Genomic DNA, 125,108 nt, shown 5'->3' with positions numbered 1-125,108 from the left:
CAATGAGATCACAGCTGTCTGGTTGAATCATGCAGTTAAAACAGAAACGCATTCAGGGCACTTCTTTAAAATCCAATAATCAATTAACATCGTTTTACGGCAAAAAAAGAAACAAGTGGCGAAGTTCTACGAAAATGTTCCTGGTTATTCAATATGCAACGGGAACGTAATCCCACATTTTCGTTGAAACGTTCTTTTTATTCATTGCGATCGTGCATTTTATGCACCACACAAGATTCATTAACTACGATCATATTTTGATTGATATACATGTATGAGGCATAAATATTTACGGTGCAAACTTCAACGTTAAGTGGCGCGAACGCTCAGACGACGGGAATTGCCGTCGATTTTTGTTTTACTTCATTCGGTTGTGTACACTTCAGATTTTATGTATACTGTATGTGACATACAAACACATGGTGTCACCGAGTACTGTCACTGCTACCGTAATAACAATCTTAGTTCTAATAATTACTGAGGCTTTTATTAAGAAAAGGGAAGTAGCCAAACTGTGAATAAATGCATGCTTATTCTATTCATTCTCATTCTCATTGAGTGCCATTTTCACACTTTTTTCACTCCCGTTTATAGATCACGTATGGCCGATTTCCTTGACGGGACTTATCTATGCGAGTTCCAAAGTGATTGTAGTTAATATAGGTCTGACACAATTACCCAAAATTTAATTTCATTCGACTGGATTTTATTATATCACTGCCCGGGATGTAGTAGTCCATATGGGCGCAGGCTACACTTCAGGAGGGAATACAGTTATCGAGAGGTAGATAATCAATTCATAGCCTTGTTGGAATCAAGAAATTGTTATGCATTGACGCAACCCGAATCTATTTCTTTATTCTGATGTTGTCACCTGATATATACCATCTCAATGTCATAGTATTCATGTCGATAGAATGGGCTTAGCAACTAAAATGTTTCCAATGCAGAATTTCTTAAATCTCGTGATTAATAACGCTTTGCTCCAAGGATCCTTACATAATATGTCTATTTTAAACAACTCACATAAGTTACGAAAACGGACCATATTATCTATGAGCGGGATAGCTGGCAAATAGGATGGATGCTACGACTGTGGCAACGTTATGAAAAATATACTGGATCGTACCTTTTTTTAAAGATAAGCCAGCACTTTCACTCGTGCTTGATAAATGTTAGTACTATTATCACTAATTCTCTAATAAATCACAGATAATAAAAACGTGCAATGCCGCGCCTTCATAGAAGATGCAAGGTGCCTCCCTGCTGATTTTAACCAATAGCCCAGAATTGCTGAAATGCTGCTGTCGACAAAGATAAAAATGGTAAAAAAAATAGCTGTAATTTCGGTCATTCTTTGCGTTACAAAATGCTGCCAATCCGTGGACGAGATCGCATATAACATAGTGGTGAAGCCTTTATGCTCGAACTTGGGTTGCTTGAAGTTATGGGAATGACATGGTATGATGTAATACTGTTTTGATGGTTTTAGCATAGACGAGCTATTCTATGGTTATAAATACAACTCTGCCGTGTTACTAATAATTCGGACAACTAATTTATTTAAATTTATTAGTGATCTAATGGCCCAAGTTATATACCATGAGAGATATAATATTAGACCGCAGTTCTCTATACACTGCGAAACAACATAATGCCGCAGGCCATCAGCGTTCTTGATTGTGACAAGATTGTCACCGCCGAAAAGAGGGTGCGCTAGCAGTATGGTGATGCATAGACGATGTTTGAAGCTGCCGTTACAGCTTCCTGTGTGGTATAACGCTCTATAACTACGTTCAGATCAGCTCATACGATGTCATACCTCATTCAGGCATGTATTTTACGACTCGTATTTTGTGTGTACATTAAACTTTCAAACAGACAGTTAACCCTGTCAGTGACTAACAGCGTGTTACAGAAGTGCGGTTAAAAAAGTTAGGTTTGTGCAATCTCAGACCACTACTAATATCGGATTAGTAGCAATATCAGATACTAAACTTTTCATTGGAATAAAAATAGCGTTGTTTCCGAATGAAACTTGTGTGCCAAGTTGTATAGTAATGCGTTATTTATGTTGTAACCACTCACTGATACCCCGATGCCGTGACACGTTCCGATGCGCATGCTATGCGTAAACAAGAACAAGAATATCTTCCTGTTTCTGTTTTTCCGTGCCGACCAATGTCAAAGCAACAGTTTGGCAAGTATTTCGTTCATGATTAAACCTTGTAATATTTTAATTGCCTGCAAAAATAATGAAACAATCTCGAAATATATTTCATTGGAAACTTAGAGCACACAACGCTGGGATGGACTAAAGTTACGTAACTTGATAAAGTCTCTGAACTATGCTATCAGTGATTATTTGTTCAGTGCCCAATCCAACGCAACTTTTTCACACCTATGGTGGGGATTAACAGATAAACGCACCCCAAAATTGTGGGGTAAGTACCGAGTAGTATATCGTCGGCGTAGTTATAATGTAGGTAAGTTTCTATTTTCAAAAACGATTTAAACATTTTATATGTTCTCATTTTATTGCCATCTTTACCATTTTTACTGTGAGGAGAATTTAAGCTTTCTTTCCATAATTTTTCATAATCTTTTGTGAGTAACATAATCTGTGTTTGCTTGTTTGAGTGTGTTCATGGAGCTAAAAAAATAGCTCCATGGTGTGTTCAAGTGTTGTCCCTATTAACAACATTTGCTTTTGTTGCTGTGTATTTTTGTTGAGGGACTAAGCTGTAGCTTACCGCTCCCACATCGAACACAGACGGCTCGCTTCAACAGTTACGGCATGTCGAAATCCACAAATCTCAAGGACCCATCGACACTATGAGTTTCAATTTACTGGTCCGAATCCGGGGAATGCGATAACCACAATCTCGGTAGCGAAAGTTTGTCAGCCGACACGGTGTGTCTTCGCTGTCAACATCCTTCGTCGCGACACGCATGCGCGAGATATATGGGTCTCATATAAACCTCAGACTTGTAATTGTATTACTAGTCTGAGTATAAACAAAGATTGCGACTTTGACTGTTGCGCAGATCACGGGTACTAATTGAGACGTTACCGGCGGTAGTTAGTGCGAGACACGCTCGGGGCAAAACTCGTACTCGTGATTTCCATTAGAAAACGCATTGGATTGTGGGAAAATCAATGTTTATCAACACAAATGTCGCACATGCGCGGCGCGACGACCATCGCCTTTTCGGAATACGACCTTTGCTTTCGTGCCAGGTACGCCATTCTCTTTGCTCATTCGTAATACGTTTTTTTTTACACGCGCATGTGTATTGTTTTTCAATGTTTCTTTTCTACTGAATCAGCTATTTATTTTTGTTGTGGTATAAAGTCATGTGACACGACCACTTTCAGACTCACTTGCCAAAAAAAACTATATATGTCTTCGGGGTGAATTTTGACAAAACAATGTAACCAATCCCGTCATGAATACAGTAAGCATTCATTTTTATAAAAAAGTAAAATTAAGTACTAATAGACCCTTCATAAATTGTAACTCTGTATAGAGGCGTTTTGATTGAGTTTAATTGAATTAAATTCAAGATTGTAGAATTAACCTTATATATCCCACCCCCGGTATATCCCTTTTTTGACATGTTTCACCGAACTATATTTTTACCAAACGCTTCAGCGTGGTATTAAGAGTTTGTTTTCAGGGGTGGATGATACCAAGGTGGGAAATGGATGCACATATGGGGTTAATTCCTTGAATTGCAATATAGAGGGTTCAGGCTGAAATACAATATATAGTGTTTTCATGTTTCGTCTGATATTTCTGTGGTATTCTGCTGCTGTAAGTAATGCACGATTTGTTCCGAAATTCAGTATATTGTGTGTATTCCAGGGTTATTCGTTTTTTGCTGAAAACACCCCTATTTTTTAGTGGCAGAGTTTGAATAGTCTCACTCCCACTGGGAAATCTGCATTGTTGCTTGAATGCGAGTTAATTAAACACATTTTCCAGACCGGCGAAAGAGTATGCAACAGCCAATTTTAACAGCCTGTCACGTGATTTTAGTCTGAATGTCAACAAGAAGAGGCTAGTCCATTTTACGCAGGAGTAATTGGGAGTACAATATGTGAGGGATAGTATCAACAGAGATGTGTATAGTGAAAAGTAATATCTATCCTTCATTTACATCTCTGAGTATTTCTGTTTTAGTATATTGGTTTGAAAATGTTGAACTTGCATGATTTGCAATGTGTTTTTTTAATGGGACTCTCCTATTGATCGAATCCCGGGTTTGAACGAGAACGGCACACCACGTGATTCGTTTGAATACAATGGCTGATGGCAAACATGCCGTGTTACTGCGGTACTCCACTGACGGGATGACTTACTGCATGCTACAACTTCGCTTGTGATGTTGCTTGTTAGCCATGGATTACATGAATCTTGATTACCAGTCAAATGTTGCTCATTTGACGTTGGTAATCTTTATTTGGAACTGAGTAACTTCCTGGTACTTCGTACTATGATAAAAATCAGTCAACATACATCAAGTTCTCTCAATCGTAGTATTCCATGTGATGTACACCTAATATGCCAAAAATGTTGCTGAACGATTTGAACTGAATAAAAATAGCAGACGAAAATTTGTTTACAAAATAAAAATACTTCGGTTGCCAATGAAAACCGGTAAAAAACAAGCAATATGTTTTCGGCTGTTATCATGGAAGGGACATGAACGTGAAGCTAACGTCTGTTTATAACTAAAACCGGGCACCTTATACGAGGTTTGCAAAATAACATGGCAGTCATTAGAAGTCACTTTATTTTATTGTTAGGACGTATTCAGCCGTTAAATGTATAATTTCCAATCGTTTTGCGATAGTATTTTCTAGATTGGAAGCAGCATTTACATTTTATTCAAAGTTCAAAGCAGCGTTGGGATTCCGTTGACAGTGGTAACAATGTCGGCGCCGGTGATCTCTTACCACTTGGGCACTGCTATTACAAGACTTTTGGCTGTTGCCATGGTAGCGGTGGGTCAGGATTGTTTTTCCAATTAGTGATGGTACGACCTGCCTGTCAAGTATGAACCGTGACAAAATCAGCCAAGCCAAAAAAAAATCACAGAAGAGTTAAAAAGCCATTCCTGCTGAACAGTTACTCTAACTTCGGGGTCAACTTTCTCATTAATGAAAAAAGATATCAAAAATTCAAATAGTAACTTTTTGCCCACACTCCAGCCGAGTACAATGAGCTATGTCTGAGGTGTTGTATCACAGGGAGTTGGACAAACTTGTGTATTTTAATAAAAATGTTATATAACTTTTCTTTTACCCCCCTCCCCTTCCTGGTATCTATTTCAAGTACTTTTGTCAGGTTCAAATCGTTCACCAGCATTTTTGGCATGTTAGATGTACATCACATAGAATACTAGGATTGGGAGAACTTAATGTTTGTTGACCACCTGGAATCTGAGTTTTATAAATCTTTAAGGGCTCTCGGAAGATCCACCCGCTGCCTGGACCCGCAGTAAAATCTCCGATTAATATGGAGCCGCAACCATCAACATCGATATACCATGAGGTTTCTGCTGGCGACGTTGCGGCGTTACTCAGTTCCAAATAAAGATTACCAACGCCAAATTAGCAAAATTTAACCGGTAACCAAAACTCAGTCTATCCACGACAAGCAAGCAACATCCCAAACGAGGTTGTAGTGTGCAGCTCACGAGTCAGCGACGACCGATTTCAACGAAAGTCATTCCGTCAGTAGAGTACCGCAGTTGCACGGCATGTTTGCCAATGTACAGATCTGTCGAGGAACTTTTAACTTCAACATCAACCGTGTATCGTAGTCGCCCAGTTTAAGTTCTGGTTCTGTCGTGGTCCCAACTAAAGGGCGACAGTCGTCGTGTCGCGTCCTGTTCGATATGGGACTCACAGCGACGTATACAACGCGTGTAAAATACATTGTTTATTTACATGAAATTCGAACACGCGCTGTGCTACGACCACCGCGCTTAAACATCCACGAGTTATTTATTCGGACAATGACTTAAATTAGACGTCTGATTATTTTATTTTCACACGTACAGCGACACGCGTTCTACACTGACAAGCGTTGCTAGGTCGCAGCACTGTCTTGGAGCATATTAATGGGCAATTGGGTTCCCCGATCTAAATTTCTATCCCGGTTTGTTGCACGTTCTTTTTTTAATATGAAATAATCAAATATGGGACATGTGTATAATAACAGAACCCCACACCCTCCCCGTGGCTTCGCTCGTGAAAGTACGGCAGCAGGATACACCGCATCACTCGTGAAAATAACTTCCATACGCAATGAAAGCCACGGGGAGGGTATCTGTCATAATACTTCATTATCACTGAAAACATTTTTCCCCTGAAATAAATTTCAGTGAATATGCCATTTCCCTCATACTATATTGAGACACAGCGCAGTGAAAATTAGATTCACATGTAATGCTTGAAAACATGTCAGCAAAAATAAATTAAGTGAAATACTACGTGACTTCATAATAGTTGGAAATGAACACATTACACCCGACCCTACCACTCCATATACAATGTAAACTACACCCCAAAACATCCTTTCACCCACAGTTACTACCGTGTTTCACCAGTGTATTCTATTTGACGTCAGGAGAAATTGAAATAAACAAATTAATTATAATTTCAGCCTCTAGTTGACCACTGATTAAATAAACTACCTCGTCTTTATGTCAACTTGCAGTTATTCGTTGCCTACATCAGTGACTTCAAAATATATGTTTCAATCCCAGGAATTTCACTCGCTGTTAATTGCATGGGAGTGGCAGTCTTTAATGAATTTCTATTGTCATGTCAATTTCTTGCGATTACTCGAACATTAAGCTGTAACCACATACCGCCTAGGTGCTGTAATTAAATCCTGGTGTAAGCACCATATGAAATATGAACAATGCATGTGAAGCCAGCTGTGGGATATATTCAATCCTATAGATTTCTCATTGTTTGGTAACTATTTGCTGCAAATGCAACAAAAAAATCAATATAAAAAAAATTACCCACACAGTATTCTACAGGTTACTTGTCTTGTTTAGATATGCTTGCTAAGGAAAAAATGGAAGAAAATGCTCGAAGACAGACAACGCATGCTATTTTCACGGTATTTTATTGATTGATTTACTCAGAACTGAGATTGGTGACCTATATATTTCATTAATGTTCTTTATCATTAAAAAGAAAATTACAATAATTTTACTTTTGTAAATACAATAAAACCCGACAAGTGTCACGTGCATGATATTCCCCGTGAAGGTCATTGACCCTGTATGTGTCACGTGATCAGAAGAGAGGATGGACGCCATACTATTTGTTCTGTTGGGAAACTGATGCAGAAATATGGGGAACAAGGATCGTCTTCGAGGAAAAATACAAACCGTTACTGGGTTAATTGAACCTAGCAGGTAAGATATGGTACATTCAATGTGACAGTGTTAACACACTAACGTTTATATTATATTATCGACCCCGGAACATCGGTAGGTATGAATGTACGTCAGTCAGCCCGAGTTAGTTATGTGGAACTCAGTCCAACGTAAATATTTTGCCCATACTGTCCCAAATGCGCTAAGGCCACTTTATCGAATGTTGTTTTAAAAATGAACGGCCTCCGTCTCAATACGAAAGTGCAGTCCCTGAACAGTACAGTACTCATCTATAAACATCGCTTTTACTACTAATTTAGAAATTATTTTTTCGTAACTTAGTCTTCAGATATGCGACATATATAAATCAACACATTGCTTGCATGATGTCACTTTTCCTATTCATTTTGGCTATCAATTTTTTCAGCAGTAAATGCAATGATGAATAATGTATGTATTGGGTGCTGTCAGGTACAGTGAGAATGAGATGGTTTGTATTTTGAGTCATAGTGTACTCTTAACACCTATGAAATGTACAATGTTTTTGTATGGAGCTTATGACAATTGAAGGCATATATCATTGACTCTCATGTGCGAAGCACATAGATGCTCTAGGTTTATGCACAGAGCAAATCACTTTAGAATACAAATCTGTGCATATTAATCACCTTATTTGCATAATGATTTGTCAATTTTTGGCTTTTCCACTAATACTTCATGTTCTGATCATCACATTTCAATGAAACTTGGTACATTGCTAAGACCACAGTCCCTCTATCCTTGGTCTACAAACGGCTAGTGTTCTTTTCTCTGGAACAGTGTTTCGGGTAAACGTATCGCATTGTAGGTAAACAAACTGTTCACACCCGAGCTGAGGGAGTCAGGAAGTCAGATCTGATTATGATACCGTCAGAATAATCATTAAAATCAACAAATTTACCATCATGCAATTAGCGATACATCATTGTAACTACGACTTCAAATTACAGGCAACTACAATGTAAACAAAACATGTAAACAAAATTAGCACTATGAACCCTGATACAAATTAAAACCAGCCTACCAATTCATAAACATCCAGTTCCTGCCATGTAAAGATTAATATCGGGAATTGTGTTCATCTTCTAGTTTTAATAGGGAAAAACGATGCGTACCAACAGGCTGACATCCCTAAACAAATCTTGTCAAAATGGTGTCATTCATGTTGACGTGGTCGATTGAAAAACGTGTGATATTTCTGATTCTTGGGTGTTTATAACAATTCATGTCAACTATACAACAACTAATGACTTTATATGATACACCAGTATAAAATAATGCTTTAATTTTTGTATGTAAACAATTTTTTTAGCAGTGAATAGCATACATCGTCATTTCAAAACGTCACCATTTGCATTTACGATCGGTGCGCTGTGACAAAGAAAAAGATCAGCCCACCAATTTTTAATGAAATGTCAAAATCGAAGACATACATGTATATTGGTTTGCATTGAGAAGAAGGGTAAATAAAATAGAGTTCATTTCAATCACTCCAAAAGTCAAACACGAAGAATTTCTGGGTTAAAGGTATGAAAATGTGTTGCGAAAAGGTGTCGCTGCTGGTAAAATAGATGAATTGGAGAACTACTCGCCGGCTAAAATGGCCTTATACAGATATCCTGATTAAAAAATTATGTGTAAAAACGGTTGAATTCTGAAATAAACAACTAAATTGTAAAAAAAAAAACACTGCCTATGCCAGGGAAGGAAGCCAATTCACACCTAATACAATGACCGTTTCCAGACCAGGGATAGAGGGACTGTAGTCAGTTTTCAGCTATTCCATCAAGTACTTATATTTTTGTACAGAAATATTCTAAGACAATGCAACAATCTAAGTAGTTTTAGGTTTATATACATACAACTAATTTACATAATGAAACACTTTTCGGCTTACCATCAATATTTTAAGAATTAATCATCACATTATGATGAAATTTGGTACACAGACCTACAGGTAATTCATAATTGCTTAATTTGTATAATAATGACCAATTTTTTTTTAAACCACTTATTATACTGGATTCTGCCGTAAATTCGTCCAGGCCTGTTAAACTGCAGTTCGGGTTTTTAAAAAAAATAAAATGGGACCAAATGGGTGTTTTTTCGGCAGTTCTTTGCTGATGCCTATTGATGTTTATTGCAGCGTGAATAGGTAAGCTTAGTTTCGATAATGAGCTATTATCGCTGTAAACAATGTTAAATCATTCTTCAAATGCTCAGTTTATCTTTTGAAAACAATTAATTTGTTTATTTAAAAACAAATCATGCCGCTACCCCATCAAAATCCAAGCCAAAAGATCATACTACAACATCGGCAAATCTTTAACGCGTTGCGTTCAATAACATTAACATATAAATGAGCTATGGTAATTTGAACACGTTGGCATCATCCATCGTTTTCATTGGTTAATTATTGATTTGACCTGACAGGTCAAAACATGGCAGATATTCATTTCTACAGCATCGATCGTTGAAAATGCGATCTGATTCATTCGCTTACGATGAAATAAGTTGAAATTTATTTCCATTCATAACAATTCAACGAATTTATTTTTTCACGTTATCATAATCTTTACTATGTAATAATCAACAATTGTGAAACGCAGTATGACCAGATTACACTACCACAATCGTTTGCTACTAAGCAATGCAGTATGACCAGATTGCACTACCACAATCGTTTGCTACTAAGCAATGCAGTATGACCAGATTGCACTACCACAATCGTTTGCTACTAAGCAATGCAGTTGGGTTCGTTTTATTTGAAACTTCTTTTTAGCTCCGCTGTCGACTTTGTCGAGCGGAGCTTATCATATGAGTGATTGTCCGTCGTCGTCCGTGTCAATGTTTTACTTTTTCGACTTCTTCTTGAAAACTACAAGCATGAATGCTTTGATACTTGGTGTATATGTACCTTGGGTAGACCTCTCTTAGGTTTGTTCATTTCATGTTGATATCTTCAATTCTCTAATTTTGGTGAATATTTTTGTCATTTTTGGTAAAAAGTGATATTTTCGACTTCTTGTTAAAAACCGCAAGTGCAATTGCTTTGATATTACATATATAGGTACTACATGTGGACCTCTCTCAGATTTGTTCATTTTGTAATGATATCTTTAAATTCTCTAATTTTGGTGAATATTTTTGTCATTTTTGGTAAAAAGTGATATTTTCGACTTCTTGTTAAAAACCGCAAGTGCAATTGCTTTGATATTACATATATAGGTACTACATGTGGACCTCTCTCAGAATTGTTCATTTTGTAATGATATCTTTAATTCTCTAATTTTGGTGAATATTTTTATCATTTTTGGTTAAAAGTGATATTTTCGACTTCTTGTTAAAAACCGCAAGTCCAATTGCTTTGATACTACATATATAGGTACTACATGTGGACCTCTCTCAGATTTGTTCATTTTGTGATGATGTCTTCAATTCTCTAATTTTCGTGAATATTTTTGTAATTTTTGGTAAAAAGTGATATTTTTGACTTCTTGTTAAAAACCAATAGTTCAATTGCTTTGATATTACATATTTAGATACTACATGTAGACCTTTCTCAGATTTGTTCATTTCGTGATGATATCTTGGATTCTATAATTTTGGTGAATATTTTTGTCATATTTGGTAAAAAGTGATATTTTCGACTTGTTAAAAACCAAAAGTTCAATTGCTTTGATATTACATATATAGGTACTACATGTGGACCTCTCTCAGATTTGTTCATTTTGTGATGATGTCTTCAATTCTCTAATTTTCGTGAATATTTTTGTAATTTTTGGTAAAAAGTGATATTTTCGACTTCTTGTTAAAAACCAATAGTTCAATTGCTTTGATATTACATATTTAGATACTACATGTAGACCTTTCTCAGATTTGTTCATTTCGTGATGATATCTTGGATTCTATAATTTTGGTGAATATTTTTGTCATATTTGGTAAAAAGTGATATTTTCGACTTCTTGTTAAAAACCAAAAGTTCAATTGCTTTGATATTACATATATAGATACTACATGTAGACCTTTCTCAGATTTGTTCATTTCGTGATGATATCTTCAATTCTCTAATTTTGGTGAATATTTTAGTCATTTTTGGTAGAAAGTGATATTTTCGACTTCTTGTTAAAAACTGTAAGTCCGATTGCTTTGATACTATACATATTGTTCATTTTCTGATGATGTCTTCAGTTCTTTAATTGAAATGTGCATTTCTAACAGCGGAGCTATCTCAGCCGATAGGCTGCTTGTTTAGTTTAATAATGACAAACTTGCATATTAATTATCTAATTATTATTAGCCAATTTCTGATATCTCAAAAAATCATATTTAATTGTGGTAGAAATTCTCTGGAATAAATTTTACTGAAAATCACACATGAAAAATCATTATATATTTTTTCTTAAGTAATATACCGGTAAACAATAATGTGGATCACATTGTCTTCATTGTACATTAGCGGAGAGTTTTCAAATAGGCAGAACTCATTTGCTTTTGCCAGTCCTGATGTAATTCATGACATTGAGACTGACCATTCACGTTTGTTTTTTCTAGTCTTGGTGTAACACTTATGCATGAACATCTGATGGTTGACTATGCAAAAAACTATGGACTTCCTGTTGCTGAGTCATCAAGAGCTACAATTGGTGGATTGACATTAGAACAGCAACAACATCTATGGCTTCAGCCACTTACGCTACAAAACGTTGGTCATGTGAGAAGTTATTTTAACCAGGTATATAACAGTTATACTGCTTGCCATGACAACTAACCAACAAGTTTGGATAAATAAGGGTTTCACTAAGTTCTCGAGCAGGCAGCTATAATTAAAAAGTAGCACGCCAAAATGTGACATTTTGCTATAGGTTGAGAGTCATAAAAATACAAAGTAGTCAGCTGAACAAGCCAAGTATCTATGTCTATGTAACAAGCAGATACCTCTCATTTCCCCTGGGCTATTGTTGTTTTTGTGTCTCCTGTTTAGTGGATGACACTTCATCTGACAAGCATTTCCATGGGCTGTCTTTGTAACATGGATCTTGTCTATTTGCTAGGTTGTTTTTTACCTTGCCCATATCATCAAATATGGTATATTAAAGGGAAAGCTATATTATTAAGGGGAAAATGTCTGTCGTCATTGTCATCGTTATTGTTGTTAATAATTGTTAGTGTATGCACAATAACTTTACTAATTCTATTCCAAACTTTATCAAACTTGGTCACCTAATTCATTAGCATAAAATCTTCCCTGTGTGAAAATTGAGAAAATCTGATAAAATGTTTCGACTGTTTCTACTTGAATGATCACTGGTAATACACATTCAAAAGTTACTGATCTCAGTGGAAATATGCATTGTTGTCTGTGTTCAATGAAGCAAATCATTTATCTTGTAATAATATCATTTGTAATGTATCTCCTAAATCCCATAGGAATACTAGACTGGGTTTCAATGCCATCTCATTGAGAGAGTTGTAGCACAGTCTGATACACATTTGCAAACAAACAAATAAAACCTTAACAGAAAACAAGATGTCAGATAATCAATATAAGCACTCCTATAAATTGGGTGCCAAACTTTTGATCAAGATCTGAAGCTAATAGAAAATCTGTTTAGTCCAAAGTTATCAAATCAAAAACAATGCAAAAATACATGAAAAGCAAAACATTGCATCCACATATTGAAAGGAAAATTGTACTCAAAAATATGTATTCTGTATTTGACAAACAGTTCATTTGACAAAACATTTTTTGTTGAAGTATATAAATTTTGAAAATCAAAGTTCACAGGAATTTGTTTCAGCTATTAATTATAGAGCTTTTATAATACTAATTTAAAAATGCACTTCAAAAACAAAGATTGCACTATTTGAAGATGTAGATTCTCAGGAGGCAACAGTACTTTTGACTTCTCTTCTCTTCACTGGACTGTTTGAGTTGATTTGCATATAAAGCAGAGCTTGCAACATGATAGTTATTCCTAGAGGGAGTTTTTTTTTACTTTTCAAATAGTACAGTAGTGGCATAATGAATAAGGCAGTTCATTTTTGTCTCAGTAAATCATTAATTTTTGACTGACACCTGTACAAAATTCTTGGGCAAAAGCCAGCTAAAATTTTCTGTTATCTTGCATGTTTTATGAATCTATTCACGTCTAAATGCAGCACTTTTTTCCTGAGATGCGGCATTTGTTTTTATACTAAAATATCTCAAATACTTTGAATAAAGCTGGAAATTATGTCCCTTAAAATAATTAAAGAAATTAGGCACCAATGTTTTTGTAAGATATTTACATCAATCTAGGACATTGGTAGACTGCTTTCTCACTGCTGTTTCAATCCTAAAACTTGTTTGTATTAAAAATTAATTATGAAAATGCATATTCCTATTGAAACAAACTATGATAAAGGAAATAATATTATACAACAAGGGGAAAGGTCACTAGAGTTCAACTATGTTTTGATATTCTCACTGTGCAGAAGATGCTCAGTTCATTCAATTTATGATCAAAATGTACCTACAAACCTACTAAATTAATTCACTGTACCTGTGATAGCATGCTACGTAGCTTCACCCTGGATTTCCTATAATCTCATATTTGTGATATTCGTAATAGAAATAAATAGAGCAGGACTTTGGTACAATACTTATTATCAGTAAAAGTTGTCATGTAGGGTCTCATGAGATAATCAGTTTAGCTTTGGGTCATGGAGTTTATATCCAGCACTCGATACAACAACATTGTTTCTGGATTTGCCATATCAGAGTTACCTGGTATGCATTTCCACATAATAATGGCGACATATTCTAGTAATTGATGAATGTTTATAACTATAATTTATCATACATGTATATTCACAAATTATGTATTTATTTTTAGAATAAAGACAATATGATACTGAATGATGTACATGTTATGTGTGAAGAAATGTCAATCTACAAAGCACGTGGTGGAAGTTCTTTAGGTAAGGTCAACTTTACCCCAATTGCTTTTATTGTACTGTTACACTATGTGTACATTATAAGGTACATCATGGCTTGCATATATCGACTTGTTATGAACTTTAAAACTGGAGGCTTGGAATAAATACTGGTAAATTATCTTAGATTATAAATCATCTAAATGTATCCAAATGTATGACTGTGTGTACCCTCCAATTTATGTAGACTTGCAATGACTGAAAATGTTAACAATCCTTAACAATAGTTTTCTTAGCATTTTTTTGGTTAATTCTTGACTAATTGGAAAAGGTTTGCATATTTTTACCAACTGGTCAGGGTTTGCCTATGTTAACCAACTGGTTAGGATTTGCCTATGTTTACCAACTGGTCTGGGTTTGCCTATGTGTACCAACTGGTCAGGGTTTGCCTATGTTAACCAACTGGTCAGGGTTTGCCTACGTTTACCAACTGGTCAGGTTTGCTTATGTTTACCAACTGGTCAGGTTTGCCTATGTTTACCTACTGGTCAGGTTTGCTTATGTTTACCAACTTGTCAGGTTTGCCTATGTTTACCAACTGGTCAGGTTTGCCTATGTTTACCTACTGGTCAGGTTTGCCTATGTTTACCAACTGGTCAGGTTTGCCTATGTTTACCTACTGGTCAGGTTTGCCTATGTTTACCAACTGGTCAGGTTTGCCTATGTTTACCTACTGGTCAGGTTTGCCTATGTTTACCAACTGGTCAGGTTTGCCTATGTTTACCTACTGGTCAGGTTTGCCTATGTTTACCAACTTGTCAGGTTTGCTTATGTTTACCAACTGGTCAGGTTTGCCTATGTTTACCTACTGGTCAGGTTTGCCTATGTTTACCAACTTGTCAGGTTTGCCTATGTTTACCAACTGGTCAGGTTTGCCTATGTTTACCAACTGGTCAGGTTTGCCTATGTTTACCAACTGGTCAGGTTTGCCTATGTTTACCTACTGGTCAGGTTTGCCTATGTTTACCTACTGGTCAGGTTTGCCTATGTTTACCAACTGGTCAGGGTTTGCTTATGTTTACCAACTTGTCAGGTTTGCTTATGTTTACCAACTTGTCAGGTTTGCCTATGTTTACCTACTGGTCAGGTTTGCTTATGTTTACCAACTGGTCAGGTTTGCCTATGTTTACCTACTGGTCAGGTTTGCTTATGTTTACCAACTGGTCAGGTTTGCTTATGTTTACCTACTGGTCAGGTTTGCTTATGTTTACCAACTGGTCAGGTTTGCTTATGTTTACCAACTTGTCAGGTTTGCCTATGTTTACCAACTGGTCAGGTTTGCTTATGTTTACCAACTGGTCAGGTTTGCTTATGTTTACCAACTTGTCAGGTTTGTTTATGTTTACCAACTTGTCAGGTTTGCCTATGTTTACCTACTGGTCAGGTTTGCTTATGTTTACCAACTGGTCAGGTTTGCCTATGTTTACCTACTGGTCAGGTTTGCTTATGTTTACCAACTGGTTAGGTTTGCTTATGTTTACCAACTGGTCAGGTTTGCTTATGTTTACCAACTGGTCAGGGTTTGTTGATGATTAAAACTTGTATGAATATGTAGCAGTGGTATCTATTCTTTGACTCGTAATATAGCAATTAATCTAATTTACATTTACCTATCTTTTAAAAAATCTATTTTCATTTGTGTATAGTGGTTAATAGATATTTTTTGTTAAAAGTTGAATGCAGTGTTGATGGGATGAGCCGCAATCCTATAGCCATGAAGAAAATAAGTGAGATTACAGGGGTTAACATTGTCATGGGAACCGGATTCTACCTTGCCGGGAACCATCCACCAGATATGGACCACCGAACTGTAGAACTAATTGCAGATACATTATTATCAGAAATTAATGAGGGGGTTGACGGTAAGAGTTAAATCTAAAATTTACTAAACAAAAAAAACTTACAAATGGTGTTTATTAAAGCAGCCAAATCTTATAGAAATATTGACCCTGGCCAAGGTCACTATACAGATTTGTATATTGACCAAGGCTTGAGTCAATTGTATTATTACCTGATACTGACCGATATAGTCATGTAATATGCCTAACCCAATCACATTCAAACTTCACACATACATCATAGTATACATATAATTGTTGATTCGTTTCGTGATCTGATTCAAGATGACAAAATAGTGGTCATTTTAGGTTGAAAATTTATTTTAACCAGATCTTGGTTATGTATAGAAAGATTTCATTCAAACTTGGTGCATACATTGCACATAATAAGACCTTGATGCATGTTATTTTGTTTTTCAGATGTCACTGGCGGCCATTTTTTTAGCGCATGCTGTTCATGAACTATATCTCTCTCTGACTTGCCTTGACCAATCAAGTTAATGAATTCATATAAGTACATCATTTATCGCATACATACATGTACTTGTTTGATGATCAGATTCAAGATGGCTGAATGGAGGCTATTTTAATGTTAAAATTAGTCAGAAACAAGCATTTCTGCCATTCCGGCCACAGATCCCAGTTATACAAATGTACATGAACATCTATTGTCCATTTTGGTTCATACAGTGATCAGATGCTAGTAGCATGTGGAGATATCATTCAGTAGCAGTTCATTGTATTGAGATCATAAGGCATAATAGTGAATTAACAATACTGCTTATTTAAAGGTGGTATATGTGCTGGAATCATTGGAGAATTGGGTTGCTCTACCAATCTGGCAGAGAATGAAATCAAAGTATTAAAAGCAGCTGCAATAGCACAAAGAGAAACTGGGTTACCTATATCCATTCATCCAGGTATGTGAGCAAACAAGGTTTTCTGTATCAAGTAATCAAGGTATGTGAGAAACAGGGTTGTATATATGCAGCCATCTAGGTATGTGAGAAACAGGGTTGTCTATATGCAGTCATCTAGGTATGTGAGAAACAGGGTTGTCTATATGCAGCCATCTAGGTATGTGAGAAACAGGGTTGTCTATATGCAGTCATCTAGGTATGTGAGAAACAGGGTTGTCTATATGCAGTCATCTAGGTATGTGAGAAACAGGGTTGTATTATATGCAGTCATCTAGGTATGTGAGAAACAGGGTTGTTTATATGCAGCCATCTAGGTATGTGAAAAACAGGGTTGTCTATATGCAGCCATCTAGGTGTGTGAGAAACAGGGTTGTCTATATGCAGTCATCTAGGTATGTGAGAAACAGGGTTGTCTATATGCAGTCATCTAGGTATGTGAGAAACAGGGTTGTCTATATGCAGTCATCTAGGTATGTGAGAAACAGGGTTGTCTATATGCAGTCATCTAGGTATGTGAGAAACAGGGTTGTCTATATGCCGTCATCTAGGTATGTGAGAAACAGGGTTGTCTATATGCAGTCATCTAGGTATGTGAGAAACAGGGTTGTCTATATGCAGCCATCTTGCTATGTGAGAAACAGGGTTGTCTATATGCAGTCATCTAGGTATGTGAGAAACAGGGTTGTCTATATGCAGTCATCTAGGTATGTGATAAACAGGGTTGTCTATATGCAGCCATCTAGGTATGTGAGAAACAGGGTTGTCTATATGCAGCCATCTAGGTATGTGAGAAACAGGGTTGTCTATATGCAGCCATCTAGGTATGTGAGAAACAGGGTTGACTATATGCAGCCATCTAGGTATGTGAGAAATAGGGTTGTCTATATGCAGTCATCTAGGTATGTGAGAAACAGGGTTGTCTATATGCAGTCATCTAGGTATGTGAGAAACAGGGTTGTCTATATGCAGCCATCTAGGTATGTGAGAAACAGGGTTGTCTATATGCAGCCATCTAGGTATGTGAAAAACAGGGTTGTCTATATGCAGTCATCTAGGTATGTGAGAAACAGGGTTGTCTATATGCAGTCATCTAGGTATGTGAGAAACAGGGTTGTCTCTATGCCGTCATCTAGGTATGTGAGAAACAGGGTTGTCTATATGCCGTCATCTAGGTATGTGAGAAACAGGGTTGTCTATATGCAGTCATCTAGGTATGTGAGAAACAGGGTTGTCTATATGCAGCCATCTAGGTATGTGAGAAACAGGGTTGACCATATGCAGCCATCTAGGTATGTGAGAAATAGGGTTGTCTATATGCAGTCATCTAGGTATGTGAGAAACAGGGTTGTCTATATGCAGTCATCTAGGTATGTGAGAAACAGGGTTGTATTATATGCAGTCATCTAGGTATGTGAGAAACAGGGTTGTCTATATGCAGCCATCTAGGTATGTGAGAAACAGGGTTGACCATATGCAGCCATCTAGGTATGTGAGAAACAGGGTTGTCTATATGCAGTCATCTAGGTATGTGAGAAACAGGGTTGTCTATATGCAGTCATCTAGGTATGTGAGAAACGGGGTTGTATATATGCAGCCATCTAGGTATGTGAGAAACAGGGTTGTCTCTATGCCGTCATCTAGGTATGTGAGAAACAGGGTTGTCTATATGCATGTCATCTAGGTATGTGAGAAACAGGGTTGTATATATATGCAGTCATCTGGGTATGTGAGAAACAGTGTTGTCTATATGCAGTCATCTGGGTATGTGAGAAACAGGGTTGTCTGTATGCAGTCATCTGGGTATGTGAGAAACAGGGTTGTCTGTATGCAGTCATCTAGGTATGTGAGAAACGGGGTTGTCTATATGCATGTCATCTAGGTATGTGAGAAACAGGGTTGTCTATATGCAGTCATCTAGGTATGTGAGAAACAGGGTTGTCTATATGCAGCCATCTTGGTATGTGAGAAATAGGGTTGTCTATATGCAGTCATCTAGGTATGTGAGAAACAGGGTTGTCTCTATGCCGTCATCTAGGTATGTGAGAAACAGGGTTGTCTAAATGCATGTCATCTAGGTATGTGAGAAACAGGGTTGTATATATGCAGTCATCTGGGTATGTGAGAAACAGTGTTGTCTATATGCAGTCATCTGGGTATGTGAGAAACAGTGTTGTCTATATGCAGTCATCTGGGTATGTGAGAAACAGGGTTGTCTGTATGTAGTCATCTAGGTATGTGAGAAACGGGGTTGTCTATATGCATGTCATCTAGGTATGCAGCCATTCAAATGTGTGCATAACAGTAATTTAATATTATTTTTTTAGTCCCTGTTCGAACGAAGTTCGAAAACAGGGACTATTAATTTGGGTTTCACCTGTCCGTGCGTCAGTTCGGAGCCATTTCTCGTACACCCTTTGACAGATCTCATTCAAACTTGGCATACAGACAATGTATGGTGACCTACATATCGCCAATTTTCATCATGATTCGATTAAATATGGCTAACTGGCAGCCATTTTGTTTCTCAACTTTGCTAAATTCTGATATTTAAACGTGTCCGAAACTGTTTCTCGGAGCTGAACAGGGTGATTTCAATCAAACTTTGTATGGTGATCATGCATATTGGGTTATAGGTGCACGTCACCTTTTTTTGAGATTCGGTCCAAGATGGCCGACTATCGACCATTTTGTTTGTTTTTTTTTTGTGCTGAATCCTCTGAAAGATATGGCCTGATTCACTTGAAAGTTTGTACATAGGTAGTAAACTGCAAGGTAACACAACAACATGTTTTGTCTCGAGATTTGATCATTTGGCCATTTTGTCAAAAAATCCATAAAATATCATTCTGTAACATGTCCAAAACTGTTTCTTGAACAACAAAACCAGACTGGCTACGATTTTCTTTCATGCTATTTCCTCTGTGAGATATAGTCCAATTCAATTTACACGTAGGTACTATACTGACAGTAACACAATCTATAATCTGTGTTAGTGTTAAAAAAAAACATTGATCTTTCATTTCTACATGTCACTTGTACTGAACATTTAAACAGACTACACCTAATACTTAAAGCGGGAGGGTCGTCACCTACGCAAGCACGGGAATTGAGTCCCAAGCGACGATAACAACACACGTTAAAAACACAAAGGCTCATGGGTAGATGCTTGTCTGTGAACAATGACACGCTATGGCCATCTGACGCATGTGCAGGTGGCGACTCCCCCGCCATAACGGGGACGATGCATTATTAATGCTTGTTTTTTTGATTTCTCAAAATAAAAATTAAATTTTTTAAATTTTTTATAATTTCTTGATGGTAATGGTTCATTCACGTGTGAATCAAATTGCAACAATTGGTAAAAGATGGTTTGCTTGATATTCATTTTTTACCACACAGGCTATTCAATTGAATCTCCATTCCAAATAGTGGACATTCTCAAATCAGAAGGTGCAGATCTGAGTCGAGTTATCATTGGTCACATGGACAGAGGAGTCATCTCCATACAAGCGATGATTGAGTTGGCAAAAAAAGGATGCATATTAGAGTTTGATCAGTTTGGTTGGGGTTGTTCCATGGTGCATGCACTGTCACATGGTATGGATTATCCAAGCGATTTTACTCGGTGTCACATGATCCGTGAATTAAGGGATTATGGGTTTCTAAAACAGGTAGGTGATGCTCCACTTTTAACAGGCATGTAATCATTTCATTCATGTGCGGTATTCACGCAAATTGTAATCAAACCATTCATGCATTGTTCTCTGTAGGTTGTTATGTCTCATGATATTGCATTCAAGACACGTCTTGTTAAATATGGAGGAGAGGGGTATGAATACCTGTTGAAGAATATTGTACCATTTATGCTGAAACGAGGACTGACACAGGATGATGTTAATACTATGATGATTGAAAATCCAAAAAGACTTCTCACTGTGCAGTAAACATCCAGCATTACTTTCATCCAATATTTTGTCGCTCCCCAAATAGTTTGTTGTTTACATATACCATTCACCTCAGCTAAATAATGTACCAACTGAGTTGAGTTACAAGTTTAGTTAGGTAGGTCAGGGTAGAAGAGACAATAAAATTGCAGAAATTGCTTACAGAAACTGTCTTTGACTATTTTGACAAGAGGTATACTGATAACTCCAACTGCTTCAACTTCACCGACAGTAAATACTATGAATTGGAGCTTGTGATACACTGTTTAGTTTGCCAAAATCCTCGCAACTAGTCGCGCAGAGTCGTCTGTAACAATTTCAAAAAAAGGACCAGTAGAAAACCAGGAAGGAGTTACCAGTGAGAAAACCTTCACAAAAAGTCAGTGACATATTGTTACAAACGTCTGTATCCATGAACAACATCAACCAACATAGGGTAAATAAGATTCAATGACAATGGAAATATGATGCACTGTCAAAAGAAAAAGCTGAGCATGAATATATGAAACAGTGAAACAGTGTGGAAACTAGGAGAACAAAAGATAGCAGATTAGTTGTCGGCAAACAATCATCTACATGAGTTGGCATAGACTGCAGAGCTGAAAATAAAAAAGAGGCGAGTTGAGCGTTATGGAGTTATTTTGACATGTTTATAAGTGGTTTACATGAAGATTGCAGATTTGATGTACAAAAATTCATTCATATGCACTATGACAATTCCCAGTGAGACGTGGACAAGTTAAAGAGATGAGATCAGACAATGGCTGCATCTTTGTAAGAAAGAGCTATGAGAAGAAATCGACACAGACATAATCCAGGGAAAACCACACAAGGACATCTAGTGCATCTTTAACCTACCTTGTGGATATCATTTTACAGGGATATGAGAAATACAGATTTGTATCCTAAACTCTGATAGAAGCAGGTAGAGTCGAGGGTACATGACACAGATATATCAAACGATATCACTGTGATAAAAATGTCACAATATGAAACTAAACTTGCACATTTCTGGAAGCTAATAATGCTCAAGCAATGAATAGTCAAACTTATTACGTTTGGTTTTAGTAGTAAACAACTTTCTTAAGTAGTAGACTTTGTTCTATATGCAGTATGTGAAGATCAATGTTATGGACGTTTATATTTGACAGAAACCATGAGTGAAACAGTGGAAGACTTCGAATTTCATGATTTTACGATTTTTCTGTCTGAAAATAAATTTATGTTTATATAAAGACAATTTGGGGGAGGGCTGGTGAACTGGCAGTTGTTGTTCAATGACCAGCAGAGAACACAATATTGGAAGGTTGTGTGTGGGGTTAAGTGTATTCATTCATTAAGTCACTGACCAAAAATCCGAGCTGATCAATCCTGCAGGTCAAAATAACTACATATTGCCACAGTAAGAGTCAATTTATTTTCTCTCCTGTGGCAGGGAAAAAAAAACATTTCTTTTGTTGATGGTGATTATTTTAATTCATTGGCATCACAACCATTTTTTTTTTTGTACAAATTACACATAAGATGTCATCATGCTTGCTGTCTAACTTTTCTTAAAAAGGATTTATTCAATAATGTCAGCAAGTGTGACAAAATCTCACAAAATAAATACAAATACAGTTTGCCAGAATTATTATAAATCTATCAACAGAACAAAAATTGTCTTTTAATTTTGTATTGGTATCATTCAAGAGATCATTAATAATATTTATTATGAGAATATTATTTTCATAGTTGTCAGTCTTATCTTCTAAGGCTAGTGGAATAAGCAGTGTGAATGTATATGAGTGTGCTTGTACAACAATTCCTCATTCCTCAATTCCAGATTGCAAAGTAACAAACTTGTATGAACGTTGGGCAATTTGGTTTCTATGACTCTGTGTGCCATGTAATGTAAATACAGGCAAATGTATGATGGAATAATGTCTGTCTTTTCTTTAACTCTCGCCTGTATCTAGAAGGACTGATTGGGCTTGGGGTGTCTGTGGCTTGGCATCTTAGATTCTGACCCTACTTTGTGTAACTTAAATAGTGGTAGATAATGGTGTGACAACATAAACTAGAGAGGCTGCTCTAGCTAGCCCCCCCTTTGATCATTGGTCACTCGCATTACATTACCTGCCTGCTGACATGGTTTGGGAAAGGCAGAAATGCTTCATTTTCTCTTACATAACATGGCCTGTGAAAATAGCACCTGAATGATGTATGCATCATAGTAAAGTACATGTTGCATTCAATCACCTGATTAGCTCATTCAGTAAAATGAAATCTACATATCTCAACAGTGTTGCTGTTAAAAGAAATGTACCATGTTTAAATAGGATAAAGTTGTACTCCACACTTTGATTATTGTACTTGTCTCTAAATTATGGAGAACAAAGAAACCAGTACTGCTTGTAACAAAGTAAATTCCGAACAAAAACTATTCACTATCAATGTTAGTTGTCAGTTTGAACAATAAAAACTAGCCAAATAGTAGACATAATTGACAGATCTTGGAGAGCATATAAACGAGTTATTGTGACACAAAACTTTGTAAAATTTAATCAATATCCTGAAAAATATACATAGAACACAGACCTGTAGTGAACTTGGGCAACACCCACACCCCTCCTCAATCGTGAGCTATGATATGGACAAGGCAAAAATAAAATTGCTTAGAATAACTTTCATTGTCACCCATTTTACGTGGTAGAAGTGCTTCATCACTAGAAGCCATGGTTTATAGGATAGGTGAAGACAAGTGGTTCAGAGCAGTTCAGTAACTTCCTATCATATTTCGAGATGCATCTTTCCTACCAACTTGATTAATGGGATGTAACCAACCTTGTTTATGCAGCGCCCTCAATGTATCGTAGTATAGGAATCTACAGCATGTGAAAACTGTTTTTTGGCCCTCTATGTTGAATTATGTGCATCTAGACCATTAGCAAATTGAATTTTGTTGGGGCCTTAGATGGTGTGTGGTGATGCACCTTCATTCTTGCCTATGTTTTGCCATTTTTCTTTTATTTTTTGCGATATAACAGAAAATGAAAACAATGGCCCCGTTAGAGTATGCAGTGCGTATATAGAAGCAAAAATATTGTTCACTTATGACATATTTTTGAAGTATTCCCCTTAATTGAGATTGCAAAACGTACAAACTTGATATTTTGAGACAGCACCCTCGATGTTAAATTTTCACCTTCTCAAAAGCAGTCACTCCATGTGATATATTTTGACAGCGCCCTCAATGTTGAATTTCAATTTACAATATATGGTGATATACTATCAGTTTGAAGATAGTGTGTTACCACACTTCTTGTATAATAACTATTCTTAAAACTCCATCATTACTTCTTGTATAATAACTATTCTTAAAACTCCATCATTACTTCTTCTTTTTTAACTATTCTTAAACAATAAGCAAGAATGCAAAGTACTAAAAAAAAGTACTAAGTTTTGGTTTAAAAAAAAAATGTTACCTTTGAGTTATGGGCATTATTTAACATTGGATATTATTCTAAGTTCGGTTAACTGATAGTTAACCAATTCTAAAAATTTAAGTTGCACATAATTCAAAATTTGGTTAACTTTGAGTTACTAAATGTAGATGTTTAACAAAAATATTTGTTGCTCGTAACTCAAAGTTCTGTCAATCGAACATTGAGTTTGGGCGTGATCATTTTTGTAACTTGATGTCAGTAACAATTCAACATCTCCAACTTGAGGGTTACTTTAGTACTAACTTACAGTCCTCTCAAAAAATACACAAGAAATCAAGCATTTGTTGGTTTTCTATCAAACATAGCTTTTATAGCCAAAATTCTTTTGTACAAAAAATGTTACAATAAAAAACAAGGAATTCACATTCAGTCAAATTCGATGACAAATTGCACTTCAAAAAAAGAAGAAAAAAAAAAAAGAGCAAGTCTGCAAAACAGACTGGCAAAGTTCATTCACAGAGATTATCAAACTTCATTCAAAAAATAACAAATTGCACTTTCATATCTATCTCTACACACTCAAAACATGCGTAAATATCAGTCATTTTGATTAGCAGCGCTCAATGGGTATATGGTGTCGGTGACCATGGAAACCAGATGATGAAGGATGTGTGTACTCTATATTGTGCCTTACTTTACTGATTGTACATAACTTGCACATTGCACCCATATTATGATCACTGAAAAAAAAAAAATTGCATGCTTAAATTTAATTTTAAAAATTTAAATTTGCACCAATAACTTGAAAAAAAATATGATAAGATGCCTGGAATTGAAAAAAATACCAAACCCGACAGGTTTTCATTCTCCATTTCAAAATCATACAGGCAGTATTCAAATCTGCTGAGTTTAGATGAGTCAAAAGACAATGCACCATTATTAAACGTGTTCTGACCATCAGTTCCCTCAAATTTAGTTGAACACCAAACAGGCAAAGGCTGGTAGTTTACATTTCACATCAACATTCACACAAGGTATTTTGATAAAACTGACACAAAATGTTCACATGCTGTCACTACAAGCAAAAGAAATATTGATAAAATTCACTTCGGCAAAAGTAACCTGTTATTGTGAACCAATGGTAAATAGTCCACTAATTGAAACATAATTGCACAACAAAAGTGAATAAAGATTGAAAGATGCTCATGTGAAAGTAACAATAGTTTGATAGTGTACTGTAGCTTAGGTCACAGAAATGTCAGAGAAAATTTAAAGGCTATTGTGTAATAAGTTTGAATTTTGTGAAACCTTCGGTTAAAAAATTAGTTAAATACATAGTGACAGTGACCCACCAATTGTGATGTTTTCACCTGGAAAATCAGCAGTGGAGACTGCGCAACAAAACATGCATTAGATTTTATAACCCAAGGCATGACAAAAAAACATTAGGACAAAAGTGGCTGCCAGTTAGGCAAACTTTGAATCCAAAAACTTGCTGTGCATTTGTAAGCAAATCAGTCAATGCATTACAGACACTGCAGGACCCTTGAAATATATCTTAGTTGTGCATCTACTCAAACCTGATAATTGATGTAATATCAGACAAGTTACAACAAATGAAAATATCAGATTATTTCATTTATCAAGATTACATGTCAACAATAAGGATAAGAATTGCATACATGTAGGTGGGTACATTAATCTGAATCAATGGCAGGGCTTTTTGGCAAAGTAATTTGCATACTTTGACATTCCCTCAGGCAAGGATTCAATAAATTAATCCTGTTGTTATCAACATCCACTTCACACTAGTAACCATGGCAACATATTTGTAATGTAAATTGCATTGCTGATGTCTGAACGTCAATGTTTTTGTTCATTTTTACCGACAAGCCCTACACCAATATTTCAGTTGTATCTGACAGAACGTCAAATGGTATCACCACTATAAGATCAAATCTGACACAAAAATAAATCAACAGCAAAATGTGACTATGAACAGAAGTTAAATATTTGGCACAAAAAACAATATGGACACGCCATAATTTAAAAAAATGCAGTGCAATTTGTTAATTTACTTTGTAATGATTCAAAAACAATGGAAGTGCATGACATTGTGACAATTTGAACATTCTATGTACAATTAAACAGCCAACTGCTTTTCAAATAAATACATTAAAAAAGTTTCAATGAATAAATAATAAATATTATTTAAGTAACAATTTATGGAAAAATAAACTTTACAGAACAGCACCACTGGCAGCCGTCTTGAGTCCTGTGCCTCATTCTCAAGGTTAAATTTTGGCAACACATAATAAAAAAAAAAAATTAATTTAGTATCACGCATTAATGAAAGTGGCTTTTTGTTTCAAGGAAAATACGAAAGTATGAAAAGTAACCACTTCCCTGCAAACAAACATCACCTAAACGGTCTGAAAATGTGACCAAATGTCTTACAGTGTATGCCAGCAGAGCAAGACAAAAATACTGTTTTTGGTGAAGAAATAATGTAAAAAGTAGAAAATCTCCCATTCAATGAGTGTCTACTTTTAGTGTACAATGAACAGGGGGAAATTATACAACCAACATATCCATTTCAAGCAGTGCTCCAATCAATCTCAAAAAAGGTACATGTGTATCTTCTTGTGGCAATGTCTAAGCATGGTGGCTATTTCCAAATGAAGATGAATGACAGCAGCTATATTCACTTTACTATGTTGTATCTGTCCTTTGATGGCAGAGCAATAATCCAATGCTAGCAGTGTCATAATTCCACTCTGGTAAGCTAGCATCCACTGGGCAATGAATTCTGTCATTATTTGCAGCATTTCGTTTACACTGTTTATCCCTCTGTCACAAGTCACATGATACAGAGAATCTTTGCAATTGGCCACAGTTGTGTTCACTGCCTTCCTGTTTGCTTTTTGTATTCCTGACTCTACTAATGTGGTAGCAATCCACTCTCTTGATATATAGCTGACTTTGGAGCAAATTATATATGGTAGGTGGCAAGATATTTTTCCAAAGGAGTGTCTATAAATTTTGCATTGTTTTTTTTTTGTTGTTTTTTTAAAATGCAGGATAAATTTGAGCACCATATCAACATATATATATATAAAAAAATTCAGGCAATGCTATAAAGTTGTGACATAAACCATCTCGTCCTCTAGGTCGTCAGAATCCAAGTAATCCTGACTTAACGTTCTTTCTCCAGCCGATCTTTGAGTGTAGTCCTGGAGTTCATAACCACCCAGATGATCAAAATAAGACACATTTGCGATACTACTGTCTGAGGATATGATTTCCAAGGCAGCTTCATCCATTTCTGCCTGTGACATATTGTATGCCTCTGCAATCTCACGCTCAGCAGCTCTTAAAAATTCTGGATCCCTGCTAACCCTGTGTAATCCTTCCTGAGCCAGAACCTGTAATTATATTAGATATGTCAGATTATATAGCTTTGTTATGGCCGTACACATTGTACACTAGACTGTATTATGAATCAAAATGCATCTACACAGCAGTATAATAATTGTAATGGTGGATCATGTAAACATGACTTACATAATATAACATAATATGACATTAGTACACATGTACTACCAATAGAGCATATACTATATCGCAATTTGACCTGAAGAGGGCAAAGGATTATAGTTATCTAATTTTGAACTAACAAGTCATTGTTAATGACACAGTCCCCGTCCAAAATTTTGTGAACTGACATATCAATTTGATGCTGATGAAGTCATTGAGATTAGATTGAAACCATTAATAGGAGATGGATTTGTAAAAAATTATGATTTAGTGCTTTTACACAAAAATTGGACATTGGGAAGTCATATTGAATCGAATCACAACAATAATGTTGGTACAAATGTATCCCTTGGTATACTATCTTTGTACAAAATTTAAAGAGAAACATTCATTGCATTCAAGAGAAAGTAGGATGGATACCATGAAAAACAAAATGGCTGTCAGTCGGCCATATTTGTTGGAATCACGGAAAAAATATGATGTGCTCCTATAACCCAATATGTATGATCACCATACCAACTTTGATCCAAATCGACCCAGTCATCTCCGAGAAACTGCTACGGACACGTTTAGGTATCAGAAATAGCAAATTTTATATCCAAAATGGCCGCCAGTCGGCCATTTTTCCTCCAATCATAAACTAACTTGATGTGCATATGTAAGACATTATGTATTGTCTTCATGTAAAGTTTGAATGAAATCCGTCAATGGGTGTCCGAAATATAGCTCCGGACATACGTACGTACGGACAGACAGACAGACTGAACGAACCCAAATTAATAGTTCCAGTTTTCGAACTTCGTCCGAACAGGGACGGCAGTATAGTTACTTTCTATAATTCTCATTATGACCCACTGAGGGCAGTAGATATTGTTACGTGCTAAAATTTTCTAATGCTGACCTAATGAGGGCAGTATAAATGTGTTTCAGGTTAAGTGCATATAAACCAAAAATCACATACCGGTATACTGGATAATTATAATAATACTTATTTTGACCACAAATGCAGCTGTGTGAAAGCACAAGCACATTAATTTATTTATTTATTTATAAACCAGGGAATGCTACCAACCATGAAGTTTGAGTGACTTTTTTTAGTTATGAGAAAAACTATTTTTGTTTATTTATACCAACAGTATGTGCTCAGGGTGAGAACTTACAGTGCTGGGTTTGCTTTATATTTGGTTGAGTGTACTATTATTTTATGATGAGGTAATTTGATAATTTACGAGTAAGTAACTTACATGGGACACTATCAAACTTGTAGCACTTCCAACTGGATCCCCAGGATTGGTTGGAGACCTGGCATATGGTGAATGAGGTGGCACACAAAGTGATCCAGCTTCTAGCGCTTTGTAGAATGCCTGCGATGCATCCCTCATAGTACCATCATCACCACTGTCTGAATGTTGCATCTGGTAGCTATGGCGATCTCCTGGAATGCCTCCGTTGGCTCCTGGATTCCCGACAGAGACTGGTGACAGCGTGTGGTATGATGCTCTAACACGTTTCGGAGAAGAAGGCGGTGTACGCCAAACTTTGGGTGGGTTGCCATGGCGTGCTCTTCCTTCTGAAGTCATGCCAGCCACAGCCATTGCCTAAGTTAGTTCAATACAGGAGCTGCATGGTTAGTAAATTACCTAAACATAGCATTACTTTCATTCAGTTAATAGATACACAAACAATCTAATAAACATGCAAACTTTGTCAACTCTTGGGGAAATTAAACATGATTCATTTTTTTAAGGTAAAATGGATGCAATAGGTTTATGATCTTATTTAGAGTAAGTCATTTACAAGGCAGTCAGTGAATTAGTATGAAAATTCAAAGTCAACTCCGTTTTAATTTTTTTTGAAAGAGCATTAAAAAATATTACATTCGAAAACTTTGTTATAGGTTGTATTTACATATGGTAAAAAAGTGAAATTTTAGATATGTGATTTTTTTTTTTAAATCGGTGAATCATGCTGGTTTTGGTAAAAAAATGGTAAATCTATATTGGTGTGTTAACCTCATGAATGAGGTGAGAAATGGTGGTATCCATAGACCTTTTCTTTTGCAACTTGATCAAAATAAATAGGCCTAAAACAAAAAGAAAAAGAAAAAAATATGTATCTATATTCAACAAGTTTCAGTTTCAACATCCAGTATTCATGATCTTTGACATTTTAATATTTTGTTTCTACCAATTATTAAATTATGCTTTAATTTAATAAAGCACTGTTAAAATTCACAAATAACTGGATGGTAAAACTGAGAGTATTAAACATAAAGGGAAGGGGTTACCCAGGTTTTGATATGGACTAGCTAGTCTGGGTATGTGGTATGGAAAAGAGTCAAAACATAACAATACACCTGCCATATTTGTAATATCAAGGCCTGCAACTGCTGACAACCCTGATTTTACGATTTGTAGCTATATCGGAAGAAAGTTTGACTATTTTCCACATTACTGTAGGGTAGTATAATCTATGTTGCCTTGCCTAGACATCAGTAAGGTACCAAACTGACCTGTGCCTGCGCCAATTTTAGTGGAAGAGCTGTCTTCTGGTATGGCTTTTCCTCTCTCGTTCGCACACATGGCAACAGTGACGATGAGGATCGGCTCCTTGTAGAAGGAGGTGTCAACCTGCCACTAGAATATGCAGGATGAAACCTGCGTGGGTCATCAGATATACTCCCATGCATTGGCGGAAAGTACTCATCCTGGGGGCTTTCAACATGATGGTGCCTGTGGCGGGGTTGATGTTGAGGGCGGGGTTGATGTTGAGGGCGGGGTTGATGTTGAGGGCGGGGATGATGTTGATGGTGTACAGGGTGTTGTCGATGATAGGGCTGATGATGGGGCTGATATTGACGATGATAAGGGGACAAAGAGGAATGAGACCCAATTGGCATTGGCATGGTACTAGGGAGAGGTGAATGTCTAGGCGATATTCTAGGCGTGTGCATAGGCGTATGTCTTGGAGTAAGGGTTCTGGAATGTGAGGGTGACGGAAGGGGGGATGCTAAAGGAGTAATTTCTGGATCAGGAGGGGAGGGAATAATGTCGGTCCTCACCTCTGGAGGCTCATGTATCAAGTGTTCCCTGTAAGAGGAAAAAACATAAATTATTGTAACATTAACACAAAATATGTTTATTACTTTGATAGTCATATTGAGTAATGATAAGTGGATGCCTGTACATAATGGTTCTTTAGTTTAAGTTGTTGTTCACGAAACCCAGATTAAATAATAATTTAAAAGCCATTTAATATACACATTTAAAAAACAAAAAAAAATTGTTTTAGATAAAAAAAACAAAAAACCAATCTGTCAAAGTCAATAATAACAACAGTTGTGAAACCTCAAAATTGGAAATATTCTTCAGACATACATGTACTCATTTCATAAATAATCTTTTTCCATCCATTAGAAATATATATTTCACATGTATGATGAGAAAGCTTAGTAGAAAGCATATACAGTAGTGTGTTACTGTTTTACACGTATTTAAGACAATACAAACTTTATATTTTTGTTACGGTATAAACTGTATCACAAAGTGTTAAAGTGTCCTTGCATTGATGTAACCCTAGACATTTTAGTCACCAATATCACATCCACTTATCATTCTCAAAGTGACGAACAATTAAAATTAATAAAACCCTGCCTTTGAGAATCTAGATAAATAAGCAATAAAAATGGATATAAACTAACTTGCTGTCTGATGCGCTCTTTTTGCAGAATAAAAGTTGAAATAACAAATCTGAACTGACCAGAGATTATACTGGCTTCTAAAATTCTAACTGATTGTGCTAATTTTACAGCTCTTCAAAATTTTGGATTCTTAAATTTTTTGTTGTTGAAATTATGGTTCAATATGAAACCAGAAAAAATAAAGTTGGGGACGGTGGAAGACATTATCTACACTGCACGCATACCTTACTTTTTAAATTTTTACCAACATTGCTTATCTTTCAATCATGTATATCGGTATAATTCAACTTAGTTTTATCAGGAGTGAATATTTAGCATGTTTAAGCATGTGCTCAGATCACTATGCTTTCTTGGACATGAGTTGACACAAGCAATGCTACGAACCAAACAGAATACAGTATCAGCAGTTTCAGTACCGAAAATAACATATTACTATTACTAACATAATAAGATGAAATAATATTTATGTAACCACAAAGAGAATGTTCATGCCAGCGATGACATCAAACATAATCCCCTCAAATACCTTTCCCTTCATCTATGATTCAAAAAAAGATAAATATGATGCAATACCACTGTACTGCTTCTGCAATCTGGAAAAGTGACCATATTACTTATTCAATGGAAGGGAAGTTGAGGGGAATGTTTACTATGTAATGTGTGTTTAGTTTATTAAATAGCATTAAACATGCATGTTTTCAGGCAATAAATACAATGTATATGTTAATTTAGGAATGTGTTATTAATGCAAACCTATAGTGTTCTCGATATGGCTCCCGATATGGTTGTTGATAGAGTGTATTATTAATGCAAACCTATAGTGTTCTTGATATGACTCCCGATATGGTTGTTGATAGAGTGTGTTATTAATGCAAACCTATAGTGTTCTTGATATGACTCCCGATATGGTTGTTGATAGAGAGTGTTATTAATGCAAACCTATAGTGTTCTTGATGTGACTCCCGATATGGTTGTTGATAGAGTGTGTTATTAATGCAAACCTATAGTGTTCTTGATATGACTCCCGATATGGTTGTTGATAGAGTGTATTATTAATGCAAACCTATAGTGTTCTTGATATGACTCCCGATATGGTTGTTGATAGAGTGTGTTATTAATGCAAACCTATAGTGTTCTTGATATGACTCCCGATATGGTTGTTGATAGAGAGTGTTATTAATGCAAACCTATAGTGTTCTTGATGTGACTCCCGATATGGTTGTTGATAGAGTGTGTTATTAATGCAAACCTATAGTGTTCTTGATATGACTCCCGATATGGTTGTTGATAGAGTGTATTATTAATGCAAACCTATAGTGTTCTTGATATGACTCCCGATATGGTTGTTGATAGAGTGTGTTATTAATGCAAACCTATAGTGTTCTTGATATGACTTCCGATATGGTTGTTGATAGAGTGTATTATTAATGCAAACCTATAGTGTTCTTGATATGACTTCCGATATGGTTGTTGATAGAGTGTATTATTAATGCAAACCTATAGTGTTCTCGATATGACTCCCGATATGGTTGTTGATAGAGTGTGTTATTAATGCAAACCTATAGTGTTCTTGATGTGACTCCCGATATGGTTGTTGATAGAGTGTGTTATTAATGCAAACCTATAGTGTTCTTGATATGACTCCCGATATGGTTGTTGATAGAGTGTGTTATTAATGCAAACCTATAGTGTTCTTGATATGACTCCCGATATGGTTGTTGATAGAGTGTATTATTAATGCAAACCTATAGTGTTCTTGATATGACTCCCGATATGGTTGTTGATAGAGAGTGTTATTAATGCAAACCTATAGTGTTCTTGATGTGACTCCCGATATGGTTGTTGATAGAGAGTGTTATTAATGCAAACCTATAGTGTTCTTGATGTGACTCCCGATATGGTTGTTGATAGAGTGTGTTATTAATGCAAACCTATAGTGTTCTTGATACGACTCCCGATATGGTTGTTGATAGAGTGTGTTATTAATGCAAACCTATAGTGTTCTTGATATGACTCCCGATATGGTTGTTGATAGAGTGTGTTATTAATGCAAACCTATAGTGTTCTTGATATGACTCCCGATATGGTTGTTGATAGAGAGTGTTATTAATGCAAACCTATAGTGTTCTCGATATGGCTCCCGATATGGTTGTTGATAGAGTGTGTTATTAATGCAAACCTATAGTGTTCTCGATATGGCTCCCGATATGGTTGTTGATAGAGAGTGTTATTAATGCAAACCTATAGTGTTCTCGATATGGCTCCCGATATGGTTGTTGATAAACTTCTTTGATATGTTCTCTTGAGTTAATTTCATTCTCTAACTCTACGCTAGTTGGTGTTAGCGGTCTTGCAATGTCATCATCAAAACTGTTACGCCGACTGTATGGGATTTCTAATGACATGGGTTCTTCTTGTTGCATGAGAGGTTCATGCACTTCACTTTGTTGCCTAGGTTACATGGATAGAAAGATGATGGATGAGCACATGCAGGTCTGGTTAGTGAATGAAGATGAATATCATACAAAAAATCAGTTAGATTTATTAAGTTGAACTGCATGCATGATTTGTTAAGTTATACTTTGTCTGAATATTGTACCAAAATCTCACCTTATGAATACTATAACTAATATTTGCATATCAAGAATACTAATAGGGAAATATTTGCATATCACAAATAGTTTCCAAATATTTTCAAATTATACATACTAATACAAACATTCGCAAATGATCAGTAATACAAAAATATTTGCATATTATGAATAGTAATCCCTCAGCCAGATACAAATACAGACTGCTTCATACAATATAACCTAGGACAAAATAGTGTGTTTCATTGCATATACACTGTCAATCACAAATTATTAAATACTCTTTTTGTTATTGTTTTGTTTTTGTTATTCAAGCCACGACTTGTATTGGTCATTACTGGGAAATGCACCAACCACAGTAGATGTAGAGGTAACAAAGAGTGCAGTGGTGCATGTATATGCCAAGCACTCTGACAGTCAGTACCAGTATACACAATAAACAAGTCACACTATTCTGTCTTTAGTTGTTCACCACCACCATCAACTGGCCATATAGAGCAGTCACAACACAAGATAAAACAAATAGTTACTGGAGAGGCCATGTACAGTAAGCAATGTTAACAACGTGTAAATACATCATGCACATAGAAAAGCTCATCACTTCCTTCTGTGCAGAAAACAATTAACAAACACACACACACAATGAGATGAGCAACAATGTTATGTGTCCAGTGCCATTTTAGCTTTCAACTGTCAATGTTAATTTTGTACCAGCTGTACCAGAAATTACATCATTGGAGCAGAAATGCATTTTGGGATGTTTGCAATGAAACTTGTGACACGGTCATTGAATTTGTGTGCTTACAACTACAATGCATCATGAAATAATAATGCAAATATTATTCACATCAACAATTCATGATATAGTTAAAATGCATGTGTGATTGTTTTGTAGAAAAAGATGAAAAAGAAAACTCTCAATGACCTAAATATCATCACACTATTATGATAGTGTATTTTCTTGGTTACAACCCAAAATTTCCCTCCCACAAAAAATAAAAATCACACACACACAAAATACAAAATGCTACTTTTGGTTTATTTGTTTTGGCGGGAAAATATTTGCTCATTGTTGGGATAGTGCATGGTAGTGAAGGCAAATACGAATACATGTATTAGGAAGCAGAGCTTTGAAGATTGACATACCGTTGAAGGACGTCAAAGAGACTGCTCCAACTATAGTAAGCAGGAAGTAATTTTGGGAGGAATGGTAAAAATGAAATAAAATGCAGAAGCAAAGGAATAAAGATGTTCTAAGAATACAGTTATTAGTATGAGAAGAGGAGTTAACAACCTATGGGGCAAACTCAGGTAAAAATTTTCCCGCCAAAAAAGAACTGTCATTAATTATCAAATGTCTGACATTCTAATGCCATTTTGGCAGAGCAATTCACATGCTGAACTTTTAACATTTTGATTGTGGATTTATTATACAAAAAAAAAAAAACTAAATCATTTGTGTAAATAGCAGGCAGGATTATAGCATTAATTATCAAAGTTGTTGGATTCATGTTGCCAATACGAGGAAATTAGAAAATAGATCTTACCTGGGGGAAAGTTACACACCTACAGCATAGCATGGAAATGGAAGACAACAAAACAAGAAAACAACCACCAGGTTCACCATGACCACAGTAAAACACAATGTTATTACATATAAATTGCTACCACCAAAAACAGGAAAAGTCAGCCCTAACTCAGCTTATAATGCAATGACCCATCATTTATTACAAAACAATGGGTTATTCCAAAACAGCTTACAGGGGTGTGAAGGTCAAGTATAAGGTATGTGTATACATTTATACTTCTACATTGCATAATGATTGTTGGTATATGTGTACATGGTGCATTCCATTGTAAGACAAATTTAACTTTCCCTGTTTTTGGTGGTAATTATTATAGGACATGACTGAGGAACACTGTAACTTGAAAGATAGTGAGTAAAACCGACAAACATGCAGAAAAATAAAATGGAATCACTGCTTTAGATATAAGGAGACAATATATAAGACTAGACCTCTCCACAGTTGTCAATACTTGCGATAACTGATGTTAGATGACTAACAAATTGATGTACATACCTGACTTTACTGGGTCTTCTGCTGTTGTTTGGTGTTGTATCAGGCACTGGGGATGGTAATGGTTTGAGGGAATTGATTGGCGAGACATTAAGTGAATTCGGTGGTGAAGCATGTAGAGAATTAGAAGTTATATTTGGTGAAGGTGGTGGACGATGGTTGCTTCTGCTTGGATTCTGCGGTGATCTCTTCAGAGAGTTTGAAGGTGAGAGTTTTGGTTGAGAGTTGGTTGGGGAAAGCGCATTTGATTTATTATGTGGGAGTTGAGGTGTTGGTACTGACTGGCGTCTTGAGTTGTGATAGGCACTGATAACTGTACCAAACAGACTATGACTCCTCTGTCAGGGAATAAAAAAAGGAAATAAATTAGTTAATATTGTGATTGGCTAGCATAATTGGTGCTTCACTATGACATAAACACTGACATCACAAACTGATGGACATCAGCTCTAAACAAAGTCAATTCAAAGTATACATTTTGTATGATGTCAGACTGATTACAAAACTAGGTAAAGTACAGTCAATAAGCTGACTCAACTTGATTTTAATACTAGATTCTGACAAAATCATTCCTGTAAAAGAGCACACATCTTAACACTGACCCTATGTGAGGGTTCCTCAGGTTCTTGTTTTTCAGTGACTTCCTCTCCAGCTTGTTCTTCCTCATCTAAATTCCCAGAAATAGCACGCCGTATCTCTGGTCCGATGTCATGTAAGGTGCGTAACCCAGCCTACAGAAAATGCATAAATATAGGAACAATAAATCTCCTCTGTGACCCGAATCCCAAGAACCAGATCCACCACAGACACTAGTACCCAAGTCATAAACCTAGTGAAGATTAGTATCCTAGTCACAAACCTAGTAAACACTAACATCTAAGTCACAAACCTAGTGAGCATTAGTACCCAAGTTCATGTATGTATTGGGGTCTAAAAACTAACTCTGCGACGCGATTGTGCGACTCGCCGAATGTTGATTATTGCACTCTGCGACAGGATCGCAGTGTCACTCTGCGAAGAGCACGATTCCTATTTGTTGGTGGGTCGAACAGCGCAAATTCCAATGGTCGATGTTCACTGCATGACTTATAAAAAATTAAGTTTTAAATGGTAAAAATGGTACGGTAAAAAAAAAAGTGTCTAAACACTATGTACCGGCGACATGCTGTTCGGTGATGGGCAAGCACATAGAAGACAAATTGTGGGACCAAACAAATGACACATGGTTTACGGTTTTTAGACACATCACACCGCTGGCTAGAAAAATTAAATAGTGTAACGTGCACGTTGGTTTTGACTGCCTATTTACGGTGTAACGTTATCGCACTCTTGGAGTTGTAAGGCTTCGTCCCGACGACTATGCTCATTAGCATAGGCGGCAGCTTCAAAGCGAGTGGAACGCGAAGTACTTTTCACGCGTTCTGCAACGAATGCTGAACGTCAGCTTTGACTTTGTTGAGAGCATCAGGGAAAATAATTTGAATGCAGTGAAAAAAAATCATTCACGATGTGCAATGTTTTGCCATCACATCAGTTGTTTGCAATTGTCTGCCTTCATTTAGATCATAAACGGACTCCAAACTTGTGGTCTACGATCGATTAGCTGGTATTTTAACCAGAAATGAAATACTTTGTAACAGTTGTGAAAAGTAAACAAAAATGCCCTTGGTTTGTGGTATGAATGGAATTATTTTTGTATCATAATTTTCGAAGTCAGTATTACTGAAAATTATGGTTTATTTTTTTTTTTAAATGAACGCCAAATTTTGGTGGTCCGAATTGATCTTAATGTAGCGGGAGGGGAATTTTTTTTTATCTTGATTTTTCAATAATTGAAAATTTGTACCTTGATTCATCATCCCGGCTTTTCGAAATTTCGGAAAGACCAGCGCTCAAGCGCTAACACCACTACAGTTCCGTTAATATTTGCATAATGTTTCTAACATGTACATGTATATGTATACATTGTACTACCGGTAATACTCTGTTGTTGACGATTCTGATAGAACGGGTGACAAGCTTCCTGTCGCAAACAATGCATATTTATCTAACGTCCATTGTCAGCATTATTATCAGTCAAGACTTCGTCTGAGAAATCGTTTTATTTTCTAAGTCTATATTCTATTTTAATAACACCATCTTACTAACGCAATGCCGATGTTAAAAAAAGCAAAGACGCCAATGACAAGACGAGGCAAAGAAAAATCTACAACTAAGGGTCATATTTACTAATTTAGACTTGCCTACAGCCTGTCGTGATTCCGATATAAAATTACAGGACTTTCGCGTTCACCCCTCGTTTACGCAATTTATATTTATTTTTCAAGAATTTTTCATCTAGGTCATATTATGACCAACCTCGCGAGTGGTTCGAAAGGGACGACTAGGCTGAAATATTCGCATCAACGCGAAAGACTTTCAGCTACTTAACCGATGACGACACCGATACGCGAGACCGTTGAGGGTCGGTGATCAGACAAGGAAGTGAGTACAGGAAATCTGTTGCTCGTCGACATCGGCCAAATAAACAAAGCCATCGTTCCGTTTATGCAGAGAGCGTGACACTTCTGTTTTAGTTTTCTATCTTTAGCAGTAGTTTCAATCCATTCACAATCACATAGCTTTACATTTTTGTTCTCTTAATATTCTTAATAAAACGATATTGATTGCCTAGAAACAGTTTGACCCACTACACGCTTTATTTGGGAATTTAAAGTGATGAATATAGTCATAACAAATTATACTTGCTAATGAAAAAAAAAATAACGTAACATCGTGTGAAACGTACTTCGCACTCTACTCGCTTTAAAGCTGCCGCCTATGCTAATGAGCATTGTTGCGGACGATGCCTTACAACTTCAAGATGGCGTTAATGTTACCAGCTCCTTGATGTTACACCGTAATAAGGCAGCCAACACCAACGTGCATGTGTTTTGTAACCCCTTTCATCCCCTCCGGGGGATGTTATATATGTTAATAAATCAATGTTAAATACTTGCTGATTACTGAACCGTGCGGCATGTCGGCGGTAAATACTTGTTTACCGTAGTTCGCGAGCAGTCGGCGAAATAACCATTTAAAACTAAACATTTCCATAAGGCATGCTGTGTACCCTTACATCGATCGACCATTGAGATTCACGCTTTTCGACCCACCAACCAATGGGAATCGTGCCCTTCGCAGAGTGACATTGCAATCCTGTCGCAGAGTGCAATAATCGACATTCGGCGAGTCACACAATCGCGTCGCAGAGTTAGTTTTTAGACCCCCATACATACCTCCCAAGTTACAAACCTATTGAATATCTTAATTACAAACAAAGTAAACAATATTATCTATTGAAAGTCACAAACCTAGTGAACACTAGCATCTAAGTCACAAACCTAGTGAACACTAACATCTAAGTCACAAACCTAGTGAGCATTAATACCCAAGTTACAAACCTAGTGAATATCTTAATTACAAACGGAGAAAACACTATTATCTATTGAAAGTCACAAACCTAGTGAACACTAACATCTAAGTCACAAACCTAGTGAGCATTAATACCCAAGTTACAAACCTATTGAATATCTTATATACAAACAAAGTAAACAATATTATCTATTGAAAGTCACAAAGCTAGTGAACACTAGCATCTAAGTCACAAACCTAGTGAACACTAACATCTAAGTCACAAACCTAGTGAGCATTAATACCCAAGTTACAAACCTAGTGAATATCTTAATTACAAACGGAGTAAACACTATTATCTATTGAAAGTCACAAACCTAGTGAACACTGGCATCTAAGTCACAAACCTAGTGAACACTAGCATCTAAGTCACAAATCTAGTGAGCATTAGTACCCAAGTTACAAACCTATTGAATATCTTAATTATAAACAAAGTAAACAATATTATCTATTGAAAGTCACAAACCTAGTGAACACTAGCATCTAAGTCACAAATTTAGTGAACACTAGCATCTAAGTCACAAACACAGTCAACTCTAGTATCTCGTAACAAACCTAGTGAACAATACCACAGATATATTCATGCTTCATTACAATATTTGTAATATTACACCAAGCACATTCAGCTAATCAGGATTGTGATATTAATAGAAAACACCTTTCACTTAGAGTCTAAGCATTTTGAATGGAACATATATGTTCATATACATTTTAATAGCAATTAGAATCGTGTAAAACACAACAGATTCTATTTAGAATTCACCATCTGTGATAACTTCTATATATTAAACATCTAATTGTATAATAATTTGAGGGGGGGGGGGCTATTCACTTGCACAATTTTTGAGAGTTTATAAGTAAAGTAGACTACTAAAGATTGTATCCATGATGTGAGATGACATCTTAAGCACAATATGCATTGTTACAAACATCAATAATGGATGACCAGGGAATACAACTGACATCTATGTAAAAAAGAGTTGAATTTTACCATCACCTGTAAGTTAGCTACCATGCCACCATCGTGGCCATGCTGTTTTTGTTGCTCCTGTTTGCGCTTTTTAAATCTTCTAAAGTAATCTTGAATTAAGAAGGTTGCATAGAATTTACCGACAGTCACTTCATCATCGGCTGAAAGAACAAGAGGTCAAAGGTTAAACAGTAACTATTCAGAATGAGATAAATATTTGATTTATATGAATTTTAAACATTCCAATAGCTGTCATTCGAACAAACATGTTGAAAGCAATCCATAATTATAGTACTACATGCAGGGAAGATAATGCATGGATTTTTGAAAATGCTATTATATGTTTCCATGGACATGAAATCAAGCCCACCTAAGTTACCTTAACAATGTTGTTCATATGTAACTGAAGTATAATTATATCAACTGGTGTACAGTTAAATTAGAGGTTCACTTATTTGAAAGAATAAGGCATTTACATTTTTAATGACAAAATATTCACTAAAGAAATCATCAGAAAATGAACAAATCTGACAGAGGTCCACCCAAGGCACCTCTTATCATGCAATCAAAGCAATTGGGCTGTTAGTTTTCAAGAAGAAGTTGAAATCCAACTTTGGATGACAGCTGTCACATGAACAATATCTTATAAAACAACTCTGTTCTGTCATTTTCAAAAACAGTGAAGCAAAAAATAAGGAGAGGGGGTATAATGAACATGACAAACAATTACTCACATCCTGCTGGAGGAACCACTTGATCCAACAATTTGTTGTTGGTTCTTTTCCAAATCTTCTTGATAACTCCTCTCAACTCCTCATTAGCTTGATCAATATTGCCTGTGGTACATATTTAATAAATACATAGTTTATAAGAATGAAAAATTATGATATGATGATATAAGGAACCAATAATATTGTGATATAAGCGAGCACTAATGAAAAACAATCATTGACACTATTCACCTACCTTCAGTTTTAATTTTCAAAGATGTTCTGACAAGTGCAAATAGTGTGGCATTGAACATGACAGTCCCATCACTATTTAAAGGCATATTCATTGTTACCAACCTCTGGAAAACAAGTCAACACAATTAATTACTGTCAATTTCAAGTTTATAGAGACACATGTTGTTTTTACATCTAAGCATCATTTTCAACATGTCAGAAGACCCCACATACCTTACAAGCCACTCTGTGAGGGCAGAGTTTACCAAATCCAAGTGGAGGAGAAATACGTCTCAGCAAGGTGACAACATCAAGGTGCTTTATTCGACCACTGAAAACAATTACAAGCACATCACAGTCAGATGATGGTAGTGAAATGATATTTGAAATATTTATGAAAGTAAATTAAAGAACTCATTTAAGTTTCCTTTGAAACTGTGATACAAAAACACTGTCATGATCATGAGTAATATACATGTAAACTTTGTTTATCTTGACAAAACAATTCAGTTTTAGAAGGCCAATGTACAGTATTTTAAGATCTGACGCCATTATATACAAGAGTTGTATCATACTATCAGCTGAACAAAGCAATATTAACACATTTCTGACTTGGACAACTGCCAACCACCATTATAAGCAACAAACAAAGGAATTATTTAGAATTTTCTGCCACAATCAACATCAGAAAACCATCCTGCGAAAACAATAATTGTGCACAGATTGGAATAAAATCCAGTGGAAACACATGATCTATGTGGCTTGTGTGGATTGAGAAGAACCAGCATGTAGACTAGAGAAATATACATAATCTGAATAATGTGCTTCGCTAGCTACATGTATATGCCTATTTGTAATCCCATTAACATGGCTACTTGTTGGGAAGAACACGATATGACAACATGAAGAGCAAATACTTTTAATATTTTTTAATGGTATATAATCATAGGGTAATGATGCTGTTCAAAACAGTGTTCTCAAGTGATCATCTATACATTGCTGAACTGAAGCCATGCTGTGCTCACATTCAAATATATTGCGATAAAGTGACTTTATAGTATATTATACAAACTTATGCATATTCATAAGATAATGAAACTCCCTGGTTTACTTATAAACAAAGTCTACTAGTTTATTCATAATTTAACATAAGCACATTCTCAAAACAGTGTTTGTGTTTGAGTTGACATCAATAACATATCAAAGAAAGCTTAGAAAGAACTCCCGTGTGCTGAGAGTATTGAAGACGCATTAAAAATTAATTCAAAATTACTTGTACTTGAGATATTGATGGAATAGCTGAAAACTAATTATGTAAATCAGGTAACTGATATGAACAGATTTAAGTGTAAAACTAATAAGGTCTGCACAATGTACCAAGTTTCATTGAAATGTGATTAGAACCCAAAAAATATTGATTATTATGCTAATTAGAGAGTTAATATGAACAGATTTTAACCCAAAATTAATCAGGCTGTCTATTGTCCTAGAGCATTTATGTACCAAGTTTTATTCAAATGTGATGATCAATACTTGAGATATCAGTATTAATTAATTATGTTAATTAAGTGATTAAGAAGCATACATATTTACCAAAAACTAATATGGTGTATAGTCTTAGGTTCATTGAAATGTGATGGGTACTCTTTAACAGTTTCATTGAAATCCAATGAGTGGTTTGTAGACATCAGTGCAACAGCCATAGAACAGCAAAAATTTAACTAATTATGCAAATTAGGTAATTAATAGGCACAATTATTTATCCCAAAATTAATCAGGTCTCTGCATAGTCCTAGAAAATGTCGCAAGTCTCATTGAAATGTGATGATTAGTACTTGAGATATCAGGTGAAAAGCTGAAAATCAACTAATTATGCTAATAAGGTGATTAATATGCACAAATATTTACCCAAAAACTAATTAGGTCTCTGCACAGTCCTCAAGTAACTATGTACCAAGTTTCATTGAAATGTGATCATTACTACTCGAAATATCAAAAGCTGAAAATTAATTAATTATGCAAATTAGGTAATTAATATGTACTGATATTACCCTAAACACTACCAGGTCTGTGCAGTGTCATATGACATCTATGTACCAAGTTTTATTGAAATGTTATGATTAGTACTTGAGATATCAGTGGAAAAGCCGAAAATTGATTAATCATTATGTAAATTAGGTAATTAATAATATTAACAGATTTTTACCCAAAACTAATCAAATCTGCGCATTAGTTCAGAGCATCCATGTGCCAAGTTTCATTGAAATCCAATGAGTGGTTCTTCAAATATCAGTGGAACAGTCATGGAACAGCTTGAAATCAGTTAATTATCATGCAAATTAGGTAATTAATATTCATAGATTTTTACCAAAACCTAATCAACTCTGCGCATTATCCCAGAGCATCTATGTACCAAGTTTCACCAAAATTTGATTAGTGGTTCTTGAGATAACGGTGGAACAAAAAAAGTGGCATACATACATACATACATACAGACATACATACAGACATACAGACAGGGTAACTGCAAAGACTCCCTTTTGTGCTTCGCACACGGGAGTCAATAATGACAGCTATCCATTGAGGCTTTCCAATGTTAACCTTTTCACCACCAGTTCCCTCTTTTCATCACAAATTCACAAAACATTCCTGTTTATATTTTGCATTTTCCTTCAGAAGCTTGGGGCAGCTATAGCCAACATTTTTGAGTAAAAACTGTAAATTGACTCACATTTTGTCTGTTGGCTCCAAAATTAGGGCATATTTCAAGAAATATTGAAGAATTTAAGAAAAAAGTGCAGACAAATTTGGACAAAGTCTGGTGGTGAAAAGGATAAATACAACCAATGTTGCATGCTGAAACTTATGGGAATAATGTGACAAATGTATTAATTTAACTTACGTAGCATCAGGGTCATATTCAGACCAGACTCTGACAAACTCATCCAGATGGTGGGGACCTAATATTGACCAATCTCTAGTTAGGTAGTCAAAATTATCCATGATGACAGCAACAAATAAATTAATGACCTTCAGAGAAGAAAGAAAGGAACACATCAACACCCAGCCTGGCTCAAACACTGATTGCAAATTATATTTCACTATAAAAAGTTTACCATATATACAATTCCTAGTAATATGCATCACTGGTAAGAAATGGGAACTGGCTTACAACTTATACTTACAAGAAAGGAACAAAGTATATAGAAGGAGATGAAATAGGGATAGGAGACTGCTGTACCACATGTGCCAACTGAATCAGATCTTTCATCACATAGTGCTGTTGGACTATTAGCACACGCTAACATGATCTCTTGCCATGCCTCTCCTGTGGCTGATCTACAAACAAGAAAGATAGAGAGAAGTACAGTGAATGGACACCTGCTACAGGGACAATCAGTTGCTATTGAATTAATACAGGCGTTGAATTATGACAACAAAACATTAATTTCACCAACTAATGTTGGGTACAGTAATATAAAAGTATAACCTAATACATGTTGCAGGCTGTAAAAATAAAACCAATTTGTTAATATTCATAATTTTTTAAAAATCCTCCGTACACTGTGTATGAGATTCATTATGTAAACTGAAAAACTCTTTAATCTGAAAACCTGTCTAAACTAGCATTGCACCTCTAAGGCATCTCAAAGCTTTGTAAAACCATGTTAGGAAACCTGAGAGCATTGCACCTCTAAGGCATCTCAAAGCTTGGTAAAACCATGTTAGGAAACCTGAGAGCATTGCACCTCTATGGCATCTCAAAGCTTGGTAAAACCAAGTTAGGAAACCTGAGAGCATTGCACCTCTAAGGCATCCCAAAGCTTTGTAAAACCAAGTCAGGAAACCTTAGAGCATTGCACCTCTAAAGCATTTCAAAGCTTTGTAAAACCATGTTAGGAAACCTGAGAGCATTGCACCTCTAAGGCATCTCAAAGCTTGGTAAAACCAAGTTAGGAAACCTGAGAGCATTGCACCTCTAAGGCATCTCAAAGCTTGGTAAAACCAAGTTAGGAAACCTGAGAGCATTGCACCTCTATGGCATCTCAAAGCTTGGTAAAAATAAGTTAGGAAACCTTAGAGCATTGCACCTCCAAGGCATCGCAAAGTTTTGTAAAACCATGTTATGAAGCCTTAGAGCATTGCACCACAAAGGCATCTCAAAGCTTGGTAAAACCATGTTATGAAACCTTAGAGCATTGCACCTCAAAGGCATCTCAAAGCTTGGTAAAACCAAGTTAGGAAACCTGAGAGCATTGCACCTCCAAGGCATCGCAAAGTTTTGTAAAACCATGTTAGGAAACCTTAGAGCATTGCACCTCAAAGGCATCTCAAAGCTTGGTAAAACCATGTTATGAAACCTTAGAGCATTGCACCTCTAAGGCATCTCAAAGCTTGGTAAAACCAAGTTAGGAAACCTGAGAGCATTGCACCTCCAAGGCATCGCAAAGTTTTGTAAAACCATGTTAGGAAACCTGAGAGCATTGCACCTCTAAGGCATCTCAAAGCTTGGTAAAACCAAGTTAGGAAACCTGAGAGCATTGCACCTCCAAGGCATCGCAAAGTTTTGTAAAACCATGTTAGGAAACCTTAGAGCATTGCACCTCTAAGGCATCTCAAAGCTTGGTAAAACCAAGTTAGGAAACCTGAGAGCATTGCACCTCCAAGGCATCGCAAAGTTTTGTAAAACCATGTTAGGAAACCTTAGAGCATTGCACCTCTAAGGCATCTCAGAGGAGTTTTAAAAAAACCTTGCACATCCAGGAAAATTCCTATGAGCAACCAATAGCATATGCTGTGATTTATGACTAACTACAAAACAGCCCCATAGAACTGGTAAAAATGCACATCTGACACTGCTAAACAACCTACAGTCAAATCAAAAACAGACAGTATGTACAGCTGACAATGCCTAACAGTCTGTGGAGAAAGACAAAAACAGACAGAACACAGTTGACAATGATGCCAAAGATCACAACTGCGTTATGGTGACATCAATACTAAGTATAATTTACTGAATCCAATTCTAAAAATCAAAGAAAGCTTAGAAAGAACTCCCATGTGCTGAGAGTATTGAAGACACATTAAAAATTAATTCAAAATTACTTGTACTTGAGATATTGATGGAATAGCTGAAAACTAATTATGTAAATCAGGTAACTGAAATGTGATTAGAACAAAAAAACTATGAACAAATTTCAACCCAAAATTAATCAGGCCTGTCTATTGTCCTAGAGCATTTATGTACCAAATTTTATTCAAATGTGAAGATCAGTAATTGAGATATCAGTGTTAATTAATTATTTTAATTAGGTGATTAATAAGCATAAATATTTACCAAAAACTAATTGGGTCTCTGCATAGTTATAGATTCATTGAAATGTGATGACGAATACTCTTTAAAAGTTTCATTAAAATCCAAATAGTGGTTCTTTATATATCAGTGGAACATTCATGGAAAAAAATAACTAATTATGCGAATTAGGTAATTAATATCCACAATTATTTACCCTAAAACTAATCAGGTCTCTGCATAGTCCTAGAGGATCTATGTAGCAAGTCTCATTCAAATATGATGATCAGTACTTGAGTTATCAGACGAAAAGTTGAAAATTAACTAATTATGCTAATAAGGTGATTAATATGCACAAATAGTTACGCCAAAACTAATCAGGTCTCTGCACAGTCTTTAAGTAACTATGTACCAAGTTTCATTGAAATGTGATGATTACTACTTGAAATATCAAAAGCTGAACCACAGTCCCTCCACGTTGTGGAGGGACTGTGGCTGAACATAAATTAATTATGCAAATTAGGTAATTAATATGTACTGATATTACCCTAAAAACTATCAGGTCTGTGCAGTGTCCTATGATATCTATGTACCAAGTTTTATTGAAATGTGATGATTAGTACTTGAGATATCAGTGGAAAAGCCAAACATTGATTAATCATTATGCAAATTAGGTAATTAATATTACACAGATTTTCACTCAAAATCCAATGAGTGGTTTTTTAGATATCAGTGGAGCAGTCATGGAACAGCTAAAAATCAGCTAATTATCATGCAAATTAGGTAATTAATATGCATGGTTTTACCAAAACCTAATCAAATCTGGGCATTGGCCCAGAGAATCTATGCACCAGGTTTCATCAAAAACCGATGTTTGGTTCTTGAGATAGCAGTGGAACAAACGGACAAACATACATACACACACACAGACACACTAACTGCAAAGACTCACATTGTGAGCTCGCACATGGGAGTCAACAAGCTCTTAATTATATTCAATGTGACATAAGTCAACTCAACATTACTATACTGCTTGGTTAGTAACAAAAAAATAAATATTGGACTGGCTCAAAATTAAGACCTAAAATTGAATATCATACACACAACGGTTGCCGTTTATCAATACCATGTTATGATGTGGGCAGTGTGTCGGTCAAAGTTCATGCGAGTATGGTGGTCAAAGTTCATGCGAATACTTTCAAAGACACACATTTATCAAAATGTTGAGAAAAGAGAGCAGCAGACAACATGCACCATGTGACAACCTTACATACCTAAAAAGAAGCAACAACGATTGCAAGAAAGTTTGAAAGTTGTTGTTTCGGTTTATTGGATAGTACTCCCTCAGGCCGATCTTACCAAACAGCTGGATGGAGAGAAAGGGAAAAAAAGAAAGAAAAACAAAAGACACATAATTACAGTGACTATACTCACCAACAGGAAAACAAAAAACACTTAATAAAAAAAACTAACAATTTTAATTTTGTGGAGTCATAAGTACCTACCTAAATAATACTAAGAGAGCCGCTGGAAATGTTTGGAAGTTGTTGTTTCTATTGATGGCAGAATCATCATTACTAATGGCAATTTTACCAAACATCTGTTAGTATAGCAGCAATAAAACAACAGAGAAATAAACACACACTTTAGGTTAGAGCAAACATAATTAGTATTATTATGATGATTAGGAATAATATCATTGATGTTAAAGTGAAATTTTAGGTGAATTTATGAAATGATTTGGAAATGGTTTGACTAATGGAATGCACATGTGATAATGTGCAATTAGAAATTAAAACAAATTTATTTAACACTTAGATGGTATCATGTCTTGATGCTGTATTTTCTACCATTACTGTCAGCTCAGTCACCAACCTAACTGTCAACTCAGCCCAGTCACCAACCTAACTGTCAGCTCAGCACAGCTCAGCTCAGTCACCAACCCAACACTGGCAGCTCAGCTCAGGCACCAACCCAACACTGTGAGCTCTGCCCAGTCACCAACCCAACACTGTCAGCTCAGCTCAGCTCAGCTCAGCTCAGTCAACAACCAAACACTGTCAACTCAGCCCAGTCACCAACCCAACACTGGCAGCTCAGCTCAGTCACCAACCCAACACTGTCAACTCAGCTCAGTCACCAACCCAACACTGTCAGCTCAGCTCAGTCACCAACCCAACACTGTCAGCTCAGCTCAGTCACCAACCCAACACTGTCAGCTCAGCTCAGTCACCAACCCAACACTGTCAGCTCAGCTCAGTCACCAACCCAACACTGTCAACTCAGCTCAGTAATCAACCCAACACTGTCAGCTCAGCTCAGTCACCAACCCAACACTGTCAGCTCAGGTCAGTCACCAACCCAACACTGTCACCTCAGCTCAGTCACCAACCCAACACTGTCAGCTCAATTCAGTCACCAACCCAACACTGTCAGCTCAGCTCAGTCACCAACCCAACACTGTCAGCTCAGCTCAGTCACCAACCCAACACTGTCACCTCAGGTCAGTCACCAACCCAACACTGTCACCTCAGGTCAGTCACCAACCCAACATTGTCACCTCAGCTCAGTCACCAACCCAACACTGTCAGCTCAATTCAGTCACCAACCCAACACTGTCAGCTCAATTCAATCACCAACCCAACACTGTCAGCTCAGCTCAGTCACCAACCCAACACTGTCACCTCAGCTCAGTCACCAACCCAACATTGTCAGCTCAGCTCAGTCACCATTCCAACACTGTCAGCTCAGGTCAGTCACCAACCCAAAACTGTCACCTCAGCTCAGTCACCAACCCAACACTGTCAGCTCAATTCAGTCACCAACCCAACACTGTCAGCTCAATTCAATCACCAACCCAACACTGTCAGCTCAGCTCAGTCACCAACCCAACACTGTCACCTCAGCTCAGTCACCAACCCAACATTGTCAGCTCAGCTCAGTCACCAACCCAACACTGTCAGCTCAGGTCAGTCACCAACCCAACACTGTCACCTCAGCTCAGTCACCAACCCAACACCGTCAGCTCAGGTCAGTCACCAACCCAACACTCTTAATACATAATACATGTAATAACACATTGACAGAGACATGCAGGTTAGCAATCATTCAAGGCATACATGGCAGTAAAACATTTTTACATTTTAAAAACAAAATAGCTAGTGTTTGCAAATGCATTTATTAAGAGTACTGAATACAATTATAGAAGAGCATGATTTGGGAATATTTTGGGGTTACTTGACTATAAGTTTGGTACATAACCTTGAAAAAACCCTGAATAATTAGGAATAACAAAGTTGGCTGTGCACATTTGAAATATAAATTGATGTGACCGCCAATCTAACAGACTCCCCAAGAAAACATCCTTGGAAAAATCTCACAAGTAGAAACAAAATAGCTACAGCATGTATTTCATGGTGTTGTGTCCCTGTGTGCCCAGCTGTCACATCAACAAAATCTATTATGTCAGCTCTTGTTTAAGGTAATATACATGTATGCTTAGGGGGATAATTTATCATTTTCAGGTTTGTTTACCAAAGTTTTTTTCAGCCGAGTACCAATCAGACGATGGTTCTGTGATGTAACTTACCTGCATACCAATAACAGCATAGATAAAGAAGAGCATTACTATAAGCAATGCTACATAAGGCAAAGCCTGCATAGCAAAAGACAAACACAAAGCATCAGTATTCATTGAAAATCTGTCAATATATGCAACTTGATGGTAGGACATTTTATGAAATAGTGACTACCACCTTTCCAATGCTTGGACACAAAGTAATTGTAACTTAGCAACTCACCTGAAATGACTTGATGAATGTCCAGAGAAGTGTTCGAATACCCTCTCCTCGACTCAGAAGTTTAACAAGCCTCAGAACACGAAAAAGTCGAAAGAAATTAATGCTTGGAAAATCTGAATTGGAAGACCCCTAAATTGAGCAGAAAGAAAGAAAAAGAAACTGGCATAAAACACACATGATAACTAGGATTTTCAGTGGCACTATAAAAGATGAGAAAATGTAGAAGACCTTCAAACACTGTGTAATAGTACACAATACTATGTGTTTAATTGTGCCACATGAAAACAACCACAATATAAAAGACAAATATTGATACAATTTCATACAGTTCAACGTTGCACAACTAATTATCTTCTCACTTATACCCCAGAATGGTAAGGTCTGTGCAGGATATATGTGAAGTATACAAAAATGTAAATACATGACAGCCTTCTATGCTATCATGGCCTATTGTGAGTCTCTATTGTTGTATGATGTGCTATCATGGCCTATTGTGAGTCTCTATTGTTGTATGATGTGCTATCATGGCCTATTGTGAGTCTCTATTGTTGTATGATGTGCTATCATGGCCTATTGTGAGTCTATATTGTTGTATGATGTGCTATCATGGCCTATTGTGAGTCTCTATTGTTGTATGATGTGCTATCATGGCCTATTGTGAGTCTCTATTGTTGTATGATGTGCTATCATGGCCAATTGTGAGTCTCTATTGTTGTATGATGTGCTATCATGGCCAATTGTGAGTCTCTATTGTTGTATGATGTGCTATCATGGCCTATTGTGAGTCTCTATTGTTGTATGATGTGCTATCATGGCCTATTGTGAGTCTCTATTGTTGTATGATGTGCTATCATGGCCTATTGTGTGTCTCTATTGTTGTATGATGTGCTATCATGGCCTATTGTGAGTCTCTATTGTTGTATGATGTGCTATCATGGCCTATTGTGAGTCTCTATTGTTGTATGATGTGCTATCATGGCCTATTGTGAGTCTCTATTGTTGTATGATGTGCTATCATGGCCTATTGTGTGTCTATATTGTTGTATGATGTGCTATCATGGCCTATTGTGTGTCTCTATTGTTGTATGATGTGCTATCATGGCCTATTGTGAGTCTCTATTGTTGTATGATGTGCTATCATGGCCTATTGTGAGTCTCTATTGTTGTATGATGTGCTATCATGGCCTATTGTGAGTCTCTATTGTTGTATGATGTGCTATCATGGCCTATTGTGAGTCTCTATTGTTGTATGATGTGCTATCATGGCCTATTGTGAGTCTCTATTGTTGTATGATGTGCTATCATGGCCTATTGTGAGTCTCTATTGTTGTATGATGTGCTATCATGGCCTATTGTGAGTCTCTATTGTTGTATGATGTGCTATCATGGCCTATTGTGTGTCTCTATTGTTGTATGATGTGCTATCATGGCCTATTGTGAGTCTCTATTGTTGTATGATGTGCTATCATGGCCTATTGTGAGTCTCTATTGTTGTATGATGTGCTATCATGGCCAATTGTGAGTCTCTATTGTTGTATGATGTGCTATCATGGCCTATTGTGTGTCTCTATTGTTGTATGATGTGCTATCATGGCCTATTGTGAGTCTATATTGTTGTATGATGTGCTATCATTGCCAATTGTGAGTCTCTATTGTTGTATGATGTGCTATCATGGCCAATTGTGTGTCTCTATTGTTGTATGATGTGCTATCATGGCCTATTGTGAGTCTATATTGTTGTATGATGTGCTATCATTGCCAATTGTGAGTCTCTATTGTTGTATGATGTGCTATCATGGCCTATTGTGAGTCTATATTGTTGTATGATGTGCTATCATTGCCAATTGTGAGTCTCTATTGTTGTATGATGTGCTATCATGGCCAATTGTGTGTCTCTATTGTTGTATGATGTGCTATCATGGCCTATTGTGAGTCTATATTGTTGTATGATGTGCTATCATTGCCAATTGTGAGTCTCTATTGTTGTATGATGTGCTATCATGGCCAATTGTGTGTCTCTATTGTTGTATGATGTGCTATCATGGCCTATTGTGAGTCTATATTGTTGTATGATGTGCTATCATGGCCTATTGTGTGTCTCTATTGTTGTATGATGTGCTATCATGGCCAATTGTGAGTCTCTATTGTTGTATGATGTGCTATCATGGCCTATTGTGAGTCTCTATTGTTGTATGATGTGCTATCATGGCCAATTGTGAGTCTCTATTGTTGTATGATGTGCTATCATGGCCTATTGTGAGTCTATATTGTTGTATGATGTGCTATCATGGCCAATTGTGAGTCTCTATTGTTGTATGATGTGCTATCATGGCCTATTGTGTGTCTCTATTGTTGTATGATGTGCTATCATGGCCTATTGTGAGTCTATATTGTTGTATGATGTGCTATCATGGCCTATTGTGTGTCTCTATTGTTGTATGATGTGCTATCATGGCCAATTGTGAGTCTCTATTGTTGTATGATGTGCTATCATGGCCTATTGTGAGTCTCTATTGTTGTATGATGTGCTATCATGGCCAATTGTGAGTCTCTATTGTTGTATGATGTGCTATCATGGCCTATTGTGAGTCTCTATTGTTGTATGATGTGCTATCATGGCCTATTGTGAGTCTCTATTGTTGTATGATGTGCTATCATGGCTTATTGTGAGTCTCTATTGTTGTATGATGTGCTATCATGGCCTATTGTGTGTCTCTATTGTTGTATGATGTGCTATCATGGCCTATTGTGAGTCTCTATTGTTGTATGATGTGCTATCATGGCCTATTGTGAGTCTCTATTGTTGTATGATGTGCTATCATGGCCAATTGTGAGTCTCTATTGTTGTATGATGTGCTATCATGGCCTATTGTGTGTCTCTATTGTTGTATGATGTGCTATCATGGCCTATTGTGAGTCTATATTGTTGTATGATGTGCTATCATGACCTAGTGTGAGTCTATATTGTTGTATGATGTGCTATCATGGCCTATTGTGAGTCTATATTGTTGTATGATGTGCTATCATGGCCTATTGTGAGTCTATATTGTTGTATGATGTGCTATCATGGCCTATTGTGAGTCTATATTGTTGTATGATGTGCTATCATGGCCTATTGTGAGTCTATATTGTTGTATGATGTGCTATCATTGCCAATTGTGAGTCTCTATTGTTGTATGATGTGCTATCATGGCCAATTGTGTGTCTCTATTGTTGTATGATGTGCTATCATGGCCTATTGTGAGTCTATATTGTTGTATGATGTGCTATCATTGCCAATTGTGAGTCTCTATTGTTGTATGATGTGCTATCATGGCCTATTGTGAGTCTATATTGTTGTATGATGTGCTATCATTGCCAATTGTGAGTCTCTATTGTTGTATGATGTGCTATCATGGCCAATTGTGTGTCTCTATTGTTGTATGATGTGCTATCATGGCCTATTGTGAGTCTATATTGTTGTATGATGTGCTATCATTGCCAATTGTGAGTCTCTATTGTTGTATGATGTGCTATCATGGCCAATTGTGTGTCTCTATTGTTGTATGATGTGCTATCATGGCCTATTGTGAGTCTATATTGTTGTATGATGTGCTATCATGGCCTATTGTGTGTCTCTATTGTTGTATGATGTGCTATCATGGCCAATTGTGAGTCTCTATTGTTGTATGATGTGCTATCATGGCCTATTGTGAGTCTCTATTGTTGTATGATGTGCTATCATGGCCAATTGTGAGTCTATATTGTTGTATGATGTGCTATCATGGCCTATTGTGAGTCTATATTGTTGTATGATGTGCTATCATGGCCAATTGTGAGTCTCTATTGTTGTATGATGTGCTATCATGGCCTATTGTGTGTCTCTATTGTTGTATGATGTGCTATCATGGCCTATTGTGAGTCTATATTGTTGTATGATGTGCTATCATGGCCTATTGTGTGTCTCTATTGTTGTATGATGTGCTATCATGGCCAATTGTGAGTCTCTATTGTTGTATGATGTGCTATCATGGCCTATTGTGAGTCTCTATTGTTGTATGATGTGCTATCATGGCCAATTGTGAGTCTCTATTGTTGTATGATGTGCTATCATGGCCTATTGTGAGTCTATATTGTTGTATGATGTGCTATCATGGCCAATTGTGAGTCTCTATTGTTGTATGATGTGCTATCATGGCCAATTGTGAGTCTCTATTGTTGTATGATGTGCTATCATGGCCAATTGTGAGTCTCTATTGTTGTATGATGTGCTATCATGGCCAATTGTGAGTCTCTATTGTTGTATGATGTGCTATCATGGCCTATTGTGAGTCTCTATTGTTGTATGATGTGCTATCATGGCCTATTGTGTGTCTCTATTGTTGTATGATGTGCTATCATGGCCAATTGTGAGTCTCTATTGTTGTATGATGTGCTATCATGGCCAATTGTGAGTATCTATTGTTGTATGATGTGCTATCATGGCCTATTGTGAGTCTCTATTGTTGTATGATGTGCTATCATGGCCTATTGTGTGTCTCTATTGTTGTATGATGTGCTATCATGGCCAATTGTGAGTCTCTATTGTTGTATGATGTGCTATCATGGCCAATTGTGAGTCTTTATTGTATGATGTGCTATCATGGCCAATTGTGAGTCTTTATTGTTGTATGATGTGCTGTCATGGCCAATTGTGAGTCTTTATTGTTGTATGATGTGCTATCATGGCCTATTGTGAGTCTATATTGTTGTATGATGTGCTATCATGGCAAATTGTGAGTCTCTATTGTTGTATGTGCTGTCATGGCAAATTGTGAGTCTCTATTGTTGTATGATGTGCTGTCATGGCAAATTGTGTGTCTCTATTGTTGTATGATGTGCTATCATGGCCTATTGTGAGTCTATATTGTTGTATGATGTGCTATCATGGCCAATTGTGAGTCTCTATTGTTGTATGATGTGCTATCATGGCCTATTGTGAGTCTCTATTGTTGTATGATGTGCTATCATGGCCTATTGTGTGTCTCTATTGTTGTATGATGTGCTATCATGGCCAATTGTGAGTCTCTATTGTTGTATGATGTGTTATCATGGCCAATTGTGAGTCTTTATTGTTGTATGATGTGCTATCATGGCCAATTGTGAGTCTTTATTGTTGTATGATGTGCTGTCATGGCCAATTGTGAGTCTTTATTGTTGTATGATGTGCTATCATGGCCTATTGTGTGTCTCTATTGTTGTATGATGTGCTATCATGGCCAATTGTGAGTCTCTATTGTTGTATGATGTGCTATCATGGCCAATTGTGAGTTTCTATTGTTGTATGTGCTGTCATGGCAAATTGTGTGTCTCTATTGTTGTATGATGTGCTATCATGGCCTATTGTGAGTCTATATTGTTGTATGATGTGCTATCATGGCAAATTGTGAGTCTCTATTGTTGTATGTGCTGTCATGGCAAATTGTGAGTCTCTATTGTTGTATGATGTGCTGTCATGGCAAACTGTGTGTCTCTATTGTTGTATGATGTGCTATCATGGCCTATTGTGAGTCTATATTGTTGTATGATGTGCTATCATGGCCTATTGTGAGTCTATATTGTTGTATGATGTGCTATCATGGCCAATTGTGAGTCTCTATTGTTGTATGATGTGCTATCATGGCCTATTGTGAGTCTATATTGTTGTATGATGTGCTATCATGGCCTATTGTGAGTCTATATTGTTGTATGATGTGCTATCATGGCCAATTGTGAGTCTCTATTGTTGTATGATGTGCTATCATGGCCAATTGTGAGTCTCTATTGTTGTATGATGTGCTATCATGGCGAATTGTGAGTCTCTATTGTTGTATGATGTGCTATCATGGCGAATTGTGAGTCTCTATTGTTGTATGATGTGCTATCATGGCCTATTGTGAGTCTCTATTGTTGTATGATGTGCTATCATTGCCTATTGTGAGTCTATATTGTTGTATGATGTGCTATCATGGCCTATTGTGAGTCTATATTGTTGTATGATGTTCTGTCATGGCCAATTGTGAGTCTTTATTGTTGCATGATGTGCTATCATGGGCTATTGCGAGTCTCTATGGTTGTATGATGTGCTATCATTGCCAATTGTGAGTCTCTATTGTTGTATGTGGTATCATGGCCTATTGTGAGTCTATATTGTTGTATGATGTGCTATCATGACCTAGTGTGAGTCTATATTGTTGTATGATGTGCTATCATGGCCTATTGTGAGTCTATATTGTTGTATGATGTGCTATCATGGCCTATTGTGAGTCTATATTGTTGTATGATGTGCTATCATGGCCTATTGTGAGTCTATATTGTTGTATGATGTGCTATCATGGCCTATTGTGAGTCTATATTGTTGTATGATGTGCTATCATGGCCTATTGTGAGTCTATATTGTTGTATGATGTGCTATCATGGCCTATTGTGTGTCTCTATTGTTGTATGATGTGCTATCATGGCCTATTGTGAGTCTATTGTTGTATGATGTGCTATCATGGCCAATTGTGTGTCTCTATTGTATGATGTGCTATCATGGCCAATTGTGTGTCTATATTGTTGTATGATGTGCTATCATGGCCTATTGTGAGTCTCTATTGTTGTATGATGTGCTATCATGGCCAATTGTGAGTCTCTATTGTATGATGTGCTATCATGACCAATTGTGAGTCTCTATTGTTGTATGATGTGCTATCATGGCCAATTGTGAGTTTATATTGTTGTATGATGTGCTATCATGGCCAATTGTGTGTCTATATTGTTGTATGATGTGATATCATGTACAATTGTGAGTTTATATTGTTGTATGATGTGCTATCATGGCCTATTGTGAGTTTATATTGTTGTATGATGTGCTATCATGGCCTATTGTGAGTCTCTATTGTTGTATGATGTGCTATCATGGCCTATTGTGAGTCTCTATTGTTGTATGATGTGCTATCATGGCCAATTGTGAGTCTCTATTGTTGTATGATGTGCTATCATGGCCAATTGTGAGTCTATATTGTTGTATGATGTGCTATCACGGACAATCATTGCTTACTGTGAGTGAGCAGCAAGAATAAGCTGTGGTGAGTACAATACATGAGTAAAGAAAGTTTAGAACTATAGGAAAAAGGAATAAGGACCCTTTCCCCAAGCATGGAACTGAGCTGCTGTATATTATCAGTACCAGTTCTTTCTACCCCAATTTTCAAAGAATGGCTGAAGTTGCCCATAATAACATACAATGGACAGACTACACAGAATTGAAAATCTGGGTGGACAGATGGTTCCTGATTTTGGAAAAGCATATTTACCATCCCCGCAACATCCTTTACAATCCCATAGGAAGCAGTGAGAAGAGAAAGAAACCATTCAGTTACGAGAAAGCAAAAATAAAAATCCAGCAAGAATTCCCTCAAAAAAGAAAGTTTAACATCAGGTATATAGGTGCAATATGTCTCCATTTTGTTTCTGAGTAATATTATCAGTACAAAAAGAATATACAAGAAAGTATATAAAGTGTGCGAAAAGTGTCAGCTACTCTCATAACCGATCGAGAGTAAGTAGTGAAGCTAATAGTTCGTACAATACTACGTTGTGCAATTACAATCATGTTATGACAACCTTGTTTCTGTCTTTCAGTGCAGACACAGGGAAAAAAATCATAGCAGAAAATATAAGCTAGTTTTATTTCATTGTTATTCTATTTTTTTATGGAGAGATGTATACAATTTGCATTAAATTACAAAAAGGGTCATAATGGCTGTTCAGCGTAGTCAGCAGTCAATTGGAGTGTTTAAAATGACTGGATGATTGGACCCTTCTCGGTTCAAGAGATGCTGATCTTCTCTTGTATATGCTTGCCATATATTTCATTTTTGACATTCCTGTTAATACATATGCAAAGATAAACAAAATCTGCTAAACATTATCAAAGCACAGACAGTAGGCTGTCTTTAGCACAGACAGTAGGCTGTCTTTAGCACAGACAGTAGGCTGTCTTTAGCACAGACAGTAGGCTGTCTTTAGCACAGACAGTAGGCTGTCTTTAGCACAGACAGTAGGCTGTCTTTAGCACAGACAGTAGGCTGTCCTTAGCACAGACAGTAGGCTGTCTTTAGCACAGACAGTAGGCTATCTTTAGCAGACAGTAGACTGTCTTTAGCACAGACAATAGGCTGTCTTTAGCACAGACAGTAGGCTGTCTTTAGCACAGACAGTAGACTGTCTTTAGCACAGACAGTAGGCTGTCTTTAGCACAGACAGTAGGCTGTCTTTAGCACAGACAGTAGGCTGTCTTTAGCACAGACAGTAGGCTATCTTTAGCAGACAGTAGGCTGTCTTTAGCACAGACAGTAGGCTGTCTTTAGCACAGACAGTAGGCTGTCTTTAGCACAGACAGTAGGCTGTCTTTAGCACAGACAGTAGACTGTCTTTAGCACAGACAGTAGGCTGTCTTTAGCACAGACAGTAGGCTGTCTTTAGCACAGACAGTAGGCTGTCTTTAGCACAGACAGTAGGCTGTCTTTAGCACAGACAGTAGGCTATCTTTAGCAGACAGTAGGCTGTCTTTAGCACAGACAGTAGGCTGTCTTTAGCACAGACAGTAGGCTGTCTTTAGCACAGACAGTAGGCTATCTTTAGCACAGACAGTAGGCTGTCTTTAGCACAGACAGTAGGCTATCTTTAGCAGACAGTAGACTGTCTTTAGCACAGACAATAGGCTGTCTTTAGCACAGACAATAGGCTGTCTTTAGCACAGACAGTAGGCTGTATTTAGCACAGACAGTAGGCTGTCTTTAGCACAGACAGTAGGCTGTCTTTAGCACAGACAGTAGGCTGTCTTTAGCACAGACAGTAGGCTATCTTTAGCAGACAGTAGGCTGTCTTTAGCACAGACAGTAGGCTGTCTTTAGCACAGACAGTAGGCTGTCTTTAGCACAGACAGTAGGCTATCTTTAGCAGACAGTAGGCTGTCTTTAGCACAGACAGTAGGCTGTCTTTAGCACAGACAGTAGGCTATCTTTAGCACAGACAGTAGGCTGTCTTTAGCACAGACAATAGGCTGTCTTTAGCACAGACAGTAGACTGTCTTTAGCACAGACAGTAGGCTGTCTTTAGCACAGACAGTAGGCTGTCTTTAGCACAGACAGTAGGCTGTCTTTAGCACAGACAGTAGGCTGTCTTTAGCACAGACAGTAGGCTGTCTTTAGCACAGACAGTAGGCTGTCTTTAGCACAGACAGTAGGCTGTCTTTAGCACAGACAGTAGGCTATCTTTAGCAGACAGTAGACTGTCTTTAGCACAGACAATAGGCTGTCTTTAGCACAGACAGTAGGCTATCTTTAGCACAGACAGTAGGCTGTCTTTAGCACAGACAGTAGGCTGTCTTTAGCACAGACAGTAGGCTGTACGTCTTTAGCACAGACAGTAGGCTGTACGTCTTTAGCACAGACAGTAGGCTGTACATCTTTAGCACAGACAGTAGGCTGTCTTTAGCACAGACAGTAGGCTGTCTTCAGCACAGACAGTAGGCTATCTTTAGCAGACAGCAGGCTGTTCTTAGCACAGACAGTAGGCTGTCCTTAGCACAGACAGTAGGCTGTCCTTAGCACAGACAGTAGGCTGTCCTTAGCACAGACAGTAGGCTGTCTTTAGCACAGACAGTAGGCTGTCTTTAGCACAGACAGTAGGCTGTCTTTAGCACAGACAGTAGGCTGTCTTTAGCACAGACAGTAGACTATCTTTAACACAGACAGAAGACTATCTTTAGCACAGACAGAAGGCTATCTTTGGCAGACAGTAGGCTGTCTTTAGCACAGACAGTAGGCTGTCTTTAGCACAGACAGTAAGCTGTCGTTAGCAGAGACAGTAGGCTGTCTTTAGCAGAGACAGTAGGCTGTCTTTAGCACAGACAGTAGGCTGTCTTTAGCACAGACAGTAGGCTGTCTTTAGCACAGACAGTAAGCTGTCTTCAGTGTGAGGAATGATGAGGCAATTGAAATGTTGAAACACAAGACTGACATTTGGTCACTGTTACAGAGTACTTTTTGCCTAGTGGTTGAATTATTTAGTTGATAGTTAAATTTAATTAGTTGATAGTTAAATTTAATTAGTTGATAGTTAAACTACTTAGTTGATAGTGATATTAGTTGATGGCTTAATTAGTTAGTTGATATTTTAATGTGCTAATTTACAACACAATGGATACGCTAGGATAACTGAACAATGTAATCATAAAAGCAATTGAATATCCATACTAGCAGCATGTCGGCTGATATAGCTCCGCTGTTTGTGATGCTCTTAAAACAATGACTAAGAAGCAATTTAAACTTTCTTGATTTTGTTGCAGAGAATATTTCACTAAAATTAGAGATTTGAAGATATCGTCATGAAATTACAAAATGTGACAGAGATTCACCCAAGGTACCTACAAATAAAGTTACAAAGCATTCTGATTAGCAGTTTTCAAGGAGAAATCGAAAATATAATTTTTTAACAAAAATGACAAAAATATTCATCAAAATTAAAGAAATGAGGATATCATCACGAAATGAAATCAAAGAAAGCTTAGAAAGAACTCCTGTGTGCTGAGAGTATTGAAGACACATTAAAAATTAATTAAAAATTACTTGTACATGAGATATTGATGGAAAAGTTGAAAACTAATTATGTAAATCAGGTAACTAATATGAACAGAACAGAACAAAAAAAATTATGAATTATTATGCTAATTAATATTAATCAAAATTAATCAGGCCTGTCTATTGTCCTAGAGCATTTATGTACCAAATTTTATTCAATTGTGATGATCAGTAATTGAGATATCGGTGTTAATTAATTATGTTGATTAGGTGATTAATAAGCATAAATATTTACCAAAAACTAATTGGGTTTCTGCATAGTTCTCTTTAAAAGTGTCATTAAAATCCAATTTGTGGTTCTTTATATATCAGTGGAACATTATGCAAATTAGGTAATTAATATTCAATTAAAACTAATCAGGTGTCTGCATAATCCTAGAAGATCTATGTAGCAAGTCTCATTGAAATATGATGATTAGTACTTGATATATCAAAAGCTGAAAATTAATTAATTATGCAAATTAAGTAATTAATATGTACTCATATTACCCTAAAAACTAATCAGGTGTCTGCATAATCCTAGAAGATCTATGTAGCAAGTCTCATTGAAATATGATTAGTACTTGATATATCAAAAGCTGAAAATTTATTAATTATGCAAATTAGCTAATTAATATATACTGATATTACCCTAAAAACTATCAGGTCTGTGCAGTGTCCTATGAAGTCTATGTACCAAATTTCATTGAAATGTGATTACTACTTGAAATATCAAAAGCTGAAAATTAATTAATTATGCAAATTAGGTAATTAATATGTACTCATATTACTCTGAAAACTATCAGGTCTGTGCAGTGTCCCATGACATCTATGTACCAAGTATCATTGAAATGTGATGATTACTACTTGAAATATCAAAAGCTGAAAATTAATTATGCTAATTAGATAATTAATATGTACTCGTATTACCCTAAAAACTATCAGGTCTGTGCAGTGTCCTATGACATCTATGTACCAAGTGTCGGTGAAATGTGATGATTACTACTTGAAATATCAAAAGCTGAAAATTAATTATGCTAATTAGGTAATTAATATGTACTCATATTACCCTGAAAACTATCAGCTGTGTGCAGTGTCCTATGACATCTATGTACCAAGTTTTATTGAAATGTGATGATTAGTACTTGAGATATCAGTGGAAAAGCCAAAAATTGATTAATCATTATGCAAATTAGGTAATTAATATTGCACAAATTTTTACCCAAAACTAATCAAATCTGCGCATTAGTTTGGAGCATCTGTGTGCCAAGTTTCATCAAAATCCAATGAGTGGTCCTTTAGATATCAGTGGAACAGTCATAGAACAGCTAAAAATCAGCTAATTATCATGCAAATTAGGTAATTAATATGCATGGATTTTTACCAAAACCTAATCAAATCTGCGCATTGGCCCAGAGCATCTATGCACCAAGTTTCATCAAAAACTGATATATGGTTCTTGAGATATCAGTGGAACAGATGGACACACATACACACACACACAGACAGACAGACACACTAACTGCAAAGACTCCCTTTTTGTGCTTCGCACACGAGAGTCAAAAATCTGAGAGAGGTCCACCTAAGGTACCTACATACCAAGTATCAAAGCAGTCAGTCTGGGCCATGGACTGGACTAGTCCATAAGGACTAATTCCATGGTCCAAGCCGGAATTACTACTATTGTATTTTGTTTATAAGTTCTGTTATAATGGTCATTCTGGTGAAATAAATAAATAAATAAACAATTGAACATATCCACACAAAAGGAACAAATCTGAGAGAGAACCACCAATGGTACCTTCCTAGAAAGTTTCACAGCTATACAGTTTGTGGTTTTTCAGAAGAAATTGAAAAATGTAAAGTTGACGACGGCGACGACGGACAATCAGTAATACTGTAAGCTCCGCTCGACTTTGTCGACAGTGGAGCTAAAAATGTCAAATAAACTTCAAGTCTGATTTACTGCTTTAGTCATTCAAAATGTTTCATTTTAATATTTGGACTAACACTGCTGTAAGACTGTTACCAGAATGTTTCACAGAAGTTAGATAATCCAAATACTTACAAAGTTAAATTTCAATCAAAATGTGTCCAAAAAATGTGCCTCTCATATTTACTATTTAAGATTTTGTTGAATGGATTCACAACTTGTTGAAACAGGAACAAATGTATCTGGCAATTTTTCTATTAAAGAAATTTATAACTCTCAAAAAAAGAAGGAAAAACAAGAGACTCGATTAATTAATAGGTGAAAGTACACAAAAGTGGAACTTCCATGAACTGCACACATTTAGGGAAAAACACGCTCTTCAAGTTATGGTGAAAAAAACACACAAAAGAAACAGAAACAAGGCTTCATAAATTGACTGTAGATAAAACAGTGCCTTGTCCATACATGCAAAACATATTTATAGTATTTTTAATAGACCTACGTGATTTTGCCCTTCAATAGCACTCCGCTAGGTACATACAAGTGTAAGGATAAACCAAAGAAAGCGGGGCAAGATATAATGGCAACAAAATTAGTATATTGTAAACAGAACAAAAAAAAAAAATTATAACACAACTCTTACAGAAATTAAAATTAAGTAGAAAGGAAAGTGGTACGCAGCAACACAGAGTGCAGACTGAATGTACAAAGGAAAGATTAAGAAATGCTATGTGTCTGTTGTAGAGTATCTGATATATTCACTAATATGATTGGACACATACATCCACAACACTGAACACTGAGTGTTACACAGTAATGGATCATCTTGCTACCACCGTGTACATATACAGCAATTAGAACACTGATTCACACACCATTTTTAGCATTTCTTATGTTTGTTTTTAACACTTTGCTTACCATTGCAAGGGAAAACTGCTACAGTAAACAACAGATGTCTAGCACTAAGTGTTAAATACATTTACAACCTACAAACACTTATGCGTTTCAATTGTGAACATATAGCTATTAAATATGAATGAATTTCAATCCTAGTTTCATTGAAAACCTGTTGAGTGGCTCTTTAGATATCATTGGAAAGCTGAAAATTTACTGATTATAATGCAAATTGGGTAAATATTATAGACAAATTTCAATCAAAAACTAAACAGGTCTGCAGATTATCCGAGAGTACATAAGTTTCAAGTTGCATCTAAAATCTGGAAAATGTGGTTCTTGAGATATTGTGAAATAGACATACATTATTTTTACATACACACACATCCTAAAGACTTCCATTGTGTGCTTCACACAGGAAAGTTCATAAAAATGAATCACTTCATCACTGACAGACATAAAGGGGAAGGTCATTTCAGGAGAATCAACCTACACTAGATTCACTGTGTATCACCGGTCATTTCAGGAGAATCAACCTACACTAGATTCACTGTGTATCACCTGATACACTGGTCATTTCAGGAGAATCAACCTACACTAGGGTCACTCTGTATCACCTGATACACTGGTCATTTCAGGAGAATCAACCTACACTAGATTCACTCTGTATCACCTGATACACTGGTCATTTCAGGAGAATCAACCTACACTAGGGTCACTCTGTATCACTTGGTACACTGGTCATTTCAGGAGAATCATATATACTATACTAGATTCTACAATATTATTACACTGACAGAAAGTGGCAAGTTTGTCTGAGATAATTCAGAGCATGGCATTTGCTAAGGGCTTTGCTTTGTCTGATACAAGGGCATACTGCATATAGTGACAGTTCATTTATATGATGAAATAAATGACCTTCCCAAGAACTCTATGACCAGTCACACACGCTGTGATTTGAAAAATAGGCTGCTCACCTTTCCAATGATCTATGGCCACATAAAGAAGAAAAGGGAGCAAAATTGTCAGTTTTCAAAAAATAATAAATTGAGAGCCTGTTTTCCAAATTACATAATTGATTCATGCACACCAAACTATTACAATTCAATACTAAACTAATTTGTCAGTTTGTAGATTTGTCAATGTCAAAAAAAAAATCATGCGTTGGTCACATCTCTCAAAAATTAAATGAAACACACACAATCTAACAGCAGGCATATAAATCTATGACATCACCACTAATGTTGTATAAATCTACGACATCATCACTAATGTAGTATAAATCTATGACATCACCACTAATGTGGTATAAATCTACAACATCATCACTAATGTAGTATAAATCTATGACATCATCACTAATGTGGTATAAATCTATGACATCATCACTTTTTTTAGGTATGATGTAACTTCCCTAACTAAACATACACAGTACACCGATGACATACTGTAGGTACTTACAGTAATGTATTGCAAAATAATGTCAATAATACTGCCGAGCACAATGACAAAATCAAATACATTCCAAGAGTCACTGAAGTAGTGCTGTGAATAAAAATAAGAATAGTGACAGTCAAGATATGCAAATGACCTCAAGTTATAATATGATAATATCTGATTGATTGAGTGTGAATTAAGAGGTAGAACTAGGTATTCTTAAATGATATGTTCATTTCTTCTGTCTCTTGATCTATCATATAAATTTTCACAATAACTGAGAAATACAGTGTTGAAATCTTGAAACAAACTTACTCTGGGTTTGAAGGCAACTACTTTGAGCATAAACTCTATAATGAAGAAAGCTGTGAAGACAATGTTGACATAATCCAGTCCATCTTCATAAGATTCTGACTGACCATGATACTAAACACATGAAAAAAAATAATAATATTAAACTCAATTCAAACTAAATTATCAGATCAAGGGCAATAATTGCATCAAAAACATTCAGAGCGTATTAACGGTTAATACTGGAGACAATGTCAAAAAATAAAGCCACAAGTTAACTCCTGTATCTCCTGATTCAGAGTTGCACTTTTTTATTGTTATTTTATGAGAGGTCAAAAATAACACCAGGGTCAAAAAATAACAAAGGATTGAATGATATCGCGTAGTATGGATTCAATACCACAAAATAGTACTCCTCTAAAACAATAAAACACCACCAAGTTTTTGACATAATTTGTACAGGAGTTCAATGTTAATGCTTTGGTTGACCTGGAGAGGCTATTGACTATGACTAAAAGTATACATAATCCCAATGCTAATGTTTAAATTATGTCACACATAAATACAGTAAACTTACCTTCATGGCCAATATGATCGTATTGATCATGATAAGTATGAATATAAAATATTCAAAGTATCTTGATGTTACAATTTTCCATACTTTATACTGCGTTGGATTCTTGGGGATGTATTTCCGTACAGGCTTTGCTTTTAAAGCAAATTCAACACATTGCCTCTGATTGTGAAAAATAAACAACAATTGTCAGAATTATTGTCAGGCTGACTTGTTTAAACAGAAAAGATAATATAATTTACAGTGTGATAATTTAAAGCTTGCTGAATTTTTTTATTTTTTTCTTCATGGTACAAAAATACCAACTTTATAAATCTAATTTTTTAACTTCACCAAAATTGTTAATGCATTATATACAGTCAATATTATATATATGTATATGTATACATTTGCAATTGGTTTATGCAGGTTATTAGGTTGAAGGGTTATGACATGAAGGGTTTGAAGATTGCCGTGACATGAGTTTGAAAGTAACGGTATGAGCACCTTTATGTCATGAAGGGTTTGAAGATTGCTGTGATATGAGTTTGAAAGTAACGGTACAGGCGCCTTTATGCAATGAAGGGTTTGAAGATTGCCGTGACATGAGTTTGAAAGTAACGGTATGAGCGCCTTTATGCCATAAAGGGTTTGAAGATTGCCGTGATGTGAGTTTGAAAGGAACGGTACGGCGCCTTTATGCAATGAAGGGTTTGAAGATTGCCGTAACATGAGTTTGAAAGGAACGGTACGGGCACCTTTATGCCATGAAGGGTTTGAAGATTGCCGTGATATGAGTTTGAAAGGAACGGTACGGCGCCTTTATGCCATGAAGGGTTTGTAGATTGCCGTGACATGAGTTTGAAAGGAACGATACAAGCGCCTTTATGACATGAGGGGTTTGAATTGCCGTGACACGAGTTTGAAAGGAACGGTACAGCGCCTTTATGCCATGAAGGGTTTGAAGATAGCTGTGAGATGAGTTTGAAAGTAACGGTATGGGCGCCTTTATGCCATATAGGGTTTAAAGATTGCCGTGATATCAGTTTGAAAGGAACGGTACGGGCGCCTTTATGCCATATAGGGTTTGAAGATTGCCGTGACATGAGTTTGAAAGTAACGGTATGAGCGCCTTTATGTCATGAAGGGTTTGAAGATTGCCGTGATATGAGTTTGAAAGTAACGGTACAGGCGCCTTTATGCCATGAAGGGTTTGAAGATTGCCGTGATATGAGTTTGAAAGGAACGGTACGGCGCCTTTATGCAATGAAGGGTTTGAAGATTGCCGTAACATGAGTTTGAAAGGAACGGTACGGGCACCTTTATGCCATGAAGGGTTTGAAGATTGCCGTGATATGAGTTTGAAAGGAACGGTACGGCGCCTTTATGCCATGAAGGGTTTGTAGATTGCCGTGACATGAGTTTGAAAGGAACGATACAAGCGCCTTTATGACATGAGGGGTTTGAATTGCCGTGACACGAGTTTGAAAGGAACGGTACAGCGCCTTTATGCCATGAAGGGTTTGAAGATAGCTGTGAGATGAGTTTGAAAGTAACGGTATGGGCGCCTTTATGCCATATAGGGTTTAAAGATTGCCGTGATATCAGTTTGAAAGGAACGGTACGGGCGCCTTTATGCCATATAGGGTTTGAAGATTGCCGTGACATGAGTTTGAAAGTAACGGTATGAGCGCCTTTATGTCATGAAGGGTTTGAAGATTGCCGTGATATGAGTTTGAAAGTAACGGTACAGGCGCCTTTATGCAATGAAGGGTTTGAAGATTGCCGTGACATGAGTTTGAAAGTAACGGTATGAGTGCCTTTATGCCATGAAGGGTTTGAAGATTGCCGTGATATGAGTTTGAAAGGAACGGTACGGCGCCTTTATGCAATGAAGGGTTTGAAGATTGCCGTAACATGAGTTTGAAAGGAACGGTACGGGCACCTTTATGCCATGAAGGGTTTGAAGATTGCCGTGATATGAGTTTGAAAGGAACGGTACGGCGCCTTTATGCCATGAAGGGTTTGTAGATTGCCGTGACATGAGTTTGAAAGGAACGATACAAGCGCCTTTATGACATGAGGGGTTTGAATTGCCGTGACACGAGTTTGAAAGGAACGGTACAGCGCCTTTATGCCATGAAGGGTTTGAAGATTGCTGTGAGATGAGTTTGAAAGTAACGGTATGGGCGCCTTTATGCCATATAGGGTTTAAAGATTGCCGTGATATCAGTTTGAAAGGAACGGTACGGGCGCCTTTATGCCATATAGGGTTTGAAGATTGCCGTGACATGAGTTTGAAAGTAACGGTATGAGCGCCTTTATGTCATGAAGGGTTTGAAGATTGCCGTGATATGAGTTTGAAAGTAACGGTACAGGCGCCTTTATGCAATGAAGGGTTTGAAGATTGCCGTGACATGAGTTTGAAAGTAACGGTATGAGTGCCTTTATGCCATGAAGGGTTTGAAGATTGCCGTGATATGAGTTTGAAAGGAACGGTACGGCGCCTTTATGCAATGAAGGGTTTGAAGATTGCCGTAACATGAGTTTGAAAGGAACGGTACGGGCACCTTTATGCCATGAAGGGTTTGAAGATTGCCGTGATATGAGTTTGAAAGGAACGGTACGGCGCCTTTATGCCATGAAGGGTTTGTAGATTGCCGTGACATGAGTTTGAAAGGAACGATACAAGCGCCTTTATGACATGAGGGGTTTGAATTGCCGTGACACGAGTTTGAAAGGAACGGTACAGCGCCTTTATGCCATGAAGGGTTTGAAGATTGCTGTGAGATGAGTTTGAAAGTAACGGTATGGGCGCCTTTATGCCATATAGGGTTTAAAGATTGCCGTGATATCAGTTTGAAAGGAACGGTACGGGCGCCTTTATGCCATATAGGGTTTGAAGATTGCCGTGACATGAGTTTGAAAGTAACGGTATGAGCGCCTTTATGTCATGAAGGGTTTGAAGATTGCCGTGATATGAGTTTGAAAGTAACGGTACAGGCGCCTTTATGCAATGAAGGGTTTGAAGATTGCCGTGACATGAGTTTGAAAGTAACGGTATGAGTGCCTTTATGCCATGAAGGGTTTGAAGATTGCCGTGATATGAGTTTGAAAGGAACGGTACGGCGCCTTTATGCAATGAAGGGTTTGAAGATTGCCGTAACATGAGTTTGAAAGGAACGGTACGGGCACCTTTATGCCATGAAGGGTTTGAAGATTGCCGTGATATGAGTTTGAAAGGAACGGTACGGCGCCTTTATGCCATGAAGGGTTTGTAGATTGCCGTGACATGAGTTTGAAAGGAACGATACAAGCGCCTTTATGACATGAGGGGTTTGAATTGCCGTGACACGAGTTTGAAAGGAACGGTACAGCGCCTTTATGCCATGAAGGGTTTGAAGATTGCTGTGAGATGAGTTTGAAAGTAACGGTACGGGCGCCTTTATGCCATATAGGGTTTAAAGATTGCCGTGATATCAGTTTGAAAGAAACGGTACGGGCGCCTTTATGCCATATAGGGTTTAAAGATTGCTGTGACATGAGTTTGAATCATGTGTTTCAAGTTACAATATTTGTTTGTTTTGTTGTTTGTTTGTTTACATAATTATACAAATTTATTACACAAGAGCAGTGTGAGCAACAGACTAAATCTACATCTAACTCACCTGGTTTTTATCCAATTCACAGTTTTTGTATTCCTGTTCTCCTTCACTTTGAAATGTCACAATAACAAAACCAACAAAGATGTTGACCATAAAAAATGCAATTACAATAATGTATACAAAGAAGTAAATGGCAACGGCGGGACGGAAGTTGTAAATCGGACCCTTGTCAACTTCATTGGAGTCAATTGCTACATAAAGTAATCTGAGGAAATAAAGAGTAATCTGATATTATTCCTACATGTACAGTTATCTGAAGAAATATAAATTCTTGGACCACTGTATATATTTGTTAATATACATGTACATCTAAAAAACAGAGAATTTACCAGCCTATAAAACAGAGAAAGGACATGTAGGAAAGTGTTACAGAAGCGTTTGAATGTCTTCCTTATTTGGAAAGTGTACATCACGTTTACATCATATTCAAAAACTTCTCTTTGTTTACTTCAAATGCAGAAGCACGACCAGCATGATAATAGAATAGAATCAGGTCACTGAACACAAATGTTACCACAAAATGAAACTTTTTCATTTCATACAATTATCTACCATTAAATTATGATTATTACAAGCAGGGAAAAGATGTATAATAATAATAATAATAATAATATTAAGGTTACCACTAGAATACTGCAAACTATTCTATGTGTAAGTTGATATGATTACTGTACTGCCCTTGCGCATACATTCTCCTGATAACCACACATTTGTTGCAGTACATCAATGTACAAGCAAGAAATTATCATGCACGACTATACAACCATCAACACCAATTAAGAAGTGACCTATTTTCCAGCTATTACTGTCATGTAAGTACATAATAAGAGTTTACTTACTTTGGCCAACCTTCAAAAGTAGCCACTGTAAAGAGGGCCAATATAGCCTGACCTACATTATCAAAATTAAACTCGTTGACGAGCCACTCTCTTGGTTTTGATATGGGATAATCCATGTCACCATCAGTATACACGATATATTCACCCCTGAAAAAAAAGAAATTCAAAATATGATACAAAATTATTTGATTACTTAATCAAAAATTATTAGAAACAAGCAGCCTATCGGCTGAGATAGCTCCGCTGTTAGCAATGCACATTTCAATTAAAGAACTGAAGACATCATTAGAAAATGAACAATATGAATAGTATCAAAGCAATCGGACTTACAGTTTTTAACAAGTCGAAAATATCACTTTTTACCAAAAAGTACAAAAATATTCACCAAAATAAATTAATTAGAGAATTGAAGATATCATCACAAAACGAACAAATCTGAGAAAGGTCCACATGTAGTACCTATATATGTAATATCAAAGCAATCGGACTTACAGTTTTCAACAAGAAGTCGAAAATATCACTTTTTACCAAAAATGACAAAAATATTCACCAAAATTAGAGAATTGAAGATATCTAAGATGAACAAATCTAAGAGAGGTCTCCCCAAGGTACATATATACCAAGTATCAAAGCATTCAGGCTTGTAGTTTTCAAGAAGAATTCGAAAAAGTAAAACATTGACACGGACGACGACGACGGACAATCACTCATATGATAAGCTCCGCTCGACAAAGTCGACAGCGGAGCTAAAAATAAACAGGGTTCATTAAGTGTTATAATTCTGCAATGAAAACATACTTTCATATAGTTGTCTATGATACCATTTACAAATTTATGTTCAACATCAATTTACATGTAGATGTTGAATCTCTGAAAATGCTTGGTAATCTTATAAATATAAAAATACTTACTGACATTCTTCACGTGTCATTTTTGACCCATCAGTGCACCTAAAAAACATCCCCTGAAATAACTGGACACCAACGCACGCAAACATGAACTGGAGTAAGAATGTAACCAACATAATATTGCCGATGGTTTTGATCGCTACAAATACACACTGTACTACATGCTATAAGAAAAACGTAGACAAAAAAAATATTTGAATGTTTTGAGTTACTATGGTAATCAATGTCCTGGATTGACCAGGTATTATTCTTTATTTCAATAGTCCCTTAGATTATGTTGTTGAATACTGATAAACTTGTAGTACCGGTAGTTATTATCAACTTGTAGTACCAGTAGTTATTATCAACTTGTAGTACCGGTAGTTATTATCAACTTGTAGTACCGGTAGTTATCATCAACTTTATTACTAGCAACTCCATTTGTTTAAGATGTCAATGAATAGAATAATAATGTTGCTATGACAACTGTGGAAAAAAATAAGATATACACATGTGATGATATTAAACAGAAACACAATTAAGTGTTACATTGTAAAAAACTGACCTTTAACCCCTTTGCCCTATTTATAGCTCTGAGTGGTCTCAGTACACGTAGCACCCTTAGAATTTTGACAGCAGAAATGCCCTTGTAATTCTTTTGTCTGTGAAAAAATGAGTGGTTTCAATTTAAACAATACTTTACGTATTTTAAGAATGAAAATTAAAAATAAATATGAACTGGAAAAAAATTAGGACAAATCAAATTCATGGATATTAAATACCTAATAATAAATAAAACTTTGCAAAAACTAAACAAAAATATGGAAAAATAAAATAAAAAATATAATAATTTAAAAGTTGGTTTGCAAAATGTTGAAGTATATGCTGTATACATACAATGTATGTTAGAAGTTGGCAACATTTCATCCAACAAAATATGCTCAGTGTTACTTTATTGTGAATGAACTGAGGTAGCAGATAATGAATAAGATTATCTCACCCTGGGTAATAAATAGGGTGATTTCTCTAGATGATCAAAATATGAGATTTCAGAAAGATACAGGATTATCTCACTATGGGTAATAAATAGGGTGATTTCTCTAGATGATCAAAGTATGAGATTTCAGAAAGATACAGGATTATCTCACTATGGGTAATAAATAGGATGATTTCTCTAGTTGATCAAAGTATGAGATTTCAGAAAGATATAGGATTATCTCACTATGGGTAATAAATAGGGTGATTTCTCTAGATGATCAAAGTATGAGATTTCAGAAAGATACAGGATTATCTCACTATGGGTAATAAATAGGATGATTTCTCTAGATGATCAAAGTATGAGATTTCAGAAAGATACAGGATTATCTCACTATGGGTAATAAATAGGATGATTTCTCTAGATGATCAAAGTATGAGATTTCAGAAAGATACAGGATTATCTCACTATGGGTAATAAATAGGATGATTTCTCTAGATGATCAAAGTATGAGATTTCAGAAAGATATAGGATTATCTCACTATGGGTAATAAATAGGGTGATTTCTCTAGATGATCAAAGTATGAGATTTCAGAAAGATACAGGATTATCTCACTATGGGTAATAAATAGGGTGATTTCTCTAGATGATCAACATATGAGATTTCAGAAAGATATAGGATTATCTCACTATGGGTAATAAATAGGGTGATTTCTCTAGATGATCAAAGTATGAGATTTCAGAAAGATATAGGATTATCTCACTATGGGTAATAAATAGGATGATTTCTCTAGATGATCAAAGTATGAGATTTCAGAAAGATATAGGATTATCTCACTATGGGTAATAAATAGGGTGATTTCTCTAGATGATCAAAGTATGAGATTTCAGAAAGATATAGGATTATCTCACTATGGGTAATAAATAGGGTGATTTCTCTAGATGATCAAAGTATGAGATTTCAGAAAGATATAGGATTATCTCACTATGGGTAATAAATAGGGTGATTTCTCTAGATGATCAAAGTATGAGATTTCAGAAAGATATAGAATTATCTCACTATGGGTAATAAATAGGGTGATTTCTCTAGATGATCAAAGTATGAGATTTCAGAAAGATATAGGATTATCTCACTATGGGTAATAAATAGGGTGATTTCTCTAGATGATCAAAGTATGAGATTTCAGAAAGATATAGGATTATCTCACTATGGGTAATAAATAGGGTGATTTCTCTAGATGATCAAAGTATGAGACTTCAGAAAGATACAGGATTATCTCACTATGGGTAATAAATAGGGTGATTTCTCTAGATGATCAAAGTATGAGATTTCAGAAAGATATAGGATTATCTCACTATGGGTAATAAATAGGGTGATTTCTCTAGATGATCAAAGTATGAGATTTCAGAAAGATATAGAATTATCTCACTATGGGTAATAAATAGGGTGATTTCTCTAGATGATCAAAGTATGAGATTTCAGAAAGATATAGGATTATCTCACTATGGGTAATAAATAGGGTGATTTCTCTAGATGATCAAAGTATGAGACTTCAGAAAGATATAGGATTATCTCACTATGGGTAATAAATAGGGTGATTTCTCTAGATGATCAAAGTATGAGATTTCAGAAAGATATAGGATTATCTCACTATGGGTAATAAATAGGGTGATTTCTCTAGATGATCAAAGTATGAGATTTCAGAAAGATATAGAATTATCTCACTATGGGTAATAAATAGGGTGATTTCTCTAGATGATCAAAGTATGAGATTTCAGAAAGATATAGGATTATCTCACTATGGGTAATAAATAGGGTGATTTCTCTAGATGATCAAAGTATGAGATTTCAGAAAGATATAGGATTATCTCACTATGGGTAATAAATAGGGTGATTTCTCTAGATGATCAAAGTATGAGACTTCAGAAAGATATAGGATTATCTCATTATGGGTAATAAATAGGGTGATTTCTCTAGATGATCAAAGTATGAGATTTCAGAAAGATATAGGATTATCTCACTATGGGTAATAAATAGGGTGATTTCTCTAGATGATCAAAGTATGAGATTTCAGAAAGATATAGGATTATCTCACTATGGGTAATAAATAGGGTGATTTCTCTAGATGATCAAAGTATGAGATTTCAGAAAGATTTAGGATTATCTCACTATGGGTAATATAGGGTGATTTCCCTAGATGATCAAAGTATGAGATTTCAGAAAGATATAGGATTATCTCACTATGGGTAATATAGGGTGATTTCCCTAGATGATCAAAGTATGAGATTTCAGAAAGATAAAATTATCCTCATTATAGATAATCAATAAAATGGTGGATGCAGTGTGTCATTGCAATAAGAATCAGACTATAGTTGGAATTTACATAAATATGTTACATGCTGTGAATGTCATGCAAGAATACATTTATACTTTACAGAGTTTAGATTTAAACCCTATTTTAAGTACAATGTCATTAAGCATGACTAATCAAGAAAGAAATACTAAACAAATTTGGATTTTAATTCTCATTATTACATTATTTATTTGACAAAATATATGTAGCAATATTCACAAGTATAGTCTTGTGACATCATCACAGCTTTATGACATCACCACAGCCTTGTGACATCACCACAGCCTGTGACATTACCACAGCCTGTGACATTACCAAAGCCTAAAGCCTAATGACATCAAAAAAAAACAAATTTGTAGCCGAAAATGAGGGGATGACAATGACAAAGATAATTAGATCAAATGACAACTTTTAATACGGGAATGGTAACATGCACCAATTATGAAGCTTATATTAATAGAAAAATTAAGATCAAATTTGAAACATGTGAGAAGTGAGGTGACATAACAATATAAACAGCTCAGAGTGGACAATAAAAAGAGAAATTTGATTGGAGGATGAAAAGTTTTTGTTTAAATAACCAACCTGGGAATGTCTAACATCCAACTTTAAGACAAAATATAATCAATTTAAAAAAAAAAAAAATTAATTGAGGTATTTTTGCATAAATGATGATATAACTACTACAACTTGCAATTTTTCACGCATATATCTTTCCCTTCACTTATGATGATACAGGCATAGTAAAAATATAACAATAATGGAAAGACAAACAAGAAATGCATTACCATCATAAAAACACTCTATATACAAGATATCATGATTCCCAAGACAAGAGGTTAAACAATTGATTGATAAAATTGTCTAAAGTTTATTCCACTGAATGCGTTTAAGGCTTAAGCAGAGCTAAACTTTAAAAGATGGTATTATCTGATAATGATGTGAATACTTACGAAAGTGGATATGAGATGATTGATACTGAAACAACAAGTAGATCTAGAAGATTGAAAGTATTCCGACAAAAAGAACCCTTATGAAATATCAAACCATATGATATGACCTGAAAGGAATAGAAGAAGAATTTAATTTCTTTATTTTCATAATACTGTAAAATACTTTATTATTCACTGAGGAAGCTATTTGGATGTTTTGTATGAAATTTATTTTTACTGATTTTTGATTGTCTTGAATGTAAAATATAGAAAAATGTATATTTGCTGAATTTTATTTTCACTGAATCACCTCTTCAGCAAAAAACAGTGAAATTAAATTTCAAGCAAAAATAAAGTATTTTACAGTAAATTGAACTAAATTCTGAAAATACACATATTGCAACTAATTTGAGATAATTTACCTTTAACATAATTTCCATGGTGAAGATAGCAGTAAAGGCGTAATCAAAATAATTTAAAACCTGAAAAATAAAGACGATTTTGGTTTAAATAACAGAAGTATAACAAGTTATTATCGTAAACATACAAGTTGAGCTGATGTCAAAGAGTAGAATTATAAGCTCTTAAGGAAGCCAATTGTATATATATCAAATGATTTTGTTTATATTCTCTACCACTAACTACATGTATGTAAATGTGTCGAAATGGACATAGTGCGAGTGGTTAGTGCTAGTAGCACTAATCCGAAAAACTACTAGATCTAGTGCTAAAATGGCACTAGATCTAGCGCTAAAATGGCACTAGATCTCGTGCTAAAATGTGCACAGTGCGAGTGGCATTGTTATCGCATTGTCAACAACGTCGAATAATAGGAGGGGCATCAACAACCACTTTCATATGCAAACTGCAAACTGTATAAAACATTGGCAATATGCGCGAGATGTCCATAATAATACTTTCTTTATATAATACCGGATTCTGCCGTAAATTCGCCCATCCGAAAAATCGCCTTGGGGATTTCACGGCTGATGTGCGCTTATTTGGGGTTCAAAATTTCAAAAAATAATTATCAAATATTTTGGGGGGACATTTTCATTGTATCCAACTACACAGACTTTCTACGCCGTGAGTTGGGCCACCCAAGACAAAAGAAACTATTGCAGAATTAACATTAATTAATAATTCTTGCTGAATTAAAAAGTAGACCACCTGAAATGTCATTAAAGTGTCGTCCAGTGTCATTTTTCAAATACATTTGTTTTTATTTTATTGGTAACAAAAGTATATTTTAAACGACGTTTCTAACAAGCAGCCTGTCGGCTGAGATAGCTCCGCTGTTAGCAATGCACATGGCAATTAAAGAACAGAAGATATCATTAGAAAATGAACAAATCTGAGAGAGGTCCACATGTAGTACCTATATGTATAATATATCAAAGCAATTGGACTTGCGGTTTTCAACAAGAAGTCGAAAATATCACTTTTTATCAAAAATTACAAAAATATTCATCAAAATTAGAGAATTAAAGATATCATTATGAAATGAACAAATCTGAGAGAGGTCCACATGTAGTACCTATATATGTAATATCAAAGCAATTGGACTTGCGGTTTTCAACAAGAAATCAAAAATATCACTTTTTACCAAAAATTACAAAAATATTCACCAAAATTAGAGAATTAAAGATATCATTACAAAATGAACAAATCTGAGAGAGGTCCACATGTAGTACCTATATATGTAATATCAAAGCAATTGGACTTGCGGTTTTCAACAAGAAGTCGAAAATATCACTTTTTACCAAAAATTACAAAAATATTCACCAAAATTAGAGAATTGAAGATATCATTACAAAATGAACAAATCTGAGAGAGGTTGACATGTAGTACCTATACATGTAATATCAAAGCAATTGGACTTGCGGTTTTCAACAAGAAGTCGAAAATATCACTTTTTACCAAAAATTACAAAAATATTCACCAAAATTAGAGAATTGAAGATATCATTACAAAATGAACAAATCTGAGAGAGGTCCACATGTAGTACTTATATATGTAATATCAAAGCAATTGGACTTGCGGTTTTCAACAAGAAGTCGAAAATATGACTTTTTACCAAAAATGACAAAAATATTCACCAAAATTAGAGAATTAAAGATATCATTACAAAATGAACAAATCTGAGAGAGGTCCACATGTAGTACCTATATATGTAATATCAAAGCAATTGCACTTGCGGTTTTCAACAAGAAGTCGAAAATATCACTTTTTACTAAAAATGACAAAAATATTCACCAAAATTAGAGAATTGAAGATATCATCATGAAATGAACAAATCTGAGAGAGGTCTACCCAAGGTACATATACACCAAGTATCAAAGCATTCAGGCTTGTAGTTTTCAAGAAGAAGTCGAAAAAGTAAAACATTGACACGGACGACGACGGACGACGACGACGGACAATCACTCATATGATAAGCTCCGCTCGACAAAGTCGACAGCGGAGCTAATAAAAACGAACACAACTGCATTAAGCGATCCCGGCAAGCGATCACAGATGCTCAATTCAGACATGCTACGTTTCACAAACGTTGATTATTAGTCAGTAGTGATTATAATAACGCACAAAAAAATAAATTTGTTAATTTTTATGAAATTCAAATAAAATTCAACTTAGTTTCATCGTAAGCAAATGATTCCGATCGCATATAAACGCTCGATGCGGTAGGGTATCCGCCATGCGCTTCTCTTGCATGAGTTGAGCTAATAGGTCAAATCGCTAATTAACCAATCAAAATGCTGGATGATGCCAACGCGTTCAAATCACCATAGCTCATTTAAATATGTTAATGTTATTGAACGCAACGCGGAAGAGATTTGACGATGTTGTAGTACGCTCTTTTGGCTTAGATTTTGATGGGAAAATGGCATGATTTTTTTTAAAATAAAAAAATAGTTGTTTTCAAAGATGAACTTAGCATAAGAAGAAGAATTTAACATTGTTTACAGTGATAACAGCTCTTTGTCCAAACGGAGCTTACGCTAGTCAAAATAAACACGCTCTTGAATAAAAACTTAAATAGACTGATTTAGGCGTCAGGAACGATTGAAATGTCCGATAAATTACGACAAAATATTTTAAAAAATAAATTTAAAAACTGCCGAAAAATCGCCCTGGACGATTTCTTGGTCCCATTTTTTTTAACGCGACCATACACTGGGTTTGTTTAGCTGTGAGGGTTAAAATACGTATTTCACAACCGGAAATTCAACAGACGAACTTGTTACACATGTTTTAATTATTAGCAACTGTAACAAGAACAAGATTTCGAGAGTCTACAACAAAAAATCCTAAGGGCTTCTAAAAAATATTATTGCAGAGAAAGTGTCTAGACACATATAATATGATCACGTTAAAAAATTAAAAAATCGGCGAGGTTACATCATATTCCGTTAGTTCCTCCATGATACAATGTAACAACAGAATTGCGTGAAAATCGCAGTACACACACAATCCACCGAGCTTTACAGGGACCCGGGACTTTCCCACAATACCATTTCATACAGTATATCTATTCACAATTTGTAAAAATTGCGCAGTTCGACCTGCAGTTTCACTGTTTCAGCTAGTTTCCCGGCCAATCACGTTGTTCCAAAGGTCTATTAGTATTACGACAAACGTGGACAATGACATTCTCAATTTTCCCACTGTAGCACATTTCCAATGAATGAAAGACACAACAATTTTACGTAAATATTAATTTATTTACAGAGAATCACGGGATGTCTTGACGTCATTGACAACGCAATATCAATGCCACTTGCACTATGTACATTTTAGCACTAGATCTAGTGCCGTTTTTGCACTAGATCTAGTGCCATTTTAGCACTAGATCTAGTAGTTTTTCGGATTAGTGCTACTAGCACTAACCACTCGCACTATGTCCATTTCGACACATTTACATACCTCCTAACTAAGTATAAATTTATGACACAGACCCAAAGTGTATATCCCTAATAAATACGTTAATAATAATATTTACATTATTCCGTTTCTTATCAGCATTCAATGGATCCTCAGCTGCTAACATGGCACTGCTAATCAAAATAAGCACTAACACAATGTTGGCAAAGTATGCATGGTTGCAGATAAAATAGCAGAATTTTCGAAATCTGCAATATAAAGATAAGTGTAAATTACTGGATATCTCAGGAAAAGTAAATCAGGTTTGTTTTGATAACCAAACAGCAGTTATCAAACTCTCAAATCAGGTTTGTTTTGATAACCAAACAGCAGTTATCAAACTCTCAAATCAGGTTTGTTTTGATAACTAAACAGCAGTTATCAAACTCTCAAATCAGGTTTGTTTTGATAACCAAACAGCAGTTATCAAACTCTCAAATCAGGTTTGTTTTGATAACCAAACAGCAGTTATCAAACTCTCAAATCAGGTTTGTTTTGATAACTAAACAGCCGTTATCAAACTCTCAAATCAGGTTTGTTTTGATAACCAAACAGCAGTTATCAAACTCTCAAATCAGGTTTGTTTTGATAACCAAACAGCAGTTATCAAACTCTCAAATCAGGTTTGCTTTGATAACCAAACAGCAGTTATCAAACTCTCGAATAAGGTTTGTTTTGATAACCAAACAGCAGTTATCAAACTCTCGAATGAGGTTTGTTTCGCTAACCAAACAGTAGTTATCTAATTCTCAAATCAGGTTTGTTTTGATAACCAAACAGCAGTTATCAAACTCTCAAATCAGGTTTGTTTTGATAACCAAACAGCAGTTATCAAACTTTCAAATCAGGTTTGTTTTGATAACCAAACAGCAGTTATCAAACTCTCAAATCAGGTTTGTTTTGATAACCAAACAGCAGTTATCAAACTCTCAAATCAGGTTTGTTTTGATAACCAAACAGCAGTTATCAAACTCTCAAATCAGGTTTGTTTTGATAACCAAACAGCAGTTATCAAACTCTCAAATCAGGTTTGTTTTGATAACCAAACAGCAGTTATCAAACTCTCAAATCATGTTTGTTTTGATAACCAAATAGCAGTTATCAAACTCTCAAATCAGGTTTGTTTTGATAACCAAATAGCAGTTATCAAACTCTCAAATCAGGTTTGTTTTGATAACCAAACAGCAGTTATCAAACTCTCAAATCAGGTTTGTTTTGATAACCAAATAGCAGTTATCAAACTCTCAAATCAGGTTTGTTTTGATAACCAAACAGCAGTTATCAAACTCTCAAATCATGTTTGTTTTGATAACCAAACAGCAGTTATCAAACTCTCAAATCAGGTTTGTTTTGATAACCAAACAGCAGTTATCAAACTCTCAAATCATGTTTGTTTTGATAACCAAACAGCAGTTATCAAACTCTCAAATCACGTTTGTTTTGATAACCAAACAGCAGTTATCAAACTCTCAAATCAGGTTTGTTTTGATAACCAAACAGCAGTTATCAAACTCTCAAATCATGCTTGTTTTGATAACCAAACAGCAGTTATCAAACTCTCAAATCAGGTTTGTTTTGATAACCAAATAGCAGTTATCAAACTCTCAAATCAAGTTTGTTTTGATAACCAAATAGCAGTTATCAAACTCTCAAATCAAGTTTGTTTTGATAACCAAACAGCAGTTATCAAACTCTCAAATCAGTTTTGTTTTGATAACTAAACAGCAGTTATCAAACTCTCAAATCAGGTTTGTTTTGATAACCAAACAGCAGTTATCAAACTCTCAAATCAGGTTTGTTTTGATAACCAAACAGCAGTTATTAAACTCTCGAATAAGGTTTGTTTTGATAACTAAACAGCAGTTATCAAACTCTCGAATGAGGTTTGTTTCGCTAACCAAACAGTAGTTATCTAATTCTCAAATCAGGTTTGTTTTGATAACCAAACAGCAGTTATCAAACTCTCAAATCAGGTTTGTTTTGATAACCAAACAGCAGTTATCAAACTTCCAAATCAGGTTTGTTTTGATAACCAAACAGCAGTTATCAAACTCTCAAATCAGGTTTGTTTTGATAACCAAACAGCAGTTATCAAACTCTCAAATCAGGTTTGTTTTGATAACCAAACAGCAGTTATCAAATTCTCAAATCAGGTTTGTTTTGATAACCAAACAGCAGTTATCAAACTCTGAAATCAGGTTTGTTTTGATAACCAAATAGCAGTTATCAAACTCTCAAATCAGGTTTGTTTTGATAACTAAACAGCAGTTATCAAACTCTCAAATCAGGTTTGTTTTGATAACCAAACAGCAGTTATCAAACTCTCAAATCAGGTTTGTTTTGATAACCAAACAGCAGTTATCAAACTCTCAAATTAGGTTTGTTTTGATAACCAAACAGCAGTTATCAAACTCTCAAATTAGGTTTGTTTTGATAACCAAACAGCAGTTATCAAACTCTCAAATCAGGTTTGTTTTGATAACCAAACAGCAGTTATCAAACTCTCAAGTCAGGTTTGTTTTGATAACCAAACAGCAGTTATCAAACTCTCAAATCAGGTTTGTTTTGATAACCAAACAGCAGTTATCAAACTCTCAAATCAGATTTGTTTTGATAACCAAACAGCAGTTATCAAACTCTCGAATAAGGTTTGTTTTGATAACCAAACAGCAGTTATCAAACTCTCGAATGAGGTTTGTTTCACTAACCAAACAGTAGTTATCTAATTCTCAAATCAGGTTTGTTTTGATAACCAAACAGCAGTTATCAAACTCTCAAATCAGGTTTGTTTTGATAACCAAACAGCAGTTATCAAACTCTCAAATCAGGTTTGTTTTGATAACCAAACAGCAGTTATCAAACTTTCAAATCAGGTTTGTTTTGATAACCAAACAGCAGTTATCAAACTCTCAAATCAGGTTTGTTTTGATAACCAAACAGCAGTTATCAAACTCTCAAATCAGGTTTGTTTTGATAACCAAACAGCAGTTATCAAACTCTCGAATGAAGTTTGTTTTGATAACCAAACAGCAGTTATCAAACTCTCAAATCAGGTTTGTTTTGATAACCAAACAGCAGTTATAAAACTCTCAAATCTGGTTTGTTTTGATAACCAAACAGCAGTTATCAAACTCTCAAATCAGGTTTGTTTTGATAACCAAACAGCAGTTATCAAACTCTCAAATCAGGTTTGTTTTGATAAACAAACAGCAGTTATCAAATTCTCAAATCAGGTTTGTTTTGATAAACAAACAGCAGTTATCAAATTCTCAAATCAGGTCTGTTTTTTTTTTGAACATTGAATTATTATGTGAAAAATTTCTGTAGTCTTACTAACTTGTTTGTGTAACTAAATACAAAAAGAGAACTAGCTCTGGGCATAGGTTCTTTCTTATCAGGGATGTTAACTTCTGATAATCGTCGAGGTCTTGCTCCAGTCAATGACCCAGTCGTGTCTTGATCATCTTCCTCTTCTTCTTCATCATCACCTAGCAACATAGAAACCATAGCAACAAAATTGTATTTCACATTTAGAACATGAGCCTGTGATTGGCTGAATACATGTATGAGGGAAGATTAATTTACATCAAGTGGTTAATGTTCTAATTTAAAATTATCTATTAACATATATCAGCGTGTATTCATGATTACTAATCAATGTTCCATGAGTTTCGTGATCTGACAAAACAATATTTTTGACCAGTTGGAATAAGGTTTACAAAATCGAAATGTTCCAAAGCAAGAATCCAATCTCAATTTGAACTAAAGTTTTTACAGATTTATACATGATACTGGGTTTCTTAAAATAACACACTCATCACTAGTACAAGAATAATTGGGATTATTAATAGAACCTAAAGCCCTCCCTCAGGTGGTTCAGTTGGTTGGGAAATGTGTTTGTGAGAAGAATTTAATGATCCAGCAAGAGTTGCCAATTAGGAGTAATGTCTAAAGGAGTATACAGTCAAGAACTAGTATCAAAGGATTACCTGGTACAGTGTGAGAAGCTTTCCTTCCATCCACTTCTTCACCATCATCCTCATCCATATTTATCTGAAATGGTAACAATTATCAACAAGGTAAGCAAATATTCAGTCACATTGATGATAGGATGACAGGAATGATGGGAAAAAACAACAACCAAATCAGGAATGGGGTAGGACAATGTAACAATAAATCACAGTAGTAGAGTAACAGTTTATTTCCTGTCCTTTACCTTTGTTTCTGCAATCCCCATGTCACCTTCTAGCCTGAATAACAAAAAAAGAATAAGTCAATTTAAAAGATCTTCTAATATTGCTTAAAGCTAAACAATACAAAAGCAACAATAGCAACATTATCACAACTGACCTTTTAGCATTAACATCTCGGTGGTTCATTTGTGGACTGCCATGTGCTTTGTTACCAACTGCTTTTCTACCCCTATTTATTCCGGGTGGGTCCATTCCTGGTGGCAATTTATCTTCCTTCCGTGACCGTCGTATTGACTTTTTTCTCTCTTTCTCTTCCTCTTCTTCCTTCTCTAAGGCAGTGAGACTTTCGGCATCAGCAAGATTATCGACAGCGATAGCCAAGAAAACATTAAGTAGAATGTCTAGAATTTACTGAGTTAAGGTAAATGTACCCATGACACATACCGAGTAATTGAAACATTTGTAGATAAAAGTTAGAAAAACAGTAATGAATGGAAGATGAATATAGAGCAATAGAGAATGTTTAAAATAAAAACAAATAAAAGTTCAGTACGTACGTACATATAAATGTATGTACATTACATGTTTTATGTATGTCTGTATCTTACCAAAGAATAAAATTGCAGCTAAATTTGTAGTAATTTGACAATCAGTAATAGTGTGAGAATGCCTGTCATAGATCAATTGCTGTTAATGTTTAATGAAAAATTTTACAGTGACGAGGTTTTAATTCGTTTGTATTGAAATTATTTAACACCATAACAAGATATATTTTCAGTCTCTAATATTAAATAATTAAAATCCATGCGTTTAATATTGATTTTAATTGACAAGACATCCCATGAAACAGAAAAACATTTTCCCATTCGACTGTATGTGGCCACTTCAGCAGTGTGCTGTGGGTTTCAAAATGATGTGAGCAATGACAAGAAGCAAAACTTATTTTTTTGAGGTGCCAAAGCTTAGCTATATTACAAGACTGCGGCTACACACAGGACTCTTTATGTCATTCAAATCAAATGAAGGGTTCTTTAGATAAAAGTGGAGCAAACACAAACCTAAAGACTCTCACTCATGTAGACGAATGGCTCTTCAAATAAAGGGAAACAGAAACACACACAGACGCATGTATAGACAAGGAACTCAAAAAGTCTATGGAAATGCCTTAGGGGTACACAAATGAATTAGAAAACTCTGTGATAATTCAGAGTATAATCCGCTTAATTGGACATTTTTGTTTCAAAGACTAAAGGATACAGTTACCACATATAAATAGAATCATAAAATATAAACTGGCAACAAATCCGGTGGAATTCACTCCACCATATGCTTCTATCCCATCATACATCACTTCATTCCAATCTTCACCAGTTAAAACCTGTCAAATAAAAACCAGGTATGTGTGTCAATTACCAAGCAGGTGACCATAAAGGTGTTAATAAATACCCAGCATACAACTCTCCAGTAAAGTACATGTAAATTCATAAACTTGTTGAGTATCTCACCTGGAATACTGTTAGTAATGATTGAAAGAAGTTGTCAAAATTACTCCTAGGCTTGTACTCAGATGAGTTGAAATTAAAACGACCACCAAACACTTGCATCCCAAGCAAAGCAAATATTAATATGAAGAGAAAAAGCAGCAACAAGAGACTGGCAATGGATCGGAGTGAGTTGAGCAATGAGGCAACAAGATTTCTAAGTGAAGCCCAGTACCTGAAAAGTTAACATTCAAATGTCACATTAATTGGTAAATTACATTTATGTAAAATTTGCAATATATCATACGAGTTGTTCATCTTGAATAGGATTGCGATACAGTGTTTGCTACTAATATCTAAGAGTTGAAAGTTGAAGTTGTTGGCCCTGCTTTAAAAGTTGTTGGCCCTGCTTTAAAAGTTGTTGGCCCTGCTTTAAAAGTTGTTGGCCCTGCTTTAAAAGCTGTTGACCCTGCTTTAAAAAGTTGTTGGCCCTGCTTTGAAAAGTTGTTGGCCCTGCTTTTAAAAGTTGTTGGCCCTGCTTTGAAAAGTTGTTGGCCCTGCTTTAAAAGTTGTTGGCCCTGCTTTAAAAGTTGTTGGCCCTGCTTTAAAAGCTGTTGACCCTGCTTTAAAAAGTTGTTGGCCCTGCTTTAAAAGTTGTTGGTCCTGCTTTGAAAAGTTGTTGGCCCTGCTTTTAAAAGTTGTTGGCACTGCTTTAAAAGTTGTTGGCCCTGCTTTAAAAGTTGTTGGCCCTGCTTTAAAAGCTGTTGGCCCCGCTTTATAAGTTGTTGGCCCCGCTTTATAAGTTGTTGGCCCTGCTTTAAAAGTTGTTGGCCCTGCTTTAAAAGTTGTTGGTCCTCCTTTAAAAGCTGTTGGCCCTGCTTTAAAAGTTGTTGGCCCTGCTTTAAAAGTTGTTGGCCCTGCTTTAAAAGTTGTTGGTCCTGCTTTAAAAGCTGTTGGCCCTGCTTTAAAAGTTGTTGGCCCTGCTTTAAAAGTTGTTGGCCCTGCTTTGAAAAGTTGTTGGCCCTGCTTTAAAAGTTGTTGGCACTGTTTTAAAAGTTGTTGGCCCTGCTTTGAAAAGTTGTTGGCCCTGCTTTAAAAGTTGTTGGCACTGCTTTAAAAGTTGTTGGCCCTGCTTTAAAAGTTGTTGGCCCTGCTTTGAAAAGTTGTTGGTCCTGCTTTAAAAGTTGTTGGCCCTGCTTTAAAAGTTGTTGGCCCTACTTTAAAAGTTGTTGGCCCTGCTTTGAAAAGTTCTTGGCCCTGCTTTAAAAGTTGTTGGCCCTGCTTTAAAAGCTGTTGGCCCTGCTTTGAAAAGTTGTTGGTCCTGCTTTGAAAGTTGTTGGCACTGCTTTAAAAGTTGTTGGCTCTGCTTTACAAGTTGTTGGCCCTGCTTTGAAAAGTTGTTGGTCCTGCTTTAAAAGTTGTTGGCCCTGCTTTAAAAGTTGTTGGCACTGTTTTAAAAGTTGTTGGCCCTGCTTTGAAAAGTTGTTGGCCCTGCTTTAAAAGTTGTTGGCACTGCTTTAAAAGTTGTTGGCCCTGCTTTAAAAGTTGTTGGCCCTGCTTTGAAAAGTTGTTGGTCGTGCTTTAAAAGTTGTTGGCCCTGCTTTAAAAGTTGTTGGCCCTACTTTAAAAGTTGTTGGCCCTGCTTTGAAAAGTTCTTGGTCCTGCTTTAAAAGTTGTTGGCCCTGCTTTGAAAAGTTGTGGGTCCTGCTTTAAAAGCTGTTGGCCCTGCTTTAAAAGCTGTTGGCCCTGCTTTGAAAAGTTGTTGGTCCTGCTTTGAAAGTTGTTGGCACTGCTTTAAAAGTTGTTGGCTCTGCTTTACAAGTTGTTGGCCCTGCTTTTAAAAGTTGTTGGCACTGCTTTAAAAGTTGTTGGCCCTGCTTTGAAAAGTTGTTGGCCCTGCTTTAAAAGTTGTTGGCCCTGCTTTAAAAGTTGTTGGCCCTGCTTTAAAAGCTGTTGACCCTGCTTTAAAAAGTTGTTGGCCCTGCTTTAAAAGTTGTTGGTCCTGCTTTGAAAAGTTGTTGGCCCTGCTTTTAAAAGTTGTTGGCACTGCTTTAAAAGTTGTTGGCCCTGCTTTAAAAGTTGTTGGCACTGCTTTAAAAGTTGTTGGCCCTGCTTTGAAAAGTTGTTGGCCCTGCTTTAAAAGCTGTTGGCCCTGCTTTAAAAGTTGTTGACCCTGCTTTAAAAGTTGTTGGCCCTGCTTTAAAAGTTGTTGGCCCTGCTTTAAAAGTTGTTGGCCCTGCTTTAAAAGCTGTTGGCCCCGCTTTATAAGTTGTTGGCCCCGCTTTAAAAGTTGTTGGCCCTGCTTTAAAAGTTGTTGGTCCTGCTTTAAAAGCTGTTGGCCCTGCTTTAAAAGTTGTTGGCCCTGCTTTAAAAGTTGTTGGCCCTGCTTTGAAAAGTTGTTGGCCCTGCTTTAAAAGTTGTTGGCACTGTTTTAAAAGTTGTTGGCCCTGCTTTGAAAAGTTGTTGGCCCTGCTTTAAAAGTTGTTGGCACTGCTTTAAAAGTTGTTGGCCCTGCTTTAAAAGTTGTTGGCCCTGCTTTGAAAAGTTGTTGGTCCTGCTTTAAAAGTTGTTGGCCCTGCTTTAAAAGTTGTTGGCCCTACTTTAAAAGTTGTTGGCCCTGCTTTGAAAAGTTCTTGGCCCTGCTTTAAAAGTTGTTGGCCCTGCTTTGAAAAGTTGTGGGTCCTGCTTTAAAAGCTGTTGGCCCTGCTTTGAAAAGTTGTTGGTCCTGCTTTGAAAGTTGTTGGCACTGCTTTAAAAGTTGTTGGCTCTGCTTTACAAGTTGTTGGCCCTGCTTTGAAAAGTTGTTGGTCCTGCTTTAAAAGTTGTTGGCCCTGCTTTAAAAGCTGTTGGTCCTGCTTTAAAAGTTGTTGGCCCTGCTTTGAAAAGTTGTTGGTCCTGCTTTAAAAGTTGTTGGCCCTGCTTTAAAAGCTGTTGGTCCTGCTTTAAAAGTTGTTGGCCCTGCTTTGAAAAGTTGTTGGTCCTGCTTTAAAAGTTGTTGGCCCTGCTTTAAAAGCTGTTGGCCCTGCTTTAAAAGTTACTGGCCCTGCTTTAAAAGCTGTTGGTCCTGCTTTAAAAGCTGTTTGCCCTGCTTTAAAGGTTGTTGGCCCTGCTTTGAAAAGTTGTTGGTCCTGCTTTAAAAGCTGTTGGTCCTGCTTTAAAAGTTGTTGGCCCTGCTTTAAAAGTTGTTGGCCCTGCTTTAAAAGTTGTTGGCCCTGCTTTAAAAGTTGTTGGCCCTGCTTTGAAAAGTTGTTGGCCCTGCTTTAAAAGTTGTTGGCACTGTTTTAAAAGTTGTTGGCCCTGCTTTGAAAAGTTGTTGGCCCTGCTTTAAAAGTTGTTGGCCCTGCTTTGAAAAGTTGTTGGCCCTGCTTTAAAAGTTGTTGGCACTGTTTTAAAAGTTGTTGGCCCTGCTTTGAAAAGTTGTTGGTCCTGCTTTAAAAGTTGTTGGCCCTGCTTTAAAAGTTGTTGGCCCTACTTTAAAAGTTGTTGGCCCTGTTTTGAAAAGTTGTTGGTCCTGCTTTAAAAGCTGTTGGCCCTGCTTTGAAAAGTTGTTGGTCCTGCTTTGAAAGTTGTTGGCACTGCTTTAAAATTTGTTGGCTCTGCTTTACAAGTTGTTGGCCCTGCTTTGAAAAGTTGTTGGTCCTGCTTTAAAAGTTGTTGGCCCTGCTTTAAAAGCTGTTGGTCCTGCTTTAAAAGTTGTTGGCCCTGCTTTGAAAAGTTGTTGGTCCTGCTTTAAAAGTTGTTGGCCCTGCTTTAAAAGCTGTTGGCCCTGCTTTAAAAGTTGCTGGCCCTGCTTTAAAAGCTGTTGGTCCTGCTTTAAAAGCTGTTTGCCCTGCTTTAAAAGTTGTTGGCCCTGCTTTGAAAAGTTGTTGGTCCTGCTTTAAAAGCTGTTGGTCCTGCTTTAAAAGTTGTTGGCCCTGCTTTAAAAGCTGTTGGCCCTGCTTTAAAAGTTGTTGGCCCTGCTTTGAAAAGTTGTTGGCCCTGCTTTAAAAGTTGTTGGCCCTGCTTTGAAAAGTTGTTGGTCCTGCTTTAAAAGTTGTTGGCCCTGCTTTAAAAGCTATTGGTCCTGCTTTAAAAGCTGTTTGCCCTGCTTTAAAAGCTGTTGGCCCTGCTTTGAAAAGTTGTTGGTCCTGCTTTGAAAGTTGTTGGCACTGCTTTAAAAGTTGTTGGCTCTGCTTTAAAAGTTGTTGGCCCTGCTTTGAAAAGTTGTTGGTCCTGCTTTAAAAGTTGTTGGCCCTGCTTTAAAAGCTATTGGTCCTGCTTTAAAAGCTGTTTGCCCTGCTTTAAAAGCTGTTGGCCCTGCTTTGAAAAGTTGTTGGTCCTGCTTTGAAAGTTGTTGGCCCTGCTTTGAAAAGTTGTTGGTCCTGCTTTAAAAGTTGTTGGCCCTGCTTTAAAAGCTGTTGGCCCTGCTTTAAAAGTTACTGGCCCTGCTTTAAAAGCTGTTGGTCCTGCTTTAAAAGCTGTTTGCCCTGCTTTAAAGGTTGTTGGCCCTGCTTTGAAAAGTTGTTGGTCCTGCTTTAAAAGCTGTTGGTCCTGCTTTAAAAGTTGTTGGCCCTGCTTTAAAAGTTGTTGGCCCTGCTTTAAAAGTTGTTGGCCCTGCTTTAAAAGTTGTTGGCCCTGCTTTGAAAAGTTGTTGGCCCTGCTTTAAAAGTTGTTGGCACTGTTTTAAAAGTTGTTGGCCCTGCTTTGAAAAGTTGTTGGCCCTGCTTTAAAAGTTGTTGGCCCTGCTTTGAAAAGTTGTTGGCCCTGCTTTAAAAGTTGTTGGCACTGTTTTAAAAGTTGTTGGCCCTGCTTTGAAAAGTTGTTGGTCCTGCTTTAAAAGTTGTTGGCCCTGCTTTAAAAGTTGTTGGCCCTACTTTAAAAGTTGTTGGCCCTGTTTTGAAAAGTTGTTGGTCCTGCTTTAAAAGCTGTTGGCCCTGCTTTGAAAAGTTGTTGGTCCTGCTTTGAAAGTTGTTGGCACTGCTTTAAAAGTTGTTGGCTCTGCTTTACAAGTTTTTGGCCCTGCTTTGAAAAGTTGTTGGTCCTGCTTTAAAAGTTGTTGGCCCTGCTTTAAAAGCTGTTGGTCCTGCTTTAAAAGTTGTTGGCCCTGCTTTGAAAAGTTGTTGGTCCTGCTTTAAAAGTTGTTGGCCCTGCTTTAAAAGCTGTTGGCCCTGCTTTAAAAGTTGCTGGCCCTGCTTTAAAAGCTGTTGGTCCTGCTTTAAAAGCTGTTTGCCCTGCTTTAAAAGTTGTTGGCCCTGCTTTGAAAAGTTGTTGGTCCTGCTTTAAAAGCTGTTGGTCCTGCTTTAAAAGTTGTTGGCCCTGCTTTAAAAGCTGTTGGCCCTGCTTTAAAAGTTGTTGGCCCTGCTTTGAAAAGTTGTTGGCCCTGCTTTAAAAGTTGTTGGCCCTGCTTTGAAAAGTTGTTGGTCCTGCTTTAAAAGTTGTTGGCCCTGCTTTAAAAGCTATTGGTCCTGCTTTAAAAGCTGTTTGCCCTGCTTTAAAAGTTGTTGGCCCTGCTTTAAAAGTTGTTGGCCCTGCTTTGAAAAGTTGTTGGTCCTGCTTTAAAAGTTGTTGGCCCTGCTTTAAAAGTTGTTGGCCCTGCTTTAAAAGCTGTTGGTCCTGCTTTAAAAGCTGTTTGCCCTGCTTTAAAAGTTGTTGGCCCTGCTTTGAAAAGTTGTTGGTCCTGCTTTAAAAGTTGTTGGCCCTGCTTTAAAAGCTGTTGGCCCTGCTTTAAAAGTTGCTGTCCCTGCTTTAAAAGCTGTTGGTCCTGCTTTAAAAGCTGTTTGCCCTGCTTTAAAAGTTGTTGGCCCTGCTTTGAAAAGTTGTTGGTCCTGCTTTAAAAGCTGTTGGTCCTGCTTTAAAAGTTGTTGGTCCTGCTTTAAAAGTTGTTGGTCCTGCTTTAAAAGTTGTTGGCACTGCTTTTAAAAGTTGTTGGCACTGCTTTTAAAAGTTGTTGGCCCTGCTTTAAAAGCTGTTGGTCCTGCTTTAAAAGCTGTTGGCCCTGCTTTGAAAAGTTGTTGGTCCTGCTTTAAAAGTTGTTGGCCCTGCTTTAAAAGTTGTTGGCCCTGCTTTAAAAGTTGTTGGCCCTGCTTTAAAAGCTGTTGGTCCTGCTTTAAAAGCTGTTGGTCCTGCTTTAAAAGCTGTTTGCCCTGCTTTAAAAGTTGTTGGCCCTGCGCTTTAAAAGTTGTTGGCCCTGCTTTGAAAAGTTGTTGGTCCTGCTTTAAAAGTTGTTGGCCCTCCTTTAAAAGCTGTTGGTCCTGCTTTAAAAGCTGTTTGCCGTTTTAAAAGTTGTTGGCCCTGCTTTAAAAGTTGTTGGCCCTGCTTTAAAAGTTGTTGGCCCTGCTTTGAAAAGTTGTTGGTCCTGCTTTAAAAGCTGTTGGTCCTGCTTTAAAAGTTGTTGGTCCTGCTTTAAAAGTTGTTGGCCCTGCTTTAAAAGCTGTTGGTCCTGCTTTAAAAGCTGTTTGCCCTGCTTTAAAAGTTGTTGGCCCTGCTTTAAAAGTTGTTGGCCCTGCTTTGAAAAGTTGTTGGTCCTGCTTTAAAAGTTGTTGGCCCTGCTTTAAAAGCTGTTGGTCCTGCTTTAAAAGTTGTTGGTCCTGCTTTAAAAGTTGTTGGCCCTGCTTTAAAAGCTGTTGGTCCTGCTTTAAAAGCTGTTTGCCCTGCTTTAAAAGTTGTTGGCCCTGCTTTGAAAAGTTGTTGGTCCTGCTTTAAAAGTTGTTGGCCCTGCTTTAAAAGCTGTTGGCCCTGCTTTAAAAGTTGCTGTCCCTGCTTTAAAAGCTGTTGGTCCTGCTTTAAAAGCTGTTTGCCCTGCTTTAAAAGTTGTTGGCCCTGCTTTGAAAAGTTGTTGGTCCTGCTTTAAAAGCTGTTGGTCCTGCTTTAAAAGTTGTTGGTCCTGCTTTAAAAGTTGTTGGTCCTGCTTTAAAAGTTGTTGGCCCTGCTTTAAAAGTTGTTGGCACTGCTTTTAAAAGTTGTTGGCCCTGCTTTAAAAGCTGTTGGTCCTGCTTTAAAAGCTGTTGGCCCTGCTTTGAAAAGTTGTTGGTCCTGCTTTAAAAGTTGTTGGTCCTGCTTTAAAAGTTGTTGGCCCTGCTTTAAAAGTTGTTGGCCCTGCTTTAAAAGCTGTTGGTCCTGCTTTAAAAGCTGTTGGTCCTGCTTTAAAAGCTGTTTGCCCTGCTTTAAAAGTTGTTGGCCCTGCGCTTTAAAAGTTGTTGGCCCTGCTTTGAAAAGTTGTTGGTCCTGCTTTAAAAGTTGTTGGCCCTCCTTTAAAAGCTGTTGGTCCTGCTTTAAAAGCTGTTTGCCGTTTTAAAAGTTGTTGGCCCTGCTTTAAAAGTTGTTGGCCCTGCTTTAAAAGTTGTTGGCCCTGCTTTGAAAAGTTGTTGGTCCTGCTTTAAAAGCTGTTGGTCCTGCTTTAAAAGTTGTTGGTCCTGCTTTAAAAGTTGTTGGCCCTGCTTTAAAAGCTGTTGGTCCTGCTTTAAAAGCTGTTTGCCCTGCTTTAAAAGTTGTTGGCCCTGCTTTAAAAGTTGTTGGCCCTGCTTTGAAAAGTTGTTGGTCCTGCTTTAAAAGCTGTTGGTCCTGCTTTAAAAGCTGTTGGCACTGTTTTAAAAGTTGTTGGCCCTGCTTTAAAAGTTGTTGGCACTGTTTTAAAAGTTGTTGGCACTGTTTTAAAAGTTGTTGGTCCTGCTTTAAAAGCTGTTGGTCCTGCTTTAAAAGCTGTTGGCCCTGCTTTAAAAGTTGTTGGCCCTGCTTTGAAAAGTTGTTGGCCCTGCTTTGAAAAGTTGTTAGTCCTGCTTTAAAAGCTGTTTGCCCTGCTTTGAAAAGTTGTTGGCCCTGCTTTAAAAGCTGTTGGTCCTGCTTTAAAAGCTGTTGGCCCTGCTTTAAAAGTTGTTGGCACTGCTTTAAAAAGTTGTTGGCCCTGCTTTAAAAGCTGTAGGTCCTGCTTTAAAAGCTGTTGGCCCTGCTTTAAAAGTTGTTGGCACTGCTTTAAAAAGTTGTTGGTCCTGCTTTAAAAGCTGTTTGCCCTGCTTTGAAAAGTTGTTGGCCCTGCTTTAAAAGCTGTTGGTCCTGCTTTAAAAGCTGTTGGCCCTGCTTTAAAAGTTGTTGGCACTGCTTTAAAAAGTTGTTGGCCCTGCTTTAAAAGCTGTTGGTCCTGCTTTAAAAGCTGTTGGCCCTGCTTTAAAAGTTGTTGGCACTGCTTTAAAAAGTTGTTGGCCCTGCTTTTAAAGCTGTTGGTCCTGCTTTAAAAGCTGTTGGCCCTGCTTTGAAAAGTTGTTGGTCCTGCTTTAAAAGTTGTTGGTCCTGCTTTAAAAGTTGTTGGCCCTGCTTTAAAAGTTGTTGGTCCTGCTTTAAAAGCTGTTGGCCCTGCTTTAAAAGTTGTATTCATAATTTTTATGGCCATCAACAAACATAATAATAATAATAATAATAATAATAATAATAATAATAATAATAATAATAATAATAATAATAATAATAATAATAATGGAACCCACCATATATAACTCACCTTGTTGCTTTGAAAACTCTTAAAAGGCGTACACAACGTAAAACACTGATACCAATAGGTGGTATAAGCTCTGCATAGATCAGCACCATCTCAAGAAGGCTACTACACACTACAAAGCAGTCAAATCGGTTGAAAAGTGATACAAAGTATCCATTCAGTCCTAAACTGTACATTTTTAATAACATTTCTATGGTAAAAATTACAACAAAACAAAGGTTGGCATAATCTGAAAAAGATCAGAAAGAACAATTAAACATTTATTATGTAAGCAATAAAGCACCATTAGGCATGGTTATCTAACAAAAATGTATTTGACATTCAACTGAGTAAATTATTTTCAGTCATGGTAAAGGTTCCCTTTGTTCAATAGTAAACAAAACTAAACCATTTTGAATAAAAACTTGGAGTACAAGTACATGTTAATATGTGTGACATGATGTCTAATGTACTTGTAATATTTGACTGCAATCAGTCAAGGCATGTCAGAGATTATAGCTCTGCAACAGCATTCGTTATTAAATACAAATTGAATTTGATCTAACAAAAACAAAATGATGTGCATCAAGAACAGATCATGTGCAATGTGTGTAAATCTGTTCATGCACAGCCGAGATCTGGTTCTGTAATGGCAGGAATGATTGATTTTCATGAATTTACAAAATTGATATCTGTCCATACACAACTGAGATCTTATCTTGAATGATAGAAATGCTAGGTTTTGATGCATTTTTAGCACAAAAATGGCTGCCATTCAACCATCTTGAATACACATGTCATAGTATAAAAAACAAGTCATTGTCAATGACAAGTCCCCGTTCCATTCATATTTGAGTGACATATACATTCAAAGCAGATCACGACCGAAATGCACCTGCATATGTACAACTAAATCTGAGCAAAATCCATCCATGCATGACTGAGATCCGGTTCCGGAATTGTGAAAATACGTGATTTTGATGCAATTTCGGCCTTAAAATGGCCATCATTCAGCTATTGTTAAGCGGATCATTAAACAAATGCACATATCTATTTGTGACATGATGTACCATGTGTGTGTGAAGTTTGAACTTGATCAATCCAGACATGTCTTGGATACGGATCCAGAACTGAATTCTTTAAAATAAAATGGCCGCCAGTCGGCCATTTCGAACTTGATCCAAAAAAAAAATGACGTGCATCAAGGTCCTATTATGTTTAATGTTTGTACCAAATTTGAACAAAATCCGTCCATGCATAACTGAGATCCGGGTTCGGAATGGTGAAAATGTGCGATTTCAATGCATTTTCGGCCTTAAAGTGGCCGCCATTTGGCTATCGTTAATGAGATCATGAAACAAATGCACATACATATTTTTGACATGATGTACCTTGTGTATGTGAAGTTTGAACTTGATCAATTCAGACATGTCTCGGATACGGATCCAGAACTGAATTCTTTAAAACAAAATGGCTGCCAGTCGGCCATTTCGAACTTGATCCGAAAAAAAAAAATGACGTGCATTAAGGTCCTATTATGTTTAATGTATGTACCAAATTTGAACTAAATCCGTCCATGCATAACTGAGATCTGTGTCCGGAATAATGAAAATGTGCGATTTTGATGCATTTTCGACCTTAAAATGGCCGCTATTCGGCTATCATTAATCGGATCATGAAAAAAATGCATGTGTATATGTCCCATATAATGTGTGATGTATGAGTTAAGTTTGAACTTAATCGGTCCTTGCATGTTTGAGATACAGGTGATCACAGACGCACACACAGACGCACACAGGGCAAAACATAAGTCCCCGTTTTCAGACTACGTTCGAACAGGGACTAAATATAATGACAAGACGCTACATAGACAGAGTCCAAGTTGTTCGAACCATGTTTCAATGAGAACAAGACATGAAATGTCACAGTCCCCGTTATTTGATTATAAAGTTGTACAAGGAACATCTGCAAACAGGTGAATAAATATGTACTCTTTGTGGTTACAACTCATCATAAAGTGATTTCCGATGATCTAGTTTTGTATTGACAACTAAAAACTTCCACTGACCCATGTTCAGAATCTCAGAGTACACAAGTGCAACAAAACTATTTGTCATACATGTATACTTGCTCAAGAAACTGCATTCATAAATCTGAGTGAACCTTGATGTACCGGTACATGACTTCTTTGTTAATCAGGTCTTAGTATATTACCAAGACCTGGGTTTGTTTCAACATCACCACTGGGCATCAGAATCATTCTCATGTTGTCAAATACAATTTGTTATTAACACAGTAAGGTTTATTATTTAAAATGTATTCATTGTACATAGAACAACATCTGTTAATTTAAACAATTGTAAAAGCTATGTTTTCAGAGCAAGTACATGTAATAATTAAGAAAGCCAGTTGCGATAAAGGTTGGTCTGCTCATTCCCTTCAATGGAGAAGAAACAAATAATTGTTTGAAGTCTTTTTAGTGCAGTGATATTATTGCATTTCAATCATTATTAATGGGTATAAAATACTGTAAACCATTTAATTTTCACTTCTAGATATATTCAGGATTTTGTGAAATTTGTGTACAACATTTCAATAAAGTCCCTGACACTCCATGTTGTAGGAACCCAGAAAAAATTGCCTTGCGAAATTGAAGCAGTTCACAGCACCACTGTAAAAAAAAAAAAAAAGTTTAAAATGAGTATAGTCAAAGACATACACATGTGGGTTCATAAGACATATGTCCCAATCTGAGTGGTTCTAGGGATTAGTATCACAAGATTTTACTCTCCGTGATTCAATATCAGTCCTATGTATAACGCTGTGTTGATCAGGCGAACTAATTGACAATGGCCCTACAGGTATCGCTATGAAATCACAGTAGTTTTGTATTCTTCTAGCATTTCGACTATGGAAAAATATTTGTTTTTGAAAGTGGACGAATTATTAGAAGAAAAACAGAAACTATTTTTTTAGTATGAATTCTAGTAACTGAAATGCAGGATTGAAAAAAAACAAGACAATACGCAGGATTGATAAACCTTCAGCGAGCACTCCTGAAATTTCAGATCATTGGTACCATGTTTTTGGATACATTCAATGACCTAATACATAAAATCACATTTGTTATTGCTCAATCACTTGACCCTGTATGGCACAAGAATGCAAGCTTCTATCATAAAATTGGTTATTTATTTGATGCAACGAAACATGCATTCACAGCAGACGGAAATTCGTTTGAGATATTACTGGATTTTTGTATTCAGTTTTCCATTTCAACCACAATCATCACTTAGTAAGCTGTGATCGCGCATTGGGATACTGACTGTGCATAAATGCAGTGTCATCAGAAAACTGATTGTTTGAGAATATTTTGCACCATTACGCCATTTCAAATATTATATTAATTCACAGACAACAAAATAAAGATTTTCAATAACATAAGTTTTCCCACAGTTGATGATTGTATGGCAATTACAAGGCTTCGCCAGTTTTACTTTGGAAGAAGTTGGAAACAGGTAACAGGAAGGGGCTACATGACTACATCTTTTTTTTTTTAATTTGAATCAAGCATGATTTTTTTAATTTTTTTTTTTACAAATGTCTATTTCAGGGCAACAGAAACAAAAACAATAAATGTGTAGGTAGGCATTTTAACAATTGCACAATTAATATTGGATGAAAACGTCATTACCGATATAAATCATAATCATAATTAAAAATAAGATCACATTTAATTTAGTCAGTTTTCATAATGAAATACATAATAACATGTATTTATAAATTTGAATAAGGTTCAACGGCCTTTTCATTTAGTGCCAATTTATACACCATAAAACCTCTGGTTTAGGTGTCACACTCAGAGAAGAGTGAAAGGCCTTTGGTTCATAGGCATCGCGAAATGTTGGAATTGAATCCCCCCAAAAAATTCACATACTGTAACATCCATTATTTTTTTTATAATCTTGTTGATAACGAACAGTAAAGTATGTTCTAAAAGAAGTTTCGAATAAATACAAACACGAATACATTGCTTAGTGGTTAGTACCGGTAGCGAATGATCACGGTAGCACAATCTGGTCATTCTGTGTTTCGCAAGTGAATAACTTGCTTGTTTTCGAAGTATTGCAATTGTTGATTATTATTCAGTAATGATTATAATAACGCACACAAATTTAATTCGCTGAATTTTTATAAATTGGAAGTAAAATTTAACTTAGTTTCATCGTAAACGAATGATTTCGGTCGAATGTAAATGCGCGAAGCGATAGATATCCGCCTTGTTCTCATTTACACGTGGCTCATTTAAATATGTTAATGACGGTTCAGTGACCTCGTGGTGAACGCAACGCGGTAATAGATTTACCGATGTTCTGGCAAGATCTTTATGCTTTGATTTTGACAGGGAAAATGGCATGATTTTTTTTTTAATCAAAAAATTAGTTGTTTTCAAAATATAAACTGAGCATTCAAAGAATAATTTAACATTGTTCGCAGAAATAACAGCTCATTGTCGAAACGAAGCTTACCCATTCGGGCTATTCACAATAGGTGTCAATGACTACGGTAAAATATAAAGTAGACTCTTTTAGGCGCCAGGAGTGAATGAAATATCTAAAATATTTAAAAAAAAACTAAAAAAAAATGCCCAAAAAACGCCGGGCGATTTCATGGTCCGTTGCAGACTACTCGACCGAACGTCCATACACGTGTTGTCACTGCACATCGGCCATGTTGAATCGTACGAGATCGGCAAAATCTTCATTACAACTAACAGTTTAATGCTCACAACATAAAAATACGAATATAATCATATGCAACCTACTATTATATAATGAATAAATTGATCGACACAGGGACATCCCCCCCCCCCCCCGAGTTGTGGATATTTCAGAAATCGCGTCACAAGCAAAAGACCGGATAACGATTTACTAACTTGAAACTATGTCCCCATGAATTAATCGTCCGTGTACAATAATTTGACAGGGTATACAATTTACAAACTAGTTTCGTAGATTGGAGACAATTGTTTGCTTTTTTGGCTTTTCACAAGAATATAAAGCTGGCAATCATCATAATATTCACGTCCGTACGTGCGTCACGGAATGTACACCAATCGTACCCCAAAATACATTCAATTTTGTAGAAACTGGAGAACTTACCTTTGCAAACACGTCTCTTATGCCGCCTTCTTTAAGTTCTTGAAATCAAATAAGGTTATTAGTTCTTCTAGTAACTAGTGAATGAGACCACTGAGCCGAACAGAATACATGTATAAACAGTACTATAATAAATTGCATGCAATGGAGAAATCACGTGCTGTAGCGTTACTCACAGATCTAATTTACTGTAAAATATTTTATTTCAGCTGGAATTATCATTCGCTGAAAAGACTTTCTGGCTGTTTTTGTATTGAATTTATTTTCATTGATTTTTGACAAGTTTGACTGTAAAATATAGGAAAAAGGGAATAATCGCTGGATTTTATTTTAACTGAAACATTCCTTCAGCGAAAATAGCAAAAAAATGTTGCAAGCAAAAATAAAGTATTTTACAGTAATTAATTTATTCTGAGCATGCGCAGACGTTCTGTCAATGTTGCCGGGAGAGGTAATTTTTGATAAAAATCGTGAAAAAGACCCACTTGGGATTTTCAGATCTGGAAAAAACATTACGTGCATACTCGGAAGACACTTGTTCATCAACCTGCCAAGTTTAACTGATACCTGCTGTAGAATTTCTAAGAAAATGTTGGAGACGGAAAAAGGACAAAACCTGAATTATAAGTCCCCTTTTCAGGCTGCGCCTGAACGGGGACTAATAAATGCTTAACTTACTTTGAAAATTATCCAACCACGTTGGCTGATCGTAATGCTCAGATGCTAGTGTACAGGTGTTTAGAAAAACCATTACGATAACTATCCAGTAAAAAGCCTGTGATTTGACAGCTTGTCGACAAACTCTTCTGCAGCGCCGATTCATTCGTCGCATCTGTTTTCTACGTAAAAAGAAATACAATTAATTGATGACTACTACACCAAATACTGAAACAACCCCAACATGATTGGTTAATAAGCAGCTTTTTGGAGTATTTACACCTACAAAATTAAAATAGAGGTACTTTTTAAATATCTGATTTTCCATCCTAACATGTGAGCAATACTGGAGGACACATTGCAAACAGATATCATTTGTGAGAAATTTTATTCATGATTTGTGGAGAGACAGCAAAATCATTAAACTTTGTAGAGTGAAGCATTATGGGTATTTTGGCAGAGAGTCATCATGTGTATTTTCAGACAGAGATTCACCAAGAGGGAAGAGTCAATTTGGAGACTTTAGGCAGGCAGTCACTAAGGAGTCTTCAGCCAAGGATTCAGTAAGGAATCTTTAGACAGAAAGTAACTAGGGGGTCTTAGACAGGAAGTCACTCGGGAGTCAGGAGTCACTTAAGGGATCTTTAGATGGAGTCACTATATCTTTTGTGAAATGCCATTATCTGATAGAGATTATGTGATTATCGTAAACTTGTGCACTTATATCATCCTAGGCATTTGGGAAATTCTCACCTTTTTCTTTCATACCAAGACAGTTGTGTTATTTCACCACTACCTAGATCTTCTGTTTTATCTGAAGAATCGGTCTCACTAACCGGTTTAGGAACTTGAAGAATCAAACAAACCAACAAACAGAGTTAATAAATATGTATAATAGTAAAGAAGCACAGTCACTGCTGCTACAACTGAACCATTGCATATAGTAGATGAATCAGAGACAGAAAAAAAGGATTATCATAATTATTGTTTGTACATAAAGAGAAATGAGAGATAAGGAAACAGAATGGAATACTTGATGACAGAAAAAAAAGAAAGGATAATGAACATTTAACTTAAAATTAATGTAGGCTGAAATAAAAGTAAAAATAAAAAGAGTTTTTACAATGAAAATAAAACAAAATGAAATAAAGTTACATAATCAAAGGGTAGGATGTTGGTTGCCATGGTAACAACTTTCTAGGAACAGAAGATGAATAGCACACTGCTGTAACTTAATGAAAAGAAAAAATAATAATGGTTATGATATGAGCAGGTGATAGGTTGGAGTACATATGTATTGTTCAAAGAAAACTTGTAATATTATTTGTTTTAATTTTCCTTCGCACTGCAGATTAATTCATGAGTGAAACTCTTCTTCAAAGACAGCATTATATTCTAAATCTGTCAATCACGTAACCTTATCATATCAATTATAGACACACTACTTATATTTAATGTGATAATATTACAGGATTGACCAGCTTTAGAATATGCTACATGTATGCATGAAACGTTACAGATATGACAATGGACATTTTACACATAAATGACAAAAGTAAACACAGATACTGCGCTAAGAATTCAAAATTCAGCAATTCTAAAACAATCAAAGCATAAGAACAGTGCATTTTCAAAAAAAAACAAACAAACTATAATCAGTTTGCAGCCAGAGATGGGATACAGTGATGGGATCAAAGCAGAGAGAAGTGTGGAGAACAACAGACAGGTATTCTTTCATTTACGCATGATATATCAGCAGAATTTGAATTTAAAAGCTGGGAGGGGGGGGGGTGGCACTAACAGACACTACAATGCCGGTTCCATCTACAAAGTGGCACAACTTTTAATCATGTGAATTGCCAGGACTCAACATGCATTGCATGCAAATTATTACAGCAGATACTTCTCAATTGCAGTCAAATTATTGCATAGGAATCACACAATATCAAATTAAGACAAAGTAACAAAATTATGTGGAGACAAGAAAGGGATGCAAAGCTTACTTTTACACTAGCAGAGAGATACACTTTGTAATCAGCACAAACACACTGATACATGGCAATTCTAGGATAGGTACACATAATTAAAAAGACATGGGTTTAAGTGAGACACAAGTACTAGTAGTAAAGTGCAATAAGTATGCTTTATACTCTGTAATGCCAAGATATTAGTTCTATCAAAAACAGAATTTTAAATAAAGATAATTGCTATTTGTAATGATACTGAATAATGGTCAATGTATTTTCAATTTCACACGTCTTGGTATTACAGAACAGTTAATAGTTACATTAGTTGTCAAGGAAGAAAAAGGAAAGGGGAAAGTATTCAAACCAGACAGCATTGTATGTTATCATCTTGGCTGCTCATGCCTCCTACCTTTTGTTGTAAGGGTACCAAATCTTTTCCAAAGAACTGCAAGCGTTTCAAAAAAGCATAAGTACTTTGACTATGTTTGTTAGCATATGACATACATGTATAAATATATACAACACTAGATTGTAGTTAGTATTATTACACACTCAAAATTGGTGGTTACTGTGAATATTAAACAACATTAGTTAAGTTTCAGTGCTAAGTAGAAGTGATTTTATGGGTTTTTTTCGAACTACAACATTTGAGGATATCCTGACAAAACTTATCATGAAGTTACCTTTTTTCAAGCTGACCTTAACAACCTTTATCTTTCAGGATTTTGTTTATGTGTTGGAGGAGAATGGAGGGTGTTTGAGGAGAACGGAGGGTGTTGGAGGAGAACGGAGGGTGTTTGAGGAGAACGGAGGGTGTTTGAGGAGAACGGAGGGTGTTTGAGGGGAACGAAGGGTGTTGGAGAACGGAGGGTGTTGGAGGAGAACGGAGGGTGTTGGAGGAGGAAAAGGATGTATTTGATTGTTTAGATTTGAGCAACAAATCATGGAGTACAAGTAAAATTATTCTTGCTTTGTTTTAATTTGGGACTTGGTAGCAAAATAATTTATTTGGTTTTAAAGTGGCTTTGCTACTTGATCTGCTAGTAGTGAATATTGGGTATACAGGGAATGGAGGCACTGTATAAATGTCAAATTGAAAAAAAATACAAAACCTAGAACCTCAGAATCATTTAGAAAATTTGGAAATGTCAGAAACAGTCAAGGAATACAGAAAATCCTGTTCATAGCAGTCTATGAGAATGCAGTTAAACCTGTCAGGAGCAGTCTATGGGAATGCAAGTAAACCTGTATGTAGCAGTCTATGGGAATGCAGATAAACCTGTTCATAGTAGTCTATGGGAATGCAGTTAAACCTGTCAGGAGCAGTCTATGGGAATGCAAGTAAACCTGTCTGTAATAGTATATGGGAATACAGGTAAACCTGTCTGTAGTAGTCTATGGGAATACAAGTAAACCTGTCCATAGTAGTCTATGGGAATGCAGTTAAACAAGTCAGGAGCAGTCTATGGGAATGCAAGTAAACCTGCCCATAGTAGTCTATGGGAATACATGTAATCCTGTCTGTAGTAGTCTATGGGAATACAAGTAAACCTGTCCATAGTAGTCTATGGGAATGCAAGTAAACCTGTCTGTAATAGTATATGGGAAAACAGGTAAACCTGTCTATAGCAGTCTATGGGAATACAGGTAAACCTGCCCATAGTAGCCTATGGGAATGCAGATAAACCTGTTCATAGTAGTCAATGGGAATGCAGGTAATCCTGTCTGTAGTAGTCATGGGAATACAAGTAAACTTGTCCATAGTAGTCTATGGGAATACAGGTAATCTTGTCAGTAGTAGTCTATGGGAATACAAGTAAACCTGCCCATAGTAGTCTATGGGAATACAGGTAATCCTGTCTGTAGTAGTCATGGGAATACAAGTAAACTTGTCCATAGTAGTCTATGGGAATACAGGTAATCTTGTCAGTAGTAGTCTATGGGAATACAGGTAAACATATCCATAGTAGTCTATGGGAATACAGATAAACATGTCCATAGTCATCTATGGGAATACAGGTAATCCTGTCTGTAGTAGTCTATGGGAATGCAGGTAATCCTGTCCATAGCAGTCTATAGGAATGCAGATTTCCTCAACTTTAAGCGCTCCTCTGTGGAGAGCACAGATACCATACTTTTTTATTTTTTTAAAAACACACCTATATATAATATATATTTCTGTAAAAAAAATGTTAATTAACTGAAAAGTGTAAATTGTAATATGTGAGGTAAATATACAGAACAAGAACTGCCCAGACACATTGCTTTTATTCAGATTATATAGAATACTAAATACTCTTTTCCATATAATAGTTTACTATAGCAACAGAATTAATGTGAATGTTGTCTTGGTGACAAGACACAGGAATAGAAAATGTCCTCAAGAAAACATTTCTTACCATGTCTTGGAGGAGCACCTGCTTCGGGTTCGCTATCGTTGTCTGGGTCTAGATCTTCTACAAAAAATATCAAATATAGTTAAGCATCAAGAAGTGAGAATGGAATAGATAGTGTATACACAAAGTGATGGCTTGTCATTTAAGATTAGTTCCCTACACCTGTATATATACATGTATAGTCTATCAATGAAGCATTGTAGGTAACACTATAGTGCAGGTAGCTGTTATTCAAAAGATTTGCAAGATTCAAATTTCAATGGCAAACAACGTTCACCAATTTATGTAAGTTTCAACTCACTGCAATGCCACAACTATAGTGGGCGGTATTCATTTTAACAACTTAGGCAAGCACAACCAATGCTACAAGCTTACAGATTTAAATATAAAATTAAGAAGTCAAGCCACTATGAAGGGACATAACAAAAATGTAATATTCACTGATGGTTGTGCAAGTTAATGAAAGTATGAGAAAAGTATGCATGTCTAGGAAAGCAAACATGTCAGAACAGAATCCTACAACTTACACCAAAAGGGCAAGCTACATTACCTGCTTGTGTTATCCAGTCTAAGTAGCCTCTAAGATCTTCTTCTATTTGTTGTTTTTCTCTAAGTTTTTGGAAGTCCCCTCTGGCTTTTGCCTTTTCCCTTTCTTTAGAAAATTCTCTGAATCAAAATAAAAGTTGAGTAAATTTAATTTCATTGGTGTTTCCTCTCAGTGCATTTTTTATATCCAAGACAGATCCAAATATATTATGTAGAAATCACTCACTTGTCATTGTTTACACGTACACACAAGTGCAAAAATGCACCAACTTACTCACTAAGTACACCTAAAAACAAGATATGTAAGAACTCACCCACTAAGTACACCCAAAACAAGATTAAGTACAAAAAATGAGCCCACTATGATAAGACTAACAAAGTAGATCCAAGGCCAAGCATTGCCTATTGCATCATTTATCTGAGTAACAAAATAAAAACATGAAATGATTAGAAATACATATAATATTGATTACTACCATGCATTAATAATAAGTTCTTTCATGACCACAAAGTTGACTGTGAGGGTGATAATTTGACATTAAGTACGTATGGTACATTATGTAATGTGACAGCAACCGATTGCAAACATAAACCTTCCCAAAGTTTTAACCATGTGTTTAGTCACCTTGGAAACAAGTATCATGTTTTGAAACTTAAATGTACAAAAATCGTCTGGATACTAAAACCAACTTTGGAATGAGTCTGGATACTAAAACCAACTTTGGAATGAGTCTGGATACTAAAACCAATTTTGGAATGAGTCTGGATACTAAAACCAATTTTGGAATGAGTCTGGATACTAAAAGACACAGACAGACACCAGGAAAGGATACTGTAAATTCTTCAATTACAATTTTTTTACCAGTCAATTTCCAAACAAGCAGCCTATCGGCTGAGATAGCTCCGCTGTTAGCAATGCACATTATAATTAAAGAACTGAAGATATCATTAGAAAATGAACAATATGTATAGTATCAAAGCAATCAGACATGCTCTTTTCAACAAAAATTCGAAAATATCACTTTTCACCAAAAATATTCATTAAAATTAGAGAATTGAAGACATCACCATGAAATGAACAAAATTACAAAAATATTCACCAAAATAAGAGAATTAAAGATATCATCACGAAATGAACAAATCTGAGAGAGGTCTACATGTAGTACCTATATATGTAATATCAAAGCAATCAGATACGCGTTTTTTAACAAGAAGTCGGAAATATCACTTTTTAGCAAAAATGACAAAGGGTACAGTAGTAATGGTAAAAAAAGCTTGCATGCATAATTAATTAAAATTAGCATATACATGTAACTTACATCATATAATACATTTGTCCAGCCTTCCATTGTTATACACTGGAAAACTGTTAACACAGCTAGGCCAAAATTGTCAAAATTTGTTATTCCATTATTTGGGCCATCCCAAGGTCCCCTACAAACACTTGTATTCAGGTCGCAAGGGTAACCAGGGCCACATGGATGAGGATCTTCTAGCGAATATTTTCCTGCAAAGATGAAAAATAATTTGTAACAAATGAATGTACATGTACACCAGTTAACATTAACTATTTCATATAAGCCAGCAACAGTTATTCACATCAACCATATTTTCTACCAAACTTGGCACACACCCCACCCTGTGCACCCATCCCACCCAAACACTGCTTAATTACCTACCACAAACATTAACTACACAACCCACCCAAAACACTTATGTAACACCTAACCCACCCAAAACACTAACCACACAACCCAACCAAAACACTAACCACACAACCCACCCCAAACAAACATCTAACCCACCCAAAATACTTAACACCTAACCCACCCAAAACACTAACCACACAACCCACCCCAAACAAACATCTAACCCACCCAAAACACTTAACACCTAACCCACCCAAAACACTAACCACACAACCCACCCAAAACACTAACCACACAACCCACCCCAAACAAACATCTAACCCACCCAAAACACTAACCACACAACCCACCCAAACACTAACCACACAACTCACCCCAAACAAACATCTAACCCACCCAAAACACTTAACACCTAACCCACCCAAACACTAACCACACAACCCACCCCAAACAAACATCTAACCCACCCAAAACACTTAACACCTAACCCACCCAAAACAATAACCACACAACCCACCCCAAACATCTAACCCACCCAAACATCTAACCACACAACCCACCCAAACACTAACCACACAACCCACCCCAAACACTTAACACCCACCCCCACCCCCATTAAGAACAATCCACACTTCATCATCTACTCGTCCATCCCCAAAACCACAGTTTTATACAAATGTAGGGCTTGTACTTCATAGTCTCAATTGCTTTGATGCCAAACAAGTTTGCTTTGCTGTACCCACATATACCCTATATTATGCCTATAGGCCAAGGCAATGTTATCAACTTTAGTCTTCTCAACATTGTAGTTGGAACTCTGCAAATGTCTTGTATTCACAGTACAAGACACCATCAGATAACTACACTACTGTTATCTGCACATGACAGACATAATAGCATACCTGATGTGCTTGTGATGTGTAAGTAGACCTTTTGACACTTACCTGTTTTAAGATCAAAGCAGGTTTTATGCATTTTCCCTGAGAAAAGTTCTAAGCCAATAATTGCGTAGATGATAATCACAAAGATAACTAAAAGGCCGATATGTAAGAGAGGCACCATCGCCCGCAAAATGGAATTCAGCACTACTTGTAAACCTGTAGAATAGAGGGGTACAAATGTAAAATGCTCTTTTATGTGAGTGTGTAAATCTCACTGACTCAGTTGTTCACATTTGGGCTTGGGAGCTATATACAGTGTAAGTATAAGATACCATGGGGTTTTCAATTGGAAATGCATCTTATTCCAATCTGTAATCATATTGTCTATGCAGCTTATTTGTACCAATACAGCTGACATATTGATTTTCTTCAAAGAAGCTTTTAAGAATATGGAAGTGTGATTCCATTTAGGGAATTGTGTATTAATAAAACATTTGGTGAACACACAGTGCTAGAGCATGTTAGTATTTAGCAGTAAACAAAATACAGCCTCCCAAAGAATAATGTGAACAACTGAAAGTGACCAGCCAATCATTTGAATTAGATCAATTACTCCATAAGATCCTTCCATCATGCAGCAGCAAATGCCTTATCACCTCATATCAAAGTCACCACAAAACAGAGTACAAGAAGTAATTTATAAACAAGACCAGGTGTTATTCCAAGCAGCTGGTTTGATTTGCTATAGACCTTTTTTTCTTATGTCTGGCACCTTCACAGTTTTTTTGTGTGAGAAGCGGTTCAGGAGAACTCAGAAAGAGGCTCCTAGAGACGCCCTGATTTTGCTGCATGCATAGGCATAGGAAATTGCTTTAAATTTCATTTTTATTTTTAATTTATCTAATATATATATTACATTCTATTATTATGTTGTCAGTTGAGTTCTGACTTGCAGCTAACTTCCAAAATGACTGGGATAATAATAAATGCTATTTTCCATGGCATACTACTTTAATAACTTGAAACATGACAAGAAATGTAGAGTAGTTTCCTGAGTCTGTGCATTCAGCAAGAACATGGCTTCCCCAAGAAGCCTATTTCTGAGTTCATTTGAAAAGCTTCTCCCTGAAATAACTGTGAGGGTGCCAGAATTATTATAAGGGTCTTTTTCACCCCCACCTCTGCCACAATGGTTGAAACCATTCAGAGGTGGTCCAAGAATAAGAAGCTAGTTTGATTCAGTCATTTCACCTCACTCTGCCTCCACCTCAATGGTTGAATCCATTCAGAGGTGGTCCAAGAGTAAGAGGCTAGTTTGATTCAGTCATTTCACCTCACTCTACCTCCACCTCAATGGTTGAGTCCATTCAGAGGTGGTCCTAGAGTAAGAAGCTAGTTTGATTCAGTCATTTCACCTCACTCTGCCTCCACCTCAATGGTTGAGTCCATTCAGAGGTGGTCCTAGAGTAAGAAGCTAGTTTGATTCAGTCATTTCACCTCACTCTGCCTCCACCTCAATGGTTGAATCCATTCAGAGGTGGTCCAAGAGTAAGAGGCTAGTTTGATTCAGTCATTTCACCTCACTCTGCCTCCACCTCAATGGTTGAGTCTATTCATAGGTGGTCCTAGAGTATGAAGCTAGTTTGATTCAGTCATTTCACCTCACTCTGCCTCCACCCCAATGGTTGAATCCATTCAGAGGTGGTCCTAGAGTAAAAAGCTAGTTTGATTCAGTCATTTCACCTCACTCTGCCTCCACCTCAATGGTTGAATCCATTCAGAGGTGGTCCTAGAGTAAGAAGCTAGTTTGATTCAGTCATTTCATTTCACCTCACCCTGCCTCCATCTCAATGGTTGAGTCCATTCAGAGGTGGTCTGAGAGTAAGAAGCTAGGTTGATTCAGTCATTTCACCTCACTGTCTCCACCTCAATGGTTGAATCCATTCAGAGGTGGTCCTAGATTAAGAAGCTAGTTTGATTCAGTCATTTCACCTCACTCTGCCTCCACCTCAATGGTTGAATCCATTCAGAGGTAGTCCTAGAGTAAAAAGCTAGTTTGATTCAGTCATTTCACCTCACTCTGCCTCCACCTCACTGGTTGAGTCCATTCAGAGGTGGTCCTAGAGTAAGAAGCTAGTTTGATTCAGTCATTTCACCTCACTCTGCCTCCACCTCAATGGTTGAGTCCATTCAGAGGTGGTCCTAGAGTAAGAAGCTAGTTTGATTCACTCATTTCACCTCACTCTGCCTCCACCTCAATGGTTGAGTCCATTCAGAGGTGGTCTGAGAGTAAGAAGCTAGGTTGATTCAGTCATTTCACCTCACTCTGTCTCCACCTCAATGGTTGAATCCATTCAGAGGTGGTCCTAGATTAAGAAGCTAGTTTGATTCAGTCATTTCACCTCACTCTGCCTCCACCTCACTGGTTGAGTCCATTCAGAGGTGGTCCTAGAGTAAGAAGCTAGTTTGATTCAGTCATTTCACCTCACTCTGCCTCCGCCTCAATGGTTGAGTCCATTCAGAGGTGGTCCTAGAGTAAGAAGCTAGTTTGATTCACTCATTTCACCTCACTCTGCCTCCACCTCAATGGTTGAGTCCATTCAGAGGTGGTCCTAGAGTAAAAAGCTAGTTTGATTCAGTCATTTCACCTCACTCTGCCTCCACCTCACTGGTTGAGTCCATTCAGAGGTGGTCCTAGAGTAAGAAGCTAGTTTGATTCAGTCATTTCACCTCACTCTGCCTCCGCCTCAATGGTTGAGTCCATTCAGAGGTGGTCCTAGAGTAAGAAGCTAGTTTGATTCACTCATTTCACCTCACTCTGCCTCCACCTCAATGGTTGAGTCCATTCAGAGGTGGTCCTAGAGTAAAAAGCTAGTTTGATTCAGTCATTTCACCTCACTCTGCCTCCACCTCACTGGTTGAGTCCATTCAGAGGTGGTCCTAGAGTAAGAAGCTAGTTTGATTCAGTCATTTCACCTCACTCTGCCTCCACCACAATGGTTGAATCCAATCAGAGGTGGTCCCAGATTAAGAAGCTAGTTTGATTCAGTCACTTCATTTCACCTCACCCTGCCTCCATCTCAATGGTTGAGTCCATTCAGAGGTGGTCTGAGAGTAAGAAGCTAGGTTGATTCAGTCATTTCACCTCACTCTGTCTCCACCTCAATGGTTGAATCCATTCAGAGGTAGTCCTAGAGTAAAAAGCTAGTTTGATTCAGTCATTTCACCTCACTCTGCCTCCACCTCACTGGTTGAGTCCATTCAGAGGTGGTCCTAGAGTAAGAAGCTAGTTTGATTCAGTCATTTCACCTCACTCTGCCTCCGCCTCAATGGTTGAGTCCATTCAGAGGTGGTCCTAGAGTAAGAAGCTAGTTTGATTCACTCATTTCACCTCACTCTGCCTCCACCTCAATGGTTGAGTCCATTCAGAGGTGGTCCTAGAGTAAGAAGCTAGTTTGATTCAGTCATTTCACCTCACTCTGTCTCCACCACAATGGTTGAATCCAATCAGAGGTGGTCCCAGATTAAGAAGCTAGTTTGATTCAGTCACTTCATTTCACCTCACCCTGCCTCCACCTCAATGGTTGAATCCATTCAGAGGTGGTCCAAGAGTAAGAAGCTAGTTTGATTCAGTCATTTCACCTCACTCTGCCTCCACCTCAATGGTTGAGTCCATGCAGAAATGGTCCAAGAGTAAAAAGCTAGTTTGATTCAGTCATTTCACCTCACTCTGCCTCCACCACAATGGTTGAATCCATTCAGAGGTGGTCCTAGATTAAGAAGCTAGTTTGATTCAGTCATTTCATTTCACTCTTCCTCCACCTCAATGGTTGAGTCCATTCAGAGGTGGTCCTAGAGTAAGAAGCTAGTTTGATTCAGTCATTTCACCTCACTCTGTCTCCACCTCAATGGTTGAATCCATTCAGAGGTGGTCCTAGAGTAAAAAGCTAGTTTGATTCAGTCATTTCACCTCACTCTGCCTCCACCTCAATGGTTGAGTCCATTCAGAGGTGGTCCTAGAGTAAGAAGCTAGTTTGATTCAGTCATTTCACCTCACTCTGTCTCCACCTCAATGGTTGAATCCATTCAGAGGTGGTCCTAGAGTAAAAAGCTAGTTTGATTCAGTCATTTCACCTCACTCTGCCTCCACCTCAATGGTTGAGTCCATTCAGAGGTGGTCCTAGAGTAAGAAGCTAGTTTGATTCAGTCATTTCACCTCACTCTGTCTCCACCTCAATGGTTGAATCCATTCAGAGGTGGTCCTAGAGTAAAAAGCTAGTTTGATTCAGTCATTTCACCTCACTCTGCCTCCACCTCAATGGTTGAGTCCATTCAGAGGTGGTCCTAGAGTAAGAAGCTAGTTTGATTCAGTCATTTCACCTCACTCTGCCTCCACCACAATGGTTGAATCCATTCAGAGGTGGTCCCAGATTAAGAAGCTAGTTTGATTCAGTCATTTCATTTCACCTCACCCTGCCTCCACCTCAATGGTTGAATCCATTCAGAGGTGGTCCAAGAGTAAGAGGCTAGTTTGATTCAGTCATTTCACCTCACTCTGTCTCCACCTCAATGGTTGAGCCCATTCAGAGGTGGTTCGATAGTAAGAAGCTAGTTTGATTCAGTCATTTCACCTCACTCTGCCTCCACCTCAATGGTTGAGTCCATTCAGAGGTGGTCCAAGAGTAAGAAGCTAGTTTGATTCAGTCATTTCACCTCACTCTGTCTCCACCTCAATGGTTGAATCCATTCAGAGGTGGTCCTAGAGTAAAAAGCTAGTTTGATTCAGTCATTTCACCTCACTCTGCCTCCACCTCAATGGTTGAGTCCATTCAGAGGTGGTCCTAGAGTAAGAAGCTAGTTTGATTCAGTCATTTCACCTCACTCTGCCTCCACCTCAATGGTTGAGTCCATTCAGAGGTGGTCCTAGAGTAAGAAGCTACATGTAGTTTGATTCAGTCATTTCACCTCACTCTGCCTCCACCTCAAAGGTTGAATCCATTCAGAGGTGGTCCTAGAGTAAGAAGCTAGTTTGATTCAGTCATTTCACCTCACTCTGCCTCCACCTCAATGGTTGAATCCATTCAGAGGTGGTCCTAGAGTAAGAAGCTAGTTTGATTCAGTTATTTCACCTCACTCTGCCTCCACATCAATGGTTGAATCCATTCAGAGGTGGTCCTAGAGTAAGAAGCTAGTTTGATTCAGTCATTTCACCTCACTCTGTCTCCACGTCAATGGTTGAATCCATTCAGAGGTGGTCCTAGAGTAAGAAGCTAGTTTGATTCAGTCATTTCACCTCACTCTGCCTCCACCTCAATGGTTGAATCCATTCAGAGGTGGTCCTAGAGTAAGAAGCAAGTTTGATTCAGTCATTGCACCTCACTCTGTCTCCACCTCAATGGTTGAATCCATTCAGTGGTGGTCCTAGAGTAAGAAGCTAGTTTGATTCAGTCATTTCACCTCACTCTGCCTCCACCTCAATGGTTGAATCCATTCAGAGGTGGTCCAAGAGTAAGAAGCTAGTTTGATTCAGTCGTTTCACCTCACTCTGTCTCCACCTCAATGGTTGAATCCATTCAGAGGTGGTCCAAGAGTAAGAAGCTAGTTTGATTCAGTCATTTCACCTCACTCTGCCTCAATGGTGGTCATATTATAAGTATCTGGTTATATTTGACCATTTCACCTCTTTCAGCCTCAATGGTTGAATCATGGTCATGGGGTAAGTAGCTAGTTTGATTAAACCATTCCACCTCCACCTCAATGGTTGAATCAGCTTAGAGGTGGTCATGGGGTAAGTAGCTATTTTTAATAAACCATTTCACCTTCAATGGTTGAATCCAAAAGTGATTAAGCATCACAAAAACACACAAATTCACCATGTTAAATTGTTGTATTCGTTGTACCAGCCATCAAAAGAGAATGGTGTACAATATTATCCAATAATATCATTTAGTAATATTGCATTTACAAAATTCATAGAGGCAGACCATATTAAATGGGCTTGCAAGTTTTAATTTTTACCAGCTCAACTTGAAAGTTACCTGTTTCGGGCAATAAGGACAGGTAATGATTTCAAACACTGCTAAGCAGTGTTGATTTTTTATCTAACATTGTGCATTCATTTTACTGGGACCGAGTTGGTCTTGAGCCCACTTTAGATTTTGGACAGCTCTTATAATATAAAGATGGGTGACATTCTTGTGGCTATATTTTCAACTAATTTGCATATTATTAATGGTACCAGGTGCACATACATGTACATATTATGTCAATTTAAATATGAATACAAATATTTAAATTATACTCAGATACAAATTGTAATAGATTGAACAGCTTCAATGATAACAATAAGACCAATGACATTTTTAAAACTAAAGACTTCTAAGTGCCTTTGTTTTTACCAAGTAGTTTTCCCGGAGTAATGGCAATGTTTCCATGGTGATGTAGACAGATTAAAAATGATGTATAGTTGAAGAGATGAAAATGACCAACTCAATGTGGAAGGGAACAGTGTTAGAATAGCAGGGTCAGCACAGCTGCCTGGTATACACTAATCAAATTGTCTCCCAGATTTCACAGTTACAATTTTGGGTTGATTGTTTAGAGTGAAATATGCAGATACATTCATTAACATAATTACGATACTACATGCATTAAGCAGTATCTACAGGTCACAGGTCACCAACCAACTTTTAGACACCACTTTTTTATGTTCGCAAGAAGCTTTACAAGCAGTGGTATACAGAGATGACAGAGATAGGAATTAAGGATGATGAAATGCGGGGCAAGCAACATGATGAGCACATGCATATCTGGCTACAGCTATTGTTATTTATGCACAAGCCTTCCCAGAATGCATTGCAGGTTATGGAGTTGTGCGGATGATTGCCGTGGATTCCGGTTACTTACTGGGAACACCTGAGACCAATCTCAATGGTCTCAGAACTCGGAAAGCCCTCAAAGCTTTCACGTCAAATCCTTCTTTTGCTCCCAAGTCAGCACTATTTAAACCTTCACTTATTATTCTGTGGGGAGAGAGAAGAAAATGTGGGGGGAAAAATTCAAGCAACATAAAGAATATGATGAAAACATTCGGACCCACACACACACACATACACAATGAAATGATCAAACAACTTACTCGGGACTCCAGTTATAAGTCTGAGAGGCCTGAGGACACGAAATGCCCTCAGGGCCTTCACATCAAAGCCTGCCTGGTCCAACTCAAAAATTTCTAAAAAAGAACTAATAACGCTGCAAGAATAAATTGCCAGTCATTAGTAAATTAAAGTGAATAACATAAAAAAAAACAAATAACCATATGCTCTATTTATTTATCAATTTTTTTTATTTTTATATGATATTTTAAAAAACTGCATGCATAGAAAATTTAAAAAACTTAAAATAGGGTGATACATGTATAAAGTTTTTAAATGTGTATTAGATGATAGGGAAGTTAGTAAAAAAATTACCATACTCGTCTGCCTCAGTGACCAGTGATGTCAACTCAGAAAATCGTGATTTGTAAGGAGAGGTGCTTAGCCAAGCACATCCTCAGAGTTTTCAAACTGTTTATTTTTGCTCTCAAACATATTACTTGTTTTAAAACAGGAATAAAATATTGTTTTATGATTTTACCATGTTTGAACTATTAAATTCTTTGTAAAATTGTTGAAGTTAAGTTTATCATTATTATTTTCATTGTTGAATGGTTTTGGTCATCAGCAAATTTGTGATGCCATGCTGTTTCACTACAACAATATTGTTTAATCTGATAGGCTGTCAACAACCAATCAAAAGCTGTAATCAACTGACACAATAGACCATTTTCCGTCCTCTACGAGATCCCACGCTATGCGTGAAATTGGATGTAAAAACAGGACAAATAAAAGTCATAGCATTGTAGTTGCGACAAACTTTGCGTGGTATTTGACAAATGCGAAAGTATTTTAGAGGATATTTTCATGCTTAACAATGTGCTGTACACATTTGATGATGGTCAATTTCGATAAAGTAAGGATATGTAAACGTAACATTCCCCTGAAAAAGATTGGCCTTTCGATGTGAGCTACGAAATAAAAAAAATTGTAGTTCATAATCAAATCGTTTAATTTTTGCAGCAGACGTTCGATGAACGTCTTTTATACAACTAACAAGATCTCGCAGTTGTACAAAAAATCACCGATTCCTGGGAATCACAGACTATGTTTAACAAAATAACATTATTTTACGCTTACCAACATTGAAGGGTGATTGACATTAATTTCAGTTGCAAAACAATGAATAGGGCATTTGATGATTGCTTGAATCTTATTGTGATAGGCAATACAACATTTTGGAAGGGTTGGCATTTTAATGTGAACTTGACCTGCAAAAGTGTTGATGGGTGCTTGAACAGACATGGGTGCTAACATGGTATAGAGGGGGATGTGGTTGTATTAGTGGTATTAGTGTGTATACATTATATAAGGGAGGTCTATGTTTGCTCTGTCATTAGTAAATGTAGTAAATTCATTTTTTTTTTCACAAGATTTAAAATGCATTGCATTTCAAGATAAATTATTAATAAATATTCAATTATTATGTATTTTGTGAATGTATTTTGGCTATTTATTTTATTTTCAATTTTCACATTTACTAACAATTACAAAAAAAAAATCTGAAGAGCAGCAAAGAGGTGATTGTGTTAGTGTGTATAATGGAGTCAATGAATTGGGTGGGTCAAGAAATAAATAAAAACATTCTAATCTTATCAACCAATCTTGTCACATTGTTTTACCTGAACACCACAGAGTATGATGTTGACAATCAATGACCACATATTTAATGGTCAAACATCCTGGCATTATTGGGGGTAGGTTTTATCTGAACACCACACTACTGTTGTACAATCAATGACCACATATTTAATGGTCAAACATCCTAGCATTATTGGGGGTAGGTTTTATCTGAACACCACACTACTGTTGTACAATCAATGACCACATATTTAATGGTCAAACATCCTAGCATTATTGGGGGTAGGTTTTATCTGAACACCACACTACTGTTGTACAATCAATGACCACATATTTAATGGTCAAACATCCTAGCATTATTGGGGGTAGGTTTTATCTGAACACCACACTACTGTTGTACAATCAATGACATCATACTTTACAGTCACACTTTGGGGTAATTTTACGACTCCTTGTATTTCATAAATCTACCCATCATTCAATAGGTAATGGGTAATGTTTTATTGAATACTTCATGGACTATTTTGGGTCAAGTTTGCTGGGATTTTTTTTTTATGTGCACACCTCTTTTTGAGTGTGATCTATGTACACATTGAATGAAATGTACATTAACCAATTGACACGACAGTGGACACTGGCATAAATAGATACATACTTTGCATAAATCACCAACACTAACATAACAACCTCAAATGAACACTAACCAGTTCTTTCACAGACATTTTTTCATCACAAATTCCAAAAAAAACATCAAATCAAAAAAATACCTTTTTTGCCGTGAATATTAAGCGGTTTACAGTATGTATATACAACTGTACTAATACATACTACTGTAAAAGACTTTATTTAAGCTGCAATTAATTTTCGCTGATAAGACGTTTTGGGTGTTTCGCATGGACGAGTTGAAGGTTAAGTATAGGTTGAAAGGTATATTTATTGGATTTTATTTTCACTGAATCATTCTTTCAGCGAAAATAAAGTATTTTACAGTATCCATCTATTCATTTCACTTAATTATCATCAATTTCACTTACCAACTCAATTTTCAAATTAAAACCCATATGAAAACAAACACTCACTAAGAATTTGATTCCTGATTTAGGAATAATATTAAATTATATCCAAAAAGTTTCATTTTCAAACTTTATAATTGTTTGTTATTCAAAATGAATATGTAATTAAGAGAAATGCACTAATTATTTTCTTAGACATAATTGTTATTGTACATAGTTGGAGTTGATTGTTTAATTTATGTATTATGCCCATAATTCACACATGTATATCTGAGATAGATCAAAGAACGTTTGAAAAATTTGATTTGGTGCATATTTGCAATCAGCTTGCCATCTTCAATGAAAGCATGCAAGTAATTGTGACCTGGTATGTCAGAGCAATTTTCATTCATATCCATAATATAATATAATATAATATAATAGAAATTAGTACAAGTGAAGAAGGTAACAGCTATTTTGATTGTTTCATTACGTTTCTCATTTCAACTTGAATTTATCTGTCTATTCTCAATAGTCTAGTCAATAACAAATCCAAGTAACATTAAATAAATATACTTGTTATTCTAATCAATTCAAGACATTAGTCAATTCATTCCTCCTTCATCATAAACCAGCCATCCATCAATTATAACCAATTATTCAACCTATCAATCAGAAAACTTACCCTATAACAACAATTATAAAATCTAATATATTCCATGCATTTCTAAGGTATGCACCACTGTGTAATAGAAATCCATATGCAATAATTTTCAAGACTGCTTCTAATGTAAATATTACAAGGAAGGCATATTCAACAACTTCCTGCAAAATGAACAGAAAAAGAAAGGGTTATTAATAACTAACTTCATACAACGTATGTTAGATTCCAGATGATTCTTCAACAAGACATAAATAACATAGTCCCTGTCTTGTAAGGCCTTCAATATTATAAATAACATAGTTCCCGTCTTGTAAGGCTTCGGATATTATAAATAACATAGTCCCTGTCTTGTCAGGCCTTCAATATTATAAATAACATAGTTCCCGTCTTGTATAGCTTCGGATATTATAAATAACATAGTCCCTGTCTTGTAAGGCTTTGGATATTATAAATAACATAGTCCCTGTCTTGTAAGGCTTTGGATATTATAAATAACATAGTCCCTGTCTTGTAAGGCCTTCAATATTATAAATAACATAGTCCCTGTCTTGTAAGGCTTTGGATATTATAAATAACATAGTCCCTGTCTTGTAAGGCTTTGGATATTATAAATAACATAGTCCCTGTCTTGTAAGGCTTTGGATATTATAAATAACATAGTCCCTGTCTTGTAAGGCCTTGGATATTATAAATAACATAGTCCCTGTCTTGTAAGGCTTTGGATATTATAAATAACATAGTTCTTGTTTTGTAAGGCTTTGGATATTATAAATAACACTGTCTTGTAAGGCTTTGGATATTATAAATAACATAGTTCTTGTTTTGTAAGGCTTTGGATATTATAAATAACATAGTCCCTGTCTTGTAATGCCTTTGGATATTATAAATAACATAGTCCCTGTCTTGTAAGGCCTTGGATATTATAAATAACATAGTCCCTGTCTTGTAAGGCTTTGGATATTATAAATAACATAGTCCCTGTCTTGTAAGGCCTTGGATATTATAAATAACATAGTCCCTGTCTTGTAAGGCTTTGGATATTATAAATAACATAGTCCCTGTCTTGTAAGGCTTTGGATATTATAAATAACATAGTCCCTGTCTTGTAAGGCCTTGGATATTATAAATAACATAGTCCCTGTCTTGTAAGGCTTTGGATATTATAAATAACATAGTCCCTGTCTTGTAAGGCTTTGGATATTATAAATAACTATTGTTTTGTATCACTAGGCAAATATTCTCGTACAGGACTAGATGTGAAATCATTGCATTCATATATTATTAAAAACAATATATAGACTTGCCTCTATACCAAATTTAAACAAAATCATTGAAATATACATGTATAAATTATGTATATATTATGTAGACTATAAATAGAAAACAACAAACACCGGTTTATATATTACAACACTCATACAAGGGTGGCTGTTTACGATCTACATATTGAACCAATATATTCTGAGACAAGGAAAACAAATCATGAATCATTAGAAATAAGTAGTACACATTGTCAAATTCTTACATAGCAATCTCAAATGTTATTACTCAATTCAAGTCAAGTCTGTATTGTTATGAACTTTCAGCATGTGGTTGCATTATGTATGTGCAGCTTATGAAAATTACGGACATCAATTTAATGCAATTGTCGGCAATTGATGTATGCATTTCGAACTGATCTACAACAAGTTGGTATTTAAAAGGGTTGAATTGTTTTATTTGATAAGTATGTAACAATAACTAACCCCCAAAGCATATGAACAGTACCCTCAAAGAATATCATTGATATATGAAGTATGCCCTCAACAAATAATTGAACATTATTGCAGTGTGTGTATAGCACCCTCAAGTGGTGAATATTTCTGAGCTTTTGTTTGATTTGACTTTGTTATCACACAGGTCATGTGAAAATGTTGAAATCTCATTAAGGGAAAGTGTATCATACTATTATAGTACAAGTTGACCTTAAAGCAGTCTGGTATTTTAATGTTTAATCATCAAAAATGCATGCAAGTTATAGATGAGTATTATTGTATATACCAAATATACTGTAAAATACTTAATTTTTGCATGGAATTTATTTTTGCTATAGGTATGATTCAGTGAAAATGTGAAAATAAAAATCAAGCGTATATAAGTGAAAATAAGTTCCATACAAACAATTCTAAAATAATGTATTTTACAGTAGTGTGTTTGATAAGAACACACCCCAGTATAAATGTTTCCTTGTGTAGGATGGTGCAGTGTACAATCTCTTGGCCCTGTATTGATTCTGGCATTTATCTCTGTAGGCTTTCAGCAGGCCAGGTATTAAATGTAGATTACAAAAATATCACTGACATTTATTTCAAAGTGTAAACAATTATATAAACATATGTTCATTAGGTGTGTATCCCAGTGTTCTGAGTTGCTATATTATAAAATTTATTGTTCAACTTAATGTATTTATCTTGAGATTCAAATGACAAACACAATGTAGTGATGGTAATAATGAATTGAGCTAGTCAATGTACCATACTGAAACATAAATACCAGTCACTGGTAGCATAGTGGTTGTCGCATCAGACTCATGATCGATAGACCCAAGTTCAAATTCCATCCTAGGCTGAACATCAAAGGGTCGACCCCTACCCTGGGTGAGTGTGCCACAGACTCAATAGGAAGGCCAATTCCACTGGCCGAGATTAATTCACTAACGAATGCGACTTTGGGGGAACCTTGGTTAAGGTTCACAGGTACTTGTGTTCGGCCGGGCCTGGTTGACGCCAGGATAGCGCATTACAAATTGCCATTTGACAGAAAGATGGCCACACAGCCCTGTCATGTACGGTAGTCCCAAACATGAATATGACTTCTGTGGCAAAATGCACTAGCACATGCAATTTGCACATACAGAAAAAAAAGTCAGGAGAGACAACAGTGACACTCAATGTCCGGAACTGTCGCCTGGCACAAAAAATATTTAAAAAAAAAAAAAAGTGAAACATAAATTGTAACATATTTTGCTCTATTCTCGGGGCGGACATCCGGGCATTTTCACATCTTAGCAACCATCACGATGAAAACAAAGGCCCAAAAATGGCAGATAATGGTACTTTAGGATGGTTGTTGAGACTCCTCTGACTCTTGTAACATATATAAATTGGACTGTTTAGGATTACTTGAAAGTTGAGTTTGTGTTGTTTTCTCAAATTTAGCTATTTTCACCGGCCCATAGAAATGCATGGTTCAGTGGTGCACGTCTTAGCAATGTGGAATGTCTTGTGACGTAGCTCCGCCTCAAGGATTAGAAGCACAAAAACTGAAAATCATATTTGCATACTCATTAAAATATGATTTCTTTTCAACATAGAAACATGTTTGTAATTTACAAAAGCGTTTGTGCGACTACACAAGCTTGACAACCAGATTTGTAACTCCGACAAAATACCATAATGAGATGAAATAATGAGAATAAGAAACCATGGGTTGCTGTGATCACATATGTTCACAGATTTCTACATCACTATTGTAATTACACATACACAATAAGAGAAGAAAGTCATGTCTGAAGAGATCATTCATAAATCAGCACACCAAGTACAGGAAATACAAAATTTCATTTAGAGTTTTGAAAAGTAAGTGTACAATACAGGCCATTTTAAAATGTCAGGGTCATTATTCAAAGCACAATTGGTTAATAGATAAATAGAAGTGTCCATTCAAAAAAGTTTGATGCCATCTTTATTATTGATGGCTCACTCATAGCAGGTCTCCCCCAGAATAAAATAATTTGACATTAATATACTCCATCATACAAAAATGTATCTACTTAAGGTATTGTCACATAACTCATGAATATTTCCCATGTTTTTTGCAAATAATGTAAGCCAATTGTGATATTATAGTATAGAACAAAAAATATACAGTACCGGTATTAAAAAAAGATTAATATAATAGATAATTAAGCAATAACCCCCGCCGAAGGCGGGTATACCACGAGATATTGCACAATTCACGACATATATGCACGAGCCGCAGGCGAGTGCATATATGGAGTGAATTGTGCAATATCAAGTGGTATACCCAACTTTGGCGGGGGTTATTGCTATTATATTATACCAGTATATTGACAATTCGATAAAACTTGTAAAAAAAGAGTTTACTTTCATCTACTAAAAGATCATGAATATGGCCCTTGAACATGAATATTTATAAGAATAGTATGTAGTTGTACGCTGAATGCATACAAAAATTGCATGCGCAACACAGTTCAAATTGAATACAAACTAATTTTTATTCCACATGAAAAAAAAAACATCCACGTTGAATAGAGCAGCGTAAACACACAAATTAGCATAACAAAGGATGACCTTTCTGACCTTTTACTGACGCACAACGCGATTTGAAATACAGGGTCGTGTACAGTTTGGATCATTTAAACAACGGATTTTCCACGTTTTCATTCCGGTTTTTGTACAATTTGGACTGTAATTTGCCCATTGAAAGTACAGTTGTGAAATAAACCGGTTTTGTGACTCATCATACTACTTGTAACTGTGTATATTTGACGTTCAGCGGTACGCGGCGGGACGCGGTGTATCATGTACGGCGACCGGCACAGCGACCTCAGTTCAAACATCTGACCTGGATACCTTTGGTATAACCAAAGTTTTGTGACAGTATGACTGACAAGTTTTGTCGTTGTTCTGGGGTAAGTTTGATGGTGTAAGATCGGATTTTCACATCGTTTTTGTGACACGTACATGATATGCCTTGTCTCAACTAAGGCCGAAAGACTTTGCACGCCGTCGCTCTAATACAGTGGTTGGTGTACACTCGGCACAAATCTGTAGCTTTCGAAATTACCTTCATCATCTCCTGTAATTTATTCACCCATAGTGAAGAATTGCAATATCATATATCGTCGTCGAATCCTGCGTTGTCCCGTGTTTTTTGAAACAGATGACAATTACCCGGGTGCACTGCAATTTTGTCAGCTGCCGCTACCGGACACCGGTTGTTATTAGTGGCAAACTGGCATACATTTTCGCCTGTGACTCATAGTTTTTTTGCATTTTTATGTCATTAAATCCCTCAATTATATCTTGTACTTAAAGATCATGTTTTCTTTGTTGGAAGTTCGCAACACATCTCAAAGTAACAGCACTGAGATATGCGTTTTGGCGTTCGTGTCGGCACCTCACGGTGTTAAGGAACGGTGGTTTAGGTTTGTGTGGCGAACGACAATCACCCAACGACCGACGCTCACAACTTGGATCCCACCATTAACAAAAAGCAATATTATAGTTATATAACTGTTCAGATGTTTTTAATTCAGTTTTTTTTTCAATATTCTTCTAAAATTCAACCACTATATTTACCTAAAAATCAAATAATACCGGTTTTATGCATTTTCGTATTAAACCTGTAGTCAATTCATGTTCCAGGGCCACTTGGTTTAGCCGTGCATTATCAGCCAATATACCATGGATTGCATATGCAAATTTTGTGTTTGGACCAATCAAATCAATGGATTAACACCATCAATATACTGGTATAATATAATTGTACAATAGATGACAGATTTTTATAAATGACTGCCTCACAGGTGTATTTAATACATGTGACCACAGTCCCTCTATGATAGAGGTACTTTGGTGTGATAAAGGTATTGTTTTGAAAACCCAATCCAAGTATTATACATGTATGCAGTGTTCTACTATATATTATAATTCTACTAAAGCTGCATTTCAATATTCAAAAGTAAAAATAATTTAACTAAAAATACAATTGTTTAGCTGGATGGTTTAGATGAATATTCTTGGAAAAACAGTATGTTTTTGGGCATGCTGAAGATGAATAATTATCCAGACTGTGAGAGAATTGAATTTAAAACAGATGAGATAGTATATAGTCTATTGTGAGCTACAATACAGACAGTTGCATAACCTTTCTGTAAATATATTGACGTTATGATGCCAGCATTGACGTCATGCACCTACTAGGTCAACATCCTTCATATTACAGTTCTTTTACTATTTGACTGGCTTGCGTATTAAGTGATTGCTTATTAAAATAAACAAGACATCAGTATTTTGTAGTGCTTCCTGTTTCAAATCAGATTTCTAAGTTGTAATTACCATTTATTTATATGACCTTATTTTTCTTCAATATTTAGTTACTATTATTTTGTGGTTTATTAAAATAATAATATTTTTGCAGATTAAAATAAACCTGAAAATTAGCATAATGAAAACAAATTGAGTATCTCGCAATCCAGCAGACTGTTGTTAACTGCGGATAGCAGACCTGTATCTGATCTTAAATTTAAACAAAACCAGAAAAAAATGTCTTGAGGGTTTTGCAGAAAGCCAAGGCAAAATACTTTTGATGACATGCACTTCCTATTGCAATGCTATAAATTTCATACCAGGGAATAATGCATGTGATGCTGAAAACCACAATAATGCATGTGATGCTGAAAACCACATACTTGTACTAACTATGCTTTGCAATCTTTGACAGCAAAGCCAATGAAACAGACATTGAAAGTACATGTATCTTTGATTCACAATGTAATTACAAGCACAATTCTGCTGTTATGGAGATTTTAAAAGATCGTGTAATGCTCATTTAATTGAACACAGTCTGATTGGGAGTGCCATTAAATAAGTGACTTTTACATAATTGAAGATGCCATTGATAAGACATATACATGTACTCATCATTGCAGTACTCAGTCTTGAAAGCTAATTCACTGTCACATACTTCATACAAGTGATGAGATATTTAAGATTTTTCTACTCAAACACAGAAAGGAAAAGTAAGATCCAATCAGTTTGATTCTGTAAGAATAACCAATCAAATCAACTGATACTGATAACCAAACCAATCAAATCAACTGATCCCCAAACCAATCAAATCAACTGATACTAATAACCAAACCAATGAAAATACTATATTTACATGTACATGTATATAGTTCGGGGAGCGTCCAATTCGCAGACAGGTAAATTTGTAAATATGTAACAGCACAGATAATAATTTTGTCTTGTTTCCTGTTTGCAAATTACATGATGGTATGTATAAGGTGGCAGATGGTGACACCCATCATGACAGTTCAATGCACTATTTGGCCAAGGTGTCAATTC

At 36.3% G+C, this 125,108-nt stretch overlaps 3 protein-coding genes across 4 annotated transcripts; 1 reads left to right on the top strand and 2 right to left on the bottom strand.

The window, feature by feature from the left end:
- The first annotated feature begins 7,318 nt into the window (after positions 1-7,318).
- On the top strand, positions 7,319-21,294 carry LOC100371129 (N-acetyltaurine hydrolase-like). Its single transcript, XM_002739005.3, has 7 exons — positions 7,319-7,446; positions 12,001-12,181; positions 14,325-14,409; positions 16,098-16,286; positions 17,054-17,182; positions 20,582-20,853; positions 20,953-21,294. Exons 1-7 carry the CDS (start codon positions 7,382-7,384, stop codon positions 21,124-21,126), a joined length of 1,095 nt encoding a protein of 364 aa, XP_002739051.1. The 5' UTR covers positions 7,319-7,381; the 3' UTR covers positions 21,127-21,294.
- Positions 21,295-24,894: 3,600 nt separating this feature from the next.
- LOC146747461 (voltage-dependent L-type calcium channel subunit alpha-1D-like) lies at positions 24,895-31,118 on the bottom strand. 2 transcript variants are annotated; one of them, XM_085496738.1, is made up of 3 exons: positions 30,604-31,118; positions 29,336-29,689; positions 24,895-27,979 (listed from the first exon to the last, which is right to left on the bottom strand). In XM_085496738.1, exons 1-3 carry the CDS (start codon positions 31,042-31,044, stop codon positions 27,689-27,691), a joined length of 1,086 nt encoding a protein of 361 aa, XP_085352864.1. In that variant the 5' UTR covers positions 31,045-31,118; the 3' UTR covers positions 24,895-27,688. The 2 variants fall into 2 exon arrangements, with proteins under 2 accessions (XP_085352864.1, XP_085352865.1); XM_085496739.1 differs by having other exon boundaries at positions 29,336-30,174; positions 30,604-30,666.
- Positions 31,119-33,959: 2,841 nt separating this feature from the next.
- LOC100371433 (voltage-dependent L-type calcium channel subunit alpha-1D-like) lies at positions 33,960-120,523 on the bottom strand. The gene is made up of 39 exons (XM_085496655.1): positions 120,494-120,523; positions 117,997-118,136; positions 114,491-114,606; positions 107,648-107,800; positions 106,374-106,561; positions 105,369-105,472; positions 105,059-105,174; positions 104,512-104,568; positions 102,522-102,557; positions 100,899-100,992; positions 100,167-100,327; positions 94,354-94,579; positions 85,908-86,118; positions 85,660-85,780; positions 84,560-84,803; positions 84,426-84,459; positions 84,199-84,262; positions 83,543-83,697; positions 76,708-76,767; positions 76,307-76,413; positions 72,589-72,685; positions 72,048-72,208; positions 71,137-71,283; positions 70,301-70,502; positions 66,657-66,815; positions 66,104-66,214; positions 65,813-65,896; positions 50,921-51,049; positions 50,710-50,775; positions 48,626-48,720; positions 45,013-45,166; positions 44,730-44,857; positions 42,062-42,158; positions 41,850-41,952; positions 41,618-41,719; positions 40,911-41,044; positions 37,063-37,191; positions 36,464-36,798; positions 33,960-34,242 (listed from the first exon to the last, which is right to left on the bottom strand). Exons 1-39 carry the CDS (start codon positions 120,521-120,523, stop codon positions 33,960-33,962), a joined length of 5,133 nt encoding a protein of 1,710 aa, XP_085352781.1.
- Between the last annotated feature and the right edge of the window lie 4,585 nt (positions 120,524-125,108).

The sequence above is a fragment of the Saccoglossus kowalevskii genome, chromosome 3, assembly GCF_978046115.1.
Source record: "Saccoglossus kowalevskii chromosome 3, keSacKowa6.1, whole genome shotgun sequence".
NCBI classification, from domain to species: domain Eukaryota; kingdom Metazoa; phylum Hemichordata; class Enteropneusta; family Harrimaniidae; genus Saccoglossus; species Saccoglossus kowalevskii.
The sequence above is the reverse complement of the archived record's forward strand: the minus strand, read 5'-3'. Positions and strand labels throughout refer to the sequence as shown.

Coding starts and splice junctions, on each gene's coding strand:
- LOC100371129 (XM_002739005.3), top strand. CDS start 7,382: ATGGGGAACAAGGATCGTCTTCGAGGAAAAATACAAACCGTTACTGGG. Junction 14,410..16,097: donor ACGTGGTGGAAGTTCTTTAG/GTAAGGTCAACT, acceptor TTTTGTTAAAAG/TTGAATGCAGTGTTGATGGG. Junction 20,854..20,952: donor ATTATGGGTTTCTAAAACAG/GTAGGTGATGCT, acceptor TGTTCTCTGTAG/GTTGTTATGTCTCATGATAT.
- LOC146747461 (XM_085496738.1), bottom strand. CDS start 31,044: ATGCACACGCCTAGAATATCGCCTAGACATTCACCTCTCCCTAGTACC. Junction 29,690..30,603: donor TAAAATTGGCGCAGGCACAG/GTCAGTTTGGTA, acceptor GAACTAACTTAG/GCAATGGCTGTGGCTGGCAT. Junction 27,980..29,335: donor CAAGTTTGATAGTGTCCCAT/GTAAGTTACTTA, acceptor ATATAATTACAG/GTTCTGGCTCAGGAAGGATT.
- LOC100371433 (XM_085496655.1), bottom strand. CDS start 120,523: ATGCTACCAGTGACTGGTATTTATGTTTCA. Junction 100,993..102,521: donor TGGTACCCTTACAACAAAAG/GTAGGAGGCATG, acceptor TGATTCTTCAAG/TTCCTAAACCGGTTAGTGAG. Junction 45,167..48,625: donor GCTCTCTTAGTATTATTTAG/GTAGGTACTTAT, acceptor TCTTGTTTGTAG/ATCAGCCACAGGAGAGGCAT.